The sequence below is a fragment of the Muntiacus reevesi genome, chromosome 20 (genome assembly GCF_963930625.1).
Source record: "Muntiacus reevesi chromosome 20, mMunRee1.1, whole genome shotgun sequence".
NCBI classification, from domain to species: Eukaryota; Metazoa; Chordata; class Mammalia; order Artiodactyla; family Cervidae; genus Muntiacus; species Muntiacus reevesi.
This window is the reverse complement of record NC_089268.1, coordinates 48,076,439-48,207,492: the sequence shown is the minus strand read 5'-3', so window position 1 is coordinate 48,207,492 and position 131,054 is coordinate 48,076,439. Positions and strand designations below refer to the sequence as shown.

At 46.8% G+C, this 131,054-nt stretch overlaps 3 protein-coding genes and 1 non-coding gene across 22 annotated transcripts; 2 read left to right on the top strand and 2 right to left on the bottom strand.

Moving 5' to 3' along the window:
- Nucleotides 1–12,366: 12,366 nt before the first annotated feature.
- SSR1 (signal sequence receptor subunit 1) lies at nucleotides 12,367–41,256 on the bottom strand. 2 transcript variants are annotated; one of them, XM_065913371.1, is made up of 9 exons: nucleotides 41,080–41,256; nucleotides 38,511–38,623; nucleotides 35,886–35,973; nucleotides 34,418–34,680; nucleotides 32,624–32,700; nucleotides 31,778–31,856; nucleotides 30,280–30,373; nucleotides 27,090–27,153; nucleotides 12,367–12,846 (listed from the first exon to the last, which is right to left on the bottom strand). In XM_065913371.1, exons 1-9 carry the CDS (start codon nucleotides 41,156–41,158, stop codon nucleotides 12,822–12,824), a joined length of 882 nt encoding a protein of 293 aa, XP_065769443.1. In that variant the 5' UTR covers nucleotides 41,159–41,256; the 3' UTR covers nucleotides 12,367–12,821. The 2 variants fall into 2 exon arrangements, with proteins under 2 accessions (XP_065769443.1, XP_065769444.1); XM_065913372.1 differs by lacking the exon at nucleotides 12,367–12,846 and having other exon boundaries at nucleotides 24,910–27,153; nucleotides 41,080–41,254.
- Nucleotides 41,257–43,597: 2,341 nt separating this feature from the next.
- On the bottom strand, nucleotides 43,598–84,017 carry CAGE1 (cancer antigen 1). 16 transcript variants are annotated; one of them, XR_010660037.1, is made up of 13 exons: nucleotides 83,528–84,017; nucleotides 78,250–78,752; nucleotides 65,998–67,026; nucleotides 63,211–63,360; nucleotides 60,920–61,030; nucleotides 55,644–55,724; nucleotides 55,354–55,506; nucleotides 51,856–51,960; nucleotides 50,891–50,961; nucleotides 47,840–47,908; nucleotides 47,215–47,245; nucleotides 45,845–45,946; nucleotides 43,598–44,698 (listed from the first exon to the last, which is right to left on the bottom strand). XR_010660037.1 is itself a non-coding variant. In XM_065912559.1 (12 exons), the coding sequence occupies exons 1-12, from the start codon at nucleotides 83,538–83,540 to the stop codon at nucleotides 45,917–45,919; spliced, it is 2,346 nt and encodes a 781-aa protein (XP_065768631.1). In that variant the 5' UTR covers nucleotides 83,541–84,017; the 3' UTR covers nucleotides 45,620–45,916. The 16 variants fall into 16 exon arrangements, 9 of the variants coding, with proteins under 9 accessions (XP_065768631.1, XP_065768630.1, XP_065768634.1 ...); XM_065912559.1 differs by lacking the exon at nucleotides 43,598–44,698 and having other exon boundaries at nucleotides 45,620–45,946; XR_010660039.1 differs by lacking the exon at nucleotides 43,598–44,698 and having other exon boundaries at nucleotides 45,922–45,946; nucleotides 47,840–47,903.
- LOC136151955 (U4 spliceosomal RNA) lies at nucleotides 56,935–57,071 on the top strand. The gene has a single exon (XR_010660118.1). It is a non-coding gene; the product is annotated as a U4 spliceosomal RNA (small nuclear RNA).
- A 43-nt stretch (nucleotides 84,018–84,060) lies between the features above and the next one.
- Nucleotides 84,061–107,021, top strand: RIOK1 (RIO kinase 1). Of its 3 annotated transcripts, XM_065912522.1 has the most exons (17): nucleotides 84,061–84,263; nucleotides 86,919–87,123; nucleotides 87,910–88,000; nucleotides 88,838–88,907; nucleotides 90,258–90,300; nucleotides 92,091–92,183; nucleotides 93,378–93,490; nucleotides 93,598–93,678; nucleotides 94,829–94,915; nucleotides 95,311–95,448; nucleotides 95,844–95,947; nucleotides 96,157–96,263; nucleotides 96,516–96,581; nucleotides 97,764–97,883; nucleotides 98,678–98,731; nucleotides 99,954–100,106; nucleotides 101,156–107,021. In XM_065912522.1, the coding sequence occupies exons 1-17, from the start codon at nucleotides 84,193–84,195 to the stop codon at nucleotides 101,264–101,266; spliced, it is 1,707 nt and encodes a 568-aa protein (XP_065768594.1). In that variant the 5' UTR covers nucleotides 84,061–84,192; the 3' UTR covers nucleotides 101,267–107,021. The 3 variants fall into 3 exon arrangements, with proteins under 3 accessions (XP_065768594.1, XP_065768595.1, XP_065768597.1); XM_065912523.1 differs by lacking the exon at nucleotides 99,954–100,106; XM_065912525.1 differs by lacking the exons at nucleotides 99,954–100,106; nucleotides 101,156–107,021 and adding an exon at nucleotides 99,019–99,429.
- Nucleotides 107,022–131,054: the final 24,033 nt, after the last annotated feature.

Genomic DNA, 131,054 nt, shown 5'->3' with positions numbered 1-131,054 from the left:
TGTGTGTCTGTGTGTGTCTCTGTGTCTGTGTGTGTGTGTCTGTGTGTCTGTGTCTGTGTGTGTGTCTGTGTGTGTGTCTGGGTGTCTGTGTGTGTGTCTCTGTGTGTGTATCTGTGTCTCTGTGTGTCTGTGTCTGTGTGTGTGTCTGTGTGTGTGTCTGTGTGTGTGTCTGTGTCTGTGTGTTTCTGTGTGTCTCTGTGTGTGTGTCTGTGTCTCTGTGTGTGTCTGTGTCTGTGTGTTTCTGTGTGTGTCTGTGTGTGTCTCTGTGTGTGTCTGTGTGTTTGTCTGTGTGTGTATCTGTGTGTGTCTGTGTGTGTGTCTGTGTTTGTGTCTGTGGGGCGCAGCCCCGGGCGGTGCTGAGGAAGCTTACCGGAGGCGAGAGATGGGACCTCTCAGAAGAGCAAGCCGGTTCCTTAGGGAGGGGAGATGAAGTTCGTCCGCCCCGTCCCCTCCTCTGCTCGGGGTTGTGAGCCGACGCCCTCCCTCCAGGGAGCGAGCTGCGGGCCTCCCGCTGACCCCAGGCAGGAGGGGAGGACTCGTCCTGCAGGCGGGACGTGGGCCCTGCACAGCGGTCGTTCCCGGCAGAGTGTGCACTTGGGCTCTCAGGGCGATCTCCGTCGTGAGCCTCTGCATTCCGGGTGACGTGTAAACACGTGGGCTCGGGTTTCCCGCTGTCCCTGCAGAGAAGCCCGGTCAGGCGCAGGGGGCCCCAGAGAAGCAAAGGCCGTCTTCAGCGAGCCCCGCTTCCCCTTCGGCCTCCTCACATTAGAGACCCTCTCCTCGGGTCCACCTTCCCTCTGAGAGCTGGGGAAGCGAGAGACGTTCAGGTGTAACGATCAGTTTTGCTTATGCACCCGTCAAGACAAGGCCGAGGCCTTGAGCTGCATGGAGCTTCGGGGGCGGTTTCTGCTCATTTTTCTCCAGGGTCTGGTTAGCCAGGTGCAGGCTCTGCCGTGTCCCCGGCGCTGCCCTGGGCCCCGGGGGGCAGAACGAGGAGCCAGGCAGGACAGGCCTCTCCCTGCGGAAGGTGGGTTTTCACGGTGAGCAGGAAACGGAAGAGGCGGGGAAGATGCGGAGGCAGGCCAAGTCCAAGGGCAGAGTAGCCTCGAGGCGGTGGGCTGCCAGCCCCAAGGAAGTCACCTCGAGGGCCGGGCCTGGGGACGCCCCCGCGGGAAAGGTGCTGGGAGCAGCCTGGCCCCGCAGAAGCCGCTGCGGCAGGAGTGGACGGGGAGAGGCCGGGTCCTAGCGGGGGGGGGGGGGGGGGCCCTGAGTGCACTGGGGAGGGGCCCAGGACGAGGGCGGGCGGGGGGCTGCACGGAGACCCCAGGAGGCGGCCTGGAGCCGGCGGGGGCAGGTGTTGACAAGGGGCCCGTCTAGGCTGTGTTCTCAAGCGGAGCCAACAGGAGGGGAGGGCAAGTCAGAACCCAGACCGGCAAGAGGTCAGAGTTCAGAGGTCAGCCCTGACCCCTGGTGCTCAGAATGAACTCACACAAGAGGAGGCTTCACTTGGTTTTTTAAAGTAAGCTTTTTTTGTTTCTTTTCTTTCTTATGCGCGGTAGAGGGTACCCTGCCAAGGGAAGAGGAAGGAAACCAGTCCTTGGTCCTTCCTGCCCTGTTCCCGGGAAGTGGCTGGTGCCAGGGCCACGTGAGTCTGTCTGGGTGGGTCCCAAGGGCCAGCAGCGTCCTCCCCACTGTGACCCTGACCCCCAGCCTTCATCCTCCTCAGGTGTCCGTCCTGCCTGCCCCGTCCTCCCCGAGACGCGAGTGAGGACCCGGGGCAGCACAGGGAGCCGGAGCCCCGGGCGCCACGGCCACACAGGACTGTCCCGGCGCGGGGGAGGCCTCGGGGTGTCTGGCTCCTGACGCAGCCCGGCCACTCTTCCTGGACAGGACCAGCTTTGACGGGCCGAGTGGACATTAACCCGGACACTAACCACTAACATGGTGGCCCCGGCCTTGATTTCTGATCGCGTCCCCGGACAGAGGTCAGGGACTCAAACACGTCCCTCACTGTCTGCCGATCACCACCCCACTCCTCCCACCCCCAACCTGATCGCTGGAGCCAATGCCTGTAAATGGTGGCCTGGGCTTGACCTTGCTTCGCCGGACTCCAAGGTCCGTGTTCCTGACCTACCGGGAGACCCGTCAGCCCCTCCGTGCCTTTAAATGTAGGTCCAAGCAGCACAGGTCCGATGTGGCCTGTTTCACTGTCTTCCCATCCCCAGAAACAGCATTAAGGGCTGCTTCCCACTTGCTGCTGCTTCTCACACACCAAGTGTTGTTTTGGGTGTGGTAGAATAACTACATAAAGTTTGCCAGCTTGGCCTTTTCCCGAGAGCTTAAGTCTGTGGCATTAAATGCATTCAGGTGGTGCAGCCATCACCCCCATCCTCCGCAGAAGCCTTCCTCTTCCCAGACTGAACCTCAGTCCCCATGAGACACTCATCCTCCCCCAGCCCCAGCCCCCGCCACCTACCTTCTGTCTCTGGGACTTTGGCTGCTCTGGGATCCTGTGTAAGCGGAAAGAACATCAAGTGTTTGAAAAACAGTTTACCCTGTCACTGAGGGTCTGACAGGCAGGATGGTGGGTGATTTCGTCACCAAGTCGTGTCCGACTCTCTGCGACCCCGTGGACTGTAGGCCACCCAGGCTCCTCTCTCCATGGGGTTTTCTAGGCAAGAACACTAGAGTGGGTTGCCATTTCCTCCTCCAGGGGATCTTCCCTACCCAGGGGTCAAACCCGGGTCTCCTGCACTGCAGGCAGATTCTTTACGTCTGAGCCACCAGGGCAGCCCAGAGGGTGTTGGTGGTGAAGAGTCTTCCTGCCGATGCAGGAGACCCGGGAGACAAAGGTTCAATCCCTGGGCGGGGAAGATCCCCTGGAGGAGGAGATGGCAACCCACTCCAGTGCTCTTGCTGCAGAATCCCATGGACAGAGGAGCCTGGCAGGCTTCAGTTCACAGAGTCGCAAGGAGCCGGACACGACTGAGCAACGGAGCCCCTGAGAGGCAGGAGCTCAGACACGGGGGTGTCCGTCTGGAACTCATGGGCTGGGGGTCCCCCTACCTGAAGACGCAGCAGCAGCCCGCCCCTGTGCTGGGGTGCAGGGGATGCAGGAAGGGCTGCGAGCCGGGTCTGGCCAGGAGGCTGCCTCCTGCTGGCTCCCTCACCCCTGAGGAGGGGGTGACCACGGCGCCCACCTCCTGGGATTGCCATGCAGACCCCACGGGGTAATGCACGGGGTTCTCAGCCCGGGATCCGCTGGCAGACACGCAGGCTGGGGAGGCGCTCAGGTCTTGTCACCTCTGAGGACGCCTGCTCCCTGCAGCGTGTCTCCCTGTCAGAGGCCGTGAACCATGGGTCTCTGCCCTCCACGGCGGCCTCAGGGAGGGAGTAGGATGGGCCCTCCCTAGCTCCCCCAAAGCAGGCCCCCATGTCCTACCGCTGGGGGACGGGGAAGCACAGGCGCTCAACCCCAGCCAGCCGCTCCCTGCAGACAAGGGTCCCGGAGCGCGGGCCTCCCCTGATCCGTGGTCCAGAGCCGCCAGCTCAAGGCCGGCCCGCGGTGGCCTTGGAGCTTTGGTGAGACCGCGAGGGGGCCCCGTGAGCTCCCCGGCTTCCTTCAGACCCCCCCACACACACAGCCCGGGGGGGGCCGGCCCAGCCTCCTGTCACAATCTCCTTCGAGGCAGAGCCGGGTTCTCTCTACTTGGGGTGCAGGTGGGCGCCCAGAGAGGGTGGGCCCTGCGGCCCCCCCGGAGCTCAGGGACCATCTAAATGGCTGGGCCACGTGAGCCCAGCCCCCATCCAAGGGACGGAGGACTGGGCGGACCCCGGCCCCTCTGGGGGCTCCTCCCCACACCCCACCCCGTGCCCACTGCAGCCGGAACGCAAGCCACCCAAGATTCCTGCTGCCCAACTCGCAGACCCCGAGGGCCCCTTGCAGGGACCGAGGAGCGAGCAGGACCCTGGGGCCTGCCACCCGCCGCCGCCCCGCCCCGGGTGCCAGGCCGCCCGGGGCCCTTCCCACCCCCAGGTCCCGGAGCGGCCAGGAGCGGCCGGAGGACCGGGTTAATTTTAAACTTGAAATTGAAGGTTACTCTCTAACAGCAGTAAAACCGGCCCCTCCGACTCTTGGCTGCCAAGGCGGTGTCCTAAATAAGAAACCAGCGGGCGCTCCTTGCCCAGTTCGCTTGGCAGGAAGCCACAGGCCGAGGGCAGGAGGAGTGCCCGCCTGCCCGCCCCGCATTGGCCTCCGCCATGCCCGCCGCCGGCTGTCAGCGCGGGGAGCCAGGCCCACCAGGCTGCAGTGGGTCTGCAGGCCTTCGTGCCAGGACTGCAGCTCTGTGAGACAGAAGTGATGCCTGCTCAGTTTGGAGATTCTGGAAGCTGCAGGAAAATTCAAGGGGTGAAGTGAAGTCGCTCAGTCGTGTCCGACTCTTTATGACCCCATGGACTATATAGGCCACCAGACTCCTCCATCCATGGGATTCTCCAGGCAAGAGCACTGGAGTGGGCTGCCATTTCCTTCTCCAGGGGATCTTCCTGACCCAGGGATCGAACCTGGGTCTCCTGCATTGCAGGCAGAAGCTTTACCATCTGAGCCACTAGGGAAGCCCATAAATACAAAGGGGGTGGGGGGAATTAAAACAGTCATCTTGCTTCTCAGAATTGTTTTTATTGATTGAACATTGCTGTTTCAGTCAAGACCAATGTCCCTTCCTCCCTCACCCTCGGGCGTGTTTATACAACGCTTTGCATGCTGCAGCTTGTTTTCCCATGAATTTTGTCTCTTGTCTTCACCAGTGAACTGAGAAGGAAAAAAAATCCTTGTCACCTTGGAGCAGAGATGAGGGTGAAATGAACTGCCCAGGTTGGCCAGCTAATGGGAAGCCTTGTTAGGATGAAATTGCCCACCAAAAAGCAACAAAGGATCTCAGGAGGGAAAATTCCCAGAGGATTCTGAAGCCTACGAAAGTTTGAAAATCACTGTCCCAGAGATTGGGCTTCCCTGATAGCTTGGCTTGTAAAGAATCCTCCCACAACACGGGAGACCCCGGTTTGATTCCTGGGTCAGGAAGATCCCCTGGAGAAGGGATAGGCTACCCACTCCAGTATTCTTGGGCTTCTCTTATGGCTCAGCTGATAAAGAATTCACCTGCAATGCAGGAGACCCGGGTTCAATCCCTGGGTTGGGAAGATGCCCTGGAGAAGGGAATGACTCCCCACTCCAGTATTCTGGCCTGGAGAATCCCACGGACTGTATAGTCCATGCGGTCACAGAGATTAGACTATCCCAGGCTCCTGCCCACCAGCTTCCCCCCCGCCCCTGCCCTGGAACCTCAAGGCCAATTGTCCAGGCTGCAGCAAATCTCAGATCTAGGAAACGCCCCAGGACCTTCCTTCAAGCGCCCTGCCTGACCTCTTCAGCGGGGCTACTCACCCACCTGTATCAGCACAGAGGCCCCATGGGACCCTGGGTCCAGGCCACACTCAGGAAGAGAAGCTCCAAGAAGCTGCGACCCGACCTGGGCCCCGAGGTCGGGGGGCAGGTGCCTCCTCCCGACTTGCCGTCCTGAGGTTTGTGTTGTTTTCATGCCTCGTAACAACCATGGTGGAGCCCGTGGATCAAGCCGTCATTTCAAGTCTCACTGTTTAAGAAATGGCATTTCTTAAGGCTAAAGCTGCCACAAATAGTGGTTTTTCTGATGGATCTGGGCAAAGTAAACTGAAAATCTTCTGGAGAATGTTTATCATTCTAGATGCCACTAAATGCTGTGGTCACCAGACTGGCCGAGTGTCTTGGGCAGCTGCCCCCCAACTTCAGTCCAGTCCAGCTCAGTCGCTCAGTCGTGTCCAGCTCTTTATGACCTCCATGGACTGCAGCACACCAGGCCTCCCTGTCCATCACCAACTCCCAGAGTTTACTCAAACTCATGCCCATCGAGTCAGTGATGCCATCCAACCATCTCATCCTCTGTCGTCCCCTTCTCCTCCTGCCCCCAATCCCTCCCAGCATCAGGGTCTTTTCCAATGAGGCAGCTCTTCGCATGAGGTGGCCAAAGTACTGGAGTTTCAGCTTCAGCATCTGTCCTTCCAATGAACACCCAGGACTGATTTCCTTTAGGATGGTCTGGTTGGATCTCCTTGCAGTCCAAGGGGCTTTCAAGAGTCTTCTCCAGTACTGCAGTTCAAAAGCATCAATTCTTTGGTGCTCAGCTTTCTTTATAGTCCAACTCTCACATCCATACATGACCACTGGAAAAACTATAGCTTTCATTAGATGGACTTTTGTTGCAAAGTAATGTCTCTGCTTTTTAATAAGCTGTCTAGGTTAGCCACAACTTTTCTTCCAACCTCGAGCCCTAGCATATTTCTCCCGGGGTCTGCACAGTCACAGCGTCCGGGGGCTGGCTTCTTCGGTCAGGACCAGGGAGGCTGGGTCTGCCGTGTCCTCCACGGCCCTGGCCAGCCCAGGCCACGGTGACAGCCAGCTCTGCCCGGGATGGCCTGTGCCCCGTGGGCTGTGCACCGTCCCCTGGGTCCCATGGGCCTTAGGACTATGCCAGCCAGCAGAACACTGGCCTGCCTGGCCTGCATCCTTCCAGAACCTTCCAGATCATTCCCAGCTGTCTTCCCGCTCATCAGCACTGGGGCCCAGTCCCCCCACCCCAGCTCCCCCCGCCCCCAACTCAAGTTAAGCACTGATTCTCCAGGGTTTGGATCCTGCCGAGGAAGGTGGGGCTGAAAGGTGCTCACGTTGTGACGCTGAGCAAAGGGTCAGGGGACCCGCCAGTCACAGAGGAGAGGCAGGCAGTGGGGTGGGGGCCAGGTGGGCGGGATGAGGGGTGAACACGAAAGGGGGAAGCACCTCCTCACTTTTATTGACTCCGAGCTGCAGCAGGCCGGGGCTCAGGCCCCAACCCCACGCTGCTCCTTCTCCGGGGGACCCAGAGGTGACTCAAAAAGTCGCTCAGAGGAGGACTCGGGGCCGGGGGGCTGTCACCAGGGGGAGGGGGGTTTGCAGACATCCTGGTGGGGATGCCTGCAGCTCGGCACAGTGAGCCCTGCAGCTGCATTTGAGTCCTGAGGGAGCTAAAGCTCTGGGGGTGAGAGGAAGGCGCTGTAATTTTATCCTCCACCCGCCCCCATCCTCACGCCTCCACCGCGGGAGGGACCCTGCGCGTGCCTGTCACCCAGACCGCGGTTTACACCAGGGCTCCCTCTCTGATGGCCGAGGGCTGGACAGACGTCCACGCATACAGCAGCACACCTCCCCCCAATATCCAGTGCTCCACCTCGTCACCCCAGCTGCAGTGAGTGTGTGTAAGTTTTTGTTTAACTGGGGGAGCAAGAAAAGCGTGGAGACTGGCTTCTTGGAAGCGAGTTTCACAAGGATTTCACAATGATCTCAAAGAGGCTGGAAGCCTGAACAAGCATCACCTGGGGGCGGGGGGGCGGCGGACCCGGGAGGCACGTGATGGCCTCGGTGACCACCGGCGGGCGCCCAGGAGGTGAGGGGAGAAGGCCGCGGCTGGTGGGCCTTGGAGGGGCCGCAAGAGGAGCACGTTGGCCGGGATTAGCGTTGAGGGTCCGGAACGCGGCCCTGGCAGCAGGTGGGGTCAAGTAAGGCGGTTGTTGGAGCAGAGCTGGTTCTGGAAACGTCCTGCGGTGGAGTGCAGGGCGGAGCGGAGCCGGAGGCCCCAGGAGGAAAGTGCTGAAGTCGTGAAGTCGTCCCGGCCCAGGTGAGGGGATGGGGAGGGGTCCTGGGTGCAGAAAGGCGCAGGGTGGGGGTGGTGGGGGGGCTCTCACCGCGGGGAAGCCGCCAGGAGCTGGCCGCTGGGCCCGGAGGCCGTGGGTCCTCTTGCTCGAGGAGCCCGTGACAGCAAGGGACAGAACCCGGCGCGGGCAGCTCCCGTGGCAGACGACTCAGCGTCCAGGCCCCAGCACGGCTTCAGAGTCACCTTCTCTGGCTCTGCTCCCCGGCTCACCCCCCAGCTGCTCCTTCTCCGGGGACCCAGAAGTGACTTGGAAGGTCACTCAGAGGAGGGTGGGGTGGGGCGGGGCGGCTGTCCCCAGGAGGAGGGAAGTTTGCGGGCGTCCGGTGGGGTGTCTGCAGCTCAGGAGACCGTGAGCCCTGTGGCTGCCGTTTGAGTCCTGGGGGAGGGAAGCTCTGGGGGTGAATGAGATCGTTGAGGCCGGGGGTGGAGACCGAGATAGGAAAGAGAGGGGGGTTCCAAGCAGAGAACCCACATGCCCTCTGTCTGCACAGAGGCCAGTAGCGGCCGGAAACCCTCTCTGCCCCATGTGTGTGTTTCAGGCGGGGCTCACAGTCAGCCAGCTCTCAGTGGCCAACACCTGTCTCCTCCTCCCCCGTGCCCACGGGCCCTGGGGCACACGCAGCCCAGGGGCTGCCCCAGGCCCTCCCTGCCCAACACCCCCAGCTGGGCTCTTGCTTGGCCCTTATCACGTGTGCGCCTGCTCAGTCATGTCTGACTCTCTGTGACCGCATGGACTGCAGCCCGCCAGGCTCCTCTGTCCGTGGGATTCTCCAGACAAGAATCCTGGAGGGGGTTGCCATGACCCCTCCAGGGGATCTTCCTGACCCAGGGATGGAACTCGAGTGTCCTGCATTGGCAGGCGGGTTCTCTACATTGTTGTTGTTCAGTCCCTAAGTCGTGTCTGACTCTGCAACCCCGTGGACTGCAGCACCCCAGGCTTCCCTGTCCTTCACTTCAAGCTTGCTCAAACTCCTGTCCATTGAGTTGGTGATGCCATCCAAGCATCTCATCCTCTGTCGCCCCCTTCTCCTCCTGCCCTCATCTTTCCCAGCATCAGCTGAACCACCTTCTGATCATTTAGTGGAATATATTTGGCTTCCCCTGCCCCGCTTTTTTTTTGTTTTTTTTTTAGCTGAGCTGTGTCTCCTAGGCTGGAGGACACGGAGGGGGGGGGGGGGAGGGGGAAGCCACCCAGTGCTGTGTCCCCTCCAGAACCTAGCCCAGTGTCCACAGGTTGCAGCCGCTCAGTGTGTGTTTTCACAGGTGGAGGCCAAGCCCCCGGGGGTGACCCTGCGGGCTGTGTGGTCCAGGCGGTGGCCGGGACACAGCTCTGGGCCTCGTCCTTCCAGCAGGTCGGCGCCAGCCCTGGGGTTTCTGCCCAGGCCAGGTGGACGCGCGCAGCGTCGGTGAACGGCTCCACCTGCGCTCGGGGTGAGGGCAGGCTGTGGCTCTGCCCCTCCCAGGTGCTGCCCCTGGCCGGGGCTCCGTTACAGTCACTTGGGGACTGCTCAGGTCCGCTGAGGGAAAAGCGAAGGGAGAGAGTGCTTCCAGACTTATCTACGTGGAAGTCGCTCAGTTGTGTCCGACTCTTTGTGACCCCGTGGACTATACAGTCCATGGCATTCTCCAGGCCAGAATCCTGGAGTGGGGAGCCTTTCCCTTCTCCAGAGGATCTTCCCAACCTAGGGAATGAACCCAGATCTCCCACATTGCAGGCGGACTCTGCCAGCTGAGCCACAAGAGAAGCCCGGTGAGGGCCCCTGGCAGTTACGGTCTCTGGGGTGGGGCTGTGCGTGTGCTGAAGGTGTGAGCGCTCCCTGGAGCTCCCCGCCGTGCGGAAGGCTGGGCCCGCCCAGCCACTGCTACCCTGCGGGTGATGTGGGGCCGGGCAGCCTGGGGTTCAACTCCCACCCTTACCGTCGCCTGAGATTCCGCGCCTTTGGACTTGGCGTCTTTAATCTCCAAAGTGCATATAAAATACCCGTCTTCCAGGACAGCAGGTGGGTGTGGAGTTTCCAATACATAGCAGCTGCTTCAAACAATAGTCCCGGCGTCTCCCGGAGAACTGAGGCCTTGACTGAGGAAGACCTTCAGCTTCTGTTCCAGGGATGTGTGGGGACAGGGAGGCCCTTTCAGAGGGGCCTGGGCCTGGGACAATGTTAGCCGTCATCACAAGGAGCTGAGATAGCAAAGCCTGTTTTATTTCTGATTATAGTCTCCCTGACATGACCGAGCTAAGTGCTTTTACCTACTGTGCAAAATCGCCATCTATTCATTTCAGAATATTTTTTAAAGTAGGTTTAGAACTCCGTAGTAGTGTGGTTTCTTTATTTATTTTGGCTGTGTTGGGTTTTCGCCGCCGTGGGTGGACTTTCTCTAGATGCGGTGCTCGGGGAATACCCTCTGGGTGGGGATGTGCGGGCTTCGCGTTGCGGTGGAACGGGGGCTCTAGAGCCTGTGGGCTTCAGTAGTTGTGGACCACGGGCTTACCTGCCCTGAGGCATGTGGGATCTTCCTGGACCCGGGACTCAACTCAGGTCCCCTGCATTGGCAGGCAGATTCTTAACTACTGTGCCGCCAGGGAAGCCTCTTTTAAAAAAAAGAAAAAAGTACTCATTTGGGTGCACTGTGCCTTGGACGCAGCCTGTGGGATCCATCCCCCCGACCAGGGATTGAACCCGGGTCCCCTGTGTTGGGAGTGCGGCGTCTCAGCCACTGGACCACCAGGGGAGTCCCCAGGTCTGTTGTTTTCTGGAGGCAGTGGGGATCCTGGGTCAGGGAGGTGGCGTCGAAGTTGGAGACGTAGCTGTCACATCCGTCCCTCTTGGCAGTAACCCCAGCAGTGGTCCTTACCGGAGCTGGGAGGGACCTGGGCTCCTTGACGGTCCACAAGGTACCGACCGTGGGAGGCGGGAAATTTGGATGCTTGGCACGTGTGTGAGGAGTGTTGGCTGATGACGGGCCTGGGTCACTAACGTGTCCCAGGGTTGCTGGGTCACACCCTGTCGCTGGGAAGTTCTGGGCTGCAGTTCAATTTTGTGTTGATAGAAGAGATAGAGGCTCAGCAAGAAGCTGCTGAGAATCCTAAAAATGTCCACAGTTTGGAGGCTGCACGTGTTACATGTTTATCTAAAGATAAAATGAACTGGACGAAAGGGACAGAAGGGCAGCTTAAACTTGAGAGACAGCACTTAGATGATCAAAGTGCTTCTCCACGTGCGTGCTCAAGATTACAGCCAAGGAGACACCGCCTGTTGTGGCTGAACTGGGGGAGCCCCCCGTTTACATGTTCAATTATGCCCTCATCAGTACCCCCAGCACCTCAGGCGTGGCTATGCATGGACGCAGGGTCTTTAACAGGGTGATTAAGTTAAAAGGAGCCTGGGACTTCCCTGATAGCTCAGCTGGTAAAGAATCTGCCTGCAATCCAGGAGACCCTGGTTCCGTTCCTGGGTCGGGAATTCAGCCACTCAGTATTCTAGGGGCTCAGATGATAAAGAAACCGCCTGCAATGAGGGAGACCTGGGTTCGATCCCTGGATAGAGAAGATGCCCTGGAGGAGGGCATGGCAACCCACTCCAGTATTCTGGCCTGGAGAATTCCAAGGACAGTGGAGACTGCTAGGCTACAGTCCATGGGGTCGAAAAGAGTCAGACACAACAGCGATTCCGCACAGCTCAGGGCAGCCCTGATCCAATCTGACCGGTCTTTTACAAGAAGAGGAAATCTGGCCCCAGACACCGGGAATGTGTGTGCACAGACCGCATGAGGACGCGGGGAGAAGACGCCCCTGGGGAGGGGGGCGGCCTCAGGAGGAACCGGCCTGCCGCCGCCTCGACCTCAGGCCTCCAGCCGCTCGGCCGGGACCCGTGGGCAGTGTGGCTCAGGCGCCCGCCTCCAGACCCCGGCGTGCTGGGCATTTCTTGATTGTGTGAGGCTTACTTCTTACTTCTGGCCCTGGAATCCAGGATGGGTGTAGAGAGAAGCAAGGCGTGCCTGGTCAGACCTGAGTGCGCCAAGTGTCGCAACCATCCCACTGCCATCAGGCGTGGGAAGCCTGTCAGCAGGGCAAACGCCCGGGGTCCCGGGGCAAGGTCAGCAGGGCGAACGCCCGGCGTCCCTGGGGCCCAGGTAGCAGCCCCGGGGGAGGCCACCCCCAGCCGGGGAATTACCGACACACCACGGTCCCACCACCCTTCCCCGCAGTGACTCTCAAACTTCGAATCCACTTGTAGACGTTGCTTGAAAATGCAGATTCCTGGGCCGGCTCCCTGCGACTGTTGTCGGCCTGGGGGACCTACAGGTGATTCCACATGTGGGGTTCACGGGCCACGCCTGAGATGCTCTTGTCCACAGGAACGTGTCTGCATGCATCTGCGTCCTCCGCTGGCCGGACCTGCTTCCTTGCGGTCTCTGCTGCTCCCGCTCCGTCCCCTCCCGTCCGGGGTGTCCCCTCCTGTCCGGGGTGACCCTGCTCCTCTCCTGCCGCAGCAGCGCAGGGCGGAGACAACGGCGGTCCTCACCCCCGGGCTTGGCCCCCAGTGAAACAGGTAGACACGTTGGTAGCCTTTCAATTCAATTTATTTCCACCCAATTCGATTCAGCGCGGTTCAGGTCGGTCACCTCGGCATAGTCAGAGCGCGTGGCGAGGCCCGCACGTGGCGGCCGCGCTCCCACGGGCACCACGGGCGGCCCCACGCCCGCCCTGCGCTGAGCCCCCTGCAGGGCCGCCAGGCGCGGCTGGGGGGCCTGCGGACCCCACTCCCGGGGACGCGCAGGCGGACGGGGCACCGGGCGGGGGTCCCCGCGCTCCCGAGTCCTCACCGTCGGGACCGAGGCCCGTCCTCCGAGGCGGAGGGGAGCCGGCCACCCGGACCCCTCCCAGCGGCGGTCCGGGCACCTCCGAGCCGGCCGACGGCCAGCGCCGCGGGGCTGCTCCGCGGAGCCCGGCGAGGGTCCCGTCTCGGAGCGAACCGGCGCGGCCGCGCGGGGCCTCCAGGAGCGGGTCTTCCTGCAGCGCCGTGCGGCGGCCTCGGGGCCTCAGTGCGTCTCCCTCCGCCTGCGTCTGCAACGACAGAGCCAGACGGTCAGCGCGGGCGGCCAGCCCCGCCGGGGGCCGCCCCCGAGGGCTCCTCTTTGGGGCCCAGATCTCACGACCAAAGACCCGGAGAAGCCCCTTCCCTCCCACCCCGCCGCCCACAAGGAGTCAAGTGGAAAAATCCGGAATCCGGGTTCAGCTTCTGGAATTAGTCTACTCGGTGGATTCCGGAAGGAACCTTTGCTGAGACTGAGGCTTCCGAGCTCTCAGTGAGAATCGGACATAACAAGAACCCCGCAAGCGTAGCCATGCTCCGTGCATAAAGCCAAAGCCGCCCAGGCGCGCCTGGGCCATGCGGAGGGTTTGCCCTGGGGCGGAATCAGCTCCGGAACAGTCTCACTCATTCTTTCACTCACTCAGCAAATACTGATCAAGCCCCTGCTCTGCTGGAGGCCCGGCCCGGAGCCTGCGGTGCACAGACCACCGGGGTCCCATCGCGTCTGTGCCCAGGACTTGCTGGGGACTGCCCCCTGACCTGGCCCTGGGTGCCCGGGCCGGGGTCCCAAGAAAGCTTCCTTTGAGGAGGAGACCAACACTCCCTACCACCCCACCGCTGCCGCGCAGGCCGTGCCCACATCAGGACGCGCGGGACCTCTGGGCCGGATGGGGCCCAGGGCCTGTGTGGCTCCAGACCTGAGTCCACTCACAGGATGAGCCCCAACCGGGACAGGCAGAGCCTCCAGCCTCCACTCCCTTGAAGTGCCAGTGTGCCCCCAAGGCCCAGGAAGCATCCAGATCCATGTCTGCCAAAGGCCCAGGAAGCATCCAGATCCGGTGTCCCCCTCCAAAGGCCCAGGAAGCGTCCAGATCCATGTCCCCCAAAGGCCCAGGAAGCGTCCAGATCCATGTCCCCCAAAGGACCAGGAAGCGTCCAGATCCATGTCCCCCAAAGGACCAGGAAGCGTCCAGATCCAGTGTCCCCCAAAGGCCCAGGAAGCGTCCAGATCCAGTGTCCCCCAAAGGCCCAGGAAGCGTCCAGATCCATGTCCCCCAAAGGACCAGGAAGCGTCCAGATCCATGTCCCCCAAAGGACCAGGAAGCGTCCAGATCCATGTCCGCCAAAGGCCCAGGAAGCATCCAGATCCAGTGTCCCCCAAAGGACCAGGAAGCATCCAGATCCAGTGTCCCCCTCCAAAGGCCCAGGAAGCGTCCAGATCCATGTCCGCCAAAGGCCCAGGAAGCATCCAGATCCAGTGTCCCCCTCCAAAGGCCCAGGAAGCGTCCAGATCCATGTCCCCCAAAGGACCAGGAAGCATCCAGATCCATGTCCCCCAAAGGACCAGGAAGCGTCCAGATCCAGTGTCCCCCTCCAAAGGCCCAGGAAGCGTCCAGATCCATGTCCCCCAAAGGACCAGGAAGCGTCCAGACCCATGTCCCCCAAAGGACCAGGAAGCGTCCAGATCCATGTCCCCCAAAGGACCAGGAAGCGTCCAGATCCAAGGCAATTATGGCCCCACGAGGAGTGGATGGACCGGGCAAACCTGGACTTGCCCCTCAAGCAGGAAGACAAGCCGGCAGGGGAGGTGCTTGGCCAGGTGGCGACCACAACTCGGTCGCCTAGAGCGCGTGCTCCCCGCAGAGGAACACTCCTGCTCTCAGGGCGTGAGGTCTGAGCGGTCAGGGGAGGCTGTGTGTGGATCATGCGTGTCCGTCCGGCAGGAAGTTAGCAATTAGTGATCTGGGTGAAGATGGGGGGTTTAGGGAATTTCTTTGCAGAATTTCTCAACTCTTAGCTCCCAATGATGTCAAAATTGAAGGCTGCTCCCAGGCTGTGTGCTGGATCAGCGGGGTGGGCAGGCGGGCAAGGCCTGGGGGGCAGGGGGGGCCAGGTGGGAGCAGGGCCAGTGCAGGCTCAGGTTCAAGGGTCATGGCAGTCGACAGGAGAGCTTTGGGTCTGGGTCCTGCAGGCCGTGGGGGGTCAGGCCGTCTCCTCCTGGGTATCCTGGCAGCAGCTCGTGGCGGGGGCATGGGGTGGACCAGTGGTGGCATCACAGGCATTGCCCCCATGTGGGCGCCGCGTGTGTCCCCTGCTCACTGACCTCGGGGAGCCCATCCACTCGGGACAAGGGTCCAGGGGTCAGAGGACGGCTGGGTTTCGGGACCCTTAGGAGGTGACGTGGACGGGGACCATCCGAAGGAGTTTCCTGCAGAGGGGACAGCACCGCTGAGACAGGACATCCTGAAGGACAGGGTGGCTTGGGGAGCAGGGGGCTGACCTGCGGGACGTCGGGGCTCTGGCGGGCTGGTCTCACGCCCCCAGGTCAGAGAGAGAGAGCCAGGGCCGTGGCCCAGCAGTGGGGGCTCCTGGAGTCAGGCCGCCTGTGTCAGCGCCCCGCCCCATCTCTCATTAGCTGGGTGACCCCGGAAACCGCCTCCGTGGATCAGCACCCCTCAGTTCTAACCACTGACAACGGAGCCTCCTCCGACGGGACTGGGGCCCCGAGCCACCGGAGTCAACGGTGGAAATGCTGAGAGGAGCCCCAGGGGCAGAGGAAGCCCTCCTGGGGGTCAGTTACAGCCCCGCCACCTCCTCCTCCAGCCTCTGGGGTCTCAGCACGTGAAGGGGCTGTGCAGGGAGCAAGGGGCCCCCGTCCAGGCCGAGCCCACCGCTGCGGTGCCCGCGCCGGCCTCCCTCTCATGGCTGGAGGGCTTCCCGGGGGTGGGCCGGGCGGCCTGGCTCACTGCAGCACGGCCAGCGGGACCCAGACTCTCCTGGGGAAGGTTTGGCGGTGCGGCGGTGGGAGCACCGGCGGTGGGAGCACCGGTGGTGCTCGTTAGAATGCGGATTCCTGGGCCCCAGCCCGCAGTGCGACTCAGCAGCTCTGGGGACGGCACCCTGAACAAACCCCTCTGCAGCCACCACCCCCATCTTCCGGGCAGTGAAGTTGGCAAACGCTGCCTAAGACAAGAACTCGTTGAACTGATGCGCTTTTAGAGGGAGAACTAATGGCAGCTGTTTTCATCCTTTATCTCCATCACTTTGGACCCTTTAATATTAACCAGTAAAACATGTAAAGATTTAAGTGAGCAGACAAATTCCAATTATCTTAGTAAAGGCTTCCCAGGTGGCTCAGTGGTAAAGAATCCGCCTGCCAATGCAGGAGAAGCAAGAGATGCAGGTTCCATCCCTGGGTCAGGAAGATCCCCTGGAGAAGGAAATGGCAACCCGCTCCAGTGTTCTTGCCTGGAGAATCCCGTGGACGGAGGAGCCTGGAGGGCTACAGTCCACGGGGTTGCAAAGAGTCGGACATGACTGAGCAGGCGCACAAGCAGGCAAAGATAAAGGCACTATTTCCTTTGGGAAAAAATTAGATGGAGGTAGTTATCATTACTTTGTATCTGAGCCTGTGTAAAAGATGATTTCTGACAAAGGCAGGGGAGAGCTGTTCAGATATACAAAAAGGATTGCTATAAGGGAGAGAAGGCGGGCTCTCTCCTAAGATGCTCTGCAGGGCAGGACCAGGGTACAGGCCACAAGGAAGTGGGTTTGGGCTCACAAAAGGAGTGTCTACTAGCTGAGCTAGCCAAAGACGGGATGGGCCACCCAGCCAGGTGGGCAGGAAGCTGGCCTGATGACTCTCCAGGTTCTTCCCAGCTCTAATAGTATATGAGGCTCTTCTTTTAAGTAGAGGAGGAAAAAAGAAATCACACCATTTAAGCAGAATCTCACAACTCTAAGGGAAAATAAGTTGCTGATGATGGTTTTCAGTTGGCTGAGAGGTAAACGTTGCTTATGCAATGAGGAAAAGACACCTTCCTAGTAGTGAAAATGAGGTTATACCCTTGGTCAGCACGGGAATCGGCTTCTTTGTATGTGCAAAACTTAAAAAAAAAAAAATTCAACACTCAGCATATAGCGAGGGCTTTATAAATTCTCACTGATCATTAATAACTAATAACTGCAGTTAAGATGATCCCCATTTTAGGGAAGAAATAGGTTGAGACCCGTTAAGTGACCCGTAAGTATAAGATTATTCAGCCACTAAGTGGGTGAGTTGAGTCAAACAAGGGCTGTTGACCATCATACTCATGTCACAGTCTTCAGTGAGTTCATCAGAAGTTAACACACGTGTGTAGACGTGATGGAACAACAGCAGTGGGCAGTGGCTTTGTCCTGGGAGATCAGATGCCTCCAGGAGACCATGTACCACGTGTGGCCAGCTCCCCAGGTGACCACATCCTTCCGCTGACGTGATCACTCAACTCAAATCCAAATGACCTCACCGATGTCTTAGCACAAGCAGTTGATGTCTGGGGGGGTGAGCTGTACTGGTTGGAGTAGGTGGTTTGCTTTTGTCGTTGTTCAGTCCCTAAGTCGTGTCTGACTCTTTTGCGAACTCATGGACTGTAACCCACCAGACTCCGCTGTCCACAGGATTCCCCAGGCAGGAATACTGGAGCAGGTTGCCATGCCCTCCTCCAGGGGAACTTCCCGACCTAGGGATCGGACCCACATCTCCTGCACTGGCAGACAGATTACCACCCAGTCACCAGGGAGGCTTTCAATTCAGTTCAGTCGCTCAGTCGTGTCCGACTCTTTGCGACCCCATGGACTGCAGCACGCCTGGCCTCCCTGTCCATCACCAACTCTCGGAGTTTACTCAAACTCATGCCCATCGAGTCAGTGATGCCATCCAGCCGTCTCATCCTCTGTCGTCCCCTTCTCATCCTCTGTCGTCCCCTTCTCCTCCTGCCCCCAATCCCTCCCAGCATCAGGGTCTTCTCCAATGAGTCAACTCTTCACATGAGGTGGTCAAAGTATTGGAGTTTCAGCTTCAGCATCAATCCTTCCAGTGAACACCCAGGACTGATCTCCTTTAGGATGGACTGGCTGGATCTCCTTGCAGTCCAAGGGACTCTCAAGAGTCTTCTCCAACACCACACTTCAAAAGCATCAATTCTTCAGTGCTCAGCTTTCTTCACAGTCCAACTCTCACATCCATACATGACCACTGGAAAAACCATAGCTTTGACCAGATGGACCTTTGTTGGCAAAGTAATGTCTCTGCTTTTTAATATGTTATCTAGGTTGGTCACAACTTTCCTCCCAAGGATTAAGCGTCTTTTAATTTCATGGCTGCAGTCACCATCCGCAGTGATTTTGGAGCCCCCCAAAATAAAGTCTGACACTGTTTCCACTGTCTCCCCATCTATTTCCCATTAAGTGATGGAACCAGATGCCATGATCTTAGTTTTCTGAATGTTAAGCTTTAAGCCAACTTTTTCACTCTCCTCTTTAACTTTCATCAAGAGGCTTTTTAGTTCCTCTTCACTCTCTGCCATAAGGGTGGTGTCATCTGCATATCTGAGGTTATTGATATTTCTCCCGACAAACTTGATTCCAGCTTGTGCTTCTTCCAGCCCAGCGTTTCTCATGATGGACTCTGCAAAATTCAGTACTACAATAGGATACTGAAAGAGGAACTCCCCAGGTCGGCAGGTGCCCAATATGCTACTGGAGATCAGTGGAGAAATAACTCCAGAAAGAATGAAAGGATGGAGCCAAAGCAAAAACACCCAGTTGTGGATGGGACTGGTGATAGAAGCAAGGTGCGATGTTGTAAAGAGCAACATTGCATAGGAACCTGGAATGACAGGTCGATGAATCAAAGCAAATTGGAAGCGGTCAAACAGGAGATGGCAAGAGTTGTGCAGTACTAAAGGGAGGCTTTAGGCGCGGATAATCCCCGAGTCTGGCCGGGAGTGCCCGGGGCAGCGGCGGTGGGAATGAACCTGGAGGCTAGACCACCCGTGAGCAGCAGGGGGCAGCAGACCCGCCCCGTGCAGCCGCGTCCCCAGGGGCCTGGGGGCAACTCTGGCTTCGCAGTGCCTGCCTTTCCCTTGAGGGTTCTGGCAGAGGAGGACTACTGCTGCTGATGAAACCGAGAAGACAGATGCAGGCAAGGAACGCCTCCCTTTTTAAGCAGCCTTCACGACACAGCCGGGCTGCTGACCTCAGACACTGTTGAAGGGGGCTTGGGCTGCGGAGTTTTCGTGGCTCTCTGTCCTCGCGGGCGGTGGCCTTGCCCCGGGGGCGGGGGACAGCCTGTCACCTCTGATGGCGTCACAGTCTCGACCTGGCGGACTTTGCTAAGCTCAGATTATACATTTAAGCAAAACAAACAAACAGAAGTTTAAGGTTTACAGTCCACTCACGCTTTGGGACGGGACCCGGTTTGACGCCCTCACGGTCCCCTCCCGTTGTGGCGCTGACCTAGGGGATTTCGCACGAGCTGCTCCCGCCACCCTCGCCCTTTCAGGGGCTCTGCGTTGGTGGGGAGGCTGTAGCCCCGTCTCCCCTAGCACCCTCGCCCCACAGCTGTCCGTCCGTCCGTCCCCGTGAGGCTGGAGGGCCCGGGTGGACGCGCAGACGCGCCGGGACGTGGGCCTGTGTCAAGCCAGGGCCGGCAGGGCAGCCTGTTTTCTCCTGGGTTTTCAGGGACTGGGGGCTGGGAGACTGCTGTGAAGGCTCTGGACAGACGTGCTTGTGTCCTGAGCTTTTTAAAAACCTCTTTCTATCTTTGGCGGTGCCGGGTCTCCGCGGCCGCCCACAGGCTTTCTCGCGTTGCAGCGAGAGGTCCCGGAGCACAGGCTCACGGGCTTGGTTTCTCCGCGGCGCCTGGGAACTCCCTGGACCAGGGATTGAACTCATGTCCTCTGCATTGACAGGTGGATTCCTACCCACTGGGCCCCAGGGAAGTCCCCCAGTCTCAACTCTGCCGCTTGGTAGGTGGCCAATTTTTAGTACGTTATTTAGCTGGTACCCTCACTTTTCTCGTCTGCAAGATGGGGGTGTTCCTACTTCCCTGTAGGGCTGGGATGTTAACTCCTATTTATAAACACCTACCATAGGCCAGGTACCATTTTCAAGGCTCAGTGACGTGGTTCAGTGGAAATTCTTGCCATCATTCATGAAGCTTACAGTGCCAAAGGGGGTGGCGGGTGGTGGAAGGCCCCGGCAGCTTCAGACCCAAGTGGGGACAAAGGTGACCGAGAGGGGATTGTGAGGCGGGGTGGGGGGCGCCCCGGATGCGGCGAGCTGTCTGGAGGGGAGGGTTGGGACAGGGGACCCCCGGCGTGGGGGCGAGCCCTGGGCAGACGCGGTCACTGCCGGGACTGCGGGGAAGCAGGGCGTGGGGGGAGCAGGTGAGGACCACATCGCCTGTGGGTGCCGGCCGCCTCCCTGTCCCCCCGCCGGTCTGCCTGCGGGCACTGGAGGGTCTGGCACAGCGCCTGGCACGCGCCCAGACGGGCATGCAGGTGGTTATTAACAGCTGAGAAGCAGGCCTGGGTTCCTCCCAAGGAAAGATGCTTTTATGGATTTTCTACCCATCTACCTTAATTTTCTCTGAATGTGTAAAAACGACAAAAACATCTAAGTTTTAAATGGGCTAACTTTTCTTTACGGGCTACAGCAAAGCTGCCCGTAGCCACTGGGACTTTTACACTCATCATAGGAGGCTCATGTAAATTTAACACATATATTTATTTTTTTTCATTATAAAATATAAGCACATTACAAACACTTTAAAAAGGAAAAAATCACCACCACCCTGCCACAGAAACTGCTTTCGCCATTTTGCATATTTCTTTTCAGACTTTGGAGTAACCTGACATTTACTTAATACTGAGTATTTCAACTGCTGTAGAGGAAAAATTAAAATGCTGGTTCTTACTGCCCTAATTTTTTTTCATTTATTTTTTATTAGTTGGAGGCTAATTACTTTATAATATTGTAGTGGTTTTTGCCATACATTGACATGAATCAGCCATGGATTTGCCCTAATATTTTTAAATTCATTTCCTTTTAGCAGACAAGACTGAAAATATTACATGGTTACAAAGACTAAATCCCCTAAATATGCACAGCTTCTAATCCAAGGTTACTTTTTCTATGAAGAATACCATTAATTCAACAAAATCCTGAAGGGAGTCAGTACTGACTGGTGACTTGGTGAAACCAGAGATGTATCTCGGCTTGCTTAAAACATTTAAACAGTCAGGGTAAGCAGTCTCTAATCCGGGAACCAACACTTAATACACATACCTGTGTACGTGTGTGTATGTGTGTGTGTGTGGCTGGGGGAGGTGTCTTACGGCCTTATTTGAAAAGTCATGCAGCACATGTAAAGCTCATCTTCAATCTCAAGTAAGACTTTGTAACTTGAAATGTCTAAGTTTTATAAGCTGAAAATATGTGAAGCTTTTTACAAATTCCAGAGGGAAGTGAAGATCAAGATCCTAGTTTTCCTTTGCTCAATATTTTAGATGCACTTTGTGCTTCTCAAAGATCCTGAAGACCCAGCAGTAAAACTCACTGGCACGTTATGAATCATTTTGTATTGCGTGAAAACCCTTTCATAATCAGCTTGAATTGGGGATATGCAATAATCAAAGGATGTGTTTTGACAGCCTATAAGACCAGTGCAGGGGGAGACTGGACTAAGGGAAATAACCAACGAAAAAATGGTGTTCTTGGGTTTACCAAGCTGGGAAAACTTCGATTTCCAGATGCTCAAGGAGCAGGAAGTAACTCAAACATTTCATAAACTAATCAGTTCTGAAAGATGGTCGGGTAACATTCTCAGACACAGTCACTGATAAAATGCACAGGGCAGAACACTGTCATAAACAGCATGACTAACATCCAGGGCTGCTGGAATTAAAACAGCGAACAGCCAAGTCCTCCTGCACCGAAGTAGGAAACAGAAAAAGAAGCATTCTGAACCAGAGACATTCCGCCTGTACCGAGTAGATTCCGATTTCTTTTAAAAGCCCTTAAATCCTTACAATTTTGAAATGGAGAGCTCTGAGATCTAATTTAATCCATGTGTTCTGAGAGGTGTCCGACTCTTTGTGGCCCCATGGACTGCAGCCCACCAGGCTCCCCTGTCCCTGGGATTCTCCAGATGGAGAGGGTTGCCATGCCTTCCACCAGGGGATCTTCCCGACCCAGGGATGGAGCTGCTGTCTTCTGTCTCCGCACTGGCAATCCGCACTGGCAGGCGGATTCGTTACCACGGCGTCACCAGGCAAGCCCAATTTAATTCACAGCAGAGGCAGAATTAGTAAGAATGTGTTAGGTACTTAAAGGCAAATCACTGACCTTGGGCCTGAGAGCTGACGCTGGATAAATGGGGGTCATGTTACTGAAGGACGAGAAGTCAGATCGGGAGACTGATGGAGGGATAAGGGGTGAGGACAAGCGTTCCTGCGAAGGTGAGTCACAGGCGGTTAGAAGCGCAGGGCCTGCGGGCGGGGGGCGGGCCGCACAGTGAGACCCCGGGAGAGGTCTCTGGGGCGGGAGCCGGGCTGACGGCCCAGCGAAGAAGGGGACGCCTCAGGGGAGCCCTGAGCTGAGGACGGGAAGGTCTCCGTCCACGCCGGGGGCCGGGCCACACCCGGGGAGACGGCGATCGCCCGCCTGGGCGCCACAGACACGGCCGCCCAGCAGGCCGCCGGCCCGACCACAGCTCACCCGGCTCCCCTGGGCACCCGTCCGAAGAGCGCCCACCCCGCCGGCCGCCCACCCCGCCGGCCGCCTCCCCCGCGGCGCTCCCCAGGGAGGAGGGCCGGCGGGCCTCGGCCTCGTTGGGCGCGGGGACGCAGCCAGCGCCGGGGAGGGGCGCGCTCAAATCACAGCAGCGGGAGCCCAGCCACGCGGCGCTCAGGGCTCCGAGGACGGCCGCCGGGCGGCGAGGGGCGCGGGCCCGCCCTCCGGACCCCGAGGACCGCGGGCGCTGAAGGGGCGTCCCCAGAGTCGCAGCCGGCGCCCCGGGCACGCTGATTCCCGGCCACGGGAGCGCCTGGGCCGGCGGGAGCGCACGCCGGGGCGCGAGGCGGGCCTGAGACGCCCTCCGGAGCCATGCGCCCTGCTGCCGCTCACACTGCCTGGAAGGGGCCCGCAGACCCGGGGGCCGGCCCGACACACGGGCTGAGGCGGGCGCCCCGGGCCGCAGGACGACCTGAGGGGGTTTCAGAAGCGTTTGGGGCGGCGAGGGCACTCAGCGCGCTCGTGCTCAGCAGGGCGGACCCCAGAGCTCCCGGGGCCCTGCACGATTAAACCCAGAGCGGGCCGCCCGAGCCGTCCGCCCGAAGGCGGCCCCGCCCCCATTAAAACACACTGTTGAACTGCCCCCGACCTGAGCCGTCAGCCCACCCCGAAGCTCGGGAGCCCCGCCGCTGCTCGGCCTCCTGTCCCCCGACGCGGCTGCACCCGGCCACCTGCGGGGGTCTCGGCCCCACCCTGGGGGGCGGGACAGGCTCCCCAAGCCGGAGCCAGGGCCCCCAGCCAAGAGGAGGGCGACGGGATGTGAGCCCAAGCAGACCGGCAGGGTCCTATTTAACTACTTTGAAAGAGAAAAAACCCACTGACCGTTGTACGGACACAGGCCCGCGTCCGGCTAGGAAACCGGGGAAACGCTGGGACTCGGGGCAAGCTGCCTCCGGTCCCCGCTGGCCCTGTCCCGACCCCCGCTGGCCCACCGCCGCGACCCCACCCCTCCGAGCCGCCTCGCAGCACTGCCAACCGGCCTATCCGCAGGACGGCGTCTGACCAGTCCTCTCTGGAAGACGCCAGGGAACACCGGCCCACGCTGCCTTTTCTTTCAACCCCCGTTAGGTCTCCACGCGACTGTGAACTAGAAGCCGGGGGCAGCAGCCCAGCAGAGGGGCGGGCACCCCACGAGGTGAGCAGCCGTCACCACGGGTACCGGGACGGACAGCAGAGGGCCTGGTCATCTTTCGCTGGGACCTACGGACCGGGAGGCTCGTCCTTTATGTGACTCTAGGTGATGCTCCATTTTCCTGGGAACCCCCATCTGCACCGGGAGACGGGCCACACGCCCGTCTCCCTGCTCCCTGCCCTGGGCAGTGAGCATTCTTTCCCTACTGCCTTAACGGAGCCTAAACCCCAGTCGCATTCCTGTGTGAAAGTGAGTCGCTCAGTCACATCTGACTCTCTGGGACCCCAGGAACCCCACAGTCCACGGAACTCTCCAGGCCAGAACACGAGCGGGGAGCCTTTCCCTCCTCCAGGGCATCTTCCCAACCCAGGGGCGGAACCCAGGTCTCCCGAGTTGCAGGCGGATTCTTTACCAGCTGAGCCACCAGGGAAGTCATACTCCTACATGATTCCAAAGTCTAAAACTTCAGATTACATAGTTAACTACTGTTAAAGTCCAGTCTTTTGTGTAAAAAGATAAAATCATAGGAATCCTGAAGAAATTATTCAGATGCAGGCAAGTAAGTCCCCAAGTTTTGTTCCTTCTGCCTGCTCTCTTGTAAGGATGACGATCTTACTGATACACATCAGCTTGACGACAGAACCTAGAACACTTCCTAGACAACCAGGGTCTCATTTATGTGTCAGGCTGCTCTTCACTAAACTGGAGATGCTAGTTCAAAGAAAAGTGGGGTTTTACTTGTCAAAATTAGAATGAATTTACTGGCTTTACAGTTATAAATGACACTGTCCAAAACTAACTACTTCACATCTGGAAATGTCTTTAAATGGAAGGGTGTAATTTAGCAAAATCCTGTAGAAATGATGCGTACTGCCAAGTTCATTGGTCAAGGAAAATCACATTACTTAAATGCACTTGCCAAATAAGTCTTCCCTCACACCGAGGGAAGGGGGATCACTGATCCACACGAGACGCGTGCTGAGCGAGAGCCGCACGTGTTACGCTTACCCACGCCTGCTCCTCCAGAATACCAGCAGCCCTTAAGGAAGGGCTCTGGGGTCACCCCACTCCTCAGCTTCTTCCCCACAGGCCCAAAACGCAGCTCCAGGCTGGTGAACGCAAGCGCGCCATTAGGGCAGGGGCTTTTTAACTTTTTAGGATCTAAATTTGCCTTTTTCTCCTATTGAAGTGACTAGTTTTTAATTTTAAGTAAGCGTCAGAAAATAAAGTGAATGATCCTTCCCTTCCGATTTCTCCTTTCCCCAGGCGTCTACCTTGGAGTTCATGGGAGAGGAACTCTCTCAGTCCCTCTAGTCAGACGTGAAATAAGTGATGCGGCTGCACATTCGAGGTGAGATCCATGCTTTATCAACACGTTCCTCCCACAAGTCCCAGTGACAGGCTCAATACACAAGACTCTCAGTTCATTTTACAGACTCTGGAACCAAGGCATTCAAAAGGTGAATTCTGAAACCATGGTTGGTGCAGCAAATTAATATATCAAAACAAACAAAAGCTTCATCCAAATATTTACATTAAAAAGGACATTTAAAAAAACAGGCTACTTATTAAGTGTGCTTGAACAAACCATGTGTGGAATTGAATTCCATTCATTATGGAGTTAGTTTCTGCTAAACACTGACACTACAGAGACCCCTGGGGATTTAAGAATTTTCAAGTGTTCTCAATCTATGCTAAGAAAATAAAACATGACCGATGATTTCCGTGCGCTGATTTGGACCTCCGAAGTGGAGGGGCTGGCACATAAGGCAGGTTACTCAGGAGTCAGAGGCCCGGCACCGGGAACTGAGCCTGGCTTTGCCACTGCCTAAGTATCACCAGGAATTCAATAAAACGCTCCGTAGAGGTCATTAAATTTTGTATTACACCTCACTTCATTATATCCCTGTAATTTCACAAACCTGGGACATTCACAAAGATGTTTTGAAATATATTCCGTCCGAAGGTGGAGGGTCTCCTATGTTACATCAAAGTGAAAACCATGCAGTTTCTTAGAGCTCACAGAGCTCTTCCAAAGGAAACCATTGATCGTACAGCCCAATTAAAAACCCAAACACTGTTTCCCAGGCGCAGAAGAGTCACAGCTCAGCACAGCCGATGGAGCTAATCCGACACCTCAGCCCCACTCGCAAAGCGGCTCACAGCTACAGCCACTCGTTTTCTTGACGTAGGCTTTGGCTCAGATGTTTAAATACTTAAGCAACTTGGAAAGATTTTTCATTTCTGTTCTGTTTTGTTATTTTCGTGTGTGAGCACGGGTGTAGGGGAAATAATAATAAACAGGGGTTAAGTTCATTATAATGAAGACAGATCAGGAATAAAACAGCTACTAAAACTTCATTTACCATTTCCTTACAAAATATATATGGAAGAATATGGCTTAAAGACAGAGAGAAAAAGCCTCTTATTTGTTCATACTATTTTACTCTACTACTTATCCAGTCTGACAACGTCAAACTTAAGTTACCGTCGAGGGCAAGGGAAAGTAAGAGGGATTTTATGAAGTCTAATTCATTTTGGTTCTGAGATTCTAAGTCCTTAAGATTTTGGAGTTCTTCAGATTAACTTTTTAAAAAACTTAATAACCAAAACAACCCGAAGATTAGATAGAAAACAACTGATTAACCATTAAAAATTATCCAACTCTTATTAGAATTCTGCTTAGTCTGTAGACCAAGGCAACGTTTCTTAAGATGCTTCCGTTGAGAAAAATTATCTCTTAGGAAAAAAAACAAAACCAGAGGGGTCTCAAGTCATCCCACAGCTATCTCTTGGGTCAGAAATAGAACAATGGACAACAACTCAGTTTCCACAAATGTACCATTTTCTTTTTTTTTTAAAGACAGTGACGTTGGTTTTATGAATCAAAACCAGAATTTTCATGTTTCACAATTTTGGTGCTAGAGATCCCCCAATTCCCTGAACTCACTGGGGAAGGTTTCTGAAGGTGTGCATTATAGTAAACAGCAGCAAAATACCCAGCCATGTTACTGCTAAAAGCAGCTGCTCCTGCTTGCGCCTTTAGAATACTAGCCGTAAAACAGCAAAAACACGCACATCTGTGCCATCAGTCGGGATGTGGGCTATTCTAAACAAGAAACAACTGTTAGCAGTCCAAGGCAGGACCTCTACAGTCATACTGGGCAATGTTGAGTTTCGGGGGGAAGATGTCAGCACATGTCCAAGAGGAGACAGTGCGTACGTTTAGTATTCTAAAGGCTGCTTCAGGCAGGCCAACAATGATTCTGGTAAGACCAACTGCTCACATACACACACACGCACACACATAGATTGTAATGGTTTTAAAAAAAACCAAATTTGTTACTTTAGAAAAATAAATGCAGTGCATTTTCAGCAATAGGATCGCCACAGACTCTGATTGCTCAGTCCACACATAAGTAGTAGCCGCCGTCTATGGTGATATGGCTTCTCTGCACTAATCCCCATCAGGCCGAACAACATTGGGGCGGGTTAAAGACTGAACTGCGGCACAAGAACATTTACTCATCAGATCCCACCGATCTCTTCTGTGCCCGCTTCCTGGGCAACCTTCTCGGTGAAGCTTTATCTGGAAGAAAAGAGGAAGTTTTAGCTTGCCCGACTACAGAAATGTGTTAAATTCAATAGCATTTTTCTTCAATTTTACCATTTAGCTCCAAAAATAACACACATGCAAGAAGACCATCAACAATAAATGTCTCTTATCCAGCACAGATTTTTAAACTAAACTTTCAAATAACCCTTCAAGAGGGTTAACTCAAAATGAAAGTCTACATACTTGTAAGTTGCTAAGTAAACCTTACAGGTCCTCATCGCCCACACAAACTTTTTTTGGTAACTCTGTATAGTGACAGATGATAACTAGGCTCACCGCAGTGACCATTTTCCAGTGTGTGTATCTACCATTAGTTGTATACCTGAAACTGATATGACATTATGTCTGTCCATTAAAACTTTTTGCAACCAGAGCAGGAAAAGACCTAATCTTGGTCACTGTGATATTGACGCTACCATGCAAAATCTTCCTAAAGTCTACAGCTGAGCATGTTTATACCTGCATAAGGAAAATCTTTACAATCCACATAAACAATTGATACTGGTTACAAATTAAAGACAGTATTTACAAACACAGCACCATGCACTTGGCACAATTTTCAGCAGTTTCACAAATTTACCTGAAAGAGTGGCAGGTTAGAGGAAATTATACAGTATAATATGAAAACCATCCTACACGCAAAGCAGTATTTTGTTTTTTCTCTTACGTTAGTCTTAGTGTGGTCTATTAGACCAAAAATAACCTGGTGGTGTTCCTTTCAGTTTCATCCACTAAGAGGAGTCATCTTGAAGCTTATTTAAAAAGTAAAAGACTGTCTTCTCTCTGACCACTCTCCTATTTTCTAGGAGCACCTAACCTATTAGGAATATAAGTTCTTTATGGAATAAGTTGCAAATTATAATTATCTTTCCAGTATAAGAAACACATAGTAAATGTTTACAAAGAATATTTACAAGCTAAAAATTCTTTTTTAAAGACTGTCCTTAAGAATTAGACGACTGAAGTTATCACACGAGAGTGGCCTCTCCTTTAGCCGGCAGGCTGGTAATGAGGTGTTTCGGGGGCTCAGTACCTAACTGAGCACAGAAGCACTCTTCTGATGAAGAAAGCCTACACCTTTCAGCAGGTTTTCAAAAAGGTTAGACTATGAATTAATTGCTTTTTCTACCTTTAAATATTTTTTTAAATAAGTAATAACTAATTAATTAATGTTCACCAACCCCACCCCCAACAACAACAAAAATATTTCAGAATCAGCCGTTTACATGGACACAGCTGTTACTACAGATATAAAATGGTCATTAGTGACCTCCAATGTCAACCCCCGCAGCAGTTTTAAATACAGAAATACATGATAAAGAGTCTCTAAGAACCTGCAAAGCATATTTGTTCAACAAGTGAATTTCACTCCATCGCAGAACAGCCGGATCCAGCTGACCTTTAACAGTGAGTCTAAAGCCTTGTCCGCCCACCCGTCTGCCCATCGGTTAAGCAGCAGACCAATGAATGACAGAGGCAGGGCCTGGAGTCACCCAGCTTTGGGGACAGTGGCTCCAAACGCCACAAAAGCCTAGAGAGTGGCGTTTCATTTCAGCAAAGAACACTGATGCACATAACGATGCTTCTCGGTCTCCAAAGGAAAACCACCGCCTCACCGTCCCCTCCCGCCAAACCCGATCTACCAAGTGCCCAATGATGATGCCTAAATCCAGACCTCATTCCTAACTGTAAATGAAAACTGAGGTTCTGTTTCATAGCATACTGGTAGATTAACACATGTGGTAACACTCGAGAAGGATTTGTAAGAGGGGAAGAGGAACAGGAAATATCATACACTGTTGAGAACACTACCTTTGGGGAGGGAACTGGGACACTTTCCACAAAGACATACATATGCTTAGACTTAGCTATTCTACTTTTAGGAAATTGTCCCGAGTAGGAGACTGGGCAAAATAGGAGCCTGGGGTCAAATGGTACAAACTTCCAGCTGTAAGTCACAAGGATGTGAAACACGAAAGGTGATCACAGGTAAACGATACTGGGCTGCCACCTGAACACAGCCAAGAGAACAGACCCTAAAAGGGCCTCATCTCATCACGAGAACACACCTGCGTGGGACGGTGCTGACGAGGTGCCATGATCGCCTCATGAACGTCAAATCATTATGGTGTACGTGCAAAACTAATGTGACGTGTCAACTACATCTCAATTTCAAAAATTACCCCATCGTCTCATATATAAGAATATTCACCGGAAGATTTATTTTAAGAACAAAAAAAACTGGAAACAGAAACTGTTCTATCCTTCAACACAGAACAGGCTTAATCAATCCTAACACATTTATACGGTCGTTAAAAATGAACCAAGTACGTAAGTCATCACCACAGAGACTCCCGAGGCCGGAGAACGCAGGCTACAGGAGCGTGTGCCACACGACACCATCTGTGAGCAGACAGACACAGCAGACGTGCACGTGAACACCAGTTACTCATGGAAAGTGGGGCTGGTGGAGCCAGCAGGTGATGTGAAGTTTTTCACCTTAAAAAAATGACGCCATACTGCTTTTATAATGTTTTTTAAAAAGTCTGCTTACCACTGGAGGAGAAAAAACTATTTTCTCCTATAAAGATTAGTATTTCACCAACTACATATATAATAAAACTGAAATTATATTAGATAAACTATCAGGCAGTACGGTAGGTTTCTTCTTTCAATACAGTGGGTAGATGGCAGTTCGTTTTCTAATAAACAGTGACAGAAAACTATCATTAAACTTACGATAAGGTATTCACATGTTGTACAAGAGCTCTCAATACTACATCAAATACCATTAAAAAAATTAATTGCCTCACCTCTTCTACTCTGCACTGAAGCAACAGGAAAGAAAAAAGAAACAGGGAAAGGTTAGGAATATAGAGAACCCACACATCTGTACACAAACTGCAGATGTGGAAGTATTTCCAAATTAAAGTATAAATACAGTACACAGAGAAAAACGTAAAGCATTCAATCATATTAGACTCTGGAAGTAATGAAAAGGTAAGTATTAAGTAGCATCGACCAGGCATTTTTTTTGCTAAATCTAAGATACTTACTTCCATTTAAGAGAAAAATTTCCAGCCAAGTTTGAGTACTTACTGATCTGATTCAGAGTTTCCTGAGGAATCCAGCTCATGTCGACATCGTTTTGACTCGATGTTCCCATCTCTACCTTCTGAATGGGCCTCTTGCGCTAAAAGAACATAAAAACTTCATGTTATAGGCGCTCCATTATAGTGTTTTACTATAATTTTTAAAAGACCTCTATCAAGTCTACCTGCTTAAATATCTTAATAGATAAACAAGTTCTCTTCTAGTGCTAAAATGTATTGCTCAATTATTTTTTTAATTAGGAGGAAACCATGTCTATAGCAATTATAAAGAATAAGGAATAAATTTTCACAATTATTTATTTCCAGGCTTTAACAACCTTTTCCTCTGCTCTAAAGCTTCATATGTTAATACAATTGGTAGACCAAGTAAGAACTACTATTTATACAATGACTTTTTTCATTTTGGGAATCAAATCTTAACAAATTTATTTTCACATTCAACAAAATGTGGAATAATTACTGAAATGTTGCATGCAGATTCCTGCATTGTGTCTAAATACACTTAAATAGCTGGTATAAATAAAACAAAAACATACAATCTCAGTTAAGCTAACAGCCTCAAACTTTGTTCCTTGAGTATTTGCAGCAAAACTGCAAAAAAGAAAAGAGATGGAACTCTACTCTTCAGTCCTATTCTTTAAAAAATAATAAAAGCCCATCTAATTATTTATATAAGAAACCAAATTATTAATTACAGTCTGAAAACTAGATCTGAATACACAGAAAGACAACTGAAAAAAATGGCTTATCCCTAATACATAAATTTATAGCAAAAATGCTATTATGAAAATAAGGTAATGAAAGTGATGGAAATTAACATTTAAGCACTATTTCTCTTTAAAAGAATAATGACTGAATTAACATGTACTACCAATACCACAGAGATTTGACTGCCTGACTTATTGCTTAATAAATAATGATTAACCAAAATATCTAGCAATTGTTTGGAGTTAGTGGATATCAATATATTTGACACAAACCATGTTACATACTGAAGGAGCAGCATGGATTATCTCATTTGGGGCTTTTGTTTGGCGGGTGGGGGCGGGGAGGGCGATGAGGACACAGGGGAAGAATTAACCACCCTGTTCAAAGCCAGGAGACCATGACCATACCAGGGGCTTCGATGCAAACACTTCACTACTCTAATGAGAGCAGAATTTGGCCAATTTCACTCTCTCTTTTTCAAACCAAGACTCATTTCATTGCTAACCAGAAATCAGCCCAATGGTCAAGAATAAACTGCATGGCTAATAAGTAAAATAACACATCCATTAACTGCACGTGGCAGAAAATTCTAAACAAACCCAAACACACCCCCTAGGTCTCATCTTCAAGCTTCATTTTTAAAAGGTGTAACAAACCTGTCAATCTATAAACCCACAGTGAGAGCAAGAAGCCACAAACAACGAGATTGTACTTGGCTCTGTAACAACATCTGAAGTATCGCAACAGGAGTTATGTTCACGTGTATTTACATTTACCTTTCTAGATTCCAGGAGCTGATGAAGGCCAACGACAACCAACAGCCCAAGACCAGCAAGGAACATGTACATAAATATGCTGATATCAAAGGAGAAGACAGAAACTTGCTTCAGTTCATTAAGAAATACCACAGCTCATTAAAACTATTCCTGCGCTTTAACTCAGAAGACTTACGAGATAATTGCAATGATGATTCTAACAAAACGTAAGTTTTCTAGACAATTTGTGGGGAAAAAAGAGTAAAATATTTTAAATTCAACTAAGATCCAGGTATAATAGTTTCACGAATTTACCTTTAACATTAATGAGTCTCCCCCCTACTCTGCCAAAAGGCGTATGATCGACAATGAATTACTTCATAATTTGTTATATTCTAAGCTCAGTTAAAATAACTGCATTAGGTTTTGTTCCTCAAAGATTAGATTTTGCATGATTTTATTTAAAAGCTACTCTTTGTGAATCACAAGTAAGTATACACTGAAAAATGATTCACTATTCACAAAGAATACATTTTTCAAGATAAAAATCTCCCAATATATTTTCAGTAGCAATTTTGGAGGCATGCAACTTCCATTAGGCTGATGACTATAAAACAATTTAAAGACAGAAAGAACAAAAAGTGAACTATCTTTCTAAAACAATTTTTGTTAGTTTTAACTACCTGTCCTAACATGCTGTTATTAATCATAGTTGTAAGAATCATCTAAAGTGTGGAGTTAAGTGGTCAAGGTTTCACCCCATCCACAGCAGGCTCCATTTTCACCATGAAACACCAGGATGACAGACGCGAGCCTCCCAGTCCCGCCTTCTGAGACCAAGATCTACATCCCGGAAACCTCACTTACGTTTCTCCATCTAACCCATCTTCTCTCTCGATAATTGTAACTGTTTGATTGAAGACAGCATCTTGGAAAACATTGCCCTGTTAAGAAAAAATAAATCACAAAAATCTGAAATGCACTGGAAGAATGAAAGCCTACAAGACTTCCTCAAACTTTCATCCTAACATACACTACAGCTCTCCATCACTTAGGACATCCTAAGACTCAAGAGAGTCATACGTGAGTGTACTAATTCAATGTCAGGGACTCAACATTATGATGCTACTCTGTCCTGCAAAACAAAGAATGCCTCCAACTTTGCTAAAATTGTCCCCACTTTCTTTGAGGGGGGTGCGACGATGTGTGAGAAACCAGGGAAGTGAATACACAGTAAAATGTACAGAAAGAAGCAGAGACCACAGAACACTCTTCAGCTAGAAGCCCTGGCTTCTGCTCTGTGTAACCCTTCAAACAAGAGAGGAAAGCATGAACATGGGCATTCAGGAGTAGAACCTTAAGAACTAGACTTGAACAAAAGTCAAGTCCACGCTGACAATGGATTGGAAATCAATTTGCATTAAATGGTCAGTGACATTCACAGGACCAAAATCTTTTTCTTTGGTGGTCTTGAAATAATTGTCAGCTCAACACAGTTTCGGTTTTCAAATACGTGAGCCTCACTGGGACAATACGCAGGTGTGTTCAGCGTTCCGTGTGAAGCACCGAGGTAACACTTTTCCAAACTGTCACTATTTACTGTTAAACTGTAATGGTTTAAGTCTTATTCCAAGACCTTTCAGCTAGCATACCAAGATGAAACAAACATTCCAAGAGAACTGAAACTACATGCACGCTTTTGGATTAAGTTTAATTCTATTTAAAAAGAAGATGAAATATATAATCCTTCAAGCTACTAAACTATAAAGTTGAGGAAATTTAGTACATTGTTTTGAAAGTAAGGAAGGGGCATTCCTGGCAGAACAATGGTTACAACTCGGTGCTCTCAATGCACCAGGTTCAATCCCAGTCAGGGAACTGAGATCACGCAAGCCCATGAGGTGCAGCCAAAAAAAAAAAAAAAAGATGGAAAAATCTTTCCCATTCTGCTAAGTAGTTTTAAAAAAACAAAAAAGGAAACCAATGGCAGCATCAGAAATTTAACGCAGGCATAAGATAAATACACTGACACTAGGTGATGCAAAGGTTGAATAAGCCTTCCAGAAAGGACGAAACTTCCTTTTCTGAAAGCTTTTTAGATGCACTCCTGTCTGAAGGAGGACATAACAGTTGGCATCTAGGGGTCAAGTCCCAGCAGCAAAATCCCAGTGGGTTTCTGGCATTCACTCACTGGTCACACCTATGCTAGGGAGTAACACACCAGAAAGGCTATCTGGGTCTCACAAAGCATAAGCCTTTCTAATATTCTAAAAAGACTTAGTTATATTTTATAAGTGTATAAAGTGACAAAAATAGTCACAGAGAGTCCTTAAAACTTACACAGTAGTAGAATGGGCCAAACGCAAGCAACAGAAAGCACAAAGCTCACTTAACATGTATGAACACGTGAGGAGGCAGTGGGCCCCACAGAACCCCCCAGCCCCACTCCCGTCTCCAGGACGCGGCGCTTGTCACGCCATGGCGCGGTCACCCCTCTACCCAACTGCATCACAGACGCGCAGAAGACAGAGGCGTGTGTTATCCATGCCTGCCGGCTGCCCATCAATCTCAACCACCAAACAGGCACTAGAACGAACAGAAACAACGGTCCTTAGACAACGTCAACCGTCCTCAAGCGCCCTAACTTAAGGAGGGCCTCACGTTCAAATCCTTGTAGTTCAGGTTGATGACCAGACCGAAGGGCCGGCCGCCCATGGGCTCTGCGGGGATGAAGGAGTACTCAAAGGTCGCCTGTCTCTGCGGCGGCACGACCGTGTTCAGGGGAAGAGCGGTGAAGTTCTGGATATAAAACTGGTAGTCCTGAGGGTACCGGAAAGAGGCATCGAGAGACTCGACAATAAAATCTTCTGTACCCTTGTTTGTAAAGCCCACCAGGAACTTCACAATGTTATTTGCTGGAAAATCTAAGAAACAAAAAAAGAGACGGGAAGGTTAGAAAACATTTAAAGGGTGCAAAGACACAAACGTCACAAATGGATTCTGACGTCCTTTCCTGCTGTGGATGGACTTGGTTTCAGACCCTGTTTCAGGAGAACACTGCAGCAGCTGCCTGGAGGCTGTGTGTAAGCTGAAACCCTCAGCGACAGGCCAGCGCTCCAACTGAGGAGCTCAACAGAGCACCTGGACTGGGGCCCGGCCGCGGCCAAGTCGCCAGTGACCGCGGGCGCTGCGCGCCTGCCGCAGGCGGGGCCCCTGCGCTGGAGGGCTCAGCAGCACCGCCGCTCAGGCTCTGCCGCCTGGGCCGACAGTGGGGAGCAGCGGCAGGGAGGGCACGCCTGAGATTCTCCTGCAAACTGGAACGTCTGTCAGACGTTTAAAAACCCCTTATCTACTTTAGGCACTTACTCAGAATGCAGATCTGAAGGTTAAGACCCAAGGAGGCAGCTATAAAAATAAAACTGTGAAAACAAAAACCTCTCAATCCAATCACACTTTCTGTAGACACAGAGCTGGAATGTACATGGGAATAAGAGAGAGCTTGAGAAGGCCCGCCAAATGAATATCTCCAATAATAAGTATATAATCATCTACAGGGCTACTCATCCACTGAAGCACAGGTTCTGGGGCCAGACGGACCTGAGTCTAAACCATCTTCACAGCCTGTTTACTCAGAGAGTGACCCTGAGCAAACAGTGACCTCTCTGGATCTGTTCAACAACTCTTCTCTCGGGGTTCCTGTTAGGATTCAGTAACACATGCAAAATACTCAAAACATCGGCTCTCAATAAATGTAAGCCATTTTTCTTCTTCTAACATAACACCAGCTTTAATAAAAAATATTTAGTATTTCACTAATATTTACACTTAAAATATGAATGTTAATGTTACTGTGGCAGTCTGGATAAAGTTTAAAGACAGTATCTTTCAAAGGGACATTGAATTTCTAGTTAAAATGCATAGTATTTATCTTCCCCCTTAGTTTCAAAGCCAGAAACGATACTTTACAGATATGGGTATTCATACATACATAAGCAGGTTTTATCTCCCAAAATGTGTCTGCACTATATTTGCAAAAATAAAGACTTTTATCATTATTAACGCTTCCCCAAACAGTGCCTGTCATTTTAAAAATCCCTGCGTCTGAATTACAACCACACTCCCTGCTCACCTTCTCCTTTCACAAACAGGATGGTTGTATCTGCACTGGGTGAAGCTTCAGGTTCACCTGATACATCTTCTTCCTCTTTATCTTCAGCCTAAGAGAAATGCTGAAAACAGATTACTACGGGGAAAAGCATAGCATCATTTAAGAAGAGTGACTTCAATGGATCTGGGACAATACATTAGTATGCTGCATCTCCAAGGCTGTGCTGGGATCCGTAGTGGGATGAACAGCTACGTGCATACAGATCCCCTGAGGATTCTGCAACTGTGACAGAAAGTGAAGCCTGGCGTTCTGTATTTCTAACAAGGCAGCAAATGCCCATGAAGCTGGTGCTCAGGTTACACTCTGAACTGCAAGGTTCTAGAGCCCAGGTGGGTAAGTTTTCTGTAAAGCCTGAAACTTGGAAAACTGTATTTTTCAAAAGGACATATAACTTCTAGTTAAAATGGACAGTATTAATTTTTCCCCTTAAATGCTATGAATACTACTGTCCAAGAAAAGAAGTAGTCTCAAACACAGTCTTCACGCCACCCCGCCTCCCCTAAAAAGGGGAAGGTAGGAGCCGGTCTGAGGACTCAGATATCAAATCTTTTCAGCTTTGGGAGCCACGAGGTCTCCCCCGCGAGTATGCATCTGCAGGCGCAGGAGGCGAGCAGCCAGAGCCGGCACGGAGAAGGCCCGCGGGCTCCTTCTGCCGCCCCTGCTCCAGGCCTGGTTATGAGTCATTCCGTCCCAATTTACAGAACAGCTTCCCTGCGAGAAGTCGGCAAACCACTCAGAAGAAACAGTCTTTAAAAAAATGTGACCAGGGAAAGGAATGAGGTGGAGATGCCCTGAAATTCAATTAAACTTGCATGACTCGGAACATTTACTACTAATCACTGAATCATATGCTTAAAATGAGAAAGTATCATGATGTGCAATTATATTTCAATACCATTGTTTTAAAAAGATCAACAGAGCAAAGACTATCTTACATTTTAAAATTTCTCCACACCCACCTCATACGCTTAAGAGAAGGCACTCAAAACACTTGTTCAATGACTGAACAGCCATTACATTTTAAGTATCTTTAATGATCCTTTCATTTAATACAAGTTAGTGAATTTCCATTTTGGGGGAAAAAAGACAAGTAGGAAGAGACAAGAAACAGGAAGGTAGGAGCCATAAACTGTCAAATACGGGGAAAAGGAGACCCTTGAGAAACAAGAGAAATCCCCCCATGACCTGAGCACAGGCGTCACCGGCGTTAAGGAGCGAGAAGGGAGAGGCGGCGGGAGAAGACCCAGAAGGGCCACGAGGCCCGCGAGGAGGGGCGCGCAGCCAAGGCTCAGGGCACAGGCCAGGCCAGGGACCGGCCAGCAGGCCACTGGCGGCGCAGCAAGGAGGGTTTACGGGGTTCGTGGGCGCTGACCGACCCCTGTGAGAACGAATGGGACACGAGCAGAAGACACAGCTGGACAGAGCACTCTCCAAGAACCGTGCTGTGAAAAGAAACCTGTAGCAACTTAAGGTGGAGGAACACCAGTGGGGCTGCGGGCACGTCTGTGGCTGAACAGAAGGAGGTCACCGTGAAAGCTCAACGCTTGAAGCCACAGGAAGAAAGATGATAATAAGCAAGATCCCACAGGGCCAGACGGGGAGAAGGTGGGAGGACCCACCCTAGAGGAGAGGAAAAACAACTGTCTGAAAGGAAAGTCGCAGACAAGATGGTGCGTAATATATTCAGAAGAACGCAGATCACTTGAGAGTTCACACTGATGGCCTTCACGTTCTGACATCAAAGACCACATTGTTGAGAAGACTTCAAAGAGAAACTGATTTTGGAGTTTGAAAGTGGTTAAAAGATTCTACTTAGGATAAATTACAGTAGTCCGAGAGAAAAAATAAGCTAGAAAGTGAAGTGAAAGTGTGAGTTCCTGAGTCATGCCTGACTCTGTGACCCCGTGGACTGTAGCCCGCCAGGTTTCAGCTACAAGCATGCCACAATGATCCTACTCGTAGCTCCATGTCTGCTGTCATACTATAATTTTACAGTAAGAGCTTCAAAGTCAGACAACTTCTAGATCTTTTCCAAGCCCTCTCTCTATGAGGAATCTTCATGGAACATAGTTTACATATTTTTTTGTCTGCTCCTCACCCCCTGGCAGCAAAATCCATACACACTGTCCAAGAACATAAAGACCGCGAGAGCAGAGAGGCTATCTGACTTGTTCACCCAGGGAATCCAGAACAGTGCCTGACACGTTGTAGGAACTCAGATACACTGCTTACTGAGGGAAGGAAGGAGAGAAGAGGAAGTAAGACCCAGTGAGGTAAGCTGCCCAAGGTCGGAAAGTTAAGCGCGATACGTCCCAAACCCATCCACTGGGCCGGTGGTCCTGCTCTGTTACCTTAAAGATTCCTGTCCATATCATCTTGGAACTGTTCTGTCTCACACCTCCTTCCCTGTGCCAAAAAATACTAAGGAATTATCCTCAATGACTGGCCCCATTCTCCCAACTTCAATCCACTCTGATCCCAGTTAACAAACCTCTAAAGGCAAACAGTTTAATACCATATTTGTCTATATAAGGGATAAATTCTAAATGCATCATATACATGTAATGAATCAAACACGGCGCTAACCAAATCTGTCGGTTCATCTTCTTCCACCTCTGCTTCATCGTCTTCATCTTCAATTATAGAATCTTCCACTGTTTCTTCATCCTCTGTAAGATCCTGAGCCACTGCCAGAGAGCCTAACAATAAAACACCAAACAAGTAGTTAACCTTTATCCTGGAATACCAACTTTTCCTTTTCTAAGGGCAACAAAAAATTTCCCTTAGAATAACTCAATCTCCCAGTTCACTCAAGTGATGTCAAATTACAATGCATCTAAGAACATTCAGATGATCTTATCTTACTGCTAGTCTTACCAACTGCACATTAATTTTAGTGGGAAATGCTGTTTAACTTTAAAAAACAGCTGGAAAAATAAACTGCTAAAACTACAGATGCCGTAAAGCCCAAGTAAATAAATTCAAGCAATTTTGTTAAACATCTTATAAGTAACAAAGTAAGTTTGTTTTAAAACTAAAAAGCTCTACAATTTAATCCATTATTAACCATATAAAACAAACAAAAAAATCCAGGTCTAAAGGAAAATAGCAATCTAAATATCTAGGAAAGAAATTGTTTCTTAAAGTTCACAACAGCTCAAAACTCTTAGCATTTCATAGCATATAACTCCAAGAAACAAACATCTGTATGACATCCATGGTAAAAACTAGCTCTGATAAAACACATATGATTTAGTAAAAAACTATATTGGTAATTTCAGAGTTGAGAGATGGGAAAGCATGCATTTATTTCTGCATACAGCTTCAAACATGTTTTTAAGATACTTCTTATAATCCCTACACTTAAAGTCACAGTGAAAGTTAAGCATTAACTATAATGCCCCAAAATTATAAATCCTAATTTTATAGGCAAAAATACATGTCACATTAAATCTATTTCAAGCAAGGCCCTCAGAAGAAATTTCAAAGTTCCAGAGACTCTTCCAACACTTCTCAGAAAGGATGATGATGTGGCAATTCAGTATGGGGGGCGGGGGATGAGAAAGGAAGCGTGTGCACACGCTGTAAAACCAAGAAGAAACCGTAAATACGAAGGACTCTGTACTTCAAGCCTTCTCCTCCTCCCTGAGTTCTTACTGCAGTTAAGATTTAAGTCAAGTGTTAACACTGAACCACACTTCATGAACTGAAAGCCAGCTTCTACCGCTTGTTGAACTGAAACAGTGCATTCGTAACTTATAATAAAACTAGCAAGAAGACTACCTACATCTGACACAACCAAGTTGTACTTAAATTTCAAGACTTCTCAATAAATACAATGGCTTTCACCCAACATTTATTAAATGTTTTTATGCTAACCAGTAACAATTTTGTGCCTTAAAAAAAAATCAAAACAGTTTTCTATTGGAAAAATTAAGAGAAGACATCTTTTGAAAGATAGACCCTAAGGCACCAAAACAAAACAAAACAAAACAAAGATACCCAGTTAGATACTGATGTTTCTTAAGAAAATGTTCTAAAGCCAGAAAAAATACAGTCCAGATTCTAGACAAATAGGATCACCAAATTTTCCTAAAGAAAATGAAAACAACCAGGAAAGCAACTCCTAAAGGAAAAGCATTTCTATTTAAATCTGCAAATGAATTAACAGTTGTAGTTAGTTCTCCCACTTGGTTTTCTACCCATTAAACAGAAACCAGTCAGTTCACTTTTCTTTGCAAAAAGAACACGTGGAGCGCTGTCACCATCATTCATTTTGCCACACAGCTTGATTAAACTTACAGAATAAAAGGAATTCTAGCGATCATACGGTCAGACTAAATTCCATGGAGAAAACTGCAGTTCAAGACAGAATCAGGGCAAGAAGCGAAGTCTCCACATTTTTATCGTCCTGTTATTCACTGTCACACCAGATAAACTGTCGGAATACACCTAAATAACGAATTAGACTACATTTTTTTTCCAGGACTATGCGATGGACCCACGAAACAAAAAAAGTTACCAAAGAAAGGAGAGCAAAAGGAGGGCTGGAGTAATGGACATGCCCAGGGATTCCGCAGCCCGCCTGGGCGCAGGGCTGCACTAGCAGACGAGGACCAGAGGTTTAGGTGAAATCAAGACACCGGGAGACGCAGAGGGCTGGGCTGATACACAGGAGTATCCCCGGAGCACACCGGAGGCCCAGCTGTGCGCCTGGGCCCGCAAACACCCGGGTTTCTGCAAATGAATGGAAGACGCGGGGCCTGGAAGTCAGGGACACGTCAGCTCAGCGCCAAGGGGAGGGCAGGGCAGGGGGCGGAGCTGCGGCCGCGGGCGGTCAGAGGTCCCCGAGCGCTCGGCCTGCCGCCCTCGCCCCCCGGCCCGGCTCTACCCGGCCAAGGCTCCGGTCTCGCCCGAGCCTCCCGAGCCTCCCGAAGCCCCCGTGCCGGGACCAGGTCCCGGCGGGGCTGCACTGCACGCCGGGGGCGGGGATGGGGCCCGGGCGCCGCCGAGAGAGGTCGGCGGGGGGACCCCGGCCGCTGGGGGACCCCGGCCCCAGGGAGCGCCGCGGCCACCTCCGGCCCCACGCCTGCCTGGTCCCACGGCTGCTCCCGCCCACCAGGCCGAGCCCCTCCACCCACGGCCCCGGCCTCACCTCCCGGGCCGCCTCGGAGCAGAAGGGTGGCGGGGAACACCAGCAGGAGAAGCAGCAGCAGGCGGCGGAGGGACCACATGGCGCTGTCGCTCCGGCGTCCAGACCCCGACCGAGAGAGGTCTCGGCGGCTCCGGCGCGAATGGCGTTACTCTTCATCCGGGCTCCGGAGGAGGGGCGGGGCACGCACCACGCACGGCCTTCGCCACGCCCCTTTCCGACGTGGCTGCTCAGTCTGAGCGGTGGGGGAGCGCGGGCCGCCCCGGGAGTCACGTGACAGGTTGCTCTGTCCCGATATTCCCGCGAGACCTCCGAGAATCCCGCGAGAGTCCGCCTCCTATCACGGCCGGGGTCTGGCTACCACCTAAGATTTGCCCTTCTCCGGTCCCTCCATCCCTCCGTCCCGGTTAGGGGTTCCTTTATTTGAGTGACGATCAGCCCGGTTCCCGGTGCGATAAAGTCTTTGTGCAATTAAAGAGTAATGCCGCTTAGTATAAGGAACATGAACTGCCTGTTTTATTGACTATGCCAAAGCCTCTGACTGTGTGGATCACAATAAACTGTGGAAAATTCTGAAAGAGATGGGAATGCCAGACCACCTGACCTGCCTCTTGAGAAACCTGTATGCAGGTCAGGAAGCAACAGCTGGAACTGGACATGGAACAACAGACTGGTTCCAGATAGGAAAAGGAGTAGTACATCAAGGCTATATATTGTCACCCTGCTTATTTAACTTAAATGCAGAGTACATCAGGAGAAATGCTGGGCTGGAAGAAGCACAAGCTGGAATCAAGATTGCCAGGAGAAATATCAATAACCTCAGATATGCAGATGACACCACCCTTATGGCAGAAAGTGAAGAACTAAAGAGCCTCTTGATGAAAGTGAAAGAGGAGAGTGAAAAAGTTGGCTTAAAGCTCAACATTCAGAAAACTAAGATCATGGCATCTGGTCGCATCACTTCATGGCAAATAGATGGGGAAACAGTGAAAACAGTGGCTGACTTTATTTTGGGGGGGCTCCAAAATCACTGCAGATGGTGATTGCAGCTATGAAATTAAAAGACGCTTAGTCCTGGGAAGGAAAGTTATGACCAAACTAGACAGCATATTAAAAAGCAGAGACATTACTTTGTCAACAGAGGTCCGTCTAGTCAACGCTATGGTTTTTCCAGTAGTCATGTATGGAGTTGGACTATGAAGAAAGCTGAGAGTCAAAGAATTGATGCTTTTGAACTATGGTGTTGGAGAAGACTCTTGAGAGTCCCTTGGACTGCAAGGAGATCAAACCAGTCAATTCTAAAGGAAATCAGTCCTGAATATTCATTGGAAGGACTGATGCTGAAGCTGAAACTCCAATACTCTGGCCACCTAATGCGAAGGACTGACTAATGAGGAAAGACCCTGATGCTAGGAAAGATTGAAGGCAGGAGGAGAAGGGAACGACAGGATGAGATGGTTGGATGGCATCACCGGCTTGATGGACATGAGTTTGAGCAAGCTGCAGGAGTTGGTGATGGACAGGGAAGCCTGCCATGCTGCAGTCTATGGGGTCACAAGGAGTTGGACAAGACTGAGCAACTGAACTGAACTGAGTCTAATTCCAGACTTCAGGCTTCACTGGCCTAAGACATCTGCTGTTTGTTCCTGCACTGGCTCTGCTCAAACTCTTTGTCTCTATATGTCATCCTGCTGTGTATTTAGAATCACCTATTCTGACCCTGGACCAGGGCTGTCTCCTGGACTCTCTTCCCTCAGAGAGCTGGTTTCTGGCAGAGGACTCTCATTCCTGATGTTAAAGAGGTCCCTAGTAAGGTCTGTGGCTTCAGTCCTCAGGATGTGTTTCTCCAGAGGCTGAACATACGAGGATAATGCAGTTTAGGCTAAAACTGGGATTTTAACTCTGGACTCTGGCTCGTTTTATTATTAAATGGCTACTAGTAGATTTTTATTTGGGACTGGAATTTTAGACAGTTGGCCACTAAAGGTGCAACAGGGACAAAGTGTGCCTTCTTGGAATGAGATTTGAGTGAAAATCAGATCATACAAGCAGAAAACAGAGAGATCTGTGTGACTAACTGGTACAAAAATAAAAAGCAGTGGCCTGTGACTCTGGAGAAGGAAATGGCAACCCGCTCCAGTGTTCTTGCCTGGAGAATCCCAGGGACGGGGGAGCCTGGTGGGCTGCCGTCTATGGGGTCGCACAGGGTCGGACACGACTGAAGCGACTTAGCAGCAGCAGCAGCAACAGCAGCAGCCTATGACTCGCTGAGGTAAAATCCTTGCCCTGATCTGGGTGTCCACAAATTCTGCACTATTGCCATTTCCCTCCTCCCCATAATGAGCAGCGTTCCCTGGGTACCGACCCAAAGCCCTCCCTCTCGCTGGGTCCCCACTTCTATGTTTTCTCTCTCTTGCTTCCGCATCTACCTCCTTGAAGGTCTTTGTTTTCCAGAAATAAACCGAATCCTGGTTATTCCCATTCTTACAGCTCAGGCAAACTCACAGTGGATTCTCCACTTCTGTTATTTTACTTCTTGGAATTTATAAGTTCAGAGCTTTCTTTTTCTTTGATTTCTTAAGATTTCCCTCAGCATCATTAAATGTTGTCTGTTAAACCCTTGTTTTTGTTCTGGGTGTTCCCCCAGGTAGCAGATTAGCTAAAGAACTTCCTCCTGGCCTTAAACCTTGGCTCGAGGACCACATCCTTAGTGAGGACCATCCTCACTCCCAGTTTAAACTTACAGCCCCTAGCCCTTCCCTTGCACTCTCAGTTTCTTGACTCTGTCCTCTTTCTTTTTAATAGCTCATTTTGTCTTCTAACACAATATACAGTTTATTACATCGCCTGTCTGTCACATGTTGAGGCCAGGAATTTTTGTACCTTTATTCATGGGGTCGCAAAGAGTCGGACATGACTGAGCGACCTAACTGAACTGAACTGAGTCAATGATACAGAACAGCGCCTGACATCGGTGATAACTCAGAAAATATCTGTTGCATTTGTTGCATTATTACAAGTGACATCTTCCCTTCACAAATTTGCAACTTAAGTTCAACTGTAGACCTAATAAGAAATGAAAAACTATCAAGCAAAAAAAAGTTACATTTATTATATGCAAGCAAAGACTTCTGTGTTCTTTCATCCAGCAAGGATGTCCTAACCCCCTCCCTGTTTCACTCTCAGAGCTAATGATCATCTATCCTTTTCATTTGTCTTTGAAATCACTTTGCATACATAAGTTCCCCTTTGTTTCCTCTGTCACGATTTTTGTTTCTGGCCTCCATTTTTTTGGAGCATCTTGTCTGGTAGTTTTGATTCTAGCATCACCCACCATCACTACACTTCACTTCATACATCACTATTCAAAATGCATAATTTTTTTTTTTTTTTTTGGCCGTGCTGCATGGCTTGCGGGTCTTAGTTCCCCGACCAGGGATCGAACCCAGGCCATTGGCAGTGACAACGTGCAGTCCTAACCACTGGATCACCAGGGAAGTCCCTCGAAATGCATAATCGACCACATTACTCCTCCACATAAAATCGCTCAGAACTTCTCACAAGGACAAGGTTCACACTTCTTCATGTGGCACGGAAGATTATTGATGATCATGGTCATCTCCTGCCGTGTGAAGAAGGCAAGTTTTAGAACTTACCTGTGGTTCAGAGAGTATCACGGGGTACCTCATGCCCCTGTGCTGTGTGAGAGGAGCTTCCTCTTCTGTCTACCTGGGGAACATCTAGTCAGTGAGAAGGATCGGGCTTGGGCGTCATCACTTCTGTAAAACCTGCCTTGAGGTTTTCTCATCAGCTAGCCCAGAGCCAATTCATCTATGCTTCTAGAGCATCCCAGATGGTCAGACCCATGTGCCAATCCAGAAAATAATCAATTATCCATCTCCCCCCATACATCATGTGGTCCTTGGCCATCTCTGCCTGGCTTTTCATGGTACCTTTGGCTTCTCTCAGTTGGTAAAGAATCTGCCTGCAATGCCGAAGAGACCTTAGTTCGCTTCCTGGGTTGGGAAGATCCCCTGGAGAAGGGAAAGGCTACCCACTCCAGTATTCTGGCCTGGAGAATTCCATGGACAGTCCATGGAGTCGCAAAGAGTCGGACACGACTGAGTGACTTTCACTTTCACTTTGGCATCTAATACAGAGGCTGTTCACGTGGTGTGTTGAAAGTCACTAAATGTTTATAGGGAGAAGCCCTGGCTTAGATGCTGCATCCCTGAGCTGTGTGCCAAAGAAGGTACGTTCACTGTGAGACAGCCTGGAGGTAAAGGTCATGAACGTCTAATAGCACACATGGGGAGTGCAGCACCCAGGCACACAGCCCTGCTCATGGACAGCCTGTGTTAACCTGTCCCTTCCAAAGATCTCACCACGTGTGTGTGCAGATTCCAGATGCTGTGTTAGCCATCATAATATCTGTCTTTCTCGTAGCACACCTTAACTTTCCCTAGAGAACCCCATGGAACTAATAATAATGTCTCTTTTTAAAACTTGATCACTTCCAAAGCTTCAGGGCGTACATTTTTCAAATGAAGCATGATTATAGCTGCAACTGCCTGTGCATTTCTCATGGTTTGTCTTAAAGTGCATTGCAACTTCTTAAATTTGAGAAATTAACTTTGTTTCAACATTCATGTAAGATATCTTTATAGACTTCCTCAACAAAAATAATATCAATAATAACTTTTTTTTTATTCATCACTTCCTTTGGGGCCAGATATAGATTCTCCATATATTTCCCCCTTGTACTTACCTGCCTAATTTAAGTGCAAAGCTAATTTCAGTGAGATATAATCATTTCTTCCCCTCCATTCAAGGTATATCTTCATTCAATAATTATACCTCCACCCTGGCTCTGGGATTTATCAAAAAGATAATATATTTGTTATGTACATTCATTTTTCCAATACATATTACAAAATCAGCTTCTCTGGTTCATTTTTTTAAACTTGGAACTAATCCTTCAAAATATTTTAAGGTGGAAGTTATAAGGGTGAAATCTCCTATCATCTGGGTTTTAATTCCAAACGATTTCAGGGTTAAGTCTTTTTAAATTTGATTGATAGTAGGGAGAGCCTGCCTGCCCAGAGAGGAAAACAAAGTTGGGGTGAGATAAGAGAACAATTTTCATAACGTTATTAAAGGTCTGCCAATACGGGAGTGGCTTTCCTGGTGGCTCAGTGGTAAAGAATCCACCTGCCTGCATAGGAGACCTGGGTTCGATCCCTGGGTCAGGAAGGTCCCCTGGAGAAGGAAATGGCAAGCCACTCCAGCGTTCTTGCCCGGAGAATCCCACGGACAGAGGAGCCTGGCAGGCTACAGTCCATGGAGTTGCAAAGAGTCAGACGTGACTTAACGTCTAAACAACAATAATACAAGACTGGTGTGCTGTAAGAATGAAAATTGGCAGGTATTCAGAAAAGAAGCCACTGTAGTCACTTGTTTATGTTATATTAGAATATGTTTGATTGTTCACAGGAAGAAACTAGAAGAAAAATAATCACATTTTTTGGATTGTAAAGTTTCACTACTTATACAGATTTTAATGTATCATTTGTGTGAATGGATCTGGGTACAGTACTCAGTAATGACTCTGCTCCTGGAGAGGCTGACAAAAATGATTAACTGTTAATCTTCAGTTCTGTTTAATCTAAATCATTTCTATTTCCTTCTAAAATAACTGGCATCTAAAAACAAAAGGAAAAAAAATGTTTCTTAAGTTTGCAGGAGAGACATTTGGGAACAGAACAACTGACTCTTGATTACAATATGGAATTCTTGATCCCATACAGAACTCCTATTCCATAAACAGATTTTTTTGATTACATATGAAAAACGGGTGCAAGGAAAGCCTACAGATAAACTACAAACACTATATTTTAATCAACATTTTTGTTTCAAAACGTTGGGACATTGAGGGAACTGATACAATTAAGGGAGGGGCTTCCATTTGCAAGACCAACTATAATCACAGCCCAGAGGCCCTTATCTGGGGCAGAGGGGTAAGCTGTGCTGAAGATGACTGAAATATAACTCTAGGAACTCATAGTTAATCTCGTGTAATTTGACAATGACATGGAAACATCACATTGTTCATAATGATCATCAATCAGTATGACCTACCACGGCCAGGAGCTTCAGCTGACTTCTCGGTCTGCAGGAAACAGAAGGAGAATAATGTCAAACAACAAAAACAAGCGGGGTGGGGGGGTGAGGAGGGTTAAAATGGAGACCTGGTAAATGCTTAATTAGCATCTTAGGAGCTGGCCAAGAAAGAGTTCTATTTTAACATCCTTCCATGGTCCTCATCAACCCCTTAGGGTTTGTGCATACAGGTTGGAGCATAGAATACTGAGAGTTGAGAGTCTTCTATTAATAAAACAACAGATTATAAGATTCCACACCAGTGGAAGAAAATCTGATCATAAGGTCTGGCCTGTTGTATATTTATATCAGAATAAGCTGTTTTATTGTAAACTAAATCTTAGTTCATAATCTGTATAGTATTTTTCTTAGAAATGATCACAAGTTCCCTGAGGGCAGTGAACTTTGCTTTGCAATTCAGGTCCTACAAAAAAACATGAAGCAACTATTTCATGCTAGGCAAAATACCAAGCACTTTTACGTAATTTATCTTGTTTGTCTTAAATTAAGACAAGGAAAAAGGTGTTTTTTTAAAATGTTTAACATTATTATGCATATATTCTAAAGTTAAAGACATTATCATTTAGAAAGAGAAACAACTTACCTTGGTCTTCTGACTCTCTCTCTGGACCTTCTAATTAAATCTTCCAACTGTTTATTTCTCTCTTCTAAACTGAAAGAAGAAACAACTGAAGTTTATGATTAAAATGGACTTTTCTAAGCTAACGTCACTGGAGGATTTGAGTAGGTAAATTTAATGATGGTCTAGCTTTCTATACATCATGCACCCATCTTTATCTGCTCAGTCGTTCAGTCGTGTCCAACTCTTTGGGACCCCATGGACTGTAGCCTGCCAGGCTCCTCTGTTCATGGGATTTTACAGGCAAGAATACTGGAGGAGGTTGCCATTCTCTCCTCCACATTTTCCCAACCCAGGGATCAAAACTGTGTCTCCTGCATCTCCTGTTTGGCTGGAGGATTCTTTACCACTGAGCCACCTGAGAAGACAGCTATATGGGAACTTGGAATTCTTTCCTAGCACCTCAAATTATTTAATTAATTTCTCCCGTTAAAGCTTCCGGTGGTGAAGAAGGAGAGTGATCCCTCCTTCCCAGCCCTCTTTGTCCCCACATCCTCATCTGCTTTCTCACAGTATAGTTTTGCACCATGTAGAATTTTGTGTAATGAACTCTTACACTCAGCCTAATTATTTTGCAACTCACCCACACGTTGCACCTACCCGAGGTCACTCGTTTTTTATTCCTGTATAGAATTCCACTGGGTGGCCATGTCACAGTTTGTCCATCATCCCACCGTTTGAGGGACACCATTTGAGGGACATTTGTCGTCCCTAGGTTGGGGCTATTACAAATAAAGCTATCTTGAAATTCTCTTTTGTGTTAACACACACGTTCTTTCTTCTTGGATCAATACACAGGAGTGGGTTGGCTGAATCATACGTTGGATATGTTTAACTTTTAAAGAAGGCACCAAATTGTTTTTTAAGAGGTTGTTCCATTTTACATTTCCACCAGGAGGCTATGAGCATCTCAGTTGCTCCATGTCCTTGCCGATACCTGGTATGGTCAGTTTTTTAGGCATTCTAATAGGTGTGTAGTGGCCTTCACTGGGGTGTAATTTGCCTATTAATGATGTTGACTATCATTTAATGTGCTTACTTGTCATCCATATATCTATATTCTTGGTGAAGTGTCTGTTCAAATCTTTGCCCATTTTTATGGGGTTGCTTTCTTATTCTCCGGTTTTGAGAGTCTGTTATGTATTCTGGTTACAAGTTCTTTATTAGATATATGACTTGTAAATATTCTTTCACGTTAGTCTTTTCATTCTCTTAATGATGTCCATGGAAGAGCCAAAGTTTTTAACTTTGATGAAGTACAATTATCAAAATTTTCTTTTATGAATCATGTTTTTAGTATCATATTTAAATCACTGCCTAACCCAACATCAACCCAACTCAGAAATTTTTTCCAATATTTTGAGAATTTTTTAGACTTTAGCTCTTTCATTTAGGTCTAGTATCCATTTTGAATTACTTTTGCATGTGATACAAGGTATAAGTCAAAGCATTTTTGTTTTCTTATTTGTTTGCAAATGGATGACCAATGATTTCAGCATCCTTTGCGAAGAATGTGTGTGTGTGTGTGTGTGTGTGTGTGTGTGTGTGTATGTATAACTGAATCACTGTTGCCCAGCAGAAATTAACAGAACACTGTAAACCAACTGTATTTCAATAAAACATATTTAAAAGATAAAAGTGAAATCTAGATCAGCTTGGGGAGAAAAAAGTCTTAACAATATTGAATCTTAAGATCTAAGAAACAAGTACACCTCCTTAGATATGTCTTTATTTTATCTTTATAATATTGAATGTACTATTTTATATTTATATTGTCTATTTTTTTTACACAATATCAAAGATAATTGTTTTATTTAAAAACAGAAATATTTATGTGTTTGTATGTGTTGCAGCCCTTATGGAAAAAAAAATTTAAGTCCTTTGATTTGAAATTCAATGTAAACAAGTATACAGTCTTAAACCATAAATTCTAATTTTTTTTCCTTTGTGTTTAAGTGATGTGAAAGCTTTTGTTCTGTTCAAAGGGATCTGTGTATTTGAATTACAGTAACTTCTTCACTGGTTTTGTTTGTTGTTTAGTCACTAAGCCGTGTCCAACTCTTTGGTGACCCCATGGACTGTAGCCTGCCATGTTCCTCTGTCCATGGGATTTCCCAGGCAAGAATACTGGAGAGGGCTGCCATTTCCTTCTCCATTCTTTTTTAGTGAGGTAAAATTGGTATATATTATTACATAAATCTCAGGTGCACGGTGTTATAATTTGACCTCTGTATGCACGACTAGTGTTACCACCGGAAGTCCAGTCACCCTCCATCACCACACAGCCCATCCCCCTCACCCATCTCGCTGGCTCACCACTCCCTTCCCCTCGGGTAACCACCAACAGGTTCTCTGTATTGATGAGTTTGCTTTTGTTTTGTGTGTGTGTTTTATCCATACTTTCTTTCAGTTATCTTGTGGTGAGTTAGCACTATACGAAGCTCCTGTTTTAGGGGATGTAAGATTAGACCTTCTGCTTAAGCTCTAATGACAGCAAGCACTGTACAAATGAAACTGGGAGAAGGGTGGAGGAAAGAGCACGTAAGAAATAAAGAGAATAAATAAGTGGAAAAACTTTGCAGAGTTTAAAACACTAATTTTGGAATATTTCATGCTGAATCTCAATAAATGAGAAAGTTTGTTTGGTACTTGATATGTTTCATTTGGGGTGCATTCAAAACTTTATGTGGATAAATTCTAAGCATAGCAAGATTATTTTACTTAAACACTGTGGTGATATCCTCTAAAGTTCTTGGATGTTTCTCACTAATTCCTCAACCTCGCTCCCCACCCACCCCCACATCAAAGGGAGTTCTGAGAAGGAAGAGGAAACTCTGGGTGTTCAAGTAATCCAGACATTAAACAGAATAAACACATTACTGAAGAATGGTCTTCTTGACTTACAAAATGGCACATTCCCCTCTTTGTAGGAGTCTGAAAGATGAACTCAGCAAGTCAGAAAGTGACACACCAGCAAGTGTTTACAAAATTAAAAATGAAGTTTTTTCAACTTACTGTGCAATCCGGGAGTGGGATATCACAAGTCTTTGGTCAGCACATTTGATAATCTCCTCATAAGATGTAACCTTGGGAAACATTAGCTAAAACAATTATTCTCTGATCGATTCTAGGATATTTACTTCGTTTTGTTCATATTTTTGCTTTTTAAGAATCTGCACAAGTTGAAGTTCATTTACATGACTTCTGTGAATGAAGGTTTCAAGCAAGGTTTTACATCTTCCTTGTATTTTGAAACCAGGAATATGGATACAAGTAGAACTGAAATGTGCCTGTTCACCATGCAGAAAAAGTATCAAAACATGGACAACTGTAGTGAATCAACTGTGATCCACACAAGTAGTGTATGTGTCAACCCAGGCTCAGAGTCCACAATGCAGTTTTAAAAGGTAAACTAGAACACTGTGTTGGCAAGATTTAGAAGGACCCTCCAAATGAAGCGGTAATGCTAAGACTAAGAGACTGCTGACAACAGAAGACTATATGAACACATACAGTTCTTTGCTAACTTTTAGCTAAAAGGATAATGACACAAAGTCATTATGAAGTGAAATGTGTTACGTCATCCCTCATATCTTAAAGAAGATCAGTCCTGGGTGTTCATTGGAAGGACTGATGCTGAAGCTGAAACTCCAATAATTTGGTCAACTCATGCGAAGAGTTTACTCATTGGAAAAGACCCTGATGCTGGGAGGGATTGGGGGCAGGAGGAGAAGGGGATGACAGAGGATGAGATGGCTGGATGGCATCACCGACTCGATGGACATGAGTTTGAGTAAACTCTGGGAGTTAGTGATGGACAGGGAGGCCTGGCGTGCTGCGATTCATGGGCTCACAAAGAGTCGGACACGACTGAGCGACTGAACTGAACTGATTCCTCATATCCCTTTTTCGCACCCAAATTCTAATGTTTTAATATTTGACATAGTGTTAAAAATATATCTGTGTAAGAAAATCTGTACCTTATTTATTAAGTTGCCTAACTGTCTTTGATACTTGTCATTTTCTTCAGTGAGTCTGTTGCAGTGGTCTTCTTTTGTCTCTAGAAGATTTTCCAATTTTTCAATCTATGGAGTAACATCAGCAAAAATGCTAACTTGGAAACTGCCATAAAAGCCACATATGGATGCTAAGAACAATGAGAACAGTGAGCTATACTTTATTTCAATATTCTCTTACACTGATTTGTACCATAGGTGAATTGAGAGAGGCTGTTATTTAGACTGCAATTAGAACACATGAACAGAAATTTTAATGGTGTTTCAGCTTTTCTACAATTTAATACAATGAAATAGCTTTGCAAGTAGCTAGACACCTGCTAGTAAATACAAGTACTTATTAGACTCAAGTCTCTTCTTTCTGTACATAACCAACGCACAGACTACCTTCTTTCCGTACATAACCAACACACAGACTACCTTCTTTCCGTACATAACCAATGGATATTTGTTTCTCTCTGAAGCACTGATGTGCTGCTTGATGATAAATTTTCAGGTTTCATCAATATTCTCACATATATAAATGAGTTTTTAAAAGGTCCAGCTCAATGTGCATCACATTTTGACTTACGGTCCAATTTTTTTTCTTTGTTTTTTGTTTTGTTTTTTAATTTTTAAATTTTTTTGGTCCAATTTCTATTTGCAAAAAATTAACAACTTAAACATTGTATTTTTACATTAATAACTTAAATTTGTATTTCTAAAAATGATATCTAAGATAAATTATCAAGAAAGGGTATTCACAAGTTCCCCAGCAGTTACGTTAATTTTCAAAGCAATTATAGAAGAAAAAGGACAGAAATGTTCCCTTTAAATAACAATGTTAAGAGTGGCCATTGATTTTCTAATATTTAAACATGTTTAGTTATATATGTTTACACGTCTGTGGTTAGATGCACTACAGGACACAATGGCAGAACAAATTTTCTGCAGACACAGCGGCTTTCTTGCTCTTTCTCTTTACACAGATATATTAATGGGGACAATATCAAATCGGGGTCCCATTCCTCTGACTGCACGTTATTTAAGGTGGGGAGTACAGATATTACCTCAGTTTAACAGACAGACCCAAGGTGAAGAGAATTTAAAATGTTTTTTAAACGACATGGCTAGAAGTAGAGAGAAGAGGGCGGCAGAGGCTCAGGCTGTGAGCATCACTGACTCACCGGACGCGAATCTGAGCAGACTCCGGGAGGCACTGGAGTGCAGGGAAGCCTGGCGTGCCGCCGTCCACGGGGCCGCAGAGTGGGACCCGACGGGGCGACTGGACACCACCACCTTGACCCTCTGGGTCTAGAGCAGCTCTTCCTTTCCTCTCCCTCCCTTTCTGTGTGCCCAGTGTTTATGGATTAGAATTTCTCACATTTGGAATTTTTATCACGGTCAGCTTAATGTGCTTCTTTATCCTCTCAGGAGTGGCGTGGTCTGGAAGCTTGCTTTCAGGTGAGACACCACGGACAGCGCCCTTCCCACGCCTCATGCCGTCAACGGCACACCGCACCTTTTGTGCGGCTAAGCTGGACAACAGGGCTCTGGTGTGGGCCATTAAAAGCTTCCTGTGAGTATTGAACTTACAGGTTTTAGTAGCCATTCTCAGTGTCTAGATTCCTTATTTTATTCAGGGATGCAAGATGTAATTTTCTATAGGTGTGTCTTCTGCTTTTTTTTTTATTTTTTTTTTATGTGGACCATTTTTAAAATCTCAGTTGAATTTGTTACAATGCTGCTTCTGTTTTCTGTTTTGATTTTTTTGCCCACGAGGCATGTGGGATCTTAGCCCCCATCCAGGGATCCTACTGGCACCGTCTTCATTGGAAGGCGAGGTCTTAACCACTGCGCCGTCAGGGAAGTCCCTCTTCTGCTTTTAACAGCTTACGTTCTTCAGTGAAGAACTCTCCCTCATCAGTTATTCGGTCCGTCTGAGATACGGTTTGTACAAGAAAGTCTGCAGCACATATCAGAGGCAACACAGTGTGACTGAGATGCTGCCATTCGTGAGCGTTTTCTCACTTCAGCTTCCCACCCAGGGGAGACTGAGGTCCACTCCAAGCCTCTTTTGTGCCTGAAGCCCAGAAGCTGCAGACAGAGCCTGCGCCCTTTCACCTGCCCCCTGCCAGCCCCTGGGCTCTCCTCTGCGCCTCTCCCACCTGGATGTCACAGGCTCCTCCTCTGAGCTCCAGCTGGTCGACAACCGTCTCCTTTGTCGGATGTGTATCCTAGCTCTTTCTAAAAAGGTTCCCTCTAGTCCTTCCAAATAGCTATCTATATATCGCACCTTCTTTTCTAGATTCCTTGGAGGCAGGGCTTCCGTTTGATGTAACTTTCCATCAATATCTCCATATTGTCTAGCCTTGCTTACCCTTTCAAGGAAGTCAGTAATTACCTAAATAATGAAGAAAATTAATGCAGTAGGAAGGAAGAAAACTGTAAGCCCTCACAGCATCGGGCTTTTCCCTCTCTCTTATGCAATGAATTTAGTACAGAATGCTGCCTTTAACAATTTAGAAATATGACAGACTTCTCTAACGATGAAAACAAATTCTGAGGGCTTCCCTAGTGGCGCAGTGCTAAGAATCCACCTGCCAAGGCAGGACACACGGGTTCCATCCCCGGTCCGGGAAGATCCCACGTGCTGCGAAGCAGCTAAGCCCACGAGTCGTGACCACTGAAGCCCGCGTGCATAGAGCCCGTGCACTGCGACTGGAGAGGAGTCCCCCGCTCGCCACGACTAGAGAAGCCTGTGCAGCAATGAAGACCCAGCACAACCAGAAATAAACAAACATTACAAAAACCAGTTAAGTTAATTAACCTCTTTTTCATTAGATAGTGGGATCCAAATGGATTGTAACTTTCTAGGTACCAAGATATTTTCATTTTCTTCCCACAGGTTTTTCCTGTTTTGTCTGCTTTAATCCTTTTTTCCAGCTTTACTGATGCATAGCTGATGCAACCACTGTGTAAGTTTCAGGTGAACAGCCTGCTGGTTTGATACACTGATATATGGCAAAATGATTACTGCCATTAGCTCCACCCCTCCCACAATCACCACTCCCCTGTGAAGGCTTTGGGTGCCATCCAAAGGACTAGTGCCGTTTCTCCCTCACCCCCTTAATCGCGATTGCTGCAAACACCTACTGCTCTAAGAATGGTGGTTGTATGTGCCACAATATAAATGTGCTTCATTCACTATGAAAAACTTGCACATACTTGAAAATTTCTGCATTTTGAAATTAAAAAAAAAATCTGATTACACAGAAATCAGGTGGGACAATATTTAAAATTTCAAAACCTGAGAGTGCAAACTTCAGTTCTATATTTGTGGGGGTGAATAATACTGCTACTATGCCAGCGTGTGACCATTTCAAGGAGCAAAGTTTTTGAAGGTAGATCATTTCCACAACTTGTTATTAAGACAGTGTTGTGAATAAAAAGGCTAGCAAAGCAACGAAAGGTATTTCTTACCAAAAAATCAAGCTCCTCGTTTAGGCTGTGGTACTGGTTCAGTCTGGCTCCCAGTACAACAGGCACGTCTCTGACATTCTTGGCTTCCTTGGAGTCAAATTCTGTAGCCTGTGATGAAACGTATTTGTGCTCACTTCCAATATGTTCACTTTCCTTGGACCAGAGGACAATGAATATGCTATCAGTTAAACCATCAGAGAGCTCTCTAGTGGCCTCAATAACAGAATGCTTTCAATGTAAGATCTAAAATTGCATTTTTGTATGTTAGAGACAGTGAATGTTTAACTCACCTGAGGAACCTGATGTTGAAATGATTTTTCATTAGCAAGTAACTCTCTGAAAGCTGCAATTTTGTCTTTATGTTTCAGTAGCTAAGGAAAAAGGCATTTTCTATTTCAGAGACAGAGAGGAAATAAGACTACATTCAGTAACATTTCTAATAAAATCACCAAACCATGCACAGCCCAATCCCTGTCTCAAAGGTGTCTTGTATTTTGAGCTCTTGTGTAGCAGAGTTCACACAACAGGCTGAGACTGTTGTCCCCAGAAAGGCCTGCTCACCAAGCTGCCCCCTGACTGACTTCTAGGAAGCCAATAGTGGGAGGGTCTCCATCATTTCCTGATATGAAGGCTCACTGTGTCTAACCTGTTTGCACGGAAGATGTGGTTTATGCTGAACGCCTCCTTCCACTGGGAGAGTCTGGGATTTTGGTACGTGGCAGGCAGAGGGTGCCTGCCTATGCGACCAGCCTCCGATAGAAACCCTGACGCTAAGTCTCCAGCGAGTTTCCCTGGGAAGGCTTCACGTGGGCTGCACAGCTCACTGCCAGGGAAGGGAAGGGCACCTGGTCTCCTCTGGACTTTGCGCCACGCGCTTTTCCCTTTAGCTGGTTTTGCTCTGAATCCTCTTGCAGTAATAATACCTCATAACTGGGAGGACGACTGGGTGCTGAGTCCTGTGAGTCCTGTAAGTCACCAAACCTGAGGGAGGGCATGGGAGCTCCACAGAGATTATCCTAATACTCAATGGCTTTCACAGCCACGCTATTAAGACTCTGCTTTACAGAAGAAAATTAGCCAACTTTTTCTAGATACAATTTAGTATCATTTCTTGTTTGCTCCATATAATAATGATAGATCTTTAATATTCAATATTCTAACTCCTCCAAATATCAGTGATAAAGTATGCTGTACAGAATTTTTTTTTTACCATGAACAATTTAAAAAAAAAACAGAAAAAACTTTAATGAACCCCCATGTAACTATTTGGAGAAGGCAATGGCACCCCACTCCAGTACTCTTGCCTAGAAAATCCCATGGATGGAGGAGCCTGGTGGGCTGCAGTCCATGGGGTCGCTAAGAGTTGGACACAACTGAGCGACTTCACTTTCACGCATTGGAGAAGGAAATGGTAATCCACTCCAGTGTTCTTGCCTGGAGAATCCCAGGGACGAGGGAGCCTGGTGGGCTACAGTCCGTGGGGTCACACAGACTCAGACACAACGGAGCAGCTAAGCACAACACCCCTTTTGAACTCTCAACGAGGCTTCTTTTTGAAGGTTGGTTTAAGAAGTGGAGACCAGCTTTGCACAGTGGCAGTATCACAGCCAATGAGGTTTATCCGAGGCGCGATTATTGCTAATTGAAAAAAAAAAAAAGAAGCGGAGACCAGTAGTTTTTCTTCAAGTCTGTTTATTCCTTGGTCCTTTTCTCTATAGGTTAGCCAGAAGATAGGTTCCCCAGAGCCTTGCAACAAATTTCCTATCCACCTCACAGTTCAGAGAAGTCATTTCCTGCTAGTACAATATTAAAATTGAATCCCAGATTTACTATTCAGCCAGGTCAACTGGTCACTTCTGTTTTCCTCTCAGATTAAAAATGGCTCCTGTTCGAGTCCTGTTATTATTTTCCCTACTGCGAGTCACAGCATGCTGGCATAAGTCCTTTTGAAGGAGGTCGACATTACCCCTACCATGGTTTGGCCTCAGGCCAAACTACAGTGAAGGAACACAGCCCCGCCCACCAGCAGAAAATTGGATTAAAGATTTACTGAGCATGGCCCCGCCCACCAGAGCAAGACCCAGTGTCCTACAGCCAGTCCCTCCCATCAGGAAGCTCACAAGCCTCTTATCCTCATCCATCAGAGGGCAGACAGGATGAAAACCACAATCATGGAAAACTAACCAAACTGATCACATGGACCACAGCCTCACCTAACTCAATGAAACTATGAGCCATGCCGTGTGGGGCCACCCAAGACGGACGGGTCATGGTGGAGAGTCCTGACAAAATGCGGTCCACTGGAGAAGGGCATGGCAAACCACTTCAGCATTCTTGCCTTGAGAACCCCGTGAACAATGTGAAAAGACAAAAAGATATGACCCTGAAAGATGAACTTCCCAGGTCGATAAGTGCCCAATATGCTACTGGAGAAGAGCAGAGAAACAGCTCCAGAAGGAATGGAGAAGCTGGGTCAGAGGGGAAACAACATCCAGCTGTGGATGTGTCTGGTGGTGAAAGCAAAGTCTGATGCTGTGAAGAACAGCATTGCATAGGAATCTGGAATGTTAGGTCCATGAATCAAGATAAATTGGAAGTGGTCAAACAGGAGATGGCAAGAGTGAACATTGGCATTTTAGAAATTAGTGAACTAAAATGGACCGGAATGGGTGAATTTAATTCAGATGACCATTATATCTACTACTATGGGCAAGACTCCCTTAGAAAAAATGCAATAGGCCTCCTAGTCAACAAAAGAGTCCAAAATGCAGTACGTGGGTGCAATCTCAAAAACGACTATGATCTCTGTTCATTTCCAAGGCAAACTATTCAGTATCACAGTAACCTAGGTCTATGCCCTGACCACTAATGCCAAAGAAACTGAAGTTGAACAGTTCTATGAAGATCTACATGACCTTCTAGAACATCAAAAAAAGATGTCCTTTTCATTACAGGGGACTGGAATGCAAAAGAAGGAAGTCAAAAGATACCTGTAATAATAGGCAAGTTTGGCCTTGGAGTACAAAATGAAGGTCAAAGGCTATCAGAGTTTTGCCAAGAGAACGTACTGGTCATAGCAAATACCCTTTCCCAACAACACAAGAGAAGACTCTACACATGGACATCACCACATGGTCAATACCAAAATCAGACTGATTATATTCTTTGAAGCCAAGATGGAGAAGCTCTATTTAGTCAGCAAAAACAAGACCGGGAGCTGACTATGGCTCAGATCATGAACTCCTTATTGCCAAATTCAGACTTAAATTGAAGAAAGTAGGGAAAACCACTAGACCATTCAGGTATGACCTAAATCAAATCCCTTATGATTATACAGTGGAAGTGACAAATAATTTCAAGGGATTAGATCTGATAGCCGGAGTGCCTGAAGAACTATGGACAGAGGTTCATTTAGAAAAGGCAGAGGAACCAGAAATCAAATTGCCAACATCCATTGGATCATAGAAAAAGCAAGAGAATAAAAAAAAAAATCTACTTCTGCTGCACTGACTATGCTAAAGCCTTTGACTGTATGGATCATGACAAGCTACAGAAAATTCTTAAAGAGAGCGGAATACCAGAGCACCTTGCCTGTCTCCTGCAGAACCTGTGTGCAGGTTAAAAAGCAACAGTCAGAACCAGACATGGAGCAAGGGACGGGTTTCAAATCGGGAAAGGAGTGCATCAAGGCTGTAAACTGTCACCCTGCTTATTTAACTTATATACAGAGTACATCAAGAGAAATGCTGGGCTGGATGAAGCACAAGCTAGAATCAAGATTGCCAGGAGAAATATCAATAACCTCTGATATGCAGGTGACACCACCCTTATGGCAGAAAGCAAAGAGGAACTAAAGAGCCTCTTGATGAAAGTGAAAGAGGAGAGTGAGAAAGCTGGCTTAACACTCAACATTCAAAAAACAAAGATTATGGCATCAGGCCCCATCACTTCATGACAAATAGATGGGGAAACAATGGAAACAGTGACAGACTTTATTTTCTTGGATTCCAAAATCACTGCAGATTGTGACTGCAGCCATGGAATTGAAAGACATTTGCTCCTTGGAAGAAAAGCTATGACCAACCTAGATAGCATATTAAAAAGCAGAGACATTATTTTCCCAACAAAGGTTCGTCTAGTCAAAGCTATGGTTTTTCTATTATTCATGAATGGATGTGAGAGTTGGACCATAAAGAAGGCTGGAAGTGTTAGGTCGCTCAGTTGTGCCCGCCTCTTTGAGATCCCATGGATTGCAACCCACCAGGCTCCTCGGTCCATGGGATTTTCCAGGCAAGGATATTGGAGTGGGTTGCCATTTCCTTCTACAGGGGATCTTCCCAACCTACGGATCGAACCCCGGTCTCCTGCACTGCAGGCAGATCCTTTACCGACTGATACGAGAGAAGCCATAAAGAAGGCTGAGTGCCAAAGAATTGATGTTGTTGAAGTATGGTGCTGGAAAAGACACTTGGGAGTCTCTTGGACTGCAAAGAGATCAAACCAGTGGAAATCAATCCCGAATATTCACTGGAAGAACTGATGCTGAAGCTGAAGCTCCAATACTTTGGCCACCTGATGCAAAATACTGATTCATTAAAAAAAGACCCTGATGCTGGGAAAGACTGAAGGCGGGAGGAGAAGGGGATGACAGAGGATGAGATAGCTGGATCGCATCACCCACTCGATGGACATGACTTTGAGCAAGCTGCAGGATTTGGTGATGAACAGGGAAGCCTGGCGTGCTGGAGTCCACGGGGTCTCAGAGTCGGACACGACTATACAGCCGAACAACAGCACTTAACTGGCTCTGCTGACCCTCTTTCCACCTCTCACCACTAACCGGGAAAAGACTGATTGAAGAAGTTCCAAGGGCCTCTCCCTTACTTGTCTCACTTGAGAAATAAAATCTGTTTCCAACGTATCCAGTATTCCAAGTGATAAAGTTTGTAATAACTATGTGCTGTGCGTAGTCGCTCAGTAGGGTCTGACTCTGCGACCCCCAGGCTCCTCTGTCCATGGGATTCTCTAGACAAGAACACTCAAGTGGGTTGCAATGTCCTTCTCAAGGGGATCTTCCCAACCCAGGGATTGAACCCAAGTCTCCCGCATTGCAGGTGGGTTCTTTACAGTCTGAGCCCCGGGAAGCCCATGAATACTGGAATAGGTAGCCTTTCTCTTCTCCAGAGAATCTTCCTGACCCAGGAATGGAACAGGGGTCTCCTGCACGGCAGGCGATTCTCTACCAGCTGAGCTATCAAGGAAGCCCTATAGGAATGTCAAAATATACTTATCTTCAGGAATCAGTGGTACCATACAAAAGTGAAAAGATACTCATACCAGTTTTTGGGTAGATGAATGGGATTTTCTAATACATACTTAGGTTATAAAACAAGTCAAGTGTTGAACAAAAGGCCTCCTTAGAGTTAAAGTAAAGCTAATCTTGTCCCCTGAAATAATTATTTTAAAAAAGCCAGTTTTAGGAGCCTCTTTATACTTTTACACTAGCTTTTTTTTAACTTCTTTTTTCACTAAAAATGATATAATTTTTAGAATGAAGAACACATACCTCTTTATCTAAAATTTTCTTTTTAAGATGAAAACTCTTCAATTTATGTGGCATGATATCACTAACTTTCTCATTCTCTTTGAAATGTTCAGCATCACGATTGATGATGTCCTAAGGGTAACATTTTGAGAAGCTCTACTAAAAAGTTTTCAGTAAAATTAAAAGGATGAAGCAAAGAATACAAATTAAATGTCCTGTGCAAAACAAGAGGCCAAACCAAAGAAGGAAGAAAAATATTGAACTCAACTCTTCAGTTACTCATCATAAGACATCTAGTAACAGGTTAATGTGGAAATAATTCATCTAGATTCACATTTGCATATAAATTGTAAGTGGGACAAATTAGGATAATTGCTGGACATTAATACAGATTGATAATAACTATGCATGACTACACACTCATAGATACATCTCCTCTTAGCCTAGTCAGTTTACAAATCCAAATTTTAGACTAATTGTTATACCTGACACTCAGACATCTTTAATAATATTGAAACTCTAGAAATTTCAGTGGCCCCCAGAATGAAGATACTTATACACTGTACTTGTACAGTGAAGACCCTTGTAACCTAAGGGTCAGAAGTCAGACTACCTGGGTGTGGATCTGAGTTCTGCCACTTAGAGCTTCCCTGGTGGCTCAGTGGTAAAGAATCTGCTTGCCAATGCAGGAGATATGGGTTCAATCCTTGTGCTGGGGAGATCCCCTGGAGAAAGAAATCATGACCCACTCCAGTATTCTTGCCTGGGAAATCCCATGGGCAGAGGAGCCTGGTGGGCTGCAGTCCATGGGGTCACAGAGTCAGACACGACTGACCGACTGAGCACAGCAGAAAGCGTCTGCTGCAGCTCTGAAATGGAATGGGAATTCATTCTGCCACTTAACTTATGTGAGACTTTGAACAAGAAACTCAACTATTCTAAGCCTGTTTGTTTTTCCACGTTAAAAAAATAAAAGTCTGATAATATTTTTTTTTAATGGTGTAAGAGTTGAATGAGATAACCCATGAAAAGTAGGATCAATTTAAATGCCTCTAAGGACAGGGTGGGCAGCCAGCAAATATTTGTCCAGTGTCTATTAGAGGCTTACCCTGTATTAGCAGAGGGCATATCACATATCGAGTCTCTGAGCCTAAAGCCTTGAGCAAACAGGTATTTGTTTGGCCTGTGCTGATGGCTCACTCCGTCACTGAGGGGTCTGGGAGAGAAGGAGCAGCCAGCAAATCAGACTGAGAAAGAACAGCAGCAGCCACTGAGACAGGAGGAAACCAAGCAAGTATGGTGAGAAAGCAGATGTCTGAGGGCCAGGGGTGATGGAAAAGGTTGCAGCAAGAAGCGTTGGTGACACATGCAAATTCAAACATTTTAAAGACAGAGCTTCAGGTGGATACAGTCTATGGGCTGTCAATTTGTGATCTCCGCTAAAATTACTTAGCTTGGTTTCCAGCCTTCAATAAATGCTAGCATTCAACAAATCTTAACTGAAAGAAAATAGGAATAAAGGTTGTGTCGGATCAGGAACACAGCAAACCCATGTTGCCAAATTTTGGCTCAGAGGAGTGCACTTAAGCTCAAAGAAATGTACAATAATCAGAGGGAAGAGGAAGAAAGAGAGTTCAATAATTTGAGAAGCTGTTCCTAGCATCACGCCCTTCAAATGTGCTCCCGTTAAGACATAGGGTTTGTCACTTCCCAGGGCAGCAGCAAATACCACTTCAGCTAAGGCTGAGAAAGGAAAATTTCCTTGGCCAGGTCACATGGACAAGAGATGGAGAGGCCGTATCTGAAAGTCACTGGACACTAACTTCATTTTCATTCTTCCCGTGTACACAGCTCCACAATGCCCACCCTGCCCCAAAGCTGCACTTTAGATCAGACTGGGTAAACTGCCCACTCATGTGAACTCACCACTAGGAGCAGCTGGCCTGGAGCCCAAGACTACTGCTCGGAGGGAGTTTCCCTAACACGTGGAAAGTACTGAGGGATGGGTTTTGCATGAAGTTCTTATATTTTTTAGTCCTACTATGTTATCTTACTATTGATTTATGGGAATTAGGTGATGAAAAAAAGACAGAACGAAGCAGTGGGAAGAAGGAAGGGCTGACTGACTGGTTGAAGTATCTGTATCAGTCAGTTCAGTCGCTCAGTCGTGTCCGACTCTTTGCAATCCCATGAAAGGTAGCACGCTGCGCTTCCCTGTCCATCCATATCATTCCTTCCATTATTTTTCTTTCATAACTTGATTGCCCAACCTTGATATTTTTTGGTAAAAAATATGATTTTTGTATAATTACCTGTTGTGGGAGAAGTTCTACCATCAGATCCAGAAGACTGAGACTTCTGGACGTCGGCTGTGAAGTTCTTTTCATGTCTGGGGGGTTTGCACTCCCTTCTTCACGAGGTGAGTGATTCGGGGACAAATTAGAATGTGTCATCTTTGCATCCTACGTACACACAATTCAGACTTGTCACAATAAAGAAGCTGGATTACTTTTTAGGTAAAATGCTGAATAAAATACCGCTCTTAAAAACTCAAAGCAGTGGTTCTCAAACTTTTTGATTTTTAGGATGCTCTCATACTCTTAAAAATTATTGAGGATCCCCCAAAGCTTTTGTTTGCTAGGCTGTATCTGTCAATATTTATTGCATTAGAAATCACAGCTGTGAACATCAAATATATTGATTTACAAATTCATTTAAATAACAATATTTATTGTATTAGAAATACAATATCTATATTTATAAATATTTATTGCTATAATCTATTTTATATCATCAATATTCATTGTATTAGAAATTACAACTGAGAACATTCAAAAATATTTATTTACTAATTCATTTAAACAATAAATGTATTATGTCAGTATAAGTGACAATTTAATACAAAATTACCACATTTGTCAAAATGAAAAATCAGTGAAAAGTGGGAATGTTTACATTTCCTGCAAATATTTTTAATTCTGACTTAATAGAAGACAGCTAGACTCTCCACTGTGCTCTCCACAGTCCATCAACCATGAAAGCAATTACACCATCACACGTCACATGGCTTCACTGGAAAACTGCACTGTACACGTGGGAAAGAATGAGAGTGAAAAAGGCAATGATGTCTTCATATTACCATGAAAATGCTTTGACATCAAAGATGTTCCCAGAACACACATCGAGAAAAATGGACCTAAAGATTAATGAAAAGCAAAACTAGAAGTAAAAAAAAAAAACGCATTAGTCAAGGTAGAGCAAAAGCTGCCTTTAAAAAAAGAAAGTTCAAGGAAAATATTGTATAGTGGATAAACTGCTGCAGTTACACTAATTTACTCAGTGTTTATTGATTCAAAATTTGTCATGGTTTGGTTAACAGCCAAACTGAAGGTCATCTCTGCTTAGGCTGAAAGTGAAAATGAAAGTGTTAGTCACTCAGCCATATTCCGACTCTTTTTGACCCCATGGATTGTAGCCCGCCAGGCTCCTCTGTCCATGGGATTTTTCTGACAAGAATACTGGAGTGGGTTGCCGTTCCCTTCTCCAAGGGATCTTCCTGACCTGCTTAGGTCAGTAGTTCTCAAAGCGTAACCCTGGGGCCAGAAGCATCAGCGAGACCCCAAGATCTTCCTGGAGACACACATGCCCAGGCCCCACCTCACATCTGCTGAATCAGAGATTCTGGGGTGGCCCCGGCAATCTGCTTTTTCACAGCTGAGGCTGATGAACGCTAAAGTCTGAGAACCACACTGGCTTAGATAATCCTTCCTTTTTTCTGGAGAAAAGATGACAGAATTTTTAGTCCTATGAGAACAGTATTTCTCTAAGAGCCATTAAAAATAATAGAATCCTTGCCTTGCAAACAATACTTAATACTGATTAGAGATTCACAAAAGAAAGTTTTCTAAGGACATCTTTGAGCAACAGATCAACTCAGTTTAAGTTATTATGACAAATATAAAAGTAAACGTATACATTTTTCTGACTCAGATTAGCCTTCTAATAGAGTTAATACGGAGAAGGCAATGGCACCCCACCCCAGCACTCTTGCCTGGAAAATCCCATAGATGGAGGAGCCTGGTAGGCTGTCCATGGGGTCACTAAGAGTCGGACACGACTGAGCAACTTCACTTTCACTTTTTACTTTCACACATTGGAGAAGGAAATGGCAACCCACTCCAGTGTTTTTGCCTGGAGAATCGCAGGGACGGGGGAGCCTGGTGGGCTGCTGTCTACGGAGTTGCAGAGTCGGACACGACTGAAGTGACTTAGCAGCAGCAGTAGCAGAGTTAATAAGATTGCGCTACAGATATTTTAAGGCAGGCCTACAAAACTGAAATAGAGCAGATGTGCTCTGGCTTGTGAAGATTATCGCTATTTGGCTTCCAGTTGTCTACCAAAAAAGCCATCTAAACTGCAAATACAAAATTACAGGATTTCCAAACACATTGATATGAGGCTCTCATGTTGTTCTTAACCAATGTTAAGTAGATATATTTGATGATCATTTTGCAATATATACAAATATTGAAGCTTTATGCTGTATACCTAAAACTAATATAGTATGCCATCTCAGTAAAAATGTTTATAACTTTACAAAAGTACTGTGTGATACAATGTAGGTTTTGCCTTGTAAACCAAATATGCAGCTGTATTATTTAGTTTTACCATTGAATAGGCAGACATGGCATGAAAAGACTGGGATTCCCACTCAGAAATTCTTTTCTCAGAGGAAGCTTTGGATGATTGCTCATGCACGCGTGTCTGTGTGTGCTAAGTCGCTTCAGTCGAGTCCGACTTTTTGTGACACTATGGACTGCAGCTCACCAGACTCCTAGGTACCCATGAAATTCCCACATTCATTTGCAACTCTACCAATATAATCGCAAGAGGCCAGGAATGGCTGTTCTTTAATGTGAGTATCTGAGACCCAAAGAAACTCCTCCAAACCTGTGGCGCCTTCTCCATTGTGTCTCTCTTTTTGGTTGTTAATTCTCTCCACCAACAAATTAGGGTATGGGCCATGCCCAAATACGCCTCAGCAGACTATTAGAAGCTCCTGAAATTCTGCCTTAGAGATTCTGAATTTGTGATAATACCTTGGCCACATCTGACTCTATTACATCCTCTAAGTTATCCTTGAGTTGAGCTATCTCACATTTAGGGACACAATTTTGCTCCTCACTCCTTGCAACCTGCTGCTGAAGTTTTGTGTTTTCATTTTTTACTTCGTTGATCTGCTGCTGGAGTTCTGCATTCTTAGCCTTTTCACTGTCGGATAGGAATTGTACATTCTGAACCTGAGCGACCAATTTCTCAAGTTTAGATTTCAATTTCTCTCTTTCATCCAGGTGTTCCCTTTCACATTTCTGAAATTCCTCCCGTAAAGACAGGAACTCTTGCTCTCTGGCCTCCCTCTGCCTTTGCAGCAAGTCCAGAGCGGCAACGGTGGCCTTTTCCAGTTCTCCTTTGAGTTGCTGCAGTCTCTCTGTCTCTTCTTCTTTCCTGCTCAAGGCACTGTCCATCTCCATGCACTGAGTCATGTACCTTTCCTGTAGACTCACATAATTGCCCTTGAGTTTCTTAAACTCTAACTGTAAGGTTTCCTTTTCACTCTGGTATTCCTGAAGGTGGTGTTGGGTGGTAACTAAAATCTCATGGACACCCTGCAGTGTCTTCTCTGTATCACTCTTCTCGAGCTTTATTCTGTACTTTTCTTCAATTAACTCTTCGATCTTCTCCTTTAGCTTATTGATGATGTCCACAAACACGTGCTGTTTAGTCGTAGTCATCTGTAGTTCTTCAACCTTCTTCTCTAAATACGAGTTACGACGCTCTAAGTCGTGGATCCGAGTTTCCTGTTCTTTGTTGGTACATTTTAATTTCCGTAGGACTTCATTTAAAGCCATGTCCTCTTCCAGAGGTTGTAAGCTTTCCAAGCTCTGCTCTGTATCAGGTGTCATGCAGGCCTCCTGAGATGGTCCACCACTCCAACAAATGCCTGCAGGAGCCCAAGTTGAGACCATCTGTGAACTCCACCTGCCTTTTTCTGGGACTTCCTTTTGGTGCCTGACTGACATCTCAGGAATATCCATAGAATTCTGTACTCCTTTGGAAGAACCTGCAATCTGTAAATTACAGTAAATAAAATAAGTCTGAAAGAGTAGAAAGATCGTGAGCTTTGAGGTCAGAGAGAGCTGCCCTTGAACCCTGGATCCCTAAATTTGGTTTTCTCAGCCCTGAAATAACAGGGGTGACGTGTACGTCCAACACTAATATATAATTAACAAAAATACTTTAAGTATTAGTTGCAGAATGTATGTCCTGCACTTAGCTGCACAGCAGGTATGGTATATGTTTTATACTTTTACAAAAAAAAGTAAACGTTGATACTCTCATCATCATCTATGACACAAACTTTTCTGAATACATACAAGATATTTCCTTTGACTTCAAATGAATTAAAACAAAGTTATTCATTACCCTAAATTTGCAAAGACATTTTAAAAAATTATTTTTAAGATAATGTTGGTTTTTAACATTATGTAAACCTCATGTGTATATTACATTTCTACTTCTGTTTACACTACAGCATACTCACCACCAAACATTTAGTTTCCATTTATCACCATACGGTTGATCCATTTTACTCATTTCACTTATTTTGTTCATTTATTTTTTGGTTTTTATTTGTTTGGGTTTTATTGTATTCCATATATGAATGAAATCATATTTGTTTTTCCCCATCTGACTTATTTTACTTAGCATAATACCCTCACAATCCACCCATCCATGTTGCCACAAATGGCGAAATTTTATCTTATTTATGACTGAGTAGTATTCTATTGTAAATATATGAAATATCTTCTTTATCCATTTATCCATTGATAGCCACTTAGGTTGTTTCCATGTCTTGGTTATTGTAAATAATGCTATGATGAACACAGGGGTGCATATACTTTTTTCAAATTAGTGTTTTTGTATTTTGGGGATAAATACCCGGAAGTGGAATAGCTGGATCATATGTGTTCTTTATTTTTTGAGGACTCTCCACGCTGTTCTCCACAGTAGGTGCACCAATTTACATTCCCACCAACAGTATAGGAGCAGTCCCTTTTCTCCACACCCTCTCCAACATTCATTATTTGTAGGCTTTTTGATGAGAGCCATTCTGACCAGTATGAGGTGATAAACTCATTGTGGTTTTGATTTGCATTTCTCTTAACAATTAGCAATGTTGAACATCTTATCATGTGCCTGTTGGCCACCTGTATGTCTTCTTTGGAAAAATGTCTATTCAGTTCCTTTGCCAATTTTTTAATTAGATAATTTTTTGTTGTTACTGAATTTCATGAATTCTGTATATATTTTGGATACTAACCCCTTCTTGGTTATGTGGTTTGCAAACATCTTTTCCCAGCTGGCAGGTTGTATTTTGTAGATAGTTTCCTCCACTGTGCAAACACTTCTTAGTTTGATGAGGTCCCATTTACTTTTGCTTTTGTTTTCCTTGCCTGACGACACATACCCAAAGATATTGCTAAGGTCAATTCACTAATTATACTGCCTATGATTAGTTCTAAAACTTTTATGGTTTCAGGTCTAACATTCAAGTCTTGAATCCATTTTGCATTAACTTCTATGTATGGTGTGAGATACTGATCTAGTTTCCTGTTTTTTTTTTTTTTTTTTGCATGTGACTGTCCAGCTTCCCCATCACCATTTACTGAAGAAACTACCATTTTTCTACTGTATGTTCTTTGCTCCTTTGTTGTAAATTAAATTTATTGTTTTTATATGGCCATCTTTGTCTCTTATTACCTTTTTTGGTTTGGAGTTTGGAGTCTATTTTGTCAGATATGAATCTAGCTACATTCAATTTCCCTTAGCTACCATTTGCTTTGGGCATCATCTTCCATCCTTTCATTTTGAGTCTACGTTTATCTTTAAAAGCTGAAGTGAGTTTCCTGGAGGGAGTAAACAGATGGATCTTGTTTTTAATATGAGTGCAGGGAGGTCTTGCTTTTTAATCCATCCAACCGCTCTTTTCTCTTTTTTTTTTAAGATTTATTTATTTAGTTTTGACTGTGCTGAGTCTTATTTGCTGCATGCAAGCTTTCTCTAGTTTTGGAGAGCAGGGGCTACTCTTTATTGAGTTATGAGGTATGAGGGCTTCCCTCATAGCTCAGTTAGTAAAGAACCTGCCTGCAATGCAGGAGACCCTGGTCGATTCCAGAGTGGGGAAGATCCGCTGGAGAAGGGAGAGGCTACCCACTCCAGTATTCTTGGGCTTCCCTGGTGGCTCAGCTGGTAAAGAATCCGCCTGCAATGCAGGAGACCTGGGTTCGATCCCTGGGTTGGGAAGATCCCCTGGAGAAGGGAAAGGCTACCCACTCCTGTATTCTGGCCTGGAGATTTCCATGGATTGTATAGTCCATGGGGTCACAAAGAGTGGGACACTACTGAGCGACTTTCACTCACACTTATTTACTTTTGACTGTGCTCAGTCTTATTGGCTGCTCAAGTTTTCTCTAGTTTTGGAGAGCAGGGGCCACTCTTTGTTGAGGTGTGCTTCTCGTTGCAGGGGCTTCTCTGAGGTTCATGGGCTCTGGAGCGCCTGCTCCATAGCTGTGGTCCATGGGCTTAGCTGCTCTGAGGCATGTGGGTTCTTCCTGGAACAGGGATTGAACCCATGTCCACTGCATTGGCAGGTGAATTTTCAACCAGTGCACCACCAGAGAAGCCCCAACCAATTTGCCTTTTGATGAATTAAATCCATGTACATTTAGGATGATTCCTGACAGATGAGAACTTGGTTTTATCTTTGATTTTCTGATTGCTCTGTATCTCCACTGTTTCTTTTCCTTGTGTTTCTGTCTGCTGTTCTGGTTTGGTGGTTTTCTATGATGTTTCTCTTTTTTATGTTTCACATCTTTGCTCTAGATCTTTACTTTGTGTTTATCATGAGGTATGTCTAAAACATCTTATAGATAAAAGTCCTTTTTCTCTGCTGACAGCATCTGATCTTCATATGCCTATACAGGTTCTGTCCTTTTCCTCTTCCTCTTTTGTTTTTGCTGTCTCAAATTATCCCTTTTAACGTTGTAAATTTATTACCAATTTAAAGTATTTATAGTTAACTTTTTCTGCTTTTCCCCCCCCTTGACTTTTATGGCATAATACAGTGTAAATAATCTATTCTGACATAAAGTTGCAATTTTCTGACTCTATTTATCACCTTACTCAAAGTTTTGTGTATTCTACATTTTTATTTTGGGCATAAGAGCTCATTTCAACATCTCTTGTAAGCAAGGTCTAGTGTAATGAACTCCTTCAGCTTTTGTCTGTCTGCTGCTGCTGCTGCAAGTCTCTTCAGTCTGAGAAAGTCTTTATTTCTCCTTCATATATGAATGATAACTTTTCTGGATAAAGTATTTTTGACTGACAGTTTTTATCTTTCACTATTTTGAGAATTTTATTCCATTCCCTCCTGGCCTATAGTTACAGCTGAAAAATCTGCCAATAGCCTACTGGGGATTCCTTTATAGATAACCATCCTTTTTTCCCTTTTAAAATTTTTTTATCTTTAATAAAATTTTTATTCTGGAATAATTTTAGATTTACTAAAAAGTTATAAGCACAAAGAGGTCTCTATACCTCTCACCCAGGGTCCCTTAATGTTAATGTCTTGTATACCATGGCACACTTGTTAAAACAATGCAAAAGCACTGCTGTTAACTAAACTCCAGATTTTACTAGTTTTCACATTAAGGTCCTTTTTCTGTTCCAATATCCAGTCCAGAGTATCACATTGTATTTAACACCTCTTTTGTCCTTGACTTTTGACAGTGTTAATACCACATGTCATAGAGAAGATCTACTAGCAATGATTTCTTAGCCACATAGATTTGTACATACAGTTCTTTTCTCAGGTTTGCTATTTTTTTAGGTTAGCTATTTAAAAAAAAAAAAAAAAAAAAAAACCTTAATCTTTTAACATCCCTGATATGCTCTTGGTTTTAGCAATCCATATTTATATTTATTTTTTGGCCATCCCTTGTGACATATGAGATCATAATACCCTGCCCAGGGATCAAACCCATACCCCCTGCACTGGAAGGGTGAAATCTTAACCACTGGACCACCAGGGAAGTCCCTCAGCTATTATTTAAGTAAATTCTCTGCTCCCTTCTCCTTGTCTCTCCCTCTGGGATTTCCCATTACCCTACCATTGTCCTTCCTAAAAGAGTTGTGCAGCTCTCACACAATTTCCTCACTTTTAAAGATGCTCTTTCCTCTTCTACCTGTTTCATTTCTATTCAATTTCTATCCCTAAGCTTGTTAATCCTCTCTTCCAAATGGTCTGCTCTGTTTCCAAGGCTTTCTAATCCCTTCTTCATCTTGTTAATTGTTGAATTCTTCAGCTCCAGAATTTGTTTGGTTCTTTTTTTGGAGTTTCAACATTTTGGTAAATGTTCCTTCTGTCAATACACTTGATTCCTTAGCTCATTGAATTGCCTTTCTGAGCTTTCTCAGAGCTCCTTGAATTTCTTTATGATGGCTATTTTGAATGTACTGTCAGCTAGATCTCAGTATTCCATGGAGGTTAAGTCTAGTTTCTGGAGAACTGCCGTTTTCTTTTTATGGTATTGTTACTGTGGCTCACCCTCGGTGCCTTAGTTGTTCCTCGGCACACTGCATCTGAAGTAGCAAAAGGGCTTCCTTCTTTAGGTGAAGATACTTTAATTTTTCTTGGTTCTAATGACTCAATGGGTTAGAAATTAGAGGCCTTTCTTTTGTTTTCCAGGAGATGGCATCTATAGCTTAAGTCTTTGGTCTCTCTTTCCTGCGCTAGCTCTGGTTACCTTTGGGAGTTGGCACTGCCCACCCTCTCTGGCTCTGACAGCCACCCTTGGTGTCACTGCCTGTACCTCTAGGGTGGCTGTACCTTGCTGCTGTTGATGTCACTGCCTGGAGCTCTGGGGTACTTCGGCCCGGTCCAAAATCTCCTGAGTCATAGGTTCCACTGCATTCAGGGAGGGGGAGAGCTGGGAGGAGTGGGGTGTCATCAGATTCCTGGGTGCTGCCACTGTGGGCTGCATTGACGGGGGGAGTTATGGGTGCCTCTGCAGCTGGAGAGATGGTCTCAGGCCCCACTTCCACTGCTGCTGGTCACCCACGGTTGGCTAGTGGCCAGAAGGTCGTGGGTGCCACCTCTCCTACTGCTGCTGGGTTCTTTGAGGCTGTGGGCTCAGCTGCCACCCCAGGGGTACCAGGATCGCAGGCAAACCTCCACAGTCTCCCAGTGCAGCCTCCTCTGTGTGCTCCAGTCCATCTTTCTTTAGATGTATGGATGTGTGGAATTCTGGTGTGTTGGGGAGAGCCACATCTATTGAGCTGTGGATGTCATACTAATTGTAGATTGAAGACCAGGGACCGAGAGAGTATCTCAATGTACCATGATGCTGACGACCCTCTCTTGTGAGCCCTCTTTTTTTTCCCTCTCTAAAGCCTTTATTTTTAAAAAAAAAATTTGTTTTAATTGGAGGCTAATTACTTTACAATATTGCAGTGGTTTTTGCCAAACATCAACATGAATCAATCATGGGTGCACATGTGTTCCCCATCCAGAATCCCCCTCCCACCTCTGTCCCCATCCCACCCCCCAGAGTCATCTCAGTGCACCAGACCTGAGCACCCTGTCTCATGCATTGAACCTGGACCAGCGATCTACTTCACATATAATATACACGTTTCAACACTACCCTCTCAAATCATCCCACCCTTGCCTTCTCCCACAGAGTCCAAAAGACTGTTCTTTACATCTGTCTCTTTCACTCTCTCACATATAGGGTCATTATTACCATCTTTCTAAATTCCATATATATGTGTTAATATACTGTATTGGTGTTTTTCTTTCTGACTTACTTCACTCTGTATAATAGGCTCCAGTTTTATCCACCTTATTAGAATTGATTCAAATGCATTCTTTTTAATAGCTGAGTAATATTTCATTGTGTATATGTACCACACCTTTCTTATCCATTCGTCTGCCAACAGACATCTAGGTTGCTTCCATGTCCTCCTTATTGTAAACAGTGCTGCAATAAACATTGGGGTACATGTGTCTCTTTCAACTCTGGTTTCCTCAGTGTGTATGCCCAGCAGTGGGATTGCTGGGTCATATGGCAGTTCTATTTCCAGTTTATTAAGGAATCTCCACATTGTTCTCCATAGTGGCTGTACTAGTTTGCATTCCCACCAACAGTGTAAGAGGGTTCCCTTTTCTCCACACCCTCTCCAGCATTTATTGCTTGTAGACTTTTGGATAGCAGCCATCTTGACTGGCGTGTAATGGTACCTCATTGTGGTTTTGATTTGCATTTCTCTGATAATGAGTGATGTTGAGCATTTTTTCATGTGTTTGTTAGCCATCTGTATGTCTTCTTTGGAGAAATGCCTGTTTAGTTCTTTGGCCCATTTTTCAATTAGGTCATTTATTTTTCTGGAATTGAGCTGCAGGAGCTGCTTATATATTTTTGAGATTAATTATGTTAGTTGCTTCATTTGTTATTATTTTTTCCCATTCTGAAGGCTGTTGTTTCACCTTGCTTATAGTTTCCTTTGCTGTGCAAAAGCTTTGAAGTTTAATTAGGCCCCATTTATTTTTGCTTTTATTTCCATTACTCTGGGAGATGGGTCATAGCAGATCCTGCTGTGATTTATGTCAGAGAGTGTTTTGCCTATATTTTCCTCTAGGAATTTTACAGTTTCTGGTCTTATGTTTAGATCTTTAATCCATTTTGAATTTTTTTGTATATGGTGTTAGAAAGGGTTCTAGTTTCATTCTTTTACAAGTGGTTGACCAGTTTTCCCAGCACGTGTTAAAGAGACTGTCATTTCTCCATTGTATATTCTTGCTTCCTTCGTCAAAGATAAAGTGCCCATCAGTTCAGTTCAGTTCAGTCACTCTGTCGTGTTCGACTCTTGGCAACCCCATGAATCACAGCACACCAGGCCTCCCTGTCCATCACCAACTCCTGGAGTTTACTCAAACCCATGTCCATCGAGTCGGTGATGCCATCCAACCATCTCATCCTCTGTCGTCCCCTTCTCCTCCTGCCCCCAATCCCTCCCAGCATCAGGGTCTTCTCCAATGAGTCAACTCATCGAATGAGGTGGCCAAAGTACTGGAGTTTCAGCTTTAGCATCAGTCTTTCCAATGAACGCCCGGGACTGATCTCCTTTAGGATGGACTGGCTGGATCTCCTTGCAGTCCAAGGGACTCTCAAGAGTCTTCTCCAACACCACACTTCAAAAGCATCAATTTTTCAGCGCTCAGCTTTCTTCACAGTTCAACTCTCACATCCATACATGACCACTGGAAAAACCATAGCCTTGACCAGACGGACCTTTGATGGCAAAGTAATGTCGCTGCTTTTTAATATGCTATCTAAGTTGGTCATAACTTTCCTTCCAAGGAGTAAGTGTCTTTTAATTTCACGGCTGTAATCACCATCTGTGGTGATTTTGGAGCCCCCAAAATTAACGTCTGACACTGTTTCCACTGTCTCCCCATCTATTTCCCATGAAGTGATGGGACCAGATGCCACAATCTTAGTTTTATGAATGTTAAGCTTCAAGTCAACTTTTTCACTCTCCTCTTTAACTTTCATCAAGAGGCTTTTTAGTTCCTCTTCACTTTCTGCCATAAGGGTGGTGTCATCTGCATATCTGAGGTTATTGATATTTCTCCCGGCAACCTTGATTCCAGCTTGTGCTTCTTCCAGCCCAGCATTTCTCATGATGTACTCTGAATAAAGTTAAATAAGCAGGGTGACAATATACAGCCTTGACGTACTCCTTTTCCTATTTGGAACCAGTCTGTTGTTCCATGTCTAGTTCTAACTGTTGCTTCCAGACCTGCATACAGGTTTCTCAAGAGGCAGGTCAGGTGGTCTGGTATTCCCATCTCTTTCAGAATTTTCCACAGTTTATTGTGATCCACACAGCTGAAGGTTTTGGTATAGTCAATAAAGCAGAAAAAGATGTTTTTCTGGAACGCTCTGCTTTTTTGACAATCCAGCGGATGTTGGCAATTTGATCTCTGGTTCCTCTGCCTTTTCTAAAACCAGCTTGAACATCTGGAAGTTCACGGTTCACATATTGCTGAAGACTGGCTTGGAGAATTTTGAGCATTACTTTACTAGCGTGTGAGATGAGTGCAATTGTATGGTAGTTTGAGCATTCTTTGGGATTACCTTTCTTAGGGATTGGAATGAAACTGACCTTTTCCGGTCCTGTGGCCACTGCTGAGTTTTCCAAATTTGAAAGGTGCCCATAGGTGCGTGGATTTATCTCTGGGCTTTCTATTTTGTTCCATTGATCCATATTTCTGTCTTTGTGCCATACCATACTGTCTTGATGTCTGTAACTTTGTAGTATAGTATAAATTCAAAAAGGTTGATTCCTCCAGTTTCAATCTTCTTTCTCAAGATTGCTTTGGCTATTCAAGGTTTTTTGTATTTCCATATAAATTGTGAAATTATTTGTTCTAGTTCTCTGAAAAATCCCATTCGTCGCTTGATAGGGATTGCATTGAATCTATAGATTGCTTTGGGTAGTTACTCATTTTTATTATATTGATTCTTCAGATCCATGACATGGTATATTTCTCCATTTATTTGTGTCATCTTTGATTTCTTTCATCAGTGTTTTACAGTTTTATATATATAGGTCTTTTGTTTCTTTAGGTAGATTTATTCATAAGTATTTTATTCTTTTCGTTGCAAAGGTGAATGGAATTGTTTCCTTAATTTCTGTTCTATCATTGTTAATGTATAGGAATACAAGGGATTTGTGTCTTAATTTTATATCCTGCAACTTTACTATATTCATTGATTAGCTCTAGTAATTTTCTGGTGCAGTCTTTAGGGTTTTCTATGTAGAGGATCATGTTATCTGCAAACAGTGAGAGTTTTACTTCTTTTCCAATGTGGATTCCTTTTCTTTCTTTCTCTTCTCTGATTGCTGTGGCTGAAACTTCCAAAACTATGCTGAATAGTAGTGGTAAGAGTGGGCACCTTTGTCTTGTTTCCGACTTTAGGGGAAATGCTTTCAATTTTTCACCATTGAGGATAATGTTTGCTATGGGTTTATCATATATGGTGAGCCCTCTTTTGAATAATGACCTTTTGATTCCTCATCAAACCATTACCTCACAATGCTATGACTTCTATTGGGAACATTAGCAAGTCAGATGAACATATCTCGTGAATGACTTTCTGCTCACAATACAGATTTGGGAGAACGGGGGGTTAAAAAAAAAAACAACAACAGTTAAGTTGTAGGAAAGTGAAGGTAAAGTCACTCAATCATGTCCAACTCTTTGAGACTCTATGGACTGTAGCCTACCAGGCTCCTCTGTCCATGGAATTTTCCAGGCAAGTATAATGGAGTGGGTTGCCATTTCCTTCTCCAGGGGTTCTTCCCGACCCAGGCATCGAACCTGGGACTCCTGTATGGCAGGCAGACACTTTACCATCTGAGCCACCTGGGAAGCCCTGGGAAGTTGTAGTAAACACTAAAATAAACATGACAGAATAAGCTAGTAAAAGATCTCTAAAGGGATGGACTGAGTAACTTTCCAAATAGAATTTAGGGATATTGGACCCTTATATTATAGGGCTTTTTCATCACACTGGGATAAAGACAACTATCCTTACTGAGGCCTGTAAGGTCCTTATATTGATCTTGATATCTAACCCATGCTACCTTTCCATCCTCTGCAACATCCCTCCAACCCAGCAACACTAAGCTGCCTTCAAATCTACAAAGGAAGGGACCATGCTCCCTGAAGCCACAAGGTTTTCATGCCAGTTGCTCTCAACACTTCTGTGTGGAATGCTCTCCCAGGCCAACCACCTAACTACCCCCACTCATCCTGTGGAAATGAGTTCAGTCACCACTACACTTCAGGGAAGTCTTACCCAAATTCCCTGACCAGGGACAGGAAGACTCCCATCTTTATTTATAGCATTTACCACAGTTGCCAGTTTATATGTAATTTTATAACATATACACTTTATATTTAACTTTTATTTGCAGCACTTTTCATAGTCGAAAATTTATATTTACTTGTGTGATAATTTGATTAATGTCTGTCTCCTCTATGAGAGTGTTCCTGTCATGAGGACAGTGCCCACATCTTTTTGTTTCTGGTTTTATCAACCATTCTATAACCAACACATAGCACAAGGCCTCAGACATAATAGATGCCTCAAAGTACTTACTGACTGACTGAAGGGCTGGATGCAATGGATATAGTTACAATCTTGAGAGATCCTAATTCAGCAGCTTTTTAAAATGTTATTTTCCAGAACTCAAGACAGGTAAACAGACTCGTCTTTTAAATGCTGCTTCCAAATAAAATGAACAAAAAATCCTGATTTTACTTGTAAGTGAAATATAACAGCCATAGCTTTTCTCACCAAACTCACAATGAAAAGGTATTGTTTATGCTATCTTTGGGATTGTTATCTATTTGCCCACACCAATTCTTATTATTTATTTTTTTAATTGACAGACTATATAGACTTTATACTGTTGGCATCTTCAGTGCTCTTATGACACTACATAGAAATTCATGTTTTCACTTTGGTAGAAAAATGTTTTTTTTGCTGATCAGTAGAAATTCCACATAATAGCAAAATCATGAGCTTTTCTTGTCAAATAATTTAATTAATACCTCTGCATTTCTTCCTCTTCTCAACCTTTTCCTTACTGTAAACCTCTGAGTTCTAATCAATATGATTCACTAGGTATAAAAACTTGAAAAGGAATGTGTCCAGCTCTTTGCTACCTCACAGACTGTAGCCCACCAGGCTCCTCTGTTCATGGGATTCTCCAGACAAGAATACTGGAGTTGGTAGCCATTCCCTGCTCCAGGGAATCTTCCCAACCTAGGGATCGAACCTGGGTCTCCTGCATTGCAGGCAGATTCTTTATTGTCTGAGCCACCAGGGTAGGCCATAAAAGCTCAGTATTGATATACTCAAGGCATCATGTAGATGTTGGGGTGCACAAAGGGATGAGTAAGATAGCATCCTGACCCTCAAAGAAATTATCATGTGGTAGAGCTAATCTCCAAGTATGGATCTGATTTCATTAGAAAGGACTGTTTCTAAATTGAGGAAGATCGCAGAAGGCAGTTTCCCCAGAGAAGCAATGCCCCTTATGCTGATGACTTAGGACTACTTCCAAAAGCCTCAGATTATAAGCAGTAATTTTTTGTTTTTTAAAAACACATCCTTTAATACTCTATGGACTGTACTAATCATTAAAAGTCTTACCTCCTCTGTTCCATAATTAGCTCTCAGATTTTCTTTATAAAATGGTTGTTCAACATCACTGGGTACTTCTTCCTCACACAAGAAGTCTTGAGACTGACTAGGATTGAGGGCAGATTCCGTGGCATTACTATTAGCCAGTGGCATTTCCATGAATTTCAGTGTCTCTTCACTGCAGTGGATTAGAGGTGGGCTTCTAGAAGGCTGTCTGACACACTCAAGAGCAAAATGATCTGTATGTGTGAAAGTGCTAGTTCCCATCGGGTTTTCTTCCTTAAATGAGTCTTCCTGTATATTGGTGTCTTCTGCATAATCACATACATAATGCTGCAATTCTGGCTCCTCTGTATAAGATAAGCTTTCCGTCAGATCTTGAACTGCTATTTCATTATTAAATGATTCTGTCTGATGAAATTGGCAAAGGGGTTCAAATTTTCTCAAGGAAGAAATGCTGGTGTCAATTGGCTGAGTGAGTACATTCTGTGAGTAATTTCCAATGTTGACATCTTATTAGAAAAAGAAAGATGGAAATAAGAATTAGCTGACCTTAAATTTATGTGTTAACAGTTACATTCACATTTACGAAATAAATTGTTGGAGTCTTTTAAGAATTATAAGTTCAACCTTTTCCATTAAGTTTATTTGTGCTAGCAGCTGCAACAAAACTTTTTCACATGGAGGAAAAAGTCATCAAGTGACTACCACAAAAAAGCTTCTTACAGTTCATTCTTGTCAAATACCATTGCAACAAATTCTAAGACATCTTCAAAATTCTCTTGTGGTACTCTAGTTTTAAAATGCTTCAAAAGAATAAAAACACAGTGTACAGTATAATAGCAAACACACATAAACATGTTTAAGCTCACAACAATCTCATGAGCTAGGTACTGTTATTACCCGTTTTTACAAATAAGGAAACTGAAACATAAGAGATGTTAAGTCACTTGCCATGACACAGCTGGCAAGCAGTGCAGCTGGGATTCTAGAATACTATTTATGATTCTGAATATGACAAGTTATTCAGGTTTAATATTTTAAAAAATTAGAAGTAAAGACAACATGCAAAGAAGTATTTCAAATAAACAACCCTTCCTTTCCATCTAAATTCCTTCCTCTTCCCCACCCAGAGAGAATTACTAGACTGAAGCTGTTGCTGGTGCTCCTTGGTCTGTCAGTCATGTCCAACTCTTTGTGACCCCATGGACTGTAGCCCACCAGGCTCCTCTGTCCATGGGATTTTCCTGGCAAGAATACTGGACTGCGTTGCTATGCCCTACTCCAGGGGATCTTCCCAACCCAGGGATCGAGCCCACATCTCCTGTGTCTCCTGCGCTGCAGGCAGATTCTTTACCACTGAGCTATCAGGGAAGACCCATACTGAAGTTGGTGGCCCTGTGTTTGGGTTGTTGTTTTTTTCTTTCTTTTTTTTTTTTTTTTTTTTTGGTGTGAGGGGGGAATATCTAAAATGTGATTCATGAAAGTTATTGGAAACATAAAAAACTAGTCTGAGTATGGTATAAAGTCACAGTAACTCTGTAGGGTTGTTGTTTAGTCACTCAGCTGTGTCCAACTCTTTGCAACCCCATGGACTGCAGCACTCTAGGCATCTCTGTCGTTCACCATCTTCCAAAGCCTGCTCAAACTCGTGTCTATCAAGTCAGTGATGCCATCCAAAAATCCCACCCTCTGTCATCCCCTTCTCCTCCCACCTTCAATCTTGCCCAGCAACAGGGTCCTTTCCAGTGAGTCAGCTCTTCGCATCAGGTGGCCAGAGTATTGGAGCTTCAGCTTCAGCAACAGTCCTTCCAATGAATATTCAAGACTGATTTCCTTTAGGGTTGACTGATTTGATATCCTTGCAGTCCAACGGACTCTCAAGAGTTTTCTCCAACACCACAATTCAAAAGCATCAATTCTTCAATGCTCAGCCGTCTTTATGGTCCAAGTCTCAAACCCATGCATGATTACTGGAAATACCATAGCTTTGACTAGATGGACCTTTGTCAGCAAAGTAATATCTCCGCTTTTTAATATGCCGTCTAGATTTGTCATAGCTTTTCTTCCAAGAAGCAAGCATCTTTCGATATCATGGCTGGCAGTCACCATCTGCAGTGATTTTGGAGTCCAAGAAAATTAAGTCTATCACTATTGTTTCCCCGTCTATTTGTCATGAAGTGATGGGACCAGATGCCACAATCTTAGTTTTATGAATGTTAAGTTTTAAGCCAACTTTTTCACTCTCCTCTTTCACTTTCATCAAGAGACTCTTTAGTTCTTCTTCACTTTCTGCCATAAGGGTGGTGTCATCTGTGTATTTGAGGTTATTGATACTTCTCCCGGCAATCTTAACTCCAGCTTGTGCTTTATCCATCCTGGCATTTCGCATGATGTACTCTGCATATAAGTTAAATAAGCAGGGTGACAATATACAGCCTTGATGTACTCCTTTCCTAGTTTGGAATCAGTCCATTGATCCATGTCTGGTTCTGTTGCTTTTTGACCTGCACACAGGTTTCTCAGGAGGCAGGTCAGGGGGTCTGGTATTCTCATCTCTTTAAGAATTTTCCACAGCTTGTTGTGATCCACACAGTTAAAGGTTTTAGCACAGTCAATAAAGCAGATTTTTTTTGGAATTCTCTTGCTTTTTCTATGACCCAACCAATGTTGGCAATTTGATCTTTGGTTCCTCTACCTTTTCTAAATCCAGCTTGAACATCTGAACGTTCTGTTTACTGGAACCTAGCTTGGAAAATTATGAGCATTACTTTGCTAGCATGTGAGATGAGTAAGACTGTGCAGTAGTCTTCACATTCTTTGGCACTGCCTTTCTTTGGGACTGGAATGAAAACTGACCTTTTCCAGTCCTGTGGCCAGTACTGAGTTTTCCAAATTTGCTGGCATATTCACTGTAGCACTTTCACAGTGTCATCTTTTATGATTTTAGATAGCTCAGCTGGAATTCCATCACCTCCAGTAGCTTTGTTTGTAGTGATGCTTCCCAAAGCCCACTTGACTTCACATTCCAGGATGTCTGGCTCTAGGTGAGTGGTCACACCATGGTGGCTATCTGGGTCCTTAAGATCTTTTTGGTATATTTCTTCTTCTATTTTCCGCTTCTGTTAGGTTCATACCGTTTCTGTCCTTTGTGTCCACCTTTGCATGAAATGTTCCCTTGGTATCCCTAATTTTCTTGAAGAGATCTGTAGTCTTTCCCATTCTATTGTTTTCCTTTATTTCTTTGCATTGATCACTTAAGAAGTCTGTCTTCTCTCTCCTTGCTCTTCTTTGGAACTCAGCATTCAGATGGGTAGATCTTTTTTTTTTTTTCAGATGGGTATATCTTTCCATTTCTCCTTTGCCTTTACTACCTTTGTATGGAAGTAAATACTGATTTGCACAAAAAGAAGTGTTGGGACCCAGAAGGTGAAAGGATCTCTCACTTAATCAAAAGATACTTACTCACTATTATCAGAGCACTGTTAGCATCTGTAAAACACTGTTTCTATGTACTTGATACTTTCTTTCACCTCATTACCAAGTGAAATCCACCACTACACATCAGTTTTCCCTCCCTTCCCTGCGCCACACTTATCCTCTAAGGCACTTGGGCTTGAAAACCAGACGTCTTTGGCGTCCTTCTACCTAATCACCCATGGACTACTCAATTTCCAGTTCCTGTCCTTTTCTCCTTTAAAAATGTTTTTCATAACCCATGCTTTGTTTCCCTCACTGTGGCATCATCCTGATCCACATTCTCATGACCTCCTCAGGTCTGTCGGAGGATGGGAGTAGAAAACTTGTCCAATCACATTACACTGAATCCAATTCTTCTGTTTGACTTTCAGCCCTTACGAAGCCTGGACCCACATTACCCACCCAGTCCTCTGCTCGAGTCAGATCAGGTTTACTTTCCTGCAAACGCATCTTGAGTCTTACGACTTCAATAGTCTGCTCTGGCAGGTGCTTCTCTTCCTAAAACTTTCCTATTTACCATTCATCTAGTTTTAAAATTCCTACAATTTCTAAATGTCTATCTCAAAATTCAGCACATTATTTGTTTGTTATTTTAGTCTTCACCATTGTTTCAAGGGTGTTAGTGTGGGAACTCACATATTATACAGACCGCAAGAGGAATCCTGGAGAAGGAAATGGCAACCCACTCCAGTATTCTTGTCTGGAGAATCCCAGGGACAGAGCAGCCTGGTGGGCTACAGTCCATGGGGTTGCAAACACACGACTTAAGCATCTGAACACCTACTCCAGTGTTCTTGCCAGGAGAATCCCAGGGACGGGGAAGCCTGGTGGGCTGCCGTCTATGGAGTCACACAGAGTCAGACACGACTGAAGCGCTGCTGCAGCAGCAGCAGCAACTGAACAGCAACACAACAAAAAGAATCTATTTAAGGTTTTTCAATATCTCATTAGGTAAACCAATCAGAGTTGTTTAGAGAATATGTTGACTAAACCCTGCACTCCAATGATATATTTCTATCAAAACAACTTAATCATTTTCCTGGACTATTTTATTGAACTATCAGATTAATAAATAATTTATTGAGATTTAATTTTTTCAAACCTGTCATCATTTGGTAAAGTATAAAAAAGCCAGTGAGCTAAACAGCTTAGTCGGGATTGGTGAAAGACCTGACTTTATACTCACCTATACTGTCTTCCAAATATATACTGGAGAAGGAAATGGCAACCCACTCCAGTATTCTTGCCTGGAGAATACCATGGATGGAGAAGCCTGGTGGGCTACAGTCCACGGGGTCGCAATGAGTCGGATATGACTAAGCGACTTAACTTTCACTTTCCCTATACTGTCTTCCAAATACATAAATGCTGTTTGGGCCTTGGTGGAGGAGGACTAAAGCATCCTTTTGTTCTCCAACAATAGAAACTATTAGGCCCTTATTTCTTCAAAATTTTGTCTGTGAACCCAGAACTTCCAACTAGAACTTTTACAATTCTGTTCCTATGGCATGATCTGCCAATTCACCCTTTTTTTTTTTTTTAGTTAGTCTTACTTTTTTCATCTTTCGTTCTGTCCTCACATAACTTCTGCCACACATAAGAAAAAAACTTATTCAAGTGATTGGATAGATATTCCAGAGATACTTCTAAGCTGTTTTAGGACAGGAATAAAAAGAGTGTCACTGGGGTTACTGGCAAATATCCTCAAGTTTAATTTTCAGTCAAAGTTTAACTTCTGAAAAGCACTCATCTTACTTCCACCTCACAATATCGTAATAAACTTTTTAGGTCGCAAAAGTATGCTCACTTCCAGGGTCCATAGATACTCGGATCTGAAATAAGGATTTCGGGCTTCCTCCCTGCGCACTGGGCTCTACCGCGGGGAGAACGCTTTCAACCTTTTTCTTCAACGCCGGGCCGCCGGTGCGGACACGCTGGAACGCCCCTGTGTGACGTCCACCCAGCCGCGGCCGCCGAGTTCCGGCCCCCGGACCATCCGACGTCCCCTCAGACGTGCCCGCGGGCCCGGCGAGGGGCGCCTTCAGGTCTCCATTCACAGTTAGGGGCTTACACAGCGTGAGCCCCCAGGGCCAGCAGCCCCGGCCGAGCTTACACACGTGCCTTCACGGGAGGAGACAAAACGGCAAGCCGACGCGGAGAGCTCCGGGAAGGAAGGCCAGCCCAGGACCCGCGGGGACCGACCACAGCAAGAACGCCACACACCCGACGGCTTCCGCGGAAGGTCAATATCCAGGGCTCAGCCCCCGCGCGAGGCGGAACTTCCTGCGGGAACACAGCTTCCGTTCGGGGGCGGGACTTCCCGTCGGGGCGGACGTAGGTCCGGGCGTTCGGCGTGTGGTGCCCGCACGTGGCGCGTGCGTAGGGCGCGGCGGCCACTGAGCCGTTCTGAGGCGGGGTCCGCGCAGAGGCCGTTGGGTCGGTTGGCGGAACCGCCCCTGTGCTGCTCCCGCAATGGACTACCGGCGGCTGCTGATGAGTCGGGTGGTCCCCGGGCAGTTTGACGACGCGGACTCCTCGGACAGGTGGGCAGCCGCGCCTGCGCCGCCGCCACCGCGGTCCCCTGGGGGCGTTGACGCTTGTTTGTGGTTGAGAGGGAGACCGGTCTTATGCATCTCTCCTTGGGCCTCTTTTCACAGCCTTTTGGGGCTTTTCCATCTCAGCTGGGTCTTTCGATCCAGGTGACGGCAGTTAGTCCGCGGCTCCCGGGTTGTCAGCATCCCTGAGGGGTTAGAGTTGGGGAGAGAAACAGGGAAGCAGGTGTTTGAGCTTTTAACTACCATTTAGCGTTCCAGAAATGTTTAAGCACCTACTGTGTGCCTGTTCTGTCCTCGGCGCTGAAGACGGTGATGAACAAGACAAACTAAGCCCCTTCTACTTGGGAAGGAGGCGGAGACAGATAAGTACATGGAATTTTTGATTTTTGGGTTTTTTTTTTTTAAACACATAACATATACTATGGAAACAGGTAAAATCAGTTGATAGAACTAAGTAGTGACTTAACAGGGAACGTTAAGTCCAGATCGGAAGGACAAGAAGGAGCCAACCTGTGGAAGCAGAGAGGGGAGAGGGGACAGCAGGTGTGGTCCCTCCTGGCTGTGGAAGGAAGATCTAGAGGTCATTGTGCCCAGAGCACAGTGGAGGTAAATGAAGAGATCGGCTGGTGCAGAAGTGAGGAGCCAGAGCCTAAGAGAGTGACAAGGAATGGTAAGGATTTGAGATATTCTTGATGCTGTAGAAAGCCACACTTTCAGCAGGGCAGGGACATCACCTGGCGTGTGATTGAAAGGAATCATTCTGCTATGGAGGAGATGGTTTTGGAGGGCAGGAGTGGACATGTTTAAAAGGACTAAGGGAATTCAGTTCATAGATCATGGGCGCTAGACGGGGATGTTCTGGAAGTAGAAGGACAGATTTCTAACCATAAAATAGATGTGAAGTGGGAGTCAAAAGGAACTGGGGATAACTCCTACTTTGAAAGCAAAATGAAACGTAGTGTTCATTTTGGAATTCCGAGAAAAGGGTTTTTACTTTGTATTCATAGTAAGGATTTACTGCATGCAGACGGTATTGCTTTTTTTTTAAGTAAATGCAGGTTGATCGCTTTCTGTGTGACAGATCTCATGTCAGTTGATCTTGATACATTGGTAAATGCTTCCCTGGGTGACAGAGCTTGCACTCTAGCAAGGGCAACGTATTGAATAACTGGACACATTATTTGTATGAGATTTGGGTAAGTAGTAGAAAGGAGAAGAACCGCGCAGCCTTCCCTGAGCAAAGTTAATTACTGGAAGGGTAGGTAGGATTTAGCTAGAGAAATGAGGAAGGCATTGCAGGTCTGTGTTTTCAGGTGAGCGTGCAGCAGTCCGTAGGGACTAAGTCACGTGGGAGGAAGAAACAGCCAGTGCGCCTGGTGAGTAGTTACGGGTCAGGAGTGTGCACTGGACATTGTGAAGATGTAAACCAGTGGGTTTTGCTGACTCCAGGAACTTAGGAGACGTTGTCACAGCTGGGCGTGGTTGTGCGCTTACCGCATCTGGAAAGTTGGGGCCAGAAATGCTGCTGCACAGGACTACCGCCCACAGCAAGGGATTGCCCAGCTGAGGTGGGAAAGCTGTGGTGCAGGTGACAGTATAGCTTTAACATGCCGCTTAAGGTGGTTGGCAGTTTGAAGGATCAATTTATGGATTATGGTTATGAAATTCTAGTAAACAGCAGGGGGTTGATGATTATTTGTTCTCTTCTCAGCCATGTCCATGAAGATTTGGAGCCCTCTAAGCCATAGCTAATTAATGAGTTGGGATTGGTCATCTGAATTTACTTAAACTCCTCTGTGTGCTGAAATGTGTTTTACACGATTTCTGTACTTGCTGTCCATCTGATGGCTCAAAACTGGCAGTACTCACCGCCTCGCGGGGATCTGACCTGCAGACGTGTGTTTGGTGTGCACAGTGGTCTGTTAAAATTGAACGTACCAGTTAAGTGGGAGATTTTCCACGAAAGTGCAGAGTTCTGGCTTCTCTTGAAAAACTAAGAAGATTCAGTGACGCTGGTCTGAATTTTCACGTGGCAAAAACAGACCCTGTTAGTTGTGATCCCTTCCTCTGGGCCAGTTCTCTGGTTTGACAATCCCCGCTTCTCCCATTTAGTTATATCCGGCCCTCTTCTCTCGTTTGTGCTGCTTCTCGTCACCATCCTTCCTTTCAGGAGCAAGGGTGATTTGAAGTTCTTTGTGTAACACAAGTCTTGCTAAAGCTTTTTTCATTGTAGAGTGATAATTGAGTTCAAGGTAAGGCTTGAAATAAAGCTTTAGACTTGTTCGCACATTTTGTCAGAAAGCCTCCCCTGTCTGCTCTCAGGGCAGCTTTGTGAGTGGTTTTCCTGGAGTTCCGGTCTGCTGTACTGACCAGAGCTAGTTCACTCAGCTGAGAAAATAACAAAGGCAGGAGCGGATTTAACAACCTGATGAATACTACTACTTTATTCGGACCTGGACAATCACCCATCGGCTGAAATAGAACTCAGAAACAGGACAACTTGGTATTAAGTTTGAATTTATTGGGAGATACATGTTGTAATTGAACCTTTTTGATGTATCTGTATAGATTCGTCTACTCTCTCTTAAATACAAATGTAAGTCCAATTAAGAATGTGTAAACAGGCTAAAATGTTATTTCTAGTGAAAACACTGACTTGAAGACTGTCAAAGAGGAAGACGATGTTGTATTTGAAGACCTTCAGAGTAACGCCAATGAGAAGATGGATGAAAGTGAGCCGGAAGAGGAGGAAGATGGAGATTATGACGAAGACGATGACTGGGCCTGGGGCGATGGAGTCAGAAAGCTCACCCGGTGTTACGCTTCAGGTGGAGGGAGTAACCCCCAGGTATTTTGTACACAGTCCTGTAGGTCTTTGTGTTGTTTGGTTATGTCTTCGTTAGTAGTTGTTGTTTTCTGTTGTGGTGAAAGTCACATGATAGAAAGCACACCGTGTTTTCACCCTAGTTAACTGTGCAGTCCAGTGTTCAGTGGCCCTGCATTCGCTCACATTGTGCAGCTCTCAACAGGATCCATCTCCCCAAGTTTTCACTTTGCTAAACTGAGCCTCTGTCCCCATTAGACACTAAGTGTCTCTTGTCAGTTCATAAGTGAAAACAAAGCACCTCTACGTACTTAATCTGCTTTTCTTTATTTACTAGTTAAGCTGCACTTTTCTCTGTTTTGTTACTATTTGTGGTAAACTTCATATGTGTGTCTTTTCCCAGGCAATTTTTTTAAGGCTCTTATTCTTATGGTGATTTAAATAACTTTTTAAATTTACTGATTATGGAATGAATCCACATCATTATCAGAAATACAGAAATGATGAAGAATGAAAGTCCGTGTAGGCTAGGACTGCAGGGCAACATAGCCTGGTGAAAATCTTTCGGTAAATTCCAGAGCCACAAAAAGTCCTTTTAAAAAAGAAGACATCTCTGAATGTCTAGCATATTTCAAGTGCCTTTTTAAAAACCTCTTAGGCAAATGTGATTGATTCTTCCCTTCCTTTAGGGTACCCCCCCAAGTATTGATGCTTTATTTAATAATTGACTATGAACCAAGGGAAGATGTGATGAATTTTAGGCTTGTATGTATATCTAGAGCTTTCATCTCTGGAACTCATTTTTTCCAGGCCAATAGACAGACTCCCAGCTTCAATGCAGCCAAAATGTCTACTCCAGCAGACAAAGTCTTACGGAAATTTGAGAATAAAATTAATCTAGGTGAGTTTTTAAGGTACAGTTCCTCTCACTAGGCAATGAGAAAACTCTTCAAAGACAACAAAACGTGTTATAAAATTTTATTAGATCAGTCAGTGGATATATTCAGTGTTACAGGGTAAATAATAAAGCTTAGAGGAAATTAAATTTAGTAATTAAAAACATGACTTAAAGAACAGACTCTAGCTTACACTTTTTTAGTCCTGTGTTCTCTCCTGTTACGGAAATACAAAGGTACAGATACTTATTCAAGTTATCATCGGTTTTGTATTAGATTTTGTAGTAGGGTTATCTTGTAGTAGAATGGTGAAAATACCTGACTATTGAATATAATCACGTTTCGTTTGACTTTTGGTGTGGCATTAAATCATTTCATGAGCCATCGAATGCAGGGAATCACAGTGTGAATTTGAAGCCTCTTGGGAAACACGGGGTCATCTTTCTCTCATAGACGAAGGCTGTTAGGAGCCTGGTATGACAGCTCTCACATCTGATCATCCCTAGCATGGACCTGTAATTGGAAGTGAAACTGACGTTTTTAGAATTATAATATTTATGATAGTTGTACAAAATAGTAAATGTCTGAAAGAGCAGATAGAATATTTTTGAGGGATTTCTGAATCTAGATTTCCCTGGCTGAGAAATGACACCTGTCATGATGAAAGTGATCATCTTTGTTAGTAAGTGCTTGCCCTTAAAAACACAGAACACACTTTCCATTACTAACATGCATTACTATGTGCAGTAAAATATTTAGAAGTAGAGAAGGGAAAGGGGACAAGTATCCTATTCAGAAACTTTTGTCTTATATTGCTGATGTTGTGGATTTTTTTTCTTTAGATAAGCTAAATGTTACTGATTCTGTAATAAATAAAGTCACCGAAAAGTCTCGGCAAAAGGAAGCAGATATGTAAGTAATATATCAAGTATATACAATAAAGTAAATAAAATGTGACTGATACAAACTAATTGTAGACAGATGAGTAGCGTCTCCTTCATAATTCTTTTGCAAAGGATGTTCCTTTTTATACCTAAACCAATTCTTAAGTTTAAGTGAGGATATCCTATGACTTTGTAAGTTGAAAATATTAGATGAGTTTTCTTAAAAAAATCTGTGCTAAAACTATAATTGTGTAAAATTCATGAAAGTGCTCTCAGGGTAACAGTGCTTGTAGATTTCAATTTAAAATGTTAGCGGATAAAAAATGTCCCCTTTTTAGAGCTCATTAAGGATTGCTCCCTTCCATGAAATATTTTTTTTTAATGGAAAGTGAAAGTTAATCGCTCAGTCATGTCCGACTCTTTGCAATCCCATGGACTGGACATGCCTAGCTCCTCTGTCCATGGGATTCTCCTGGCAAGAATACTGGAGTGGGTTGCCATTTCCTCCTGCAGGGGATCTTCCCGACCCAGGGATCAAAGCCGGGTCTCCTGCATTGCGGGCTGATTCTTTACCACTGAGCCACTGGGGAGCCTTAAAAGTGTAAGAGCAGATTTAAAACTAAAACTAAATGGAAAACAGTTTCCATTTCCGTTTCTGTTCTCAAAACCAAATGTTTAAGATTTGGCTCACCTCCTATTGCTAATAACTCTAAAGCATTAACATTATGACAGAAAACTATACTAAGATCATAAAAATAGTAGTGTTAGAACTGAACTTAAAACCCAGTTTTCTTCTGGTTTATTATTACACATAAGGGATACCAGCTTTTTGAGAAACAACACATTTTATTTCACTGAACTGCCTGTTTGGATCTTTTATTAGTTTAGGTTAGTCTGTGAATTGAGTCACCTAGCATGTGAGCCAAAGTAATCAGAGTCTGTGTTTTCATGCAGTAGCTGTCTTGAAATGATAAAAGCGTGTTTCTTTGTAGAAAAGGACTCTGAAGAGAAAGCCTTATAAATTACTTTAATTCTGTACTAAGAAAATCATTAACGGTCTAAGAAACAGTACTTACAGACGTGTTCTCTTTTTCCTGCATAGTTTGTTTTACCTCACTGCTCTTATTTAATCCGTCTGAAATATGGACGGAAGTTTTTTTTTCTTACCACAGATACACTTCCTTTGCCCTAGGGAATTGAATGGCTTGTTAAAGGCAGTGAAGTTTCACACGATGGTGAAACTACAATGAGGTTATGAAATGTGTTATTAAAAAACTACCTACTTAGGAATATCATGGAATGATGTCCATTTAGAATCTTTCGATTTTGGCTCCTCTGAATTTTGAATGTCACCTTTAATTTTTTGGTTTTGTCTTAGGTATCGCATTAAAGATAAGGCAGACAGAGCAACTGTAGAACAGGTATAGTGTAAATGAATGTGTTGCATGCTCTTTAAAGTAGTAATTCTGTCTTTGAATTGTAATTTGCTTTCATCCTCCTTGCATCATGCTAATGTCACCTAGAATTGCTTCTGTATAAAATTGCTCCTCCTTATAGTTTTGAGTTTAGAGATCTACATTTTGCTTATTTCTAACAGCACTTTAAATAGATAAATTAGAATCATGCCCTGCTTCTATGGCCCATGAAGCCACCCAGCAATGCTTTCATCTTCCTGGGGGAAGCAGAACTGCCTGTAAGTCCAGGAATCTTTCTTTTGTCTTAAACAAGGTCTGCGGGAATTTTGTGAGCCTTCCCAGGGGGTGAGTCCGGTATCTACCACAAAGTGTGTGTGTGTGTGTGTGGTGGGTGGGTGTGTGTGTGTGTGTGTGTGTGTGTGTGTGTGTGTGTGTGTGTGTGTGTGTGTGTGTAGGTGTGTAGAAAAAAGGAGAGAGACAGATAGTGCCTTCAGATATTCATTTAGAATCCCTTACTTGGTTTAGAAGGTAGACTTGTTTTATTCTTTATTCAGGAATGAGGGGGAAACCTGACTTCACCCACCTCGTGTCGAGGGTTGTGATTGGGTATTGGAATTGACCCAGGTATCTGAAGGGAAGAGAGTGATGAAACAGGTTAGACCATCGCTTCTGCCCCCTGCCAGCCTCCCCACCCGTCCCAAACACATAGCACAGACCCAGTTTGGAGCAGTGGTATTCCAGAGCATTCCAAATATTGAGTTGAAGCACTGTTGATGTACAGTGCCATGTTAGTTTGGGTGTACAGCAGTGACTCAGTCAGACATGAATCTTCAGATTCTCTTCTGAGTTACTGAACAGGCGCACCAGCCTTTAAATTCATTGCCTTCTGTTTGTTAAAGCGAATCTGAGGTTGCTTTTTACTTGAGACTGACTGCTCTGACCTTGAAGGAGATAACACCTTTCCTGGATTTACCCACCTCTAGCAGGGGTTGGCCAGCTCTTTACAGAGCTAAATGATAAACACTTCTGGCATTGTGGGTCACAGTTCTCTTTTTTATTTGACTGCACCATGCCACTTGAGGGATCTTAGTGCCCTGACCAGAGATTGAACCCAGGCCCTCTGTAGTGGAGAGTCCTAACAGCTGGACTTCCAGAGAATTCCCAATTTTTTAAATATTTCAATATGTAGAAACTGTTTCCGACTTGCAGGCTGTAGAGGAAGCAGGCTGGCCGGTCTGACTCGGGAACTGCGGAGTGCTGGTGGTTGCTGTGGGGCTTCGTGTCCAGGGCCTCGGCCAGGCTGGCTCCTCGAGTGCCGGGATTGCACAGGCACACCAGGCTTTGAAGACTGTGTGTGAGAAGCAGGATGTTAAACCTCTCTCTGATAACTTCTTACTTGGCCCACTTGTTGAAATGATAGTGGTTTAGATGTACTGGGTTAAATAAAACAGAGATTAATTTCACCTGTTTTCCTGATGGCTGAAAAATACAAAGTTACCTCTGGTTTGATTGTATTTTTAGCAGCTCTCCTGGGTCTGGAGTCAGTTTCTGCTCCCCTAGGACCTTTTGGCCTTTGCTCTCCCCGACGGGGTAAACTTGCTGGTTTCTCGCCTCTGGCTCCTTTGGGTCTCACCGCATTTTGTTCACTGCGATGAGGGACTAGAACGCTGCCATGGTGACTCCACCGGCCCAGCAGGGTCGGCAGCGCACTTAGCTCCAGCTTCTTGTCTGATGCTTCCGTGAGAAATGTTGGTACACTCTGTCTGAACGCTCTGCTTTTTGGCATTTCTTTTTAGGTGTTGGACCCCAGAACACGAATGATCCTGTTCAAGATGCTGACGAGGGGAGTCATAGCGGAGATCAATGGCTGCATCAGCACCGGAAAAGAAGTGAGCCAGTCTTCAGATGTCTGAATGTTTCCGTGTTCGTTTTCTTATTTCAGATACCAAAGTGAAACTAAAGTGAAAGTGGCAGTCGCTCAGTTGTATCCTAGTCTTTGAAACCCCATGGATGTAGCCCAGCAGGCTCCTCCGTCCATGGGGTTCTCCAGGCAGGAATGCTGGAGTGGGCTGCCATTCCCTCCTCCCGGGATCTTCCCGACCCCGGGATCGAACCCGGGTCTCCCGCATTGCAGGCAGGCTGTTTGCCCTGTGAGCCACCCGGGAAGCCCCCCAGAAGTGAGACTAGGGCACTTAGTAAAGAAATAACTGTGCCAAATGAGGGTAGTTCAGTCAGTGCCGTTTGTTAAACGTGGCTGTTACTGTTACGGCCGGGAGGAGTCGTGCACAGACGCGTGCCTCCCCAGCGCCGTCAGCCCATCCAGGTGTGCCCAGCGCTGGTTCAGATGGTCGGACAGTTATGATGGGGCGGGGGTGGGGGTCTAGTCTCTCGAGTCAGCACACGTGTTTCTCAGTATTTTCTTTACGTATGGGAGAAAGACGGGCATGTTGCTTTTCAATTAGCAACTTATTCTGTGGGAAGCAGTTCTCAGTGAAACTCACTTCACAAATCACGAGATATAAGAATGTCTTCAGATATTTTCCACATACTTGAAACATAAAAATGTTTCAAAGTACTCACGTGTGTATACATATATATATATATAGGTATTTAATTTGAAGACCTGTTTTTAAATTACTTTTTATTGAAGTATAGTAGATTTGCCATGTTGTGTTACTATCAGGTATACATCTGCGTGATTCAGGTATGCATATGTATCTCGTGGGCCCTTGCTGGTTGTCCACTTTACACACAGCAGTGTGTGCCCGTCAACCCCAGCCTCCTCGCTAGCCCCTCCCCTCACCTTTCCCCTTTGGTCACCATAAGCTTGTGTTCTTTATCTAACACAATTTAAATTGTTGTTTACCATATATGTAAATAGGAGGTATAGTTACTATACCTTTTAGTATTATGTTGTATATTTTAATTCACATATTCAAAAGAGGATGGTATTCCTTATGCATATTATTTCAGTTGACTGGGCTTCTACTTTTGAGGATAGAATCAAATAGATTGCAAAAGCAAAATATTATTTATATTTATTTAATACAGACTTAATTTCTTTTGTTTTTGACTTAAAATAGGCTAATGTATATCATGCTCGCACAGCGAATGGAGAGAGCAGAGCAATCAAAATTTACAAGACTTCGATTCTGGTGTTCAAAGACCGGGATAAGTATGTCACTGGAGAATTCAGGTAAGCTCAGATATTTTTTCTCCCCAAGTGGCTTAATTTCTATATCCTAAAAAGTAAAAACTAGAATAATGGAATGATTGAAATAACAAGTATTTTTCTCATTCAAGATTTCGCCATGGCTACTGTAAAGGCAACCCCAGAAAAATGGTGAAGACGTGGGCAGAGAAGGAAATGAGGAACTTAATCAGGTGACTGACTGGGCTGTGTGTGTCTGCATCTGTGTGTGCCGTGTCTGCCTGTCAGTCCCGGCACTTGGCTCCCAGCAGACCTGCTGTGATTCTGTCAAGGCCCGGGGCTCTCAGGGCACGTCCAGTCCCTGAGATGTGCAGAGGTAAACAGAGGAGATGTTGCTGGGCAAGGAGGAACCGCCTTTTCTCTGTCATACAAACCCACTGCAGAAGAATTCTGCCACGGCTGGGTCACATGAAAAGCCTTGGGAGCCTCGTGAGAAGGTTTCGAGTTTACCGTGAGGGTGATAAAGAGCCTGCAGGATTTGAAGCAGGGAAGCGACACAATCAGGTTGGGAGAATGATGTGTCGTTTTGTGCAGGTGTTGGAGTCTTAGACTGTTTTGTTAGGCTCTGAACTCTCTATCGTAGTTTCCTTTTCTTCAGTCCGACCCCGGACACATCTATATATTCTTTGCCTTGGCACCTTTGTATTAAGTAAAGGCATCTTCAAGCTTCCTCATTTGGAGTTTTAAATATGCTTTAAATAATGAAGATTTTCTTTCTCTCTTTCAAATGTCTTTTAACCTTTTATATGCTATATCTAGGTGTCATACACTGGGTATTTTCATATTATTAAGTAAAGTCAGGGAGATAGTGAAGGACAAGGAAGCCTGGCATGTTGCAGTCCATGATATCTCAAAGAGTTGGGACTTAGCAACTGAACAACAACCAAGTCTACTTGCTTGAAAGTCCTTTTGAAATGTTATGCTCAATTAGCGACTGGCCATGAGTCCACTATTTTTATTAATCGTTGTTCACACTGATCAACTCAAAGAAGAATCGCAAACATACCTTCTGTATTTCGTCAGTTCTTAGGGGCCTGTGTCTTCATAGTTTTAACACGTCTGGCTTTGAGCTGGGTGTTAGAGGCTGTGGGACCTAGTTCAGTCACCATTCTCTGTGACGTGTAACGGTGCCACTTAAAGTTCCAGGCGTCTTAGAGTTTATGAAATGAAGTAATAAATCGAGAGGCTTGGGTGCTGTTTGCTCAGAGCCCTGGCCGTCTTGTACGCTGCAAGCAAGTGCACTGTCAGGTGTTTCAGACTAGATGCTTTAGATTGTTTGTTTTAGCTTCTCATTTGTCCTTTTTGCCTGCTTTCATATCACAGGCTAAACACAGCAGAGATTCCGTGCCCAGAACCCATCCTGCTGCGAAGTCATGTTCTCGTCATGGGTTTCATCGGCAAAGACGACATGTGAGTGCACAGGAGGGCTAGTAATTACACGCCCAGCATTGTATTTTTAAGTGCTTTGAGTCTTCCAATATATGCATATTTCCCGTTTCAATAGTTCCTTTTGCCTTGGGATGTTTTTTAATAAGCCTTTCCCACTCTGTTAGTACATGGGTTTTTAATTTGTTTAACCTTTTTAAGTCTCAAAATGCTTCAGAGCAGCAGAGCTCACCTTGTTTTTGAGGAATGTCTTATCTGGCAGAGCACCTGTTTATGGACAGCTTTTTAGAACTGTATCTCTAGAGTGAACTAAAGTGGTCAGTGTGAGCCATAAAAGAAAAGAATGTGTGTCCGTGTAGCAGAAAGCAAGAAAAACTTGAGTCTGCTTATCTGAGTTGTTCACTTTATTTTTGTTCAAGGCCAGCACCACTCTTGAAAAACGTCCAATTATCAGAGTCCAAGGCTCGGGAGTTGTACATGCAAGTGATCGAGTACATGAGGAGAATGTACCAGGACGCCAGGCTGGTGCATGCGGACCTCAGTGAATTCAACATGCTGTGAGTGGGTAGCCCATGAGAGCCTCCACAAGTCCCCTCGGATCCTTTAGGGACATGAACTAAATCCCAATCCCAGAAGTCATCTGGATTCTCAGTTTTCAAGTTGTCTTCCACAGGGTAGGACGTGTTTGGTGGCCTCAGTCACAGGATTGACTGCTCTGATCACTGGTGGAGTCAAAAGGACTTTGGATATTTTCTCAGTTTCCATCTCTTGTCAGTCACAGTGGCTCTTTTCCTTATCCACCTCGTTCACTTTGTCAGTGTCTTCTGTTGCTCTTAAGATAGAAAGTTTTAAGTAAGACACAGGCAAGCGGCGGTGTCCCCTCGGCCCCCGTGCCCACCCCTGTGGCAGTGTGGTGGCAGCCTGGCTCAGCCCTGTGCCCTGGCCCACGCAGGTACCACAGCGGAGGTGTGTACATCATCGACGTGTCTCAGTCCGTGGAGCACGACCACCCGCACGCCTTGGAATTCTTGAGAAAGGACTGCGCCAATGTCAATGGTGAGTGGGACCCACGTTTCTCCCTGACTTGTTTGCGCCTGTGGCTCTGTACTCTGCTAAACTGTGGATAGAGAACTGCAGCACTGAACCGTTTGACTCAGTGATACTGACACCCTTGGCTCAGCGATGGTGAATTTTATCTGTCTGTGGAGAGGTTGGAATAGCAGCCTTTTCCCTCGCAGAGCTCTCACAAGCATCTTCTCTGGCAGATTTCTTTCTGAAGCATGGCGTTGCCGTGATGACTGTGCGGGAGCTCTTTGAATTTGTCACAGATCCGTCAGTTACACCCGAGAACATGGATGCGTATCTCTCGAAGGTGAGGCGGGACCGAGACTGGGAGGAACAGGAAATAGCGGTAGTGGTGGCATTTCTTTGTCACTTCTGAGGACTTGGAGTTTAGCATCATTTTTGTTCATCATGACAGCTTCCAGAGATCTTTTCCTTCTGATTTCACAAGTGAGGGATCAAACTATAGTAAAAAGCCAGTGGTAAAGCCAGGTTTCTGGGTAATGGATGTATGTTCTGTGGGTTGAATATGAAGGAAGGTGATTTTTGTTTTCTTTCCAAGGCCATGGAAATAGCATCTCAAAGGACCAAGGAGGAAAGGTCCAGCCAAGATCATGTGGATGAGGAGGTAAGATTGATCATCTGTTAGAGCCTTGGAAACACTTGTGTCCCAGGGTCTTTTTTTTAAAATGTATTGCTGGGACATGATCTTGATTTTATTAGATGTGCAGTATTTTAAATGATGATAATGTTTTCTTGAGATAACATGTTACATGATTAAATTGACCCAAGTTGTGTAGCTTACATCCCATTATGTCCTTCCATTCCCGCTTGTTTGCCCCTAGTCCTGCATGGAGAACATTTTTACAGAACCGACTGGAGGATGTGATTCAAGAAGGAAAAGCTGATTTTGGTTTGCTAATGTGAATTTTTTTTTTACTTTGTACTGGGGCATGGTCGATGAACAAACAGCGCTGTGATAGCTTCAGGTGCATGGCAAAGGGACTCAGGCACGCACACACACGTGTCCGTGCTCCCCCAGGCCCTCCTCCCGTGCAGGCTGCCACACTCAGCAGAGACCCCTGAGCCATGCAGTAGTCCTGGTTGGTGACCCCGATTTAAATACAGCAGTGTGTGCACGTCCGTCCCAAACTCCCTCGTTATCCCTTCCCCCCGTCCTTCCCCCCCCAGCGACCGTAAGTGTGTTCTCAGACCATAAGTCTGCAAGTCTGTTTCTGTTGTTAATGTGAATTTTTAAGCGATCTAAGTGTTGATATCCAGTAACATTGTAGATTTTATATATTTACGTTTGATAAAAAGGAAGATTTTTTTAAGATGTTGGGAGTCAGTATGTTTTTTGTGAAAGTGATCAATAGGAGGCTTTTTAAAAAAAATAACTCTCAGAGCTCTTGGTGTGATGGGTGAGCATAAGGCAGCCCATGCTTCCCAGCTGTAGCACAGGGTAGACGCTGTTCCCCCGGAAGACCTCGCCCTGTGTCGTTCGCAGCCAGGCAGTGCTTGCTCACGGCGGCTCCTTTCTGTGCCACTCAGAAATGCCACGTCCTGGAGTACAGAGGAGGGGTGCTATTCCAAGGGAAACTGGGTATCATTCCGCGTTTCATCGTTAGTCACTGACTCCTGTGCCCAGCACACAGCACGGGCCGCGCCAAGTGTGCGGACAGCCCGGCTGAGGCTCCGCGCCCGGCGTGACGGCGGTGACGGCCGCCCCGTGACTGCGGGCGGGGGCAGGCTCGCTGCGCGTGAGGAGCCGTGACTCCGTCTCCAGGTCACTCTTCTTCGCCTCTGTTAGGTGTTCAAGCGAGCTTACATCCCTAGAACCTTGAATGAAGTGAAAAACTATGAGAGGGACATGGATATAATGATGAAATTGAAGGAAGAGGACTTGGCCATGAACGCCCAGCAGGACAACGTGAGTAGCTTGGTGTGTCCTCAGCGAGTGCACCAGGGAAGCCGGGTCGTGAGCGTTGCCTTTGAACTAGTGAGACGGCTCATTCCCTTCGCATAGCACGCCCTCTGCGTCCGTTGCTTGTGGAGGACATCAGTCCACTGGCCTTTACGAAAGGAATGAGTCAAACGGGCTGTAATCGCAGGAAAGGAAGATGTGTAAAGAAGTCCAGGCTGTAAATGGTTATTGTGCTAGATCCATTGACACACGTCTCAAGGTTTGGAAAATTTTTTTCTGCTAATGGGCCAGATAGTAAATATTTAAGGCTTTGTGGGCCAAGAAACAAAATTGAGGCATTGTATGGGTCATTATATGAGAGAGAAAATTCCCCCCAATTTTTGATGACATTAAAAATGTTAATAATATTGACTACATATACCTTTTCATGATAATGAGAAAGGAATGGAGTTATTTGGGGGAGTAGAAAACATTGCACGTAGCTGAGGTTCAGAGTTAGGAATGCCTGTCTCTGATCGGTTACAGCTGTATATCCATAAGAGCCCCCAGGCCACCACCGGTGAGCAGAGGCCCCGGCCGGGGCGTGCAGACCTGCTGTGGTTGTGTGGTTGTGGGGGAGAACCACACCCACGCTAGACTCTCTGTGCCCTGAGACACAGTCTGGACTCCTTTTTATGCTCACACGAGGTATCATTTAGCTGGCAGCAGTACCCTTTCTTAATATTGCAGCGGATTTCAGTGTTCAGTTTTATGCTCATTCTTTTCTTTCTTTCTTTTTTTTTTGTCTCTTTGGTTTTAAGATTCTATACCAAACTGTCACGGGACTGAAGAAAGATCTGTCGGGTGTTCAGAAGGTATGAAGAACGTGTGTTCGTTTACATGAAAATTCAAAAGGGTATAAAATTGTGTGTCAAGTAGTTTTAGCGTTGAAATAACAGTGGTGCGCTGTTACTGGTATAGACGCTTTCACAGTCTGTGGCCATTGTGTTCTTTCCTTCTAACCGTGAGCCTGAGCTGTGGGCACAGGAGGTGTGCTGTTTGCTCTGCCCCTGAGTCGGTCTGTGGTTGCTGAGGCAGAGGTCTGTTGTTGTGTATCCTGTCTTCGCTGGTGAAGCTGTTAACAGTACCCACATGCTTCTAGATGTTTCTACAGCCAACTGGAAACAGCAGTGGCGGCTGGTCTCGCCCTGGCGCGCAGGCTGCTGAAGGCTGGCTCACGGGTCCTGCCGTCTCACGGTGCAGATTCCGGTAGTGTTTTTTCTTACAGCAGCTTCATTGTGTCTTAACATTTTCAATCAGCAGAGATTAATTCTAATTCAAGCAGTAATAAAGGTGACTCTTAACTTCTTTTGATGTTCTTAATGAATGTTTTAATATGAAGGTTTGTGGTTTACATTTTGAAAATTGACTCTCTTTTGTGGGAAGAATCGGACTAGGAGAATTCTTGGATTCTGCGTTTCTGGTTTTTTTGTGGCAGGTGTGACGAGGATAGTTGTGCTTTGAATTCCAGAGCAAGAAGATTCTGTTACCACTGGCCAGGAAGCCTATTTGTACCATCACCGTGTAAAGATCTGTTGTTTTTTTTTTTCTTTTAATGAAAAGAAGGCCTCGTGCTTTACAAAATGCTTCCTGCTACTTTAAAAACTGCTAACCTTCAGGGAAAAAAGTGAACATGTTTCTTGTTTAAAGATTGTCTTCCCTCTTGGATTAACAAATGTTCCACTTGAAATTTAATCTGCAGGCCAACAGCTGTGAAATTATCCAGATATGTTCACTTTTTTCTCCTATCTGTGTTCCAAATCCCGGCTCAGCCCGCCAGTTGTGCTGCAGGGTGTGGAACAGTCCTGTTGTTGATCTGGGTGGCTCCCCCCTGTTGGGAGCGTCCTTGAGCCATCCTGGAATGGCTGCTTCAGGCTTCCTGCTGAGCATGGATCCTGTTGTTCTGATGTTTCAGTACAGGATGTCATTTTTCAAAGTCTGTCTGTGAGGCTGAAATCTGAATTCTGTCATTAACACATTGAATGCCAGTAGGTAGCTGGCTTGTTGAGAATAACATGGTCCTGTGATGTTTTCAAGGTCCCTGCACTCCTGGAAAGTCAGGTTCGGGAAGAGACTGGTTCTGATTCAGAAGATGCAGGGAGCGCGGAGTACTCTGACACAGACTCTGAGGAGCAGGGGGATCACGCCGGCTCCAGGAAGCCCCCTGCCAACCTTGAAGTTGATAGAAAGGTTAGACGAGAGTGCATGTTCCCACGTTTGTCAACACGCCCACGCGGTCCCTTGAGACTGTGTACTCAGATGTCTGGATCAGAGTAGCTGAAGTTTCAGTTTTTAGTTCCTGAAGTGTGAACGTCACTTTGGTGGTAGCATCATCTGGAGATTGGGCTGCTTCTAGGAGCCCCTGGGCACTGCCCAGGGAGAGGACACACTAGTTTCAGCGCATTGATTAGAAGTGGTTGTGATGCACTTGTACAAATGATGCTGGAGTGGCCCTGTCGGTGAAGTACCAAAGAACCATTCCAGGGGCATTTTTACAGCCCAGCTCCCCATTTTCAGAATCTCAGATATTTCTTACACTCCTGCCTGTAGACATAAGAGACACAACTGATGCAATGATCCATGACGGCTGAGTGACTGTTATTTCTTTATTCTTTTTTTTTTTTATTCCTTATTCTTAGCCTGATCCTTTAAACCCTGGAGAGTGTGGGTTCCAAGACTTCCAAGAGACATCCCCAGCTCTCTAGTACACGTTCTCTCTTTGTCTCCTGGAAATATGTATTTTGTCTCTCATTTCAACATTTATTTCTGTTAGAATACGAACCATATAAAGAAAAGTAGTGGCATACATTTAATAATGTCCCCATGGGCATCTGTGTTGACTGTCTTGAAATGTCTGAAGAAATTGTAAAGACAGTTTTCACCCCCGGTTCCACCACCAAGCCATAATCATTTTCAGTTTTTTTCTGTGACACTCACCTTTTATCTTTTTACATATATTAAAAATTTAGTTGTAATAATAATGTGACTACTCAGAATGAATGAAATTTGCAGGTTTTTTGCTTTTGATTTTTTCCAAACTTTTTTTTTTTTAAAAAGCACTAATTGATTTGGCGGTGTTGGGTCTTAATGGCGACACACATCCCGCGCTGTCTTGCTGGGGCATGCGTGGGACGTTCATTCCCAACCAGGAGGGGGACCCACGCCGTGAGCCTTGCACGGCAGAGCTTTAGCCACTGGACCGCCAGGAGATCCTCATACTTTTTATTTTTGTTTTACAGGAAAGAAAAAAGATGGTCAAGGAAGCCCAGAGAGAGAAAAGAAAAAACAAAATTCCTAAACATGTGAAAAAAAGAAAGGAGAAGGCAGCCAAGATGAAAAGGGGCAAATAGAAGCAGAACTGTATCCTGTCCAGCGATTTTCCTTCAGTTAGGTTTTGCGCCTGTGCACTGAGCTGCCCCTGGAGGGTGGGCTGCTGATTTTAACCAAATGGTTTTTACTGCGGTGTCCCTGGGGGCCGCTTTTCATGTTTTCATGTAATTATGTAAACAGCTCTGAGCTCTGTTGTCTAGGTCCATTCCCTACCTCTGTGGTATTGATAGAGGATTTATTTAAGCCACTGTTTTAATGAACTTTATACAATTTTATTTTTGTATATTTTTATCTTCTGCAATGTTGCTTTTAAAGCATTGTAATTATTTAAACATATTGAGCATTCCCGCCTTTTGTGTAAGTGTAAAGGCACTTTGGACAAACTTGGGCAAGTTGTCTTTGCTTTGTTTGTACCAAAGACCCACCTGGAATCATTGGACTATAAGGCCATTGTTTCTATGAAAGGGAGATTCACCGATACAGAGAATTCAGTTGGCTGCTGATATGATCGTTTATCGCAGCTTCCTTCTATGTGTACTGGTAATTATTTATAGTGTACTTACTTTTCATCTTTTCTATTCTTTGCTGAGCTAGTTCATAAGCTATTTCACTTTCAAATATGTGGCCTATTCATTCATTCATTCATTCATCAACATTAGGATGTTTTGGGTTTGGGAGACACAGCAGTAAATCAAAGGCAAGTTCCATGGGTAATCCTAGTTTTCGTTAAATTGAAGCTTGCACTGGCTTGGATCCATGGGTTACTGAGGGAGGAGCAGGGTCAGCTGTGTAAAGCAGTCAGAAGTTACTACCTTCAGGTAGTTTGCATTTTAATAGGAAGACAAAACATCAAGCTAAGGAAAACAATATATCAGCTTAGTAAATTTCATGGAAGAAATAGCACTGCCTGGGGCAGTGAAGGTGTGCACGTTTAGAAGAGGCCATATTTGGGCAAAAGTCTGTGAGTCGTGTGCCTATTGGGAGAGAATAATGGTCCAGGTAAAGCAGACAGCCAGTGCAAAGGCCCTGAAGCAGAAGTGTGCCTGGCATGTTCCAGACCCCAGAAGCCAGAGCATTGTAGCCACACTGGGGGCGGGGTTGGGTCAAGGAGATGGAATGCAGTGGCCTAGACTGGGTGGTAGGCGCCTGGAAGGTCTTGAGCAGAGGAATGATGTGATCTGACTTGTTTTTAAAGAACTGCAATCACTCTGCCTTCATGGAGAATTGACCAGGAGGCAAGGGATAGGGACCGGCTGGGTATTTATTATGACCCGTGTGAGAGATGATGGTGGCTTGGTGTAGGATGGTAGCAGTGGACATGGAGAGAAGCCTTTGGATTCTAAGTACAGGAGCTACAGGGTGTGTCATGAGAAATGCCGATTTTAGCCCCGGAATCAAAAAAATTTGTGTAGATGAACCTGGTTTCCCCTAAACTAGAGCTTGCCCCTGCTTGTTTGAGAATCGGTGGGTTATTGGCGGAGGGGCAGGGTCAGCTGAGGCCGCTTAAATTTTATCTTCATAATAATCTCCTTTCCCGACTTGAAAAAAGTTCAAATATGAAATATAATTTCAGCGAAACACTTGTGTCCCCTCTGAAATACTATACAGTGAGCACAACAGAGAAAACACAGGGGCTGAGCAGCCCGGCGCCCTTTCGGGGGCGTCACCTTCAGGATGCTCTGGCTCTGGCCTGGGCCGGGGCCTCCTCCCCGGCCAGGGGAGCTTCATCCAGGCTCCTGGTCAGGCTCCTCAGTGCCGTTTCTGCTGAATCGAGTGCAGCCGCTGAGCTTGGAGTCAGTTTCCCTGGGCAGAGCCAGTATTGGTTGGCCGGCCAGTCCTCGTCACAGGCTGCCAAGAGGAAGTGGGTTATGGCGCGCCTGGACAGGGGCCTGCAGGGGGATTCTGGCCCAAGGTGCCTTCTTTCTGACAAGGTGCTGACGTGGCCCTTTCCCCGTCTGGGTTCTGGGCTGTAGCTGTGGCTGAGTGGGAACCACTGTAGCCTTCTTGCCGGACGGGTCTGATGTCGCTTCCCTTGTTTGACTCTTGGCAGGAGATCTGGAAGAAGGAGCCCTGTCAGGTAAACGCCCAGAGCCCCCTTCTGGCTCCCATCGCAGTAGAATTTGCGCACCTCATGGGTTTGGTGTCCCTGACTTACTGGTTGCGCAGTGACTTTTCCATTTGCAGGGGTGAGCTTTTGGGGTCTCTTGGCCCAAAGGCCGGGACATCATTTTGTCCACTTTGGACATACCTGGTTTTCTGTCCTATTTTGTCGATTTTCTAATCCCTTAACAAATGCAGGCGTTTCTTCTCTCAGAGTTGACTGTGAGGGATCTGGGTGGTTTCATGGAAGCGCGGAGTCACCGCAATCTCCTCTGCAGCCCGAGTCCTTATTTTTCCTTTGATGAAGCAGTTCAGGGACAGGCCCCTTCCCCCGCCCGGGAGCACAGTGTTTGAGCCTGGTCTCGGGGTGAAGAGGTGGGCGCCGCGGCGGCCGGCTTCCTGGGTCTGATCAAACGTGAGTCCGCCTTCAGGGCCGACGTCAAGTTTTCTTCAACTTTTGCTTCTCCTTGATGATGGTGGACTCAAGGTTGAAGAGTTTTGTAGTTTGGTACCAAGACTGGTTGGAGAAGATCTGTTCTTTTTGTTAGTTTCTGTTGAATACAGTGCAAGCAGCTTGCTGTTTCTTGGTTGAGGGCCCATCCTATTTTGTGGCTATGATTTCATTAACCTCTCAGCTCAGAAAGTGAAGAGCTGAGAAAGTTCTTCTAGAAGCTGGTAAAGAACTCAGTCGAAGGGCATCTTGAGTGTTGTGGGCTCTGAAGGTTGACATTTCTAAAAGTCCAGAAGCTAGAGCAGATCCTCACTATTTAATTTCTTGTGAAGATTTCCTGTGATTGCGTCAGATAGATAAGGTTTTCAACCCCTGGTGGTCATAAAACAAGAATGCTCCATGTTCTGTCTCTTGAATTGGACTAGGTTGTTACAGTCCCTGCATTTTGGTTGGAGTTTTTATAACTTTCATATCCTTTGGGTTTGTGTTGCCTTGGACATAAGGGCATTTATCAGCTTTCTGGGGGAGGTTATAATGTTGGGTCTGAAATCATTTAAGCTGGTTTCCAAAGGAAAAGATAGCTTTCCTGCACCCGTGTTCTCCGGAGATCTTAGGCCCAGCTGAAGCGCTGTGGGAACCTCTGGGCTTGAATTTGAGGAATGAAGACTTGTGGACTTGGTGACTTTGGTTTCCAGCTTTCCTTCACTTTCTATATCACTCTACTTCCTGCTGTGAAGGCTGGGAGCCGCGGCCGCCGGGAGGGGGCCCTCATACCACCTGGAGGAGCCACACTAGTCTTTGTCCTTTTTTTCCAGAATAGCAAGGGTGTCATCTGGGTGAGCAGAGCTGTCTCCAGCTCTCTGAGCTTTTCTGCATTTCTTATCACCGCATAGTCGTTTCAAGGCTGGACAACCACAGCATCTTGGGGTAAAATTTGACCCTTTACACATCTGCCACATCGCTCTCTTGGGGTCGTGAACCTGTTCGTGACAGGGTGGCAGGGCCCTGGGCCCAGGTGCCTCAGCTGGAGGGGGGCGGGCAGGGGCGAGCGGTTAAAGCTGTCCAGGCGCAGGCGCCCCTGTGGCTCGTGTCTGCGGTACAGCGGGTGCGTGCGTGGCTGCCCCGGGGAGCGGAGAGTATCGAAGGCTAGATGCTCAGGGAACCGAGGCCAGCATTTTGGAAGGACGGTCCTGGATTAGGACAGGCCTGGTTTTAGACAGTCCATGAGAGACACGCCTGAGTCTCCAGCGGGCTGGGATGCGGGGGGCCAACCATGGGGGGTGCAGTGTCTGATGATGTCTCTGCCCTCCGGACAGCCAGCGTTTAAATGGGGCAAGGAAAGGGGGTCCCCCAGAGGGGCGGTTGAGGATACGAGGCACTTTGCTGGCGTCAGACGCCACGTTTGTCCCCAGAGCCCCGTGGGAGCGTCTCAGGGCGATGAAGGGGGGGAGCCTGACCCTGTGAGGCAGTCAGATGCCACCAGTGCATGGAACTCAGCACAGTGCCTGCTTCATGGGGTTCCTGTGAAGGACACTGAGGGGAGCTCAGGGGAGCTTGGCCGGGGCTGGATCAGGCCCGTGAAAGTGAACTCAGCCACTGACTTCCTCGGTGTTCCCACGGTGGTGTGAAAAGAGGTTCACGGAATCCCCTAGACAGTACCTTGCCTCTCCCCAGAAAGACTGGACCTCAACCCACGAAGCCTCTTGCTGTGGTTGTCAGGTTACAGGAAACGTGAGCTCACAGGAGCAGGATCCACGATGCTGGGAGAATGTGGTCAGTGGAATTCAGGAAAAGGGCAGTGGGGAGGGAAAGAGATGTCTAATAAAAAGGAAAAGTGGTCTAAGAGCTGTGTCCCAGTGCTGTGGATTTCAGCTGGACCCTGGTTAGATGAAACCAGTTTTAAAAAGATGGGCTGTTTGGGGTTTCTTTTCAGACAAACAGGGAAAAGTAAGCGTGGAGATGTCAGGTGATAGTAAGGGATTGTTCCTTTACCAGATGTCATAATGGTATTCATGCTTGACATGGTTCCCTCAGAGCCTGGACTGAAGTCTAACTGGGTGAAATGAATAGGATGCCTGTGACTCAAAATTCTCCATCCTTCCTGAGTCCCCAAAGGACAGCGGTGGATGAAGAAGAATAGCAGGTCAGCAGTTGCTGAGACAGAGTACTAATGGGTGTGTTGGGATTCATTACACTCTTTTCTCTCTTAACGATTTCTGTAAGAAACCTGGGGTTTTTTTTAATCGAAGTTTCTATTAAGTACTTAAAACAGGGCCTGCCACATACTTGTACTGTGTTATACAGGTGTTTGTATTTTTGTTTGTTCTTTTTAAGTAACCTTTTTTTTGGCCTGGTCTTTAATTGTTTAATCATCTGGGCCAAAGAGGAAGGCCTCAGGAGGTCTGTTAGTGCCTTCCGGTACCCTGACATGCCTTTTGGTTTCGAGATTCAGTTCCCCTGGTGGAGGCAGTTCCAGAACGTGTGTGTGGAGCTGCCCTGAGTTTTGGCTCTGCCAAGCCTGACCGTCCCCTTCGCGGTGATCTGTCCTGACCACTCCCTGGCGTGCGCTCTGCCCCCTCAGCTGAGGCTCCTACAGCCCCGGTCACCTTTGCTCTGCGTTGCTTTTCTAAAGCTGCTCTAACAGGCTGCCTGACAGGCTGTCCCCGCGTTACCGCACTTCGCAGATACTGAGGTTCTTTCACCGGTTGAAGGTCTGGGGCAGCCCCGTGCTGAGTGCGTCTGCTGCCGTCTCCCAGCACCCTGGCTCACTCGTGCCCCTGCGTCACCAGGTAACGCTTGCTGTCTTTCAAATCCTCTGCCAGCAAAAAGGTTACACCTTGACACCTCAGGTGATGGTTAGCGTTTGCTGGCAATAAAGGATTTTTAAATGAACTTTTTCAGGTATAATGTCTGCGCACAGACTGCACTCACATGTGACCATCACTTTTATATGTACTGGGAAACCACAAACTTCATGTGACTTGTTCTACCGCGATAGTCGCTTCGTGTCGTGGCCTAGAGCCGAGCACACAGTGTCCGCGTTCTGCCTGTACATACGTGTCTGAATTTTCTTCACACATGTCGTGTGTCTTTCCCTCACCTCCCAGCCTCTTACTAGAATAAACTCCACGGGGCAGGGGTTTTTACCTTTGTTGGGTTTTGTGTCCCTGCACCTAAGAATTGTGTCTAAAACATTGTAAATGCCCAATAAATACTCAAGTGAATGATACACTGTGTTTCTTAAAGATGGGGCTGTGACATCAGTTGCAACCCCTCCCCCTGGGCCCCGCCTCCGTCCCCACCCAAGCCATGATGACTGGGAGTTGATGTGGGTTGACTCATGCCCTCCAGCCCTCTGTCCAGCGACCGGGTCTCACCCACTTTAAGGTGACCAGCCTGAGCAACGTCGGGGACAGGGCCACCCCTGCAGCCTTCTGCTCCCCAGAACCTTGGCATCAGCACAGCTCTCCAGCCAGGGGAACAGGTGCATCTTAACCTGGACTGTTGCTTTGACTTTGCCCACGTGAGACCGTTTGACAACAGTGTTAGCTAGAGTGCTTGGGCAACCATGGGTCAGCTGATGCATTATTCAGAAATCCAAGTCACTGTAATATGGGAGAAAGGGAGACCTGGTAGAAGCCAAGGCTCATATGCCCATGTGTTGCCATTTCTTCCCAAGTATAGACTGGAAGTTTGAACGTACTGATTACCAGAGGTGGTTCTGGTGGTATCCTGTGAGAATCGTTCCAGATACAGATGTATTTTTGTGGAGTGGGGGGGCGGGTGTTAGCGCCACTTCCTACTCCCCCGTCTTGACCTCCTCCTCAAGGGAAGGTCCTAAGCTTGAACACGACCTCCGCTTGTTTGAGAAGCTGATGACGTCCCACATTGACACACAGGGCGTACCCTAGCCCCAGGGGTGGGCATGAATGTCAGGAGGCGCTTGGTCTCGCCCAGCCTGGTTTCTTTCACTAAATGATGCCAACATCAGCAGCAGCGTTGGGAGCCTGCCCCCTGCCGCCCAGCATGTGAGCGTGGGCCGGGCTTGCTGGGGTGGGGAGGGGATGCTGGAATGGATAACCCACTTTGCTTCATGGGAGCACGTCTCATCACACAAAATGGTCATCAAATTTCTTTACAATTTTGTTATTTTAAAAACCATAGCATAAGTGGATGACTTTAACGAAGGGAGGTGTGAAAAATGTATAGGAAAAAAGGGGGTCTCAGGAAGGCTTGAGGAAGAAGGTATGAAGCACAAAGAAAGTAATGTGTGAGGACAAATAATTAACAGCCATCAATTGTTAAAATAACTGTCTTCCAGGCGTCCTGGATATTGCTAAGCCAAATGCTATCGTTTTATCAGGACGCCCAAACGCTTCTCGGATTTCATGCTCAAAGACATCTCATGTTTTTTCCATGGATACAGCACATTTTATACCATCCACTTGATTTCTGGCTTTATATAAAATTGATAAAGCAACTGACAGAAAAAAAAGTGCAGCAGATCAGTAAGTTAGAACAGGTCCTTCAGAGGCCACGGGGCCAGGTTACAATTCCATCTCTTAAGAGTGTTTATTAAAAAACGCAATAAATGGGTTTAAGGTGTCAGTTACCACACAGGCCAGCTTTGCTTTTCACTTGTTTCATAATCCCGTAAGGCAGGTTTTTGTGTGTCTACCCTGCACCAGTTCTTGTGACGGGGATTCTGTTCGTTGTCCTGCAATACCTTTTGCTCCTCTGGAGGGAGGTGTGTGCCTACATTCTCATCGTGAACGTCCTGCGAACTGCAGGAATCTGCTGTGGGCTGTTGACTGCATAGGAAGCAGAAGGCTGGTCAAGTTCACGTCTTTTCATTTCCCTTAAAGAAGGATTCAGAACTTTTCTCATAGCTCAGTTGATAAAGAATCTGGTTGCAGTGCAGGAGACCTGGGTTCAATCCCTGGGCTGGGACAATTCCCTGGAGAAGGAAATGACAACCCACTGCAGTATCCTTGCCTGGAAAATCCCAGGGACAGAAGAGCTTGATGGGCTGCAGTCCACGGGGCCGCAAGGAGTTGGGCATGACCGAGGGACTAACACTCAAGAAGGATTAAACTAATGGATCCTGATGAGGGTGCGTGCTTGAAGGTTGGTGTTTAAACTCGTCCTTTGAAAGAGCTGCTGAATAACATTTCCTGAAAGTCTTTTTAATCAGGAGTTGTTTGTTTTACTTTAAAATTAGACACATACTTATAGAAAAGAACATCAACTACACACACACACACAGACTTCTCAAGAGTCTCAGACTCAAAATCAATAAATAAAGCAACTATAAAACTTAGACTAAAAATTAATAAAAATAAAGCAACTCCAATAAAAATTAATTGTAAAAAATGATGACCCAAACATAGGCATGTAGTATTCAGTATTAAAATCACATTTTAAATCGAGAGCCTTGGACTGGGAGTCTGACCCGTTGTTAACTGTGAGGCTCACTTCGCCTCTCTGGGCCTCGGTTTCCTCATCTGTGAGATGCAGACCTTGAAGAGGTGAACCCCTGATGGTTCCTCTGCTGCACTTTCCACGGGTGACCCCTGGGTCCTTGCCATGGTGCTAGTCTGGATCGCAAATGTAAAATACACACCAGATTGTGAAGGCTTAGTACGAAAAGAAGAATATAAAGTAACTTAACCCTTTTTGATATTGATTACTTGTGAAATAATAATTCTCTGCATATATTGGGTGAAATAGAGTAAATTGGAATTAATTTCACCTTTGTTTACTTTTTGTGTGGGGTAGATCATTTTAAATGGCTTCTGTGACCATGTGGTGTGTCGGACAGAGCAAGGGATGAGTGAAGGAAGGAATGAGCAAAATGTTCCCCAGAATCTATCTCAACCAATCTTCTATAAGACAGTTCTGAAGCTTCATGTTCAAATGTATGTATATATATATATGGTTGGCCTAAATACCGATCATATATATAGTGTATGAGGAGAAACAGGGCTCTTAAAAAATGTTAAACACGTAAAGGTGACATTAAAGACTTGTTCCCACCCCTCCACCCCAGTATTTTGTGGCCCTCTCGGTTTGCCCATCAAACTTTCTGCCAAAAGGGATTCCCTGAGGGACCTCCCTGGTGGACCAGAGGTTACGCCCTCACCTTCCAGTGTAGGAGGTGAAGGTTCAATCCCTGGTGGAGGAGCTAACATCTCACATACCTCCCGGGCCAAAAAGGTAAAAAAAAAAAAAAAGCAATATTGGAACAAATTCAATAAAGACTTTAAAAATGGTCCACCTTAAAGAAAAAGAGGATTCGCTGAGGCAGAAGAACACAGCCTGAAGCTGCCTTCCTCTCCACCTCCAGACAGGACGTGTTTTTCTGATCTCTTGTTTTAGCTTAAAAGAATCCACGTGAGTTTTGCATTCATAATAAATTTCTGTAAAGAACTTTTGGGAAAGGTCTTCAGTTGCTGTCAAGTAATGTCAACGCTCCAGGAAGTGGCACCCGTCGTCACTTCCGCGGTGCACACCAGGACCATCATAATCGTATCTTAGGACGATTGCTAGGACGTCCCTGGCGATACAGTGGATAAGAACCTGCCTGCAAGGGACATGAACTCGAGCCCTGGTGTGGGAAGATCCCACCTGCCCCAGAGCAACTAAGCCCATGTGGCCCAACTACTGAGCCCACATGCCCTGGAGCCTGTGCTCCACAAGAGATGCCACCGCAATAAGGAGCCCACGCACTACAGCTCGAGAGGCTCCTGCTCACTGCCACTAGAGAAAACCCACGCAGCAGTGAAGACCCAGTGCAACCAAAAATAAAGGATGCATTTTTAAAAATCCGTTGCTAGTGTAGGCGGACTGTTGCTTGTAGAGTAACAGTGTCCCATCTTCTTGCGGTAAGAATTAAATGAGATTTAATGCAGACAAGTCATTTAGCACACTGTATCTGTCTCTAAAAATTAAGTATTAGCTAGTTACTAATAGCTGCTGTTCCATATAAAATGAAGGAGAGAGGCTGAAGGATTTTTCTAAGAGGATTCTGACTCTACCGGGATGGCTCACAGCAAGTTATGACATTGTATCCGCACTGCCATAGAGCCTACGGGGTCACCATTTCATTTGCAGTTTTGTTCATGTTTAGGCAGGAGTTAGTAGGAGCCTACATGTTCTAACTGAAAAGGTCCCAGATCTGAATTAAGAAACTCTTAATCTGGGATCCTCCTTTTTATTTGTAATTTATACCCTCTGAAGAATTGTTAAATGGTCTTTAGTAAACAGCATGTTCAATACTATCGATAAAGAGAACAAAGCCATTTGGAGGAAGAGAGAAGTGAAATAACAAAAACCTATAGGCTGATATGGGCTTCCCAGGCGGCTCAGTGATAAACAGTCCACCTCTCAATGCAGGAGCCACAGGAACGCGGGTTCGATCCCTGGGTTGAGAAGATCCTCTGGAGGAGGAAATGGCAGCCCACCCCAGTGTTCTTGGCTGGGAAGTCCCATGCACAGAGGGGCCTGGTGGGGGTCCATGGGGTCACAAAGAGTGGGACACGACAGAGCGACTGAGCACGCATGCATAGGCTGATACACTTGCCGCCTGGCTGGATTTCCCTGTGTGTTGGGCTTGGAAAAGTCATTTGACATAAGTCCTATCTCCTCACCTCCTTAATAAGGGTGGTTGCTAAGGCCTCTTCCAGTTGCAAGTGCTGAACTTGCAAGTCAGAGGTCTGATTTCAAATTCCACCTCCCCTATTTGCTAGTTGAACTTGGGCAAACCAAACTGTCTGAACTTGCTCCTTCATCTGAAAGGAAGATGGTGCTCAGTTAATATCTGGTTTCCTCTCAGAATTCGAGGAAATGCTAGGGCAAGTTCCCTGGCAGTGTAAGTATCTTGCTCTGTTTCCCTCTTCCAGAATGAATACGTTTCATTTCACAAACAGGACAATTGGGAACTTAAAAGATGAGGACTCTGCAGTGAGTGGTCAAGTCTACGGACAGCCTTGGGAGCAGAGAGGAGAAATTGGCCTTCACCACCAACACGTTGCCTCGGATGAGAGTCTTAATAGCAGACGAGGGGTGGGACTTGCCTGGCAGTCCCGTGGTTAAGACTCAGCTGCTGCTGCTGCAGGGGATTCAGGTTTGATCCCTGGTGGGAGAAGTAAGATCCTGCCCGCCACGCAGCGGCCAGAAGGGGGACATCTAGCTATAAGCAATTTACTGGGAAAAGAGCCGATGAGGGGTTTTATTTCATCTGAAGATAAATTCACACCAAACTGTACGTAGTGAATTTCTGGGGCGCGAACCTCAACGAGGCGGAGGGCAGGGGAGTGTCGGAGGGGTCGGGTGGGGAGCGCGGAGATGCTTACAAAGGGGAGGGTGGAGGAACCTGCGGCCAAACTTCCTGACTTGGCAGTTCGGCTGGGCCGGCCCCGCCCCGGCTTAAAAGGGTGGGAGGAGTCGGCGTCATCCTTTTAGGAAACCGCTCCCCGCTTTGGGGCATGGGATCTCGGGTATGCTGCTTGGGGGCTCAGGCAGAGCTGGTTTGGGGAGCTGGCACCCACACCTAGCACCCGAGCCGTAGAGGCTGGCGTTCCCAGTCAGGTGAAGGGGTGAGCGCTCCCCCCAAGACGTGGGCCGGGGCCGAGGCCGCCCCTCCCCCTGGGGGATCCAGACACCCCCAGGCAAGCTGGTCACGAGTCTTAGTTAGGATTCTCCAGGAGATCCGTGGTTTGTTTGCAGAGTGGTTGCCTTCTGGTTTTGCTCTCTGGCTGACTGTTGTTGGGTTGATTGGTTCGTTTTGGGCATAAGGCTGCCTACCGAGCACCTAGTCACCCAGCTTGTTATTGTTGTTATTGTTTAGTCCCTAAGTCGAGCCCAGCTCTTTGCAACCCCGTGGCCTGCAGCCCCCCAGACTCCTCTGTCCATGGGGCTTCCCAGGCAAGAATACTGGAGTGGGTTGCCATTTCCTTCTCCAGGGGATCTTCCCGATCAGGACATCTAACCCGAGTCTCCTGCACTGCAGGCGGATTCCTTACCACTGAGCCACCAGTTACCCAGCCCTAGTTACCCAGCTTGGTGGAAGGTAAAAAGCTGGGGCCCTTGCTTTTCCTGGGAAGCGCCCTCTGTTAGGACCTTCCCCACCCCTCTTGCAGGAACTTCACTGCGTCTTCCCCGGTTTCTGAACAAGTCTGCTATGTGTTTGCTGGGTTTTAGGCTGTGCCCGCCAGTCTAAAGAAAGCGGCCTCAACAGAAAAGCAGTGAGCAGCCCTGGCCCATAGCTGGATCCACTCTCCCGGCATCTCTGAATACCCTTGATCTTAGGGCGTGGCTTTGAGGCCCCAGGATGGTGCAGAGAGAGCTGGAGTCTGGGCCTGGGGCACAGAGAGCGCGTTTTCTGGGGGCAGCTCGCCAGAATGAGGCACAGTCTCTCAAGGTGTCGGGAGGAGGAAATCTGGCTCTTTTGACTGGAATAGGCTTATCAGGAGTCTCGGAAAAAAGAAAAAAAAATCCTTAAAGATCTTAATGATAGGAAAACATTTCTGTGACAAAGAAAGGGCAAGCCCCTGCGAGAAGGCCAGTGCAGTGAAGATCCCTGAACGGCTGCATTTAGGGTTTGAAATTTCAGCTGTTTCTGGCTTCAAGCCCCAGGGAGGCCCCGCCCAGCCTCAGCAGGCGGCCCTGGTCCACCTGCCTCAGGCTGGGCTCCTGCCAGCCAGTATCACCCCTGGCAGGCGCAGGAATCTGTTTTCCGGACCATGTGGATTGAGGGGAGAGCAATCCGAGGAGGCAAATTAGGGGTGGTTTGGATGCAGCTGTTGAAGGCTGGGTGTGGGGCGTGGGGAGGCTGCCCGCGCCTGAAGGCGGTGTGAGCCCCGCCTCCATGTGATGGAAACGCAGGTGTCCCCAGAAAACAAAGGACAATGACAGGAGGTCACCGAGGCTTCCCAGGTGACGCCAGCGGTAAAGAACCTGCCTGTCAATGCAGGAGATATAAAAGATGTGGTTTTGACCCCTGGGTCGGGAAGATCCCCGGAGCAGAAAATGGCAGCCCACTCCAGGATTCTTGTTTGGAGAGTCCCATGGACAGAGAAGCCTGGTGGGCTACAGTCCGTGGCGTCGCACAGAGTCAGATATAACTGGGTGACTGACACACCTGAGATCCCAGAGCTGCCATTTCCCGCATCGTTTAAGGATCCCGGGCTAGAAGTCAAGCTGTGCTCAGCTTCCCTCATTGGTAACATTCAGCCCTTTCAGGTCAGCCAAGGTGCTTACCACTGGTCCATCGTTTCCAGCTTCTGAAGTTTTATTTTGTCTCCTCTCTCATTCTCCCTGGACCTGTGCCAGTTTTGTTTCTTTGGTTTTTAGCATTTCAGGAGGAATGAAATGAGCTAGGTTTGTTCGTCATGTGTCTTTATCCAGAACCGCATCTCAGACTCTAGCAGGACTGTCTGCTTAAGGAAGGATATACAAACACAGCAGAGGTGGCCTGGCCATCTCTAATTTCATTGGTGTGAGCTCCTAAGAGAAAACGAAGCAAAAATATTATATTTGGATGAATGGGTAATTCTTTTATTGCTAAGTTATTCTAAGAATCTTTTCAAAGCCGGCCAAGGAAAGTGAAGGAGAGGTAGAAATAACATCACAGACAGATTTCAGGTCTCTCTCTGTCTTATTGATAAAGCTTTAAAGATCATACATATCTTCACTTATGATAACAAAGACAGAAACACGAGAAGACAGGCTTATGTGGTGGGCAGAGGACCGACAGAATTTTATTATTCACATTGTTTAGAATTGCCAGCACATGGTGAAAATAAAAAGCAGTTTTTCTTGTTGTTTGGTTGATCAGTCATGTCTGACTCTTTGCAGCCCCTTAGACTAGTAGCCTGCCAGGCTTCTCTGTCCATGGGATTTCCCAGGCACGAATACTGGAATGGGTTGCCATTCCCATGACTGTAGCCTGCCAGGCTCCTCTATCCATGGAATTCTCCAAGCAAGAACACTGGAGTGGGGTGCCATTTCCTTCTCCCAGGGATCTTTCCGACCCAGGAATCAAACCTGCGTCTTTTGCATCTTCTGCATTGACAGGCGGATTCTTTACCAGAGAAGCCCCAATAAAAAGCAGAGGGAGTTTTAATTGGCTTACTACTGTCTTTAAAATCATTGCAGACAGAGCTATCCCTTACTGTCTGCACCTGAGCGGACGTCTCCCTCTCCTAAGACAGCGCTGCTTGGAGGTTCTGGTTGAGGATCCTGGGGAACGAAACCTGTTGTGATGATGTGGAGATGTGAGACTTCAGGCAGAAAATGGCAAGTTTCTGGGCTTTCAGAAATTTTAAAATTTCAGAAACTGTAAAAATTATCGGTGGTTCTTCGTATTATTTCATCTCTGTAAAATCCTGCAGGTGGAAAGAATGTGTTCACCTTCATTTAGCTCTGCATTTGATGCCTATTTACTGAGACCCGACTGTGTGCCAGCTCTGTGCTGAGACTTGATGGGGGCAAAGCTATTCAAGACTTGCCTCAAGGCCTAGCTGGATATCTTTTTAAAAAATGCACTAGAGGTACAATATGGTATGTGAAGGTTTTCTCCACTACAAGCTCTAGAAGAGACCCAGGGAAGAACGGCATTGATTTCGCCTGGGGGTGCAGGTCGCCTTCAGCGGGAGAGGGCATTGAGCGAGCCCAGGGCTCCGGGCAGAGACGGGCTGTCCCTGTGGGAAATGAGATCATTCAGGACGGCTACTCAGGACAAGTGTCGGAGCCGAGGTGCATCAAAAGAATTTAAAGTAGATTTTTAAGGCGAGTGATTTTCAAAACCAGGCCCAGGGCAGGGGCTACCCTCTTACTACTCACTGGAGATCCCAACACAGCCTTTCTTTGGTCCTCTGAATCTCTAATTTTTTTTTTTATAAAGCTCTCAGGTCCAATGGCATACCTACACTACAGGTGTAAGACAGATGGCGGGTGGGGAGCTGCTGTAAGACGTGGGGAGCTCAGCTCGGGGCTCCGGGACGACCTAGCGGGCTGGGGTGGGGAGGAGAGGAGATGTAATACACACACAGCCGATCACACTGTCGATCAGCAGAAACAGTTAACCTGCAAAGCAGCTATGCTCCAATTAAAAAATAAATAACATTTTAAAGCGCTGTCAGCTCTGTTAACCAGGGTTAGAAACCACTGGTTTAGGCCGTACAGTCCCACCGAAGGAATTTACGCGATCAGAGAACATAATCGGATTGTCATCTGAGAAATATCCCTTTGACCAACATGTGGAATTCGGACTGGGCAAGAGCCACTCTGGACACGAAGGAGCCGCTTTGGAGGCTGAGAAGGAAGTGGGCCGTGCGGAGGCAGTGGGGCTCAGGATGCAGAGGGTCCCGCTTGACAGCACGTGGAGATGCAGCTGTAGAGACGGGGGCGGAGGCGGAGCATCTCGCTGACTCCCAGGACCCCGGCCCTGGTGGCAGGTAGCAGGGGAGACAGCAGTTCAAGCCATCAAGATAGAAAAGGAGGGCGGGATCAGGCTTGGGGGAGAGAATGAGATGCTTTGGGGGATTAATGAGTTCGCAAGTGTGTGAAGGGATGTGCAGATCCGGGAGTTGCCACTTGAGGGTAGGGGCAGGAGGGGGGTTTGACATTATAGGAAAAACTGGGGTTGCCTGACAGATCGTGAGGAGTCATGACCAGAAGAGAACACTGCCTTCAACCTTGAAGGCGGGTGGGACAGCGCGCAGCAGTCCACAGGACTGGAGGAAGACTCCAGCTGCGTCGCCCAAACAGACGGAGTGAGCGAGTGTTGGTGGTTCAGTCACGTCCGACCTTTTGCAAAAACCCCATGGACTATAGCCCTTTTGCAACCCCATGGACTGTAGCCCGCCAGATTCCTCCGTCCTTGGAATTCTCCAGGCAAGCATACTAGAGTGGGTTGCCATGCCATTCTCCAGGGATTGAACCCTGGTCTCCTGCATTGCAGGCAGATTCTTTACCAACTGAACCACCAGAGAAGTAAAGAGATGAAGGGCAGCCTGAAAGAAGGGGGTGGTCTCCCCAGGGCTGCCTCCCACTGCAGGCATCCCGGGAGCAGGGAGCCGCAGGTGCCCAGAGGAGAAGGGTGGGGAGCAGAGCTTTGGGTCTCCCTCAATTACTTTTAATCTCCTTGCACATTCAGTTAGGACTCAGCAGCGTCTTCTCCCAGAGGCAAAAGCTGGCGAGTGCTTGGGGCCTGGGTGGAGCGTCCCCAGCCCTTTGCTGAGTGAGAAGCTGCTCCAAGACTTCGGTGTCCTGGCTTTGAAGGAGCTGGGCTCTCCAACCTCTGGGAAGAGGCCAGCCCTGAGCTGGGCAAGGCTGCGTACGTGTCTTGTGATTCTGGCAGCACCGCCCAGTGCTCAGAAGTCACTGCGCATGCGTGCATGCGAAGTCGCCTCAGTCGTGTCCTACTCTGTGCGACCCCCATGGACAGTAGCCCACCAGGCTCCTCTGTCCATGGGGATTCTCCAGGCAAGAATTTTGCAGCGGGTTGCTATGCCCTCCTCCAGGGGATGTCCCCAACCCAGGGATCGAACCAGCGTCTCTTATGTCTCCTGCATTGGCAGGTGGGTCCTTTACCACTTAGAGCCACCTGGGAAACCTCTAGAAATCACTCCCGACCCTGCAAGAGAGAAATGACATTTAAAGGGGAACATACATTTTTACCCTTATCCTATGCTGTCCGCTTTGTGTGTTTTCAGTGTAAATTAGACTTTATGGTTATTCAGGGAGGGTAATCAAGGCCCCCTTTTATGAGATAAAATAAATTCTATTTTATGAAAATTTTTCCAACCACCAATATATGGTGGGTTTTATTCTTAATCATAAATCAGGTTGGTCAACGAGTTCATTTGGGTTTTTCTGAACGTATGTATGGAAAAACCCAAACAAACTCGTTGGCCAACCCAATATGAGTATTTCTATTGAAGTATAGTTGCTGTGCAATATCATATAAGTTACATGTGTACACTATAGTGATCCACAATTTTTTTTTAGTGATTCACAGTTTTAATAGGCCAATCTGTGGCTCAGATGGTAAAGAATCTGCTTGCAATGAGGGAGACCTGGGTTCGATCCCTGGGTCGGGAAGATCCCCAGGAGGAGGAAATAGCAACCCACTCCAGTATTCTTGCCTGGAGAATCCCATGGACAGAGGAGCCAGGCAAGCTGCAGTCCATGGGGTTGCAAACAGTCAGACACACGGAACAACTAACACTTTCCCTTTTTTTAACCTCATTTATAGTTATTATAAAATATTGGTTATGCGGCTTCCCTGGTGGCTCAGTGGTACAGAATCCACCTTCCATTGCAGGAGACGTGAGTTCGATCCCTGATCCAGGAAGATCCCCTGGAGAAGGAAATGGCAGCCCACTCCAGTATTCTTGCCTGGAAAATCCCATGGACAGTGGAGACTGGCGGGCTACAGTCCCTGGGGTCACAAAGAGCTGGACACATAGCGACTAAGCAACAATGTCTCCCGTGTTGTGTGACACGTCCCTGCAGCTGGTTTTTCACATAGTAGTTTGTCCTCTCAGTCCGCTAGCTCTGCGTTGCTCCTCCCCTTCTCTCTCCCCACTGGGAGCCATAGCTTGTTCTCTAGGTCAGTGAGCCTGCTAAAGATTTAGCGGTTTTGATCAGAAGAATTCAGTCCTCATTAGGGACACAGATGAATGACTCTATTCAGCATTCCCTGTAAAATAGGGAAAAGCAATCCTCTGTGCTTTATGGAGCTACTTTTGGGATGGATTTTGGATAGATAAGCAGGAGCTAGGAGGACATGGGCTTCCCTGGCAGCTCAGCTGGTGAAGCATCCACCTGCAATGAGGAGACCCCGGTTTGATTTCTGGATCGGGAAGATCCCCTGGAGAAGGGATAGGCTACCCAGTTCAGTATTCATAGGCTTCCCTGATAGCTCAGCTGGTAAAGAATCCACCTGTAATGAGGGAGACCTGGGTTTGATCCCTGGGTCCAGAAGAGCCCCTGGAGGAGGGGATGGCAGTCCACGCCAGTATCCTTGCCTGGGAAATCCCATGGACAGAGGAGCCTGGAGGGCTATAGTCCACGGGGTCGCATTCCCCGACATGCATTCACTTACTCATTCAGCAGGTATTTATTGGCTGCCTACTCTGTACAAAACAGCGTGTATGGAACTCCACCCTGCCCACGGGGACATGGAGAGCTGGGGAGGCAAGACAAGACACGCACACCAAGTTTAAAAAAGCCGCCCAGAACAAGGCTTAGGCTGTGACTCCCCAGATGAAAGGCAGAAGGCAGGAACTTTCGTCCTCAGGTCCGTCTGGTCTGGGCAGGCTGGGGGAGGAGGCAGCCTCGCAGGGCGACGCCCGGGCGCTCATGAGCTTGCCACGAGCTCAGTCTCTGCCTCTTCTGCTCTAGGATGGGGGGCACCGCATCTCCCTAACAGTTGCTGACGGCAAGCAGTTCGGGATGCCTGGTTTTCTTCCCTGTCCCTTCCACCCCAGTGATTTCTGCCCCCCAAGAGCCCTGCTCCTGACACCCTCTGCATGCTGCATTTGAACGGGCTGTGTCTTTACACCATCTGTACTGGCTGTGTCGCCCCATGAGGATGTGGTGGGGACTTTGTAAATATTTGTTAAACAGGGAAATAAAGAGCATCATGGTCAGAGAGTAGAGTGTGGTCTGAGCGGAGGCTAGGAAGAGCCTGGGATGCTCAGAGGAGAGGGAGTCAGCCCGCTCGGCTGGGGTGGAGGTGTGAGCAGAGAACATCATACAGGTCTGTGCATCAGGCTCAGGGTCAGGCTCAGGGCTGGGACGTTGTCCTGCTGGTCCCGGGAACGCGTGAGAGCGGGGGGTGACTGGCGGGGAGGGCGGAGATCAAGCCGGGTCTCCGTGCAGGGTGGACCGCCCCGGGCACCGGGAGCAGGGAGCACTGTGGTGGGAGAGCCGGAGAGGCAGGGCGCTGGCCGCTCCCGGCAGACGGGGATACAGAGGCCTTGATACACAGTTGAAAGAGGTATGCTTCTGTGTTCCCATAAAGAGCACGTTAGCCACGGAAAGGACAATGGCATAATTTAAAAATCCGGCAGGTTTTATTCAGGACGCACCAGCGTGACCTGAAAGCCTGACCTTTGGCCCCCAAGGGCCCGTCTCCGGTCAGCCAGGCCTGCCCTCCTCGGAAGGCTCTCCGGAGGCCGGATGGACGCGATGGCATCAGACTCCGAAGCGCCCGAGCCCTTATCTGTCGTGTTTACTCTGACTCCCAGGGAAGACTCCAGGCACAGAGGTCACTCTGAAGGGAGACTGTGGGGTGTTTGTGTGTGTGTGTGAGACAGAGCCTGCCCTCCTGCTTCTCCAGATCTTATCTGCAGCTGCACAGGGTCCAGTTGCTGCTGATCCTAACCTCCATTAAGACAGTCTCCGGAGCCCAGTGAACCTGGGCTTGAACAGACCACAGCTTCAGGCTCGTGGGAGCCGCGGGGCAGGCGGGTTTCAACAAACCTCTTGGCCTGCCGGTAAAGAGCAAATGGTAAATGCGACTATTCAGAGACGGCTCCCGGGTGCCAGGTTTTAATTTTCTTTTTTCCAGGATGAATTAGTTTGGAAATAATGATTATATATGTTGGCAAATAGAAGCAGAATGAAAAAAATGCCCAGTAAAGGAGAAAATGATTAGGGACTCCCCTGATGGTCCAGTGACTGAGACTCCGAGCTCCCGATGCAGGAGTCCTGGGTTTGGTCCCCGGTTAGGGAACTGGATCCCACATGCTGCAACTAAGACCTCGCATAGCCAAATAAATAAGCAAATATTTGTTAATAGAGGAAGAAAATTTAGTTATTTTGTTGGGGATGGGGGAGATGGGAGAGACTGGGAATTTGAAGAGAGAAAGGGTGCAGAAGACAGAGAAGGCAGGAAGGCATGGAAGATACGCAGCAGGTGGGTGACAGTGCCTGGGACAGAAAAGGAAAGATTTGACTTAAGTGAAATTTTGACCTTTTCACATTTGCACTGGAATTTATTTTAAATGTGTATTAAAACGTGTACAGAAAACATTCATTTTGTAGCTGGCCGTGCTGCCCAGTTTTGACATTGAGTGTTAGGAAATCTTGGGCTCAGCGTGAGCCAGAATTTTGCATTTCTGCAGTGTTATTCATGACACGAGATGGTTGGGTGGCATCACCAACTCGATGGACATGAATCTGAGCAAGCTCTGGGAGATGGTGAAGGCTGGCGAGCTGCAGTCCATGGGGTTGGCAAGGAGTCAGACACAACTGAGCGACTGAACAACATTCATGACGTCCCCAAAGTGGAAAAACCCAGCTGTCCATCAGCAGGTAAACAAAGCAAGTATATCCGTAGCGTGGAATTTTTTTCAGCAATAAAAGGAAATGAAATTCTGACGCATGCTACCACGTGGGTGAACCTGGATATTTTGCTGAGTGAAAGAAGCCAATAAAAAAGAACCATGTGTTGTATGATCCCATTTACCCAAAATGTCCAGAGTTGACAGATCCATAGAGACAGAAAGCAGGTTAATGGTTCCCAAGGACTCAGGGCAAGGGACCCAGGAGTGACTGCTAACAGCTAACGGATTTCCCTTCAGATGAAAATATTCCAGAACCAGACAGTGGTGATGGTTGTACAACTCTCGGTCTATACTAAACATCACTGAATTGTATACTTTAAAATGGTGAATTTTATGATATGTGAATTACACCTCAACTAAAAAGACAAAAGAATCCTGCAATTCTGCAACTTCACTTCTCTGTTTTGGCCCTACTCCTCTTGTTTTGTTGCTATGTAAATCTTTTCCCCCTGGAAACAGTATCAGTCACATGTTTCAAAATTCAAAAGACTCAGAAGAATACCTTACTCCCCTTCAATCCACCCCCAGCTACTCAGTTCCCCTCTCCAAAAGTTAACTTAAAAAGCCTTTATTGCCAGGAATTCCCTGGTGATCCAGCGGTCAGGACTTCATGCTTCCAATGCAGGGGGCGTGAGTGTGATCCCTGGTCGAGGAATTAAGATCCTGCATGCCGAGGTGCAACCAAAAATTAATAAATAAATGAATAAAGTGGCAACTTTTTTTTTTTAAAGGGCGGGATTACCAGTTTCTTGTGTGACTTTCTCAGGTTTTGTGTACACAGGCAAATATGTATGTAAACCTTGCCCCTCCCCACGTTAAACGAATAATGATGTCCTGTGGCTCTGTGCCTGGCTTCTTTCACTAGACAGCGCATCTGGTTGAACTCTTTCCCACCTCAGGGGGAAATAGCTGAGCTCCTTCTGAACTGCCAGAGGTGACTGGCCACCGTCAAGGGAGAGCGGCAGTGGGAAGGAGCAGCAGGCAGGACTCAAGCAGAGACAGGGAAATTAAACGTTACAAAACGCTGATGAGAGGGCTGGTCAGTAGAAACGCCATCAGGCCCGCTGTGTTCACTAGCTGGCATTTCTCAGCGAGGCTTCTCCCCTCCCCCAGACACTGGGGGGGTCGGTCGGAGGGTCGGAGGCCCTGTTCTTCTTGGTGATGACACTTAAAAGGAATGGCTTTCAGGTCTTTGAGAAAAATCGTCCTGGGTTGTAACAGAAACACCTGCATCTCAGAAGGGCAGGGGAAAGATTTACAATTGTAAGCTTTTCTGTTTTGTTTTGATGTTTTCAGTGAATTCCCCAAGAAAGAGAGATCATAAGCCTATCAATAAGGGGTTGGCTGGGTAAATGGTAAATTTCTTTGGGCAGCTTTGAGCTTTTCTAGAGAACAGCACGGGGGTGGGTGGGGGAGGGGGGTCTTTCCAGGGATGGGGCCTGAGACCACCATAGCCGGCTGGAGTTTGGGCAGGTCACTGAGAGAGGGAGTTGAATGGGGTCTTTGCAGTTCTCACATCAGTGGCGTTAGGTACCTTCACACTGTTGTGCAACCATCTCCGTCACCTCCAGAACTTTCTCATCTTCCCAAATGATCTGTCCCCATCTGTCCCCATCAAACACTAAACGCCCATTCCTTCCTCTCCACCGTCTCTGACAACCACCCTTCAGCTTTCTGTCTCTATGAATTTGACCACTCTAGGCTCCTCATTTAGGTGGAATCATATAGTGTTTGTCCTTTTGTAACAGTGTGTTTCACTCGGTATAATTGCCTCCAGATTCATCCATTTTGTAGAATATGGCAGATTTTCATTTCGTTTTTTTTTTTTTTCTATTTCTTTGACTGTGCCGTGTGACATGCTGGATCTTAGTTCCCTGACTGGGGATCAAACCTGAGCCCCTTGCACTGGAAGCATGGAAACCTAACCACTGGGCCGCCAGGAAGTCCCAAGTTTTCCTCTCTTAAGGCCGACTAATTCCGCATTGTGAGTATAGACTACATTCTGTTATCCACTCATCCATTGATGGACCCTTGGGTTACCTCCACCTTCTGGCTTTTGTGAATAGTGCCGCTGTGAACATGGGTCTGAGACCTTGATTTCAATTGGTTTGTTTGTTTATTTTGCATTTTCAGGGCTAGCCACCTGTTAGCTCCTCAATACACACTTGCTTAACATATATTTTGAGGGAGTTCTCTGGCCGTCCACTGGTTAGGGCTCCGCAGTTCCATAGGAGGGCTCTGGGTTCGATCCCTGATCCCTGGTTGAGGAACTAAGATCCTGCAAGCCACGCAGCTCAGCCAAAAAAACAAAAACAAACTGTCTTTCTTTTGGGATGGGATGATGCAGAGTGTGAGGGCTGTGAAAGTGCCCCTTCTGGCCTCCCGATTCTGTTTTAGTTTGCTTTGCTTTTGTTGATTTAATTTTCACATAAAAAAGGCAGAATGAATAATGGTCAGTTTCATTTCATGAAGAACGTAAGTACCTCTGATTGTAGTCTAAACGGCGCTGGGGAAGAAGCAGTGACCCTCGCCCAAGACTCAGGCCATCTAAGACCTCCCTGGCCTGCAGGAGGTTCCGAAAGATCCCTGGAGCAAGCCAAGTAGGTTCAGGCAATCCGATGACAGGGGGCGGGGCGGTATGGGGAGGGTGTCGGGAATCAGGCACAGATGCAACAAGGCCCCAGGCCCCTGGACTGGGTTCAGGCACAAGGCTGTTCGTTAGAACCACCAATGAGAGTGGGCAGGACTCAGCCAAGAGGAGCCAGACTGAGGCTGGAGCTGTGAGTCGGGGGTTGGGTCCAACGGGAGCAGACAGAAGAGCCTGGATAGTGGGTCCAGGGGATCAGGTTTGAGTGAACCATCAGCCAGCGAGCCCTGAATGCTCGGGTTTGAGCAGGTTGGCTTAGAGCCAGAGTTAGGTGTGAACAGCCTCCACCTTATGATTTTAGGACAACAGGAACCAGAGATAGGCAGGCCACTGTGGCAAGCGTGATAAATTCAAAAAATCGTGTATATGGGATAAAAAACAAAAAAGCACAGACCATACAGGAAAGAATAAGAAAAATGAATGAGTTAAAACTTAAAAAAAATAAAAAGAAGAAGGAACTTACCTGGCGGTCCAGCGGTTAAGACTGCACTTCCAATGAGGAGTTCAATCCCTGGGCAGGGAACTAAGATCCTAAATACCATGCAGTGAGACCAAAAAAATAAAAAGGCTAAAAGAAAACATAAACAAAGCAGAGACTCAAACAGATATCTGTGCACCATGTTCACAGAGGATTATTCATATTAGGCAGAAGCTGGGGACACCCCAAGTGTCCAGGGACAGATAAATGGGTAAAGAAAATGTGCTGTATGCACACAGTGAATACAATAGGATTCAGCCTTGAAAAGGGAGGAATGGAAAGTTATTGTTTAATGGATATTCAGAGCTTCAGTTCTGCAAAATGGGACGAGTTCTGGGATGGATGTATAATAGTTATACAACAATGCGAGTCTTACTTTCCTTGCAGTGTACACTTACAAATGATTAGAATGGTAAATTCTCTATTATATGTATTTTACCACAATTTGAAAAACAGGAAGGAAGGAAATTTAGACATATGCCTCAACACAGGTGAACCTTGAAGACCTTATGCTGAATGAAATATGCCAGTCACAGAGGGACAAATGTTGTTTGATTCCACTTATGTGAGGTCCCAGAGTAACCAAATTTGTGGAGACAGAAATAGATCAGTGCTTTTGCCAGGGACTGAGGGAAGGAGGAGGGGGACTTCATGTTCAGCAGGTGCAGACCTTCAGTTTTGCAAGATGGAAAGCATCTAGAATGGACAGTTTTGAGAGTTGATAGTTACATAATGCTGAATATATTGATGCCATTGAAACCTACACTAAAAAATGGTTAAAGGGGTCAATTTTGTGTATGTCTATTTACTACAATGAAAAAAGAAAGGATAATAAAAACAAAAGGAAAAGATAAGCTCCAGACCAGGAGAAGATATTGGTTAAGTTTTTTTTTTTTTAGTTACGGTGTTTATTGCTTATTTATTTATCTTGGCTGGGCCAGGTCTTAGTTGCGGCACGTGGGGTCTACTTCCCTGACCAGGGATGGAACCCTGGCCCCCTGCGTTGGGAGCGGAGAGTCTTAGTCACTGAACCAGCAGGGAAGTCCCTTGGTTAAGTTTTTATATCTGTCTTCATTTAGTATCCTGACTGGAAGCATGAGGTTTCTGGATCAGAGAAGAGATCGATGATTTGCTGACATTGTCAGTCTTACTGCCAACTCCCAGCAGGCAACACGCCGAGGGCAGATGGGCTCGGGACGGGCTGGTACCACCGGGAGGAGCTGGAGATCCAGGGCTCTCAGAGCTGTAGATGCCAAGGGCTCACCCATCCCTCCTTCCCACTCTGGACACGGAGGGAGAGACCTTTGCTCTCTGACCTAAAGCATTCCACTCTGGGGAGAGGAGAGGATGCTCTCTGGGATTTTACAACCACTTGGAATGTAAACAAATGGCTTTGGGCTTATCACCTTTAGAAAATGAAGGGAAAATGAGTCTGGAGAGAAGGGAGCCTTTTCTACCCTCATAACAGGTTGCTCAGAAAGGTCCAGACACTGCAGGGAACCCTGAGAAATCCAGGGAGCATTGTCTTCCAACAATGTCGGCAGTATGTAGAGTCGAAGAGGATCCCTGTGCAGAATATGGAGGGGCTTCCCTGGGGGCTCAGTGGTAAAGAACCCGCCTGTTTATGCAGGAGACGAGGGTTCAATCCCTGATCTGGGACAATCCCCTGGAGAAGGAATGGCAACCCACCCCAGTATTCTTGCTGGGGAATCCCGTGGACACAGGAACCTGGTGGGCCACAGTCTAAGGGGTCACAGGAGAGTCAGACACGACTCATCAGCTGAGCACACACATACACACAGAATATTGAAGTAAGTCCTGCAAATGAACAAGGAGAAGGGAAACAATCCTATTTAAAAATGTATAAAACAATGTAAATATGCAATTTCAAGAAGAATCCCAAATAGCCAATAAGCCTATGAAGACGTTGTCTGAATTACTAGCAATTAGGAAAATGCAAATTAAAATGGGCACCAACCACATGTTGATATCTTCCCCCAAATTAAAGAAAAACGCTAAGCAAAACGTTGTGTGGTCAAGTTGTAGGAATCTGTGAGAAGAGTGAAAGTGTGGTCCACTCATATGAAAGGTCCAGACCAGGCACATCTACAGGGACGGAGAGCAGGTCAGTGTTTGCCTAGGCCTGGGGAGATGGGGAGGGGGGAGGTATGGGGGGACAGCTAAAAGGACCCGGATTTCTTTCTGGGGTAATAAAAATATTTCACAGGTGTTTTTTTTTTTGTTGTTGTTGTTGTTGTTGCTGTTTGGCTATGCTATGAGGCTTGTGGGATCTTAGTTCCCCGACCAGGGATGGAACCTGTGACCCCTGCAGTGGAAGCTCAGAGTCCTAACCACTTGACTGCCAGAAAAACCCCCCAAATATTTTACAATTGACTGTGATGATGGATGCACAGCTCTGTGAATAAACTCAAAGCCATTAAATTGCACACGTTAAATGGATGATTTGTGTGGTCTATGACTATATATGTCAATGAGGCTGTTTTTAAAGAGGGAGGAAGATTCCATTTTCTTCCAACTAGATGGGCAGAAACTGTAAAGTCTGACTATTCAAAGTGTTGGTAAAGACGTGGAGAGATATAGGAGGCCTCCCCTCTGCTGGTAGAAGCATAAGCTGGTTCACTTTGGAAAGAAAGTTATACCTCTCTGTGACCCAGCAACTCTGCTTCTAGGTAATGAATCTAGGACTTGCGCATGAGGGGACTTCACAAATATGTTCATGGCATCCTCATTTGCAAGAGTGAAAATTGTAATCGACTTCAATGCCCTTGGCCAGGAGAGTGGGTCAATAACTGCTTTTAATTCATGCAGTGGAATACTGTACAGCAGATTAAATGACTGAACCAGGGTTACACATGTCAACATGGATACATCTCATAAACACAATTTTCGGTGAAATAAAGTTTTTTAAGAAACTGCATACAGTGGCATGCATTTATACAAAGTCAAGCAAAAGATAACATACTTGTATTATCATTAACAACTGAAGTCATAGGGTAAAATATGCAGGGGAATGACACCTAGCAAAGTCATGGTCAAAGCTCTGGAAAAAAGAAGAGGAAAGGGATTGGTAGCGAATACTCAGGGAATACCAACTCTACCTGGACATTGGTTTCTTTTGAAAACACTTCATGTCGATACTTGATAAAGCTAGTATCTACATATTAGCAAAATCATCTGCACTTTTCAATACATTTGAAATATCTCTCAATATTAAAGAAAAAGGTGAGTGATGTTTTATGTTGGTGGGCTGTAGGCATCTGTGGACAGAGTGAACGTTTGCTGTCTAGGGGAAGTCAGCACAGGGGAGGTTGCCCCCTAACCCTCCAAGCCAGCCCCTTCATCCAGCTGGGGAGGGGGCAGTGGAGTGTGTCGGGGGCAATATCAGCTCCATCTCCACCATCCTCCCCGCGCCAAGGCCGGGGAGTGGGGGGTGGGGAGGGGCAGGGGGTGCAGGGAGGGGCAGGGGGGCGGGGAGAGGGGCTGGTGGGAAGCAGATGTTAGCAGACCCATGTTTGTCCCTGTTCTTGCTTTTGGGCCAGTATAGCCCAGGCAGGGTTCCTCCTGAGGTGACGGTCTCCTGTTCCTGGAGGCTGGGGGTTGAAGTTTTAGGTTTGGGAAGGTCCTAGACTCAGCAGTACACCTAATTACTAAGAAACTGTGCCCTAGAGCCTCAGCTGTCCCTTAGTTTACAGCGTGACCGGCTGGAAGGCTTCAGACTGAGTCTGCTCCGATGGCTCCGGCATTCCATGGACGTTGAGAAGTCACTGCTGGTTATCAGCGTTGCCTTGACAACCACTGAGCACAAGAATAACTTGGCAGAGGTGAAGGGTCATGTCAGACACTGATAAACGTACACAGTAAAATTTCCTATGTGCGTGGACTCTGTTCTTGAGACGCATGGGTGGTTGGTTTGAAAGGTAGTTTCTTTTCACTTAAGTGACCTCCTGCTAATTTTATTCTCTTTTTCAGTCTATTGGATTGCTTAGCAGACCATTTTACCTGGTAGTACTCTTTGAAGGAGCATGTCTTTTAACTCTAAGTACAATCAGAGATAAAACCACCTCCCTAGTGTGTATGGGCTTTAAACAACCACATCATCATCATCCCAGTACTGTGCTAACGTGAGCATGGTTTGCAAATCAGACTCTAAAGAGGCAGAATAATTAAACTCACAATAATTAAAAAGCGAAAGTGAAAGTCGATCAGTCATGTCCAACTCTTTGCAACCCCATGGACTATACAGTTCTGGAATTCTCCAGGCCAGCATACTGGAGTGGGTAGCCTTTCCCTTCTCCAGGGAATTTTCCCAACCCAGGGATCAAACCCAGGTCTCCTGCATTGCAGATGGATTCTTTACCAGTTGAGCCACAAGGGAAGCCCCAGAATAATTAAAGGCTCAGATAATTAAGCTCCCAGAAAGGTGTTGGGGGCAGCAATGGATGGGCTCCATGTCTGATTGTTCGAGATATGCAGTGTCCACGAGTGGCTGTCCCGGCTGGCTCCCTGCTATTCAAAGGGTGATCTCTGGACCACCAGCAGCAACTAAGAGTTTACTGGAAATCCAGAGGCTCAGCCCCCTCCCAGGCCTGTTGGATCAGAGTCTGCATTTTTAGTACGATCTCTGGGTCATTTTTCTGAGTGTCAAGTTCTGAGAAACACTCCATCTTATAACCTGAGGAGCCTGCCTTCTGAAAAGACACTTGTATTGTAAAAAATAAAGCTTTCAGAAGAGGACACTCCTGGGAGAGTGTAGGAAGCAAAGCTATTCTATTTCTTAAGGGGTTTTTTGGTTTGCTTTTTTTTTCTCTTACTGTGGACCATTTTAAAAGTCTTTATTGAATTTGTCGCAATACTGCTTCTGCTGTTTATGTTCTGATTTTTTGGCCATGAGGCACATGGGGTCTTAGCTCCCTGACCACATACGAACCCACGCCCCCTGCATTGGAAGGCAAAGTCCTAAGCACTGGTCAACCTGGCAAGTCCCAAAGCTGTCCTAAAAGCCACACAAACCAAAGTTCTCTGGGCTCTCCTCAAGCTTTGGGTGGCTATTTATATATTTTGTACAAAGTTGTTATTCCCTTTCCCCTCCACTGAGAATGTGAAAAAATGTTAGTCACTCAGTCATGTCCAACTCTTTGCAACCCCATGGACTATGGCCCGCCAGGCTTCTGTGTTCATGGGATTTCACAGTCGAGGATACTGAAGTGGGTTGCTATTTCCTTCTCCAGGAGATCTTCCTGACTCTGGAATCGAACCCGGGTCCTCTGCATAGCAGGCAGATTCTTTACCGTCTGAGCCACCAGGGAAGCCCCTGAGAATATGAACTCGATTCCAAAAAAGTAGCCGGAAGAAGGGTGAGAGAGGAAGGATTAAACATAATGTGAAAGTCTCACATCCTTGTTTTTTCATAATGTTACTTATTTATTTGTGGCTGTGCTGGATCTTTGTTGCTGCGCCCGAGCTTTCCCTGGTCGCAGGGCATGGGCTTCCAATTGCGGTGGCTCCTCTTTTGCAGGGCATAGGCGTTAGGGCACACGGGCTTCAGTAGTTATGGCACATGGGCTTCGTTGCTCCCCGGCGTGTGGGCTATCCCTGGGCCTGAGATCAAACCTGTGTCTCCTGCGTTGGCAGGAGAATTCTTAACCACTGAGCCCCCAGGGAAGCCCCCGAGATCTTACTGAAGCGTCTTCTTACGTGATGCCTGTCACGACCGTGATCCTCACTGTGCCTCAGTTTCCCCGACTTTGAGAATAGCCCAGTCATTTCCCAGGGCCTTCTTGGGACTCATAGGCCAGTGTTCAAGGCCTTTGTGGTCCCCAATGAGAGGCGTGGCCCCGGCTGGAAGCGTCACTGGGGCCTTTGCGGCTGGCGCCTCGCTCAGCAGCCTCCGTGCTCTCTGGCCCAGACTGCCCACTTTTATCTCTGTCCCTGGCTTGTCTGGGAAAAGACTGGCAGGCCACGAGGGTGGAGCGAGGGGGATAAAGCAGCTTCCAGCATGGATGAGTCAGAAGAAGCTTCATTTGTGGCTGGCAGATCCTTGTTACTCACAGACCTGTGGATGAAAGGAGCAGGAATTTTTCCCTGTGCTTCCGTGATGAGAGGGGGCCCACGGCCTCTGGGCACCAGCCCCCGGCAGTGGGGCAGATACACAGTGACGTGGTCAGGCAGCAGACTGGTCTTCACACATCTGACAACACACCGCGATGGAGGTGAATAAATGGCCATGACTTGCAAAGTGGGCTTTAGACACAAGCATGCAATGAAAGATCTGTATATCAGGGGCTTTCATAGAATCTCCTGGAAGAAGTGATGGCAAACGGGCAGCTCCCAGAGCAAAACACATCCCAGGTGTGCCTGGCTTCAGAGAATTCGGTATATGTAATCTAAGCATCTCAGATTAGTGAGGGGGAGGCGGTGTGATGCCTGACGTCATTCAAGAGACCTTGCTTTACAGCAGGAATCACCTATGGCTCTTTTTTCAATTGTAGAAAACATGCAATAACATAAACCAGCGGCGTGAAGTCCCTTCGCATTGCTGCCACCGTCACCACCATCCATCTCCAGAGCTTTTCCATCTTCCCAACCAAACCTTGGGGCTTCCCAGGTGGCTCAATGATAGAGAATCCACCTGCAATGCAGGAGACCTGGGTTCGATCCCTGGGTCTGGAAGATTTCCTTGGAGAAGGAAACGGCAACCCACTCCAGTATTCTTGCCGGGAAAATCCCATGGACAGAGGAGTCCGGCGGGCTA

Excerpts from the sequence above, each read along its gene's own strand:
- SSR1 (XM_065913371.1), bottom strand. The coding sequence starts at position 41,158 with ATGTGGTCCCTCCGCCGCCTGCTGCTGCTTCTCCTGCTGGTGTTCCCC. Across the intron at positions 35,974-38,510 it reads AAGATGAACCGACAGATTTG|GCTGAAGATAAAGAGGAAGA; the intron begins GTTAGCGCCGTG and ends CATTTCTCTTAG. Across the intron at positions 12,847-27,089 it reads AGATCGGTGGGATCTGATGA|ACGCAGGCGGAGGGAGACGC; the intron begins GTAAATGTTCTT and ends CTGTCGTTGCAG.
- CAGE1 (XM_065912558.1), bottom strand. Across the intron at positions 67,027-78,249 it reads CTAATTATGGAACAGAGGAG|ATTGCAGGTTCTTCCAAAGG; the intron begins GTAAGACTTTTA and ends TGTAATTTACAG. Across the intron at positions 63,361-65,997 it reads TAGAGTCAGATGTGGCCAAG|GATGCAAAGATGACACATTC; the intron begins GTATTATCACAA and ends GTGTGTACGTAG.
- RIOK1 (XM_065912522.1), top strand. The coding sequence starts at position 84,193 with ATGGACTACCGGCGGCTGCTGATGAGTCGGGTGGTCCCCGGGCAGTTT. Across the intron at positions 87,124-87,909 it reads GTGGAGGGAGTAACCCCCAG|GCCAATAGACAGACTCCCAG; the intron begins GTATTTTGTACA and ends CATTTTTTCCAG. Across the intron at positions 96,582-97,763 it reads AAGATCATGTGGATGAGGAG|GTGTTCAAGCGAGCTTACAT; the intron begins GTAAGATTGATC and ends CGCCTCTGTTAG.